This window comes from Xenopus tropicalis, chromosome 5 (assembly GCF_000004195.4).
Source record: "Xenopus tropicalis strain Nigerian chromosome 5, UCB_Xtro_10.0, whole genome shotgun sequence".
In the NCBI taxonomy this organism is placed as follows: domain Eukaryota; kingdom Metazoa; phylum Chordata; class Amphibia; order Anura; family Pipidae; genus Xenopus; species Xenopus tropicalis.
This window is the reverse complement of record NC_030681.2, coordinates 50,973,412-51,093,273: the sequence shown is the minus strand read 5'-3', so window position 1 is coordinate 51,093,273 and position 119,862 is coordinate 50,973,412. Positions and strand designations below refer to the sequence as shown.

The 119,862-nt window shown below is 37.3% G+C and overlaps 1 protein-coding gene across 1 annotated transcript; it reads right to left on the bottom strand.

Annotated features, from left to right (window-relative positions):
- Positions 1–24,506: 24,506 nt before the first annotated feature.
- thbs2 (thrombospondin 2) lies at positions 24,507–73,558 on the bottom strand. Its single transcript, XM_018094193.2, has 22 exons — positions 73,291–73,558; positions 57,589–57,660; positions 53,898–54,454; positions 51,016–51,100; positions 48,783–48,979; positions 47,967–48,107; positions 47,183–47,276; positions 46,592–46,762; positions 44,666–44,842; positions 43,285–43,458; positions 41,835–41,962; positions 41,586–41,738; positions 40,442–40,660; positions 39,775–39,882; positions 35,727–35,886; positions 35,137–35,255; positions 34,274–34,508; positions 32,537–32,764; positions 30,965–31,236; positions 30,766–30,863; positions 28,899–29,038; positions 24,507–24,866 (listed from the first exon to the last, which is right to left on the bottom strand). Exons 2-22 carry the CDS (start codon positions 57,653–57,655, stop codon positions 24,859–24,861), a joined length of 3,531 nt encoding a protein of 1,176 aa, XP_017949682.1. The 5' UTR covers positions 57,656–57,660; positions 73,291–73,558; the 3' UTR covers positions 24,507–24,858.
- Positions 73,559–119,862: the final 46,304 nt, after the last annotated feature.

Here is a 119,862-nt window from a genome sequence, read left to right as displayed (position 1 = left end):
TCTGAACAGGTGAAATATGGGGAGACTTAAGGGCACTATTGAGACAACTGAAGGTATGCCTGCAGCTTGAGATTACATTTGTACATTTGCAGTAGCTTTATATAATTAGGTATATTATCATTTATTATTATTTAATACTTTCCTTAAAAATATTGCCCTGGCCAACCACACCACTGAAAGCAAGGTGCAAAGTGCAAAAAACATGCATAAAGTTAAGCTTTTTCCCCTTCCATGCACCATACCATGTGAACTGCAAAGAGTTGCATTGAAAACAAACATTGGCATGTGGCTGACCCATAGGAGCCCAGTGGTTGACTTCAGTAAGCGCTCCCCTTTGCCACTCAGCACTGTACTCTGCCCCCTGTGCAGGATTTTACTTTAAAGTACAGAGTTCATCTAAGGACAGAGATTTTGTGGCCCGTTTGTCCAACAATTTGTAAAGCTGCCCTTACTTTTTTTGCATTAAGGCCTCCATGGCATAATATCTGATAAATCTGGGTGGTTGTTTTGTGCTGAAATGGTTTTAATTTTATAATTGCTAAATTAATGCTATTTCTGCAGTAAATGTTATTGCCCATCAGTGTTTATGCACTGAACATGGAGCTTAATATTCCACATGCCATTTAGTTATTGGCTGCTTTTTTGTGTCACACGTGTCTCACACAAGTTACTATTATCCTGTATATCATAATATGCATATAACTCATGGTGCCGTGACAACAACCTGCTGCTCAACGTCAGCAAAACTAAGGAGCTCATTGTGGATTACAGGAGACTGCAGGGAGGAGGCCATACTCCCATTCACATTGAGGGAGCAGAGGTGGAGAGAGTCAGCTGCTTCAGATTCCTGGGCATCAATATCAGTGAGGATCTGAGTTGGTCTCACCACGTAGGTGTGATCACAAAAGCTGCAAGACAGCGGCTCTTCTTTCTGCGGCGCCTGAGGAGGTTCGGCTTGGAATCCAGAATACTTACAAACTTCTATCGATGCACCATTGAGAGTATTCTGTCTGGCTGTATCACCACCTAGTATGGCAGCTGTAATGCTTTGGACCGCAAAGCTCTGCAGAGGGTGGTGAGATCAGCACAGCGCATCACCAGAACTGAACTGCCGGCCATGCAGGACCTGTACAGACAGGGAGGAAGATGCAGCGGATCCTCTCTGACCCCGGCCACCCCAGCCACAGACTTTTCACGCTCCTACCATCAGGCAGGCGGTACAGGAGCATCCAGACCCGCACCAGCAGATACAGAGACAGTTTCTACCCACAAGCCATCAGGCTTCTGAACTGCTGACATTCTGCCTAACACACACTCCCCATAACTACTGGACTCTTCGCAGTGTCACTTTAAGCAAACCCACTTTAAATCCTCACTACACAATTTCAAATAATTCATTGCATTTTTTTTTTATTGTAAATACTTGTACCTTTTATTGTTCACTTTTATTATATTTAATATGTAATATGTCTATGTAAAGTTGGGAGGAACACTGGTCAAAAAATTTCATTACAGTAATGATGCTTCATTGTTATTTGCATATGACAATAAAACTTGAAACTTATACACATAATATTTACACAGACATTATGTCATTATTTGCATCATACACTGCCCCATGGTAGCTAAAAGTAATTTTGGTGATGACAAGCAATTTTTAAGAAATTATTATGAGTTGATTCCTTCAATGTGTTTCCGTATTTTCATAAAATCATTGTTTGAGTTTAGAATGGAGATCAGTAAAATCAGCTGAGATAATGATTTTTACTGACTGCTTATCCACATGCATCCAAGAAAGAAATATACATACCCACAAATATCATATCAAATAAATCAGTGGTTAAATGATCTGTATCCTAAGAGAAAAATACAGTAAGCACAGCCCAGCTTCCCTGTAGAACCATTCATTTGGATCTAGTCATGCAGAGCAGTTATTTTCCCAGGTTTCCCAGACACCGAGGTGACTGCTGCTCCTACTGATTGACTAATACCCCTCAGTCTGTGAATGTTTGATATATACATGCAGTTATGGCTTACCCCTTGACCACAGCTGCTTAAAGCATAATAATAAAAAAAAAATATTTTGTAGCATAAGCTTTTCTTTTCAGTAATTCAAGCACAACAAATTACTGGTTACTACTGCTGTGATCTGCAATAGCTTTATTATTGTTTTTTACAATACCCTTAAGCTCTATGCTAAACTGCTAAACAGGGAGGCAAATAACTCTGAAGTTTACTTAATTATTTGCAAAGTATAAAATATTACATAAAATATGAAAGAATTTTTCACCCTTAGATACTTGTCTGTCTTCCATCTCTAAACCCGGGTGGTATTTTGTCTGAGATGGGATCAATTTATGCTTGAAAGCTTAGAGCTTAGTTTTCATATTCTTTAAAAGGTCAGTCATAAATGTTATACATTTCTAAGTGGAAACAGACCTTTGTAATGAAACAGAACTGGAAATGTCTACCTCTGCATGGATTCTTCAGAAGTGAAAACACTTGTCTGATATTTGATTTTATTTTCTCAAGATAATGCAAAGTAAGTTTAGATTACTTGTATCATCTTCATAATTGATCTGACATCAAAAATGTGTTTTTTAATTTATTTCCCTGTTTTTTGCAAAACGGTGATAAAAAACAGAAAAATTGCTAACTGCCAACAAATTTGCCTAAAATCCCTCAAAGATGAAAGAAAAATCATTACACAAAATGTATATTAAGAAAATTGTGTAACACTATTTAAACCATATCTTTACAGAAAGCAGTAAAATATTTATTTGTTTCACACTCATGTTAAATTTATCTGTTATGTACTATTATTAGTGGCAAGGGCATTACTATAATGGAAGCAAATCCCCCTAACTGTTAGGGAACACCAGAGATATAAGGGACCTCTGACTAATAAAAAGTTTCAATAGGTGTTTAAGAAAAACATTTTTGCCAGAAGTGTAGGGGGCCCTAAGATGTAAGGCTCAGTAACTACTTGTTATGCCACTGGCACTCAGTAAAGCTTTATCTAATAATTTAGGATCCCAGTATAGAAAATAATGTTATGAATTCTTTCAAACAGCTGATAGTGCTCCATATTGATGATGAGCAGCAATGAGCCAAATAGATCAGAATGTTGTTTGATTACTAAAAGCCAGAGCAGAACCAGCTAGTGTTTGTGCTGATGCAGTCCTGCTTTGCTCCCCTTATGTCCCTCTGTATGCTCACTGGCAAACTCCCCTTGTGCCCATTGTTTGTCCCCCTTTTGCGCCCTTGCAGCCTCTGCTGCCTACCCCTGTGTGTAAAAACCTTTCTGACTGTTCTTTTAGGTGACGGATGTGTGTGGTCAGCATATGAAAATTTAGCTTGAAATACTGAGAAATACAGCTTTCAGGGAATAATAAGTTTGTGGAATTTGTACAGCTGTGGCTGAAGAAATTAATTTTTTGTTTCTTTGTTTTTAAGGGCATTAGTAACCAAAGCACAGCATTTCCACTTCTAAATAAAGGTTTTCTGCAGAATGTTTATTCAATGCATTTTGAAGACTAGAGGAACATTCTACAGTAAACCCTTAAGGAATGGGGTCCTAGGAAGGATAAACTCAGGTGCAAATAAGGTCTTGGGACTAGTAATGTTCATCAGATTTTGATGGCATTCCCTCCTACATTTTTAGGCCTATCTGATTCAGTTTGTTGATTAGCAAGAGGAAGGCATTGTCATGAAATGACATGACTGGCGCATTTAAGAGATACTGACACCAGATATTAAACCTTTTTGACATCTATCATAACATTGTCTTTGCATAAACTTACTAATTTTTCCATAAAAGTATTTGCCTGATGCTCTTACATTACAACTTACTAATTTTTCCATAAAAGTATTAGCCTGATGCTCTTACATTACCTATCTGATCCCCCATGTTCCCCTATGAGGGGGCGGCCATATTTGTGCAGCAGTAGTCTATTAGCATTAGAAGCTATAACTGACAGGCTGAGAAGGGAAAGTCAGGTTGGCAGAGCAGTCAGGTTTAGGAACTTCAAGTAACAATTACTTACAAAAGCAAACCGATCAACTAAAAACAATCAACATGACCTATAAGCAACTTAATATGTACATTCACATTTTGAAGAGTTGTTTTTTAGTGTCAGTATCAGCAACAAATCCTTCTATGGATAAGAAAATGGCAGTTCCAAAGTCCCATAAAATGTCTATCCACTGTCCAAAGAAACCTCCAAGCAAATAATGACCTAAGAGTAGCAGTAGATCTGAAATGCAGTCATTTCCTCTTTCTTCGAAGGCTCTTTTTTTATGCCAATGTTGGCCCAACCTCCAAACTAGTCCCATATTGATGCATAGGTAACTGGATTATCTCCCCCTGCTGGCTCTGCCTATTGTTCCTAAACAACAAATTTGTTGTTGTCACAGGCCTAGTGTAAATACTAGTCAAGTCCTGCAGCCTCTCAATGCAACTTCGGCAAATCGATGCGCCACGTATGTCATCCCACCCGCGATTTACATTGTAGCCGGTGGGATGGCATTGCGGGGAGATTAGTCACCCGCGACAACGAAGATTTCTCCCTGTGTTTCACTGCCCTAATGTGTAGAGACACCTGCAATTACACTAATAAGTCTCTGTAATGCCTCTAAGCTGTTTTTGTTGCAGTCCTAGTGTTAATACTAGTCAAGTCCTGCTGGCTCTAAGCACTCTGTAGAGACACCTTTGTATTTGTTTTGAACACTTTCATATCTGTTTAATTGGGCATGAAGCTTTATCTGTCTATATAATATATAGGGCACCACCACCGGCAGCAGAACCAGAGGCAGAAGTGGCACCACCACCAGAAGAAGCGCCAGAGGCAGCAGAACCACCAGCCGCAGCAGCTCCTGAGGCAGCTGAACCATCAGCCGCAGCAGCAACTTCAGGACCCTGTTGACCTCCTGTTCCTCTTAAAGCAGGAGCTACAGGAGGTGAAGGACCACATGCTAAATCTGAGGGACAGCCTTCTTCCTCCTTCTCCTCCTGTGTAAATAATTTTTATAAGCAGTTTAAGTACAATTGTGCTGTCTTTTATTTTTATATTCAGTCATGTATCATTGCATTACATAGTATTGCAGATTCAGTATACTTAAAGGACAAGGAAAGGTTAATATAAATTAAAAGTAAGTTGATAAAGCAGTTGTAACATAGTGAATAGGAGGTCCCCTAACAATGTGGGGCATGTGTGTAGTAATAGGAGCAAAAAAACCCACATGTATTTTTACCTTCCCATTAACTCCAATGCAATACAGCAGATTTTGACCCTGGTTTGTGAATTTTGACAAAAAGTAAAATGCAGCAGATTCGCCCAGGTCAAAAAGACCTAAAAATATTAGTATGCTGAAATTACAGCAGCCGACAGCATGCAGAGGCCTCAATATCCCTGACATAAAGAAATACAATATAGCAGCACTAATGGGAATCTTAGTGGACTGGTTAAACTCTACATCAAATTACATGACAATAGATATTGATGCATGCTTTGTTAGCCCTAGAAACCTGGTAAACACACTCCAAGAATTTTTACAGGACTTGTTAGACAACCCATTGATAATATCAACACGGCAGATATGGCATATCCTATGAAACAAATGTAATTTAAATTCACATCATTCCCTACACAATATTTTCCTACATAATGAGGAGTTCCAAAATGGTCAAGCATCATATCCTTCTACAAGATGCAAAGCAGAGGGACTCTCAGCTGTAAAACACACAGTCAACAAACAATTAAGAGACCCTTAACTTTCCAAGACCTCCAGGAAAAATACCCAATAGTACATTCACATACCTTAGCATTTATGCAACTACAGAGCTATACAAAAAGAACAAGTACTTATCTATCTGATGTAGATTGGGAGAATCCATTAGACAATATCACAATATTATTGAATAAACTTTAAATCATACGATTACACAAAGGAAAAGGGAGTAGTAAGACAATGAACACAATGGTTACCAGATCTAAGTATGGCACTGTGCCGCTGTATAAAAGAACTTCCCATCCCTTCTTATAGGGAAATGTTCCTAAGAGAGGTCAGAGACCTACCTACTGTATATACTGTATATGTTACAACAAATACTAAATCAAACTCTGCAGATGACTTCTGACTATATCCATGCTAATTAATCATGATATCTATGATAATTAATTAATGGCAAATTTTGGATATTTTATAAAAACAGCTCAATTTATCATGTAACTTGGTTGGTAGTTTGGAGTAGAAAGAGTAGATTTGCCCATATTTTTATTCTTTTTAATTATACTTTCCAAAAAAATATGAAGTCAATGTAATTTTATGGATTGTCAGAGCATGTGCACCCAGCACAAAATTAATATTCCTAAGTGTATTAAGTGTATTAAGTATTAAGTGTATAACAACAACAAATTCTAATAATTATGGAGAATTTGAAATATTCTTTTCTTTCTTAAGCAATCAGAATCAGATACACATCAAAGTAAATCCATATTGTTACAGATTTATGGGAATTGTTTAACATTCTTCCCAAACAAAAGCTCTGAAACCTTCGGATGATATAAACAGGTAATGTTACAGCACCATAAGTGCAACATTTCAAAGCAAATTGGGCTAAAGAATGGCAGATGTGTTTTATGCCTGTAACTAAACCAATCTGTTTCAAATTTGTTCTCCAAAGTAGATTTAATTTACTATTTAAATTGTTTGCCATTTCGTCTGCAGTCTGATATTTACCACATTGTCTACTTGCCACTGACTGTTTCTTTGCAAAAAAATCTGGGATTAAGTTGTAGAAAAGTATTTATGTGCCACTATATACTCAGTCTGCAAATAATACTTCCTAAAGGGGGATCGTTACGCTGGGACATTTTTATGACTTCTCTCTTTACAGTCAGTGGTAGTTGTCCCTGTTGTGAAATATTCCATTCCCTGTTTAGCTGACTCAGATCCTAGAGAATCTAGCACAAATCCCCTTCTAACTTCTAGCAAGGGAATTACAACACATTAGGAGGGCTATGGAAAGCGATAATAATAACATTTATATTGGGTCTGCCTTCCCAAAGGCTCCACAGACTTCTTTTGATATCAAGAGTATAATATAACATACAATTTACAACCCATAAACAAGTTTGTCAACTAACTGGGTTAGTTTCAAGGGGAAGTTAATCACAATATTTTTCTACTTCACACAGTTTCAAGGGGAAGTTAATCCAATCATTGTTTTCTACTCACATAGTTTCAAAGGAAAGTTAATTCAATCATTGTTTTCTATTTCACACAGTTTTAAGGGCAAATTAATTCCATCATTGTTTTCTATTTCACACAGTTTCAAGTAACACATAAACACATTATTGTTTTCCAAGAATGAGTGCCAATGCTCCTAAAATGGGCGCCGGAGCACTTCCTGTTCAGAAGGAATAAAGAGAATTCATGGAAATGAACGTTTTGAGAAATATTTTCAGAAACAATATATTCTCGAAAATTTACTAAAACGTTCACCAAATGTCTCAGATGTTTCGTGAAAATAAAACAAAATTCAAAACTTTCCTATGATCAGATAATTGTGATTATTAATAAATACATCATTTTTTTATTTAAAAAAAACGGTCAGGAGTTTATGTGGGTTTCTAAATACAAAAAAGATTTTTAGTAGAAAGTCCGAATTAGGAGTACAATTTGTGACAATTAGCATTAAATATGAAAATTTCTGATGTGCGTTAATTTTGCGAAAAGTCACACACAAAATATAGTGGTGCGATCCGATAATTAAGAAATTTTCGTATCCGAACGTTCGTAATCAACGCGAAAACCTTTCTGATCTTCAGTGCATAGGAATCAATGTATACTCTGCAGCTCCAACCTTGCCCAAGGAAAGATAGCTCCACGAACTGTATAAGTGAGTGGAGGCATGGCTGCTGGGGGACAGACAATACCAATTTGAATCAGGTGTCTCATTATCCCATCCCATTTAGCCCACCTGTGGCTAATTTTTGCAGGTGTGTGGGTACAAAGGGGTTAAATAGCCCCTCTTCCAGGAAGTGCCACAGCACTTGGTGTGGAACACACAGAGTGCAACTTTACCTTTTGCAGTACGCCTTTTTTCCAGCCTACCAGGCGCTATTATGGCTACCCCTGCCTTGGAAGTATTGTTACAGAAGGTGAGGGAAGCAGCGCAGGTTCGTGGTGATGTCTGGCTGCAGCATTTGCTGGAAATGCAGACCTCGGCGCCACCTCAGCAAGAACAGCAGGAGGACCCCCCAAGCGGCGGTGGACGGTCCCGCAGGTCACGGGCACCCACGCGCCTTAGCCCCAGCCCGGTGGGAACTTCCAAAAGGGGCAGAAGAACAGCACCCAGCTTATCTCCCTCCCCAGCTGTGGCGAAGAGAGCCTCTCACCTGTGTCTGCAGGGACCGCACCGAGACAGCCTGCCTCATCCTCCCGACGTCACAGCACAAGAGGAAGACAGCGCAATCGCGCAGCACTGCACCAAATGTCAGCAACTCCTCTGCTTCACGTGTACCTGGCTCTCCCAGCAGGGAGGACAGCGCGACTCCCTCTACATCGCACAATGTGCTCTTCTCTCAGCAGGAGTGCAGGGCTGAAGCAGCACTTCCTGTTAATGTGCCTTTGCCAGTGCCATCCCTTCATTCCACTGTACACCAATGTGAGTATGATTTTAGTAGAGTTTGGGGTATGCAAGGGGGGGAAGTTAGCAATTCAAGGGATTCAGAGTTTATAGATGTTTTGAAGTTAATACTGGACAGACTTCCTTCAGCTCCGAAAACTCCTTCTATTATTTCTGTTGATGCTGCCCCTGATATATTACAACCAGTCCCTAGTCACCATGGTAACTGTACACAACCACTTCCTGATATTAGAAGTGGTGAAGGAATGAGCCAATGGTGTGAATCAGCTCCTCTGGGCTTACAAATAGACCAAGCTACAAGAGAAAAAATATTAGCTGGTCAATTTGTTGATTTATTTACTTTAGTATCACTTGAAAAAGATTCAATTGATAAACCTTTTAAAAAGCCTGGAGAGGAAGCAAAAAAGTTAGCAGTTCCACATACTATTGGAAATTGGTTGCAAGGCTTTGCAGTGTATGCGAGCATCATTTGTGAAAAATACCCTGAAAAAGGTTCCTCTTTATTTTGTTATCTTGACCTAATTTGGAGCGCATACAAGATTTATGGTGGAGGTTGTTGGTTAAAATATGATGAGCAATTTAGGCGCAGAATGGCGGCTCGTTCTTTCATGCTTTGGGATTGTCAAGATATGAATTTGTGGTTACTCATAATGACCCCTAATCATCCCCACTCTAACTTTCCACATTCCACCTTTCAGACAGGAGCCGGTGCTGCGCCTAGCGTGGCATCGGCAGCTAACAAAAAGGGACAGTGTTGGCTCTTTAATGAGAGCCACTGCAGGTGGTTCTCCGCTTGTAAATACCGGCATGAATGTTCATTCTGTGGTGGAGCACACCCAGCAGTCAGATGTTTTAAGAAGGCAAAAGCAGCTGTTCAAAAACAAGCACCCAATCAGTCAAAGGGTGAGGAGCCCGGTGAGCGTCCAAAGGATGCACCCGTGGTTAAGCAAATACCGCAATAATAGGGAAGCCCTTATTCTAAAGTCTGGTTTTGATGTAGGATTTTGGATACCATTTGTTCATTCTGATAATCCAATGGAAGCAGATAATTTAAAATCTGTCTCAAAATTTGAACAGGCTAGATGCTTCTGGGCTGTGTTGATCCCAGGCTCCCTTGAGCACATCCACTTGGGTCAAGAGAGAAAAGCTTAAGAGAAAGCTCCACCCCCTGCTAAATATTATATTACAGTGTGCAGGAAGTGGTCATAAGGCAAAAGGGCAAAATAGATACATAGGCATCTGTCCAGTACCAGTGAAATAAGGAAGTGCAGGTTTCAAAGCTATAGAAATTGTTAACCCTATAGGTGGAAAAAGAGATCTCTTTGGGTAGGATAGCAGGCCCATTTGACTTCCCTCCTTTTTACAACCTTAGAGTCTCCCCTTTAGGGGTAGTCCCAAAAAAGGAGGAAGGAAAATACCGCCTTATACATCATCTCTCATACCCTAAGGGTAGTTCTGTCAATGATGGAATTGACAAGGACGAAGCACGAGTCCATTATGTTTCTTTTGATAAGGCTTTAGAATTAGTTCGCAATGCTGGCAGGGGGGCACTTTTAGCTAAATCAGATATTGAGTCAGCGTTCCGCCTCCTGCCCATACACCCTGATTGTTTTCATCTGTTAGGAATAACATTTGCTAACTTGTATTTTGTAGATATGTGCCTACCAATGGGGTGTTCAATTTCATGTTATTATTTTGAGTTATTTAGTAGTTTCCTGGAATGGGTGGTCACCCAGGTAGCGCAGTCAAATTCTATGCTGCACTACTTGGATGATTTTCTCTTTGTAGGTCCAGCCATTTCACCCGAGTGTGCACGTTTACTCCATTTGTTTAAGGAAGTGATGAAAAATTTTGGGGTGCCCATTGCAAAAGATAAAACAGAGGGACCTCAAGAGGTCATTGTTTTTCTTGGTATTGAGATAGATTCACGGGAGATGGTTTTTAGGCTTCCACTTGAGAAGCTGGAATCATTGTCCCAATCACTTGATAGAGCATTAATGGCCAAAAAACTAACTTTAAAACAAATTCAATCTTTATTGGGTCATTTGACTTTTGTGAGTAGAATAATGCCTATGGGACGTGCTTTCTGTCGAAGATTATCTTTGTCAACAAAAGGAATTAAGTATCCTAATCATTATATTCGCATGACTAAACATATAAAGGATGATTTAAGAATATGGCGGAATATAATGGTCAGTCCTGTTGGCAGATCAGCGAAAAATCTAATTTGGAATTGGAATTGTTTACTGACGCTGCTGGCAGCAAAGGGATGGGAGCTTATTTTCAAGGGCAATGGTGTTCTGCTCAATGGCCTTCATTTTGGAGGGATACTGATCTCATACGTAATTTGAATTGTTTGGAATTATTTCCAATTGTAGTGGCTTCACATATTTGGGGTGAGTTATTGGCTAACCAACGAGTCATTTTCTGGTGTGATAATTCAAGTGTGGTTCAAGTTATTAATAATCAGACTTCTTCCTCACCCCCAGTACTTAATTTGTTAAGGGCATTAGTTTTGCAATGTCTCCGTATGAACATCTGGTTTAGAGCACGACATGTGCCGGGTGTGCAAAATTCAATTGCTGATGCTCTTTCCCGTTTCCAGTACGGGGAATTCAGACGTCTGGCTCCTTCGGCCGAGACGGAAGGAAAGAAGGTCCCAGCTTACTTGTGGACTCTCGTTTCCGAAACTTAATTGCCATGGTGGGCAATTCCATTGCCCCATCTACTGCAAGATCTTACAGCAAGGTTTGGTGGGACTGGTTGGCAGTAGCTGATGGGGAAAATGGCATTGGGGATCATAGCAGCAGGTTGGTAGCCACATTTAGTTTCCTTTTAATATTAAAAGACAATGGCATGTCAAGCTCCACGGCTGGGAAATATCTTTCGGCATTATCCTTTTTATTCCGACTCTGGGGTCGGACCGATGTGTCAAAAGAGTTTGTTATAAAACAAATGGTTAAAGGCTGGAAGATAGAATCAAGTAGGCCTGATTCCAGGCGCCCAGTCTCTTACAACTTATTAAAAAACATAACAATGACACTACCTAGCATTTGTAGGGATGAATATGAGACACTCCTTTTCAAAGTAGCATTTGTTTTTGCATTTTATGGAGCATTCCGTTTAGGGGAATTGGTATCCCCATCAAAAAAGAATCCAGGGGGCTTGTTAATTTCGGACATACAACTGTCTCCATCCTCAGTTAAAGTATTGTTAAGATTTTCAAAAACAGACAGGCATGGAAAAGGAAAATTAATATCTTTATTCCCCACAAGTGGTGAATTATGCCCCTTTGCCTTATTGTCATCATTTTTAAAAATTTGCCCTCAAAAACCTGGCCCTTTCCTTATTCATTTGGATGGTACCCCTTTAACCAGATACCAATTTCAGACTGTTTTTCAAAAATCCTTGGTTAAACTAAACTTAAATTCGTTATCATATGGTACTCACTCATTTCGCATAGGAGCTGCAACTGAAGCTAATCGAATAGGTTTACCTTCTGAAATGGTGGAGTGTATTGGTAGGTGGCGTTCTAACCGGTTCAGGACTTATATCCGACCTCATTTACTGTAAATAGTTCATTATATAATTTATCCTTATTTCTGTTTAATTCCTTTTAAAAACAGGTCTCCCACCTACAAATGTTTGGATTCTTGGTCACTCTTATGTTAAATGGGCTGCTAAGCGAGCTGGTATTCGCCCTTATGGTCGCCATCTAGGCTTACCATTGAAAAAAGTTTGCATTAGATGGAGGGGCATTCCTGGAATTCAATGGTCTCAGATCATCCCAGAGGTAATACAACTTAAGGGTATGTCTTCAAGACCAAAAATATTAATCATTCATGCTGGTGGGAATGATATTGGTAGCATGCGCAATGTTGAATTGATTAATACAATAAAACAGGATTTGGCGCGTTGCTGCGCTTTAATTGATGGATTAGTAATATTATGGTCTGAGATCATATCCAGACAATACTGGCGGGGAGCTAGAGATATAAAAGCTTTAGATAGAGCACGCAAAAAATTAAACAGGTCAGTATCCTCGTTTGTGGTTAGAATTGGCGGTATAGTTATCCGTCATAATGAGATGGAAAAGGATAATCGCCCTTTGTTAAGACAGGATGGGGTACATCTCAACCCAATAGGTCTGGATATTCTTAACATGGAATTTCAAACGGGTGTGGAACAAGCATTAGCCGTGCTGGGGCGGCGGCCCATTTGCAATGGGCGGCCGGTGGTGGGGGTCTTACGCGCGGCCTGATGGAATTTGGAAAACTTGGTGAGTTAAGCTGAGCACGTTCAGCAGCCCACGGCTTTGAACCTGCTACAGCAGGAGACTCCTGGTGATTGGGGAATATCGTGCCAGCTGCAATGCAGCTGTTGGCATAATGTTATCATATTAAGGGGCTGATTTACTTACCCACGAACGGGTCGAATGGAGTCCGATTGCGTTTTTTTCGTAATGATCGGTACTTTGCGATTTTTTCGTATGTTTTGCGATTTTTTCGGATTCTTTACGAATTTTTCGGATCCAATACGATTTTTGCGTAAAAACGCGAGTTTTCCTATCCTTTACGAAAGTTGCGTAAAAAGTTGCGCATTTTGCGTAGCGTTAAAACTTACGCGAAAAGTTGCGCATTTTTCGTAGCGTTAAGTTTTAACGCTACGAAAAATGCGCAACTTTTCGCGTAAGTTTTAACGCTACACAAAATGCGCAACTTTTTACGCAACTTTCGTAATGGATACGAAAAACTCGCGTTTTTACGCAAAAATCGTATTGGTAACGAAAAATTCGTACAGAATCCGAAAAAATCGCAAAACATACGAAAAAGTCGCAAAATGTTCGTTTTCAAGTCGGAACTTTTCCAATTCGGGTCGGATTCGTGGGTTAGTAAATCAGCCCCTAAGTGTTAATAAATTTATCAATAAAGCTGTGGCCCAATTTTCATCCAAATGTTGTCATGTCTTTTTTGGAATTTCTTGGGTTTACAAAACAATGTTGTGGGCCACAGCATGGTATGCTTGTCCCCCAACCTGTTTAGCAGCCATGTCACGATACTGAAGCTTGAATGAATCCGAAACTTTTGTACTTGTTACAACAAATATGATTTTGTCGCACAAATTGATGAAAAGTACGAAAAAGCCATGGAAATTAACAAAAAATACAGACAGTTCTAAAACTTAGAACAAAATACAAATTTTTTGTAATCGTACCCAATTGTACAGTGATAAATGGGCCCCTTAGTGTGGCAAATACCGAGTAGCTCTGATAATTATAGCTGTATTTGACCATTCATTAAAGGGGAGGTTCACCTTCAGGTTAACCTTTAGTATTTTTCTATTTAGACCCACCTCTATTTATATTCCTGTCTCTCTTTCAAACCACTGCCTGGTTGCTAGGTTATTGGACCCTAGCAACCAGATAGCTGCTGAAAAACCAAACTACTACTACTGAATAAAAAGCTACATAATGCAAAGTTTTACATTATACTAAAAGTGAATTCAAAGGTGAACAACCCCTTTAAACCATTTTAATTTCTGGAACCACTAATAGTTACAATGATTTATATCAATTAATTTATATAAATTATATATTGACATAATATATTAATAATTGTTAGTCATCTTGCTAGCAATATACCCATGAGGACTCATTTATGTCTGCAAGTGCAATGATCAAAGTTTAATGAGCAGAGTGCTTTTTCCAATCACCATTTTCTTCCCCCCACAATACACTCTTTTTTCCTAGAATTCTGGCATCATTGTAGACACAAACACAAACGGGCCAAAATTGTTTGTATTTAGTTGTGTCAAGTTATGCAAAATAAATGCAACTGCACATGTACTGCATTACAAATTGGGTGCAATTGCACCAAATATGTTCAAGTCTGTCTGGTGTAATTTCTGATATTTGCTGGCATCATTTCTGGTGCTTGGCGTGTGGCATGTGTATCCTATTGTTTTGGTGCAAATGAACTATTCCAATTGACATAGGGCGCTGAGGATACCCTGGAGCTATTGCTTGGTCTGGAGGTGGGGGTAGCTTCAGGGTTCTATAGGTGCAGCAGTGCATGATTCAGAACAGAAGGCAGGAAGGACTGAGCAGCGCTGAGTATAACTATAGGGTGTTCCCTATAGTTATACTCAGCGCTGCTCAGTCCTTCCTGCCTTCTAGAACATCAGATCTGTGAGCTGCATTGCAAGGAGTGCATTTTGACAAGTACCTTTAATGAAGGTGGTGGCAACTGACCGGGTAAAAGTGAAAGTTTGTTGTGATTGTCAATGTCCCAGTTCACAAGTTCTACAGAGCAGGGTTAATAGAACATCAGACCTATGAGCTGCATTGCACAAACCACATACAGAAAGGCTTCAAACTGTAATCTTGGTTTATTAAAGAGCTGCTAGACCTGAACACACTGTAAAATCAGTATGGGACCTATAATCCTAAATGCTTCTGACATGGGGTTTTCTGGATAAGGATTTTTCTGTAGTATAGATCGTGAGATAGCTTAAATTTGGTAAATATCTTAAAAAGGATTAAATAAACTCAATAGGATTGTTCTGCCGATATAAATGTATGCTATCTTAGTTGGGATCAAATACATGGTACTGTTTATTATTATTACAGAGAAAAAGCAAATCATTAAAAAATAGCATTATTTGCTTAAAATGGACTGTAAGGTCTTCATGTAATACAGAGCTTTCTGGGTATTGGGATTCCAAATAGGGGTCCCATAACTACAACTTTTCAAAGAAATCTGTAACCTACATAATTTCACTGCATACTAACCAATATTATACAGGCATGGTACTTTCAAGGAACACATACACAAAGATACACATATTTTTCTCAGTATCAATAAGTCATAGTTTAACCAATGGTAAAAGGTTAGGCTTTGATTTTTAGGAGCACAGGGAGCAAGTATTAATTCCTTTGTTTTTACACAAACAGAATTTTAAACTAGGTTTTATACCTATTTACTGAAATGTTAAACATGTTCCCCTTTGTAGTTGTCCTAATTGTTATTTCTCCTTTTTAGAGAAGTGGAAGTACCACAAGCTCTCTACAGAGTTAATATTTTTACCTGTTCCATTCTGTTTATATTGAGTAAGGCTAGCACATCGGCAATATTCAGTTTCAAGACACATAGCACTCGTCTCCCACCTAACCATCACCCAGCACTTCAGTTGGAATAAAGATAAAATCTCAGTACCAGAGTATCTGTATTAAAAAACTGGGCACAATAAGCTTTAAGATTCTGAGTTTAATAAAGCTACAGAAAGGAAATGTAACTTTAGAGCACCATCCTAGCTATAGCATTGTCATATAGGATGATATATGTGCTGGAACTAGGATAGGGAGGGGGAAGGTGCAAAGCACAGTGTGAATGGCATGTGGCAGCCCTTAGCACCTGCAATATGGCAGCCAGTAGGTATAGGGCTCTGTTATGGACATAAGCTCTAAGAATGATGTGCAGTTTAAGGGACCAGTTTAGGGTGGGGGGGCACCAACCTGGTCACCTTAGTCAGGTTAGGGCTGACTAAAGACTTGTTCTTCTGTTGGAGCTTATCTGTATAGCACAGGACTTCATCAAATATGGAGCTCAATGAGTAAGAAGTAACACATATTACAACCTTTTTATTTGTGAAAAACTAAATAATTGGGAGAAAACTTGGGTTTTGCTCCCTTAGATTCTCAAACATGTGAACTAATAAGATCCCTAATGGCCAGCTTGTTTCCTGTACCCCTACAGTTTTCATTTTACTATGTTGGTTCAAGAAATAACAAAAATACAGATACTTTACATTGTTCCTTTAACCCTCAAGTTGCTGAAGACCTGTGTAGTTGTATGAAGATGTATGTGTAGTTGTATGAAGATTATAATTTTGCTTGTTAGAGGGACATTAGTGACAAAGAAACGGGGAGCTCTTCAAATGCTTTATCATTATTTGATCCCGTTATAAATTGTATATAGCATTTGTTAGGAAGCACTTGCTTTTCTCCTAGCCATTATTATGTAGGGTAGCTAGGGTTGCCACCTTTTTCTTCAGGCCTCACTGGCTAATGATGTAGGGGGCGGGGCAGAGTTAGGATATTTCAGGTGCCAGCTGGCCAGGAAGGGACTCTCATGCTTCAGATTAGGTGAGAAGGCAGGGTTTAATAATATAGTCATGGAACTCTTTGGAGATTTCTAATATCCTTATATTTAGGGGGTATATTACTCCATCTGTGTATTGTATTGATGTGAGAAAGGCCTTTTTAAAACAGAAACACTATTTTCCTTTTTAAAGTCTTTTTATCACGTTTATAAATAATCATGTAGCAACAGGAAGAAGACAAACAGATATTATTGTGTTTGTGCATGGATTTAATCATTAGTACAGATCACAAATCATTAGAGGACCATCAAACCAAATCCTTTTAAAGGCAGTTGCATGAAGGTTTATAGAGTCAAAGCCATTTGGCTAATATTAATATTACATACAATTTCTGGACAGGAAACTTTGCTTTACACTTATTTCATCCTTGTATGATGCAAACTGGAAGCTGATATCCAAGTTACTGGTTTAATATTAAATATATTTCCCTAAGAATACTAAGGAACCAATCCTGGTCAATAATACAATAGACAAATACAATGAACAGTTTAAGGATTATCATTCAAATGCATAAGATGTATTTTTCTTATTATTCGGGTTATATTTCAGTATTTATATATACACAGAAAATTGACATTATATATCAAACGCTATTGACTTAATATAAATAAGAACAAGTCTGTTGACCAATGTTTCCTCTAAGTGCATTTGTGTGCACACACACATTTTGAGGCAATGCACGTAATAATTGCACGTAATTGTGATGCCCCCAAAGAATTGGGGGAAAAGACAACATTTATCTATTCTGACCTTAGCACACTGTGTTTCTTTGCTTGTTGCACATGTAGCCTAGAAAAAATTAGATGGAATATCGCTGTCAACCACTTAAATATAAAAAGTAGATTTATCAAATGCTCTCAGATTTTCGCAAATACTTCTTTCCACCTGTGCTATTTAGTGTTAAACATTAGTGAATAACAATGTAGAGGCAAAATGGTTTTTAGGCTGATGTAAAACATGTGGAGCTCATGTATAAACATTGGGCAAATTTGCTCCTGGGCAGTAACCAGTGATTATCTTTTTTCAGCCAGCTGTAGATATAATGAATGCTAGCATTTCATTTCATCTACTGCCCAGGTGCAAATTTGCCCAGTGTTCATTAGTAAAGCCCCTTGAGGCGCTTCTTCCATCTCACCTTTTAAGTAATTTGAAGTGTTGTGTAACTGTTGTAATTTGGAGTAATGCTCTGCTTATTTTTCTAGCTCCAAGAGTGAGCTATATGTTGGTGCTAGTCCTCTAGCTACATAACTAGTCCTCATTCGCATTGGTCTTCCACCCACCCATACCATACATACAGGTCCAGCCAACAGTATTTATTAACACTGGAGACAAACATCACTGATGATGTTGCCTATAGCAACAAAAAGTTCGTAGACGCCATGAAAACAATCCTGGCTTTGAAGCCTTCCATTGCTGGCTTTGGAAGCCTTCTATAGGACTCAATGGCACTCGACAGATCAAACTTGGTGAAAATATAGTCCCGATGAAAGTGTAACCAAAGTGTTAATGAATTCCGAAATGTTCGTATTTTTTTCGCAAAATACGTTTTTTTTGTGGAAATTTAAAACCACGAAAAACTTGTGGAATTTTACTGAAATGTTCTATCATTTAGAAAAAATACGAATTTATCTCAAAATTGTTTAGTAAATGGGCCCCTAAGAGAATGTTGAATCCCTACTCCCCTACATAAACATATCAGATGCCCAAGCACACTGAACATGTGCAGTGTCACTGATAGGAAGCCCCTGTGACACCTGTAAAGGCCTGGATCATTACTACTGTACAGATACTGAACCTTTAACCTGGTGCAGTAAGTACCAAATTAAGGTTTAGTACTCATTTATTTGGCTGCTGATGAAACTGAATTAATGTGTGTGTTTGTTCATGGTAGGTACCTAAGAATGTAAACTTCACTGGGTGCACAGACCGATATGTACTTAACATGTTTATATAACAGATGGATAATAAGAACTGTGACCCTCATCCTTCCAATGTTCGCCAACAGGCGAACACCCTGCTCTGTGAAAAATGGCATGTTAGCAGCAGATGGTGTCGCACTATAACACATGCAAACTACTGAAGCCCGTAGTGGAAACCTTCCTAGATTAGTTCGGATACTTAAAGACAAAAAGACAGTGTAAAAATGTATGATTTTTATTTTAATGCATCAAAAAAAAATGACACTCATACTCAGCTACTCATACTTATCTCTGGAAAAATTGTAACAGCTGCCCCAGCATTGTCATTGTGCTGAATTCTGCTCTAATTATCTTTTTAAGCAGCTACATAATATAAGAGGTTGATGCTAGAACACAGCAGTTACCCATTTCCAATAAGTATAATCGTTATACGTTCAAAATATAAACACTGAAAACTTACCTACAGGGGTAGTCAGTGAGTCCTGAAAGGAAACTGAAAGGATAATCAGCTCACCTGTAAAACTAATGAGCATCACCGAATATATTTGACATTCAAGGGGAAGCTATTTCTTATTAACTCCCTTTGTAGGATATAAGATGACATAGCAACATTCCAGATTAATGGATTTAATGTAAGTACTTTACAACAGTTTGAAGTGTAAAAGTTATTATGAACATGACTTTATAAAGCAACAACATATTCTGCAGTCTTGTATAAGATCTCTGCCATATAGAAATTCATAGGGGTCATTTACGACCCAGAGGGGTGCAAGTGCAAGAGCACTAAGGGGGTGATTTATCAACGTTCGAGTTTTTTTCTCAGTTCGAGTTATGGTTCGAAAACTCGAAGTTCTGGTATTTATTAAGTGCAAAAACCCAAGCCTTATTCTCAAACTTGAGTTTTTTTATTTTTTAGATCTTGTAAAGTTGGAAAATTTGTGATATTCGAGTTTTTTATTAGCATAAGTTTTCCTTATTAATAAATAAGTGACCATTCGATATGCAAGTTTATTTGATTTAGAAAAACAAACTCGAATTCATGTTTATTCATGCTTCGCTCTGCACTAAGCTCTGGATAAAAAAATCCACTGCTCAGTGACGAGCACATCGACAGAATGCACAGCTAGCACTTTCCTAACTGCCTGACTTAGGGATGGTGGTAAGGACAAGGCTCCGATGTGGGAGGAGCATCCGGCTGCTCATACCTTGCACCTCAAATTGACACACAAAGTAGGGGTGGATAGGAGGGAAGGACGCCTATATGACTTCCCCACCCCTTTTGAACCTAGTCCGGCCTAATACAGGCTTCGCTAGATTTAAAGCTCAGTGTTCAGGTCTCTCCGCATTGAAATGGAGCACAGAGGCCTGTGGCGATTTGCACAATGCCCCACACAGTGTGGCCTTTTTTTGCACGTATCCCCCTGCGTGAACCATTGTAAATCAGCTGTGATATTGTTTTATTATCAGCCCCTAAGATATTATACTGAGTTCTAGTAAAGCTTAATTTTATGCTGAATGCAATATTTTTAGTTGGCTAGGAAAAGGCATATCTATAAACATCTCAGGGGCTAGTTTCACTGAACAAATGGTAATCGACTTATTTAACTGCTACCTTTTGCTGTTATGGTGCCATTTTTTTTTATCAACCTTTATCATAGAATATACCCTAAAGCATGTACAGTTCTAGCCAGAGTAAAAATGCATGGGCATTCTGAATCCAAAGAGGATTGCCAGTAGGCGGTGGCCTAAGTGAATGCACTTTCTGTGTGTGCTAAAGTGTGTTCCCAAATGAACAGTTAATGCAAAATGTTTTGTTAAACCTTAATCATAGTTTATTTCCTAGCATATAACAAGCAGTAACTGGCTAAACTAGGGATGCTCAATGTAAAAGACTGACTAAGTAACCAAATAAATAATTATTTACAATCTTTCAAACAAAAATGAAACTTTCTTTTAGGCAACATAACTAATAAAGTAAGTAAAGAAAGGAAAACATGACATAAATAATTTACAAAAGAAGAAAATTATTGTACATTCTGCAAAATATCAACATCAGTTCCATTCTGTGGAACACAACCCCAGATAAACAACACATCAATGACAATGCATAGATTTAATAAAGTAATGAAGTGTGATGTATGGAAGGAAAATAGACAGTTAAACAAGATCCTTAACAGGGAAATATTATAAAATGTGCAATTAATCCATAACAAAATGGCCTCATTTAAATTAAGAGAAAGAAAGAATAATGGAATAAACACTTTTTATACCGTAATCCCATTTCAGCTTCCCATAATATATCATTTCCTTATTAAAATTCTATCTGTACATTGAATGTTCTTGAAAAAATGGTTTATTAAAAAACACTCTGAAAGATTATAAAAAGAGTATACTAAAAATGAATAATGTTTTTAAAGAATTTTGTGGTACTTTTTTTCTATTTACAACAGTCATACATGGTTACAAAACACAACTGTATTCATACGACAAAAACAAACCACAAAAACAAAGTACCGTAAAACAGTCATAAATCAGCAGATGACAAGTGAATTTAAAGGGATTTTGCTAAAAACGAAATACTCCACACATCCATCATTTTACAGTGAACCAGAATAAGGCATTGCATGCGTCACTAAGGCAGCTGGGTGAGAGTAAATGAAAACCATGTTGGATGAACACGATTCACGTGTGTTGTAGTACATAATACACATTTCTCTCTTTCTCTTTTCTTTCCCATTTATGACTTTCAGACATACATTTCTGTACACGGTTATAATTCCTTTCCTGTCTTCCTGCATTCTAAAAAAAAATTAAAATCTGTTCCTATTTTATAGAAAATATCTCTTGCTATAATTGTATAATAAAGTGCCATACTTTCATATTGATTGTGACCTATCAGATTACTGTCTTAAAATGCAAAAGAGTTCATAAAGTGTAAAGTTTTTCACTGATTACCTGAAACAGTTTTGAAATAGATACTTCATAAGCATTTCTTTTTGGGAAAACAAAAACATACTCCCTATATATATATATATATATATATATATATATATATATATATATATTTCACAAAAGGACCAGCAATACTTGCTGTTTGTACCTACTAAATATACTCTTGTTTTTAAGCTAAAATTCACAATGTTGTTGGTCCGTTTGTGAAGATTATGTTTATATGTTTATGCACCTGGGTAGTAAATTTTTTTTGAAGGAGTGTTCCACCCTATATATATATATATTTAATTGTAACATAAAATAAAAATAATATTTGCTTTGATGCATAATGGCAGATTGCATGAACATGTCTAAGGAAACACTCCTACAGGAGTAAAGCTGGACATACATGCACCCATAGTATCATATGATATTTGGTGCATGTATGGCAGATTGACAAGATGAACGATATCACAAAGCTTTGGATATCGCTGTCTTGTTGATCGGGCGGGTCAAAAGATTGTGAAGGCGTCTGAGCAAAATCTGTGTTTAGGGCTGAATCGTCAGGTGGAGGTAAAATCCCTATTGTTTCTACCTCCATATCTGATGATTCAGCCCTGAACGTCAATGGAGGGAACAAACAATCTTTCCTGGGACTAATGGTCGCAGGAAAGATTGTTATTGGTACGTGTATGGCCACCTTAACTCCGTGAGAAATGACTCCCCTGGACAGGGCAGGGCTACATGTATTTGACTGACACATGAATTTGGTTAAAGGGTAAAAGTCACCTGCATTTTGCTATGAGGATTTTGTCACTTTGGTGTTTGTGCTTTGGCAAATATTTTAGCTTGCAAAACCAACAGGCCATAGGCTGATGCTTAATATAATTAATAAGTTAATGAATATGCTGACTTTTCTCAGGAAAAATACTGCCTGGAGTCCTTACTATATAAATAAGTGTACTTTACTTTGGGAAGGTATTCACAGATATTCTGCTGTAACCTAGTCTTCATCCAGAAATGATGGCAGGATGTTTCAATATCATACAGAAACTTTTACATATACATGTATGGGATGTTATCTGGAATGCTCAGGGGAACCATGCCTTAAAGAAGAAAACAAATATAGTCTTTTTGCAATCAATATGGATTTACGGTCATATTAGTACTGAGAAAAACAGGAAGAATTATTTGTTTGAGTAGGATTTCCTATGCCACTGCTGTATTTTGGGGTTTTCTAGATATCCAGGCTCTAGATAACAGATCCCCTAACTTTATATTCTATATACTTGTGAAAACCCTGAACCCTCCATTGGAAAATGTTGATGATGGTTGATGATGATAACTTACCCAACACTTATAGGCACTTACCTGTTTTTACACACAAAACTAGTAGGTGTTTATAACTGGGCTTTAAATGCTCTTATTATATTCTCACTGCCTGCTGTATGTGATTTATGCTGCTCTTTAAAGGGATTGTTCACTTTGTACAACATTCACAAATCTAACAGTTCATATTAATAGAACAATCTATACATAGTTAACAAAAAATGTGTAGCTGAAGAGTTATTCATTTCAGAATGATTCCTCTGCTGATCCTTCACTTCTGCATGTACACTGTGCAGGGGGGGAGGGGGTTAGAGTGCACAAGCACCCAATGAATTGGTCCAGTAGGACAAAATAAGGGCAAAGCCTGGATGTGATGATGTAAGCATATAGGAATTTCTCAGTGTGTCAGGTTCAAAGTAGACCATTCCCATCCCTTTAGAAAACTGATCAGAGAGACAAAAGAAGGACTGAATTAACAGGTGTAACAAGTAGCTTTTACAGTGGTCTTTTAACTATTTTATGGAAAATGGATTCTCTAACATGCTGAATGCATTGTTTATGGTTTAAAATGATTTGCACATTGAAGGTGAACAACCCCTTTAAGGCCAACATGACATTAAATATAAATAATCCTTACTTAATAAACTGCTTTTAATTTTTGTGAGTAAGGCACTCTCTTATTGCAATGGCACTGGGGATATTTCAAGTATTTTGCCTGCAGTATTTGCTCCAAAACATGTAGGAGGGAATTCTGGGCATTTTGATGACATGTATTTGAGGTACAGGAAACATGATAACCCAAACAGCAACATCTGTACCATTGTGCTTTTAGTGGGTATAACTACGCCTCTGAATATTCATAATTTATTCTTCATTTATAAAAGACTGATACTTTTTTTACATTGTAAAATTTTAAGCTTAGAATGGTAACCAATGCCGTTAAATCAGAACTTTTCTGCTACACGGTAGGGGGTACATGTAAACAAAGTGCTATGATCTTTTACCCTAAAACTCAAGAGAGAACAACATCTTCCTCATTAACTCTGTTTTTCTCAAATTCTTTTGACAAAGGTAATATATATATATAGAAATGTTTCTCACCAGGAAGCAGACATAATTGTCAGAACCATTAATGTAAGATACTGGGCTTACATTAGCTACATATCAATGCAAATCTCTCAAACTTCAGTAATGGCATCCCAAAAACTGTAGGCTTGTTGGTAAAATGAAGTCAACAAAAACATATTAAATATCTATAGGTTAGGAGTATATATATATATATATATATACCAAATCAAACACAACCAGCACCAAGGGTCTTGTGGTTCAAACAAATATTAGTGTATTATAATTGCATGCACAACCGACGTTCGGTTTCACCTTGAAAAAGGTCCCAAAAGGGACCGAAATGTCGGTTGTACATGCAATTATAATACACTAATATTTGTTTGAACCACAAGACCCTTGGTGCTGGTTGTGTTTGATTTGGTATCTATTTGGTATTCCGTGCACAGGGGCAGCTACATTGCAGCAACTTTCGGAGTGTGGTGCTGTCGTGTGGACTTTTATATATATATATATATAATATCCCTATCTTAAGTAATATTAAAGTTGCATCAGTAGAGAATGTACAAATCACTATATTACGGATTCATTAACTCAACAGCTCTCATGATGCATTTGTATCTCTTCTCTGTGTATGATGCTCCTAATCATCATCTGCTCTGTTTCCATCTCAGAGAGTACATGAGGTGTTGCTCTCCCTGTAGAGGTAAATCGAATGAAGTCTGGAAATACCAGGGTGAGCTGAGGTGTCTTGGTCACTCAGGATCTACAGTACATTCCACATATGGCATGAATGAGATTTTAGAAATCTGCAAAGATAAAAGTAAATAGTTATAGAGTGCTGTGAGTCAAACATTAAACACATTTCACTGTGGAATTCATTTTGGTGCAGTAATTTGTTGAGAAGCACAGCTTTAATACCTGCTACAGTACCCTGCACCTTTTGCCTCTTGTAACTTAATATACTAAAAGACAGATTTATCAAAATTAGTAGTTGTGTAGTTGTAAAGGTTTTTACAACCTTAAATAAACTCATATTTTTAAAAAACACTTATGTTTACTTATTTATTAATTAAAACAAAACAAATGCAAATTCCTCGAATTGTGAACTTAACATCACTTTAATAGCTTGAAAAAAATATGAAAAAGTGAAGTGAAAAACAAAAAACGTCTAGGAGAGCTCCCACTGATTTCTACATGACCTCAAAAGCTTTTGAAAAATTCATGTCTTTCAAAAAAAGTTTTTTTTTTTAAATGCCAAGTAAAAACACAAATACCTGCGCAAGTATTTTCTGAAGCTTCAAATAGCTTTATTAGAGAAAAAAAGTGGTCAACAAAAAAAAAAGTAAAAGCTGGTTCTATAGAAAATCAATGGGAATTACCTCAAGCAATTATATTTATTTACATATTTTTCAAGTTCATTAAAACAATATGCGATATTTAACCGCACTGAAAATGAATGGAACACTGTAGTTCTTGTCGCAGGGCAACTTTTTTCTAGCAAAAAAAACTTCAACTCTACTATTGTTTTGAGATATTTCTTTAATAAGTTAGCATGTGAGGGAGGAAAAAATGATTTTTCCCCATGCTCACATTTTTTTTTCTTGATTTCTGATAAATTGACCCCTGTGAGAATAACAAAAATACTCAGCACACACTCCATTTAGGCAATGAACCACTCAGGAAAATAGTCTCTGTAGTGTTGTTATTTAATTATACAGTCTACAGTATTTCAGAGATGAACTGCTTCAAAAGATAAGGCAAAAAGCAAGTGTATAACTTGTACAAACAGGACTAGTTTACTTGCCTGTTTATTTACCTATATTGTGCCTATTTACCTCATCCTGTTATACTGGGGAAAGACTTTAACCCAGAAACATCTATTATTATCTATTACAACAACTAATAAATAATTATTAGCCTATATAGAATTAGTGCTGGGTGATTTTTCATTTTCAAGGTAACTGCAGGGGTTAGTGCACCCAAACAGGCCCCTTAATTGCTACCAGTCTTAGGCATTACAATGCTCCCTGTTGGGGTTTCATAGGTCTAGTCTTCAGCTTTACTGTTAGAGGGAGATGCACAAAGTGTGCAGAATAATGTACCAGTGCACTTGCTGGCTTGCTACTGCCCAGTATGCTGGGTAGGGTTGCTGCCTGCTCGGTTTGACCCAGACAGCCCATTTTTGGAGGGGCTGTCTGGATCAAAATTGCCTGCACAGTTTTCCAAATAAGGAAATGCAGACAGGACTGGTCTTTAATTACATGACGATCGCCTTATCGCCACGTCATAGACCCGCCTCTGGTGTAATCACCGCCCTGTGACATCATTTCCCACCCCCACCTAGCAAGATTGCCTGAAGACTAAAGGTATTAGGGTAGGTACGCTAATGCTGGGTAAACCACCAGGACAAAGAATCTTTACTGCTCTTTTCATACAAAAAAGCCTAACTTACTTTATTTGGCATGATTACAAGAGCACACCTTTCAGATATATGAAGTATGCATTCATTTAACAAAAAGTGAACAAAAAACACATTAATAGTGCCATAGCTTAGAAAGAAACTACAGTTTTCAAGGCCGAACACTATTAAAATACCACGTAGTTATCCCTTGCGTAAGTAGTGTTGGAAGTTTTTTTAGCCATTTAGGAACAAAGGTGGTCTTCTAAAACCAAATGTACATAAATCATTTCTCTATTATGTTAATTATGACAGGAGAATTCAACAGATGTTCAGGTCTTGAATCCCACGAGCACTTTATACAGTAATCCTAAAAGCAAATGAATGTTGGATGCTTGCAAAAAGATTACATAATACACTGTACAAACATATGGATGTATTAATGAGAACAGGCTTGTTTCCATCAATATGCTCCAGCTAGATCAGGGATAATTGCTTAATGTTCGCCAAAACAGTTTCCATGGTTTCTTTCATTATTTCTTCCTTTAAACTCCAACACCCCCCCCCGGGGCCCTTAGTATAAGTTACTGAAAGTTCTTCTAAAAGTTCAGATCTAAGCCTCTCTTTTTATATATGGTTTCTACTTGGAAACCAAAGTAATACAAAACAAAAAGTAACGCCTGTAAAGCATTGTGCTTCGACCTTCAACTTATTTAAGTAGTTTTGAGGATATGCCTAATTTGGTAGTATTATGTTATAGGTTTATTTTGTATCATCTCATTTTTGCACAACTACAAATGTATATGTTTTAACATTTTAATGGAAACAATTTAAATAATTTTTTTTAAAATGTGTTTACTGTTACAGGGTTATTTTTACAGCTGCAAATCAGAAAGGTCACAACACTTATAAAAAGTGCTTTCTTAAAGCTCACTCGTAATCTGTTTTTCTGTCCCCAAATCACTTGCCAATCCCAAGGTGTGATGTCTACACTGCTAGTATCAATTCTATGCTGCCTACACAGTCAAGAGACACATTTATGGTGAGGGCTGGATTTGAAGTATGGACTCCCCTAGGATAGCCATTAACACCACCCATGCCCCACTGCCACGTCCTCCTCTTTACAGTATGCAAACCTCTCCACCCACCCCTGGAGTGCATAAATAGCAATACAGATTGGCATTAATGGGGACTGGGAGGGTGGGATATTTAAATAGCTGAGAAATTTTCTGCTTGCCTAGTCCCCAGTGCAAATGCAGCGCAGGGAGCATACCTGTTCAGTCCTGCCAACTAGGCCTGGGCCTTTGTGGCCTTCCCAACTAATCTTGGCCTGCATGTGATGTTTTTCTGCTTGTGGTGTTCCCTGGTGTAATCTTAAGTTGGTACATTTCCTAGCCTTTACTTCAGACAAGTCTAAGTTGTTTTTCCTGTGTTAAGGTACAGAACATTAGCTGTAAATAATTTATCATTGGATAACCATACTAATACGGCAAAGAAATGTCCTTTTTGAGGACATGATTTTATCATGAGCAAAATATAATGGCATAGGCTGTATTTCTTGTGTTTTCATCATCTACATAAAACACAATCGTAAATTACAAATACAAGTAAGGCACCCCATAATGCAGTGTTTTTTCATACTTTTGGACACATACCTAAAACCTACTGACAAAAATTAAAAAAACCCAGTTAACTATTTTTCCATTTAAACACATGTTTGATGGTCTGGTTAACATCAGGTATGAGGTATTCTCTTATTAATACAGTGGGACACAGGCTCACTAAAAGCTCAGATATATGTGGGCTGATTACCATCAAGTTCAAAGCACTCTTTGTTAGTACTACAGAGAAGAGGGAATCCATCAAAAAGTAAGAATTGTTTATTTAACAATATTCTGCAAGAAATTCAATTTTTTTTCATCTTTCTAGCCTAAAGGCTTTTGGAAAATAGATTCCATACCTGTAGGGAGTTTAGGTTAGCTAGTCTTAAAATACAATTTTTTTAACTGCTTTTCTTTGTTATTCATAAACTGTGATAAAAAAACAAAATATCCAAAAGAAACCCCCAAAACAACAACATCTCCAAATTGCTATTGTTATATATTATGTATGTCTAACATATACAATATAAAAAACAGTGGCTGATACATTGATGATCAAACTAGGAAAATCCAAAAGCATTCCCAGTAATTGAAAAGGTTTATCCTATTCCAACACTTTACACAACTGACACATTTATCAAACCATATGGAATGTGTCAGTTTGTGTCAAAATATGTCTGAATGTGTGAATCCTCAATGCTAAATACAAATCACATGTAAAGAGAAAGCATTTGATCAATTCTTTTTCACAGTTGAACAAAATGTTGACTGGGAAATAATTTTATTACATTTGCACGTATTTACCACGTCAAATGTTTTTTTTCTAGTGGAACACTTACCTTTACATTCATATTTAAGATCAGAGAAGTAAACCATTTCTTGAGAGAAAACAAAGAGGCCCAGTCGTCCACCAGCATATGTCTTGTCATAAAGAGGGCCTGAGTCCGCCATGATCTGCTTCCCTTCATATACTACAACTCTGTAAGGCAAGATGGAAACTATGTGAACAGCTCGTGTTTCAAAATGAGTATAAAATGAAAAAAATCAATCTCTAGATTGGCCACTTCTGCCTTTTTAAAGTTACTGGTGTTTGCATTGGCTTATGTCCAAATACTTTCACATCCTAACATGAAAACCTTTAATATGGGCAAAAATCAAGGGGTTATTTGGAAAGTATTTTAAATATATTAAAGCATGGTATTTGCCACAGCAGTCTGTATTGAACAAAAAAGGAAAATCCATAATTAGTATACCCATACTTAGTAAAATTGACATTAATGATTAATTCATATTGATTATGTTTTGAAGTTGAAACTTTATAGTCTTAAGATGACTCATCTAGTCAAGAGGAGAAAAAACACGAAAAACACCTTGCTATGCTAAAATATACAAAACCCTCCCTTTTACCTTATAAACCATCATATGTTATTAAAGTTGATCATGACTAATAGATGCATTACTATACCACATATACGTATAATGACACACTTGCACGTGTGCATTAGATTTATACTCTACTCATGTCAAGAAGTTCACTTGTGGAAGCCAGAAGTGGAAAGGGATAGTTTTCTTATAATTCTGCAGGTTTTGGTGCTATTCCTGGGCACAACAGGTAAAAAGACCATATACATAGGTTGGCATTTAAGGGCTTGTTCACCTTCAAATTAACATTTAGTATAATGGTGCTATCCTGAAACAATCTGCAGTTGCTCTCAGCTAGCAACCAGACAATGGTTTGAAAGAGAGACAGAAATATGAATAGAGAAGGGCCTAAATAGAAAGATAAGTAAAGTAACAATGTCAATACAACTGTAACCTCACAGAGCAATGTTTTTTGGCTGCTGGGGACAGTGACCCCCATTTGAAAGCTGGAAAGAGTCAGAAGAGGAAGGCAAATAATAAATAAAGACCAATTGACAACTTGCTAAGAATAGGCCATTCTATAACTAACTAACTAAACTAAAACCTGAAGATGAACCACCCCTTTAAAGGACAAGGAAAGGCTAAGTCACTTGGGGGTGCCAAAATGTTAGGCACCCCCAAGTGACTTAAATCGCTTACCTTTTACCCCGGGCTGGTGCCCTGTTAGGAGAAATCAGCACCAGCCCAGGGTACCTGTAGCGATGCGCTTCCTTCTTCCACCTTCATTTTTGGAAGGACTAAGGACAGGCGCATGCGCAGTAGAGTGAAAAGCCGACTTCTATGTTAAAGTTCAGCTTTTCACTCTACTGCGCATGCGCGCGACAGAAGACGGAAGGAGGAAGTGCTGCAGCTACCCCGGCTGGTGCTGTTCTCTCCTAACAGGGGCACCAGCCTGGGATAAAAGGTAAGTGATTTAAGTCACTTGGGGGTGCCTAACATTTTGGCACCCCCAAGTGACTTTGCCTTTCCTTCTCCTTTAAGTAAAGGGCTTTGAGCTTTTGTGAGTGGAAAATGTATGATGTAATTTCAAGCTAGCAATGTGCTTAAATAATATCAACTCATATGTCAGTAAAATATTTATTAGCAAAGTTTTACAGAATATTTATTGCAAAGCTCTCTATAGTTTGACAAGCATTTTTATTTGAACAAATAACCTTCAAAAGGTAAATTTCACAAATGAATATATTTATTAGCACATTCCCACAATTAATTTTCCCAAGTTAAATTAAGGTAGCTACTTGCAAAATGATGTGTTAGGTAGTTCCTATTAATATTATGACTTACCTTATAAAACCAGTCTTAGGTCTGTGAGTCAGATGCCATCTGTAAGCAGTATAATCTTTCCAGCCAACATTTTTGGGATCATGCCACAAGGTTCTTACCTAGGGAAACAAAGTGAAACAGTATTATAGTCAACGAAATAAAAATACTTTAGTACAAAGGTTTCATTAGAATAAATCATAGTTAATAAGCTGAATTATACCTCTCCTGGTGTATTCCCAGTATGCCAGAGGGCATTTCTTAAGTGCTCCCCAGTTCCTGTAGTGGAGTTTACAACCTTGACAGACACACCAGAATACCCATAAGCCCTAGATGGTTTGTCCTCCCAGTATGTCTGAGTGACCTGCTTCCACATGAGAACATAGAACCTGCTGCTGGATTGGTAGCCAAATACAAAGCCTGCATAGTCATCATCACGGTCTGTGTTCACATAAAATGTACCACTGAAGTCAACTGCGCTGAATTCATCAAAACCTGCACAAATTATGGGGAAAGAATGTCACAGATCATAGGCAAAAATGATAGTTTTTGTAATTTAACATGAATTATAATTTCACTCCATGAGGTATGATGCAATTAATTAATTCATTAATTAATTTCTTTTTTAAATTAAATTACTTTAGCTTTGTAAGAAACAATCCAGGATCACTAAAAAAGCAAACAGCTTTAAATAATATTCATATCAACTTATCGGTGTGCAACAGTTATTATATGGTGAAAATGATTGTAAATTACATGGGGAACAGAAGACTTCATAAAACCTTTATTTATCTATATGAAAAATCCATAGTGCAGGATCCAAAATTTATTTATAAACCAAGCCTCTCATACCTCCCAGTGTGCTTTTATGTGTAAAAAGATATGTTCCCCTGTTCCCCTCATTATGAGTAGAAAATCTTTGACCTTTGTTCTCCACTGTAAAAGTAATGGAGTTGGAGTAATGAACAAAGTAGTAAAGAAACCCCTAAACCATCATTTATATTTTGCCATTAGCTTGACCCCCATATACTTTGCCAGTGGAGTATATGCATATGTGTGGTGGGGAGATGGGTTAGAGCAGTGATCCGCTTGCAAGCAACATGTTGCTCATTAATCCATTGGATATTGCTACCAGTGGCCTCAAAGAGGTGCTTATTTTTGAATTCCTGTCTACAAGGAAAGCTTTATAGTTACATCAAATCCATGTGTAATGCAAACAGAGCCTCCTGTAGGCTATAGGTCCACATAGGAACTACCAATAGCTAATCACTGCCCATATTTGGTACCCCTAGGAACCTTTTGCATGCTTGTGTTGCTTTACAACTCTTTTTACATTTAAATGTGGCTCAGGAGTAAAAAAAGGTTGGGGATCCCTGGGTTAGAGCCATATATGTGATTTTATGGGAATCCTTAAACCAATTTGCTTGTAAAGTAAATTCATATACCTCTGAACTAGGCCCTAGACTTTACTCCTTTCAACCATGAAAATTCAAAGGGAGGTCATTTTCTCCATTTACTTGAATAAGAATCAATAATTTTTCAATAGCTCAATAGCAAAAGAAAAAAAAAACCCATAATACTATCACAACAAGAGAACCAAATTAACACACATTAAAATGTATGCTCTTGTATAGAAGTAAATATAAACTACCCAACTATATACAGTATGGATTATTGCCTGAAAAAATGACTTTTTCAGTATCTGTTACTTCTCCACAATTGCTTCTAACCTAGAAAAACAATTTTTCTCCTCCAGTGGAGGTAGGACAATTGTTAAGAAATGAAATCATCCTACCTACAGCTATGCCAGGATCTGAGTTGGCTGTCTGTACCAGTTCTTTGCCCTGGTGGCGAATCACCCAGTTGGGATCAATCTGTGCAGTTCCCTTTGGATCCAGAGGTACCATCTGAAATTTCCTGAAGTCAGTTTCGCTAATGTCACTGTTTTCAGGGCACACATCAAGTATATCTGGTATGCTGTCATTATCAAAGTCATCCTTGCAAGCATCACCCCGACCATCACCTGAAAGAATATTATAAGATAATAATAATCTTCAAAAATGAAGAGAACTCTAAATCATGGAGCTACTGTAGGCTTCTTGCAACTGGAAACTGCAGTTAATTTAATATGATATTTGTGGTTACATCTGTCACAAGAAAATTATATTAATCTTTGTGAACTCAGAGTAACTTTGGCAGTGGTACATGGTAAAGTCAAAGTCTCTTGATTCATGCTTTTCTGGCATGCTGTAAGGTACGTTATTTAGAGGTAACTGGCTTTGGTCTTTCATCCCTGACAAGAAACCCTGCAGCAAAATTCCATGATGGATATTTAATAACAAGCACATACCCTTGAGGGTTCTCTATCATGAGAAAGTCCCAATAAATCACAATCTAAGCTTTAGGCCATATGTATCTGAGAAAAATAAGAATCTTTCCAGTTACAGGCATTAGAAATACAGCACAGTGAAAAAATGATAGCAGTAGTAATATGAGGTGGGGGGGCAGTAGAACTGACATCCAGCAGGGCAGACTGTTCTTTCATAAGGTAAATATCATTTTTTCTGTCCAGATTAAGGAAGGATGGTGATTGCTGTTTTTGGAGAAGACTGCAAGAAGTCATGACCTTGTAATTCAGTGTTGCACTTACTGAGGGATGATTTTATATAGGGATGCACCAAACCCTGTCTTTTGTGTTTGGCTGAACTTCTGAATCCACCCTGATGGATTCAGGCGAATACCGAATCCTAATTAGCATATGGTAATTAGGATCCATAAGAGTTAAAAATTTTCACTGCGTGGTTTTCCTCCTTACATTTAACCCTTCCGAATGCTAATTAGCATATGCTAATACACGCTAATTAGGATTTGGATTCGTTCGGCCAGGACCGTGGATTTGGCTGAAACCGAACTCTGCCAAAAATGGCCGAATACCAAACTGAATCCTGGATTTGGTGCATCCCTAATTTTATATAGTAATAATTAAAAAAATATATATAAATATATATATATATATATATACTTTGATAAAGGCTACAGGAGTAGCCGAAACGTCAGTTCTTCACTATTCTTCAATAAACCATTGAATTTTGTGATAAGTCCTGTGTGGAGCGGCCCATCTTTTGATCGATTGTCTACATATATATATATATATATATAAGGTAGAGATTTTTGCACACTTTGCTGTTTATAATTTGGAAAAACTTGCTGTTCTTTTAGCATGAGTGTAATGCAAACTTTTTAGCTCCATTCTATATGAGGTCTAATTGTAAGGATTTCTTTAAAATGCCCATGTAAGGAATAGGTTCATTGCTCAATGTATCCATCCCCACTATTCTGAAATTGACAATGACAAAGAGATGCCTTTTGCATCAGAATTATTTGCCTACTCAGAGTTGTTAAGACTTTATGGAGCAAAACAGAGTGGACACACAACTTCGTAAGACCATTCTTTAAGTCATTTTCAAAATTGCATGTCCTTGTCCTGTGTCTTTCCTGCTCCCCTAGTCACTTAATTTCAATTTGGTCTTACCATCAGAGTCCTTTTGGTCAGGATTATAAACAAGTCGACAGTTGTCTCGGTCATCAGGAACACCATCATTGTCATCATCCGAATCACATGCGTCCCCTCTACCATCCTTATCATGGTCAGCTTGGTTTGCATTAGGAATGTAAGGGCAATTGTCCAAATTGTTCTGGTAACCATCTTCATCAATGTCTTCATTGTTATCGCATTGGTCACCAACTAAATCATTATCCACATCAGTCTAAAAACAAAGGCTGAGTTTAGCACATTTGACAGATAAGGTGCAAGATTCAACAAACCTCCACAATGACAATAATAGGTTTGATCTGCTAATATTCAATTTTGAATTGTTTTTTAATGTAAAGTTTTCCTCCAAATGAAAATTCAGTGCACAACACTTCATACGCCAAACTGCAGTTTATGTACCATATTTTTCTACTTTTGTGGTAAAAAGAAAATGTAAAATCAAATATTATTTGTTTATGCAGCTTAGCTTTATTTGTCTTTCTTAGAAAGGGCAAAAAGACCATGAAAAGCAGTTGTTAAGTACAAAAAAAGCAGTTTTTTGCAAGATATTCTGAAAAAGACATAAGACTCTCTGAATTTTACACTGAACTGTCTTGTCCAAACCAACGACTTTTCTAGTTGTAAGCCTGAAGGGAAGGTAAAATTGCATGTCATTGTACCTTCCTCAGCAAATTTCTGGGTTAAGCTGAACAAAGAATGAATCAAGGCCATAAACTCACTATTTTAAGTAAGGATAGGAGTCTGGAACACTAACCTTAAGACTTACATTTTCAATATTCATTCTAGACTTTGTTATGCTAATAATATTTATTTTTTCATATGATTGCAATTTTGAAAAATACCTGGTCTGGATTGTGCATTAATGGACAGTTGTCACATTGGTCACCAACACCATCCTTATCAGTATCTTTCTGGTCGGTATTGTAGACATATGGGCAATTATCAAGCTCATTCAAGATATCTGGAAGAAAACCAACCAGTTTCAGAAAAGAAAAGACAAAAAAATATGCTTTTGCACTGCAAGGATATTGCAGGCATAGGAAAATTAAGTGACTGGCCCAAATTCAAAACAGAGTGGTATTAATCTGTAAACTGTGGTTCCCGAAAACCATTAATTTTCATTACAGGCCACATTCTTATCCACGCCAGAGGTAGGGGATCATTTATCTGGAAAACTATTATCCAGAAAGCTTTAAATTACAGGAAGGCCATCTCCCATAGGCTAATTTTAAGCAAATAATTCTTTAAAGCAGCGGTTCACAACCGCCAGGGGTCGCCTAAGACCATCCGAAAACACATTACGGAAACATCCCTTACTGGGGAATACCCCTGGTCCCAAGCATTCTAGATAACAGGTCCCATACATGTTCTAGCTGATCTCATATTTTCCATCTAGCTGCAAAAGAAATAACGATGCTCATTGTAGACATACCATCACCATCAATATCTGCAGCACATGCATCTCCCTCTCCATTATTGTCTGTGTCAATCTGGGCTGGATTGTGCACATAGACACAATTATCACAGCGATCACCAACTTCATCTTTGTCATAGTCAAACTGACGTGGGTTATAAAGCAGGGGACAATTGTCCTGTAAGACGAGAAAAAAAGTTTATATTATTCTCAATTGATATTCTCAATATACTATTCTCAAGTGCTTGTCAGGTGATAGAGTTCTCAGGCTTGGAGCTAAAACTGATCTCTGGTTCCTAGCAGCAAGACAATAGCTTGGAAATATGAATATCATGTAAGTAGAAGAGATTCTAAATAGAAAGCAGCAAAATTGAATAACAATAAAACTGATGCCTTACAGTTAGTTTGTTTTATTGTTTGCCAGGGTCAGTGACCGCTGACAACAAGTTAGGATTTCAAGTTGTACTCAAGTAGTATACAGTCTGCTGATTTCCTGCAATTATCTATTTTGGTGTGTTTTGTACAAATATATGTTTATTTCTGTCTGTTGCTGCTTTGTAACTGTGCTAAGCTTAGCAATAATAAAACAATGTTATGCTGACCAAGTTTTATGATGCTGAGATGTCCAGGTGGATTGTTTTGCAGCTGGGATTTCTATAAAGACTTGGCACCCTAGTCTCCATTAGGTGTCCAGTACTATTTAGAGGGCCACTTGCTAATGCTACACATACAGCATCCAGTGCTAAGATGATTGCAACAAAATGTTATATTGAGTTTTAAAACAACTACATTTTTGTATGGGTTATGGAAATTATAGTCATCCCTAGTAACCATGACGGCTTTTCCTGCAACTGTACTTCAAACTGTTTGGTAGAAAAGAGCATTTCATTTAATTATCCTTTTCCCTAGTAAAAGAGGTACATTTTATCTTCATGGAAAACGTAACAAATACATAACACTTAAGTAATACTGGTAGAACAATCAAGTCTAAAGCAAACATCCACTTTTTATTTATTGCTCCCCAAGTATGTGGTGATGAAACAGTTTTGATTTATTCACTTTGCACCGACTGTTTTTCAGTGAGCGTGACTTGGCAAAGTTACCGAAAGAGAATGTTTATGTTCCAGCTTGTTGGCCATATGCAATTTACACTTAAATATCTCAAAAATGTTAAACCATTTATGAAAATTCCATAACTGGCCGATTATTACTCTAACCGGTAGTTATAATTGCTTTGTATATGTTTCTCTTGAATTTGAAGAAAAGGTAATGTTTGGGTCACGAACATTCTAAAGAAATAAGGAACACTCCGTAATTATTAATTATGATAAACTGCTTATACCTCCAGAACACTAAGGGGCACATTTACTAATCCACGAATCTGAATCCCGAATGAGAAAAAATCGGATTGGAAACGAAAATGTTGCGACTTTTTCGTCGGCATCTCGTTTTTTCGTATTTTGCGCAATTTTTTCACCGCCGTCTCAACTTTATCGTATTTTGCGCGACTTTTTCGTCACCGTCGCGATTTTTCCGTATTAACTAATTGTAAACGGCGGAAAAACCAATCCGATTTTTTCGCGACGGCGACGAAAAAGTCGCGACAATTCGTGAAAAAGTCGCGACAATTTGCGGACGTTCATGGATTAGTAAATGTGCCAATAAGAATAATAAAAAGAAAAACATATAAACACATCATTAAAATAATAAAGCACCCAATACTAAGATAATACTCAATGATATCAGTGATAATTAAATATCAAAAAACATATCTATAACTTACTTATAATAACAGTGGTACCCAATTATTATTAATTTCTGCCAACTCTACCATAATGGGCTGATAAATATATACTGCAATAAATAAATACTGTGATGTATTTATTTATAGTTATAGTAGTGTGTTGTATCTTTATCTTAAAGGACTCATTATAACAATTGCAAGCGTATTTGTGTTTGCACAATTTTCCTCAGATAAGTGTAATAACCACATTCATTAAAGGTATTTGCACCGAAAGGAGCTCCTTGCACTTCTGTATAGTTGTGCTTGTTGTACGCTGCTGTAGAGTAGAGCAGTGCTGTCCAACTTTAAATTTATATGTAGTGGGCCAACTATTGCTCATATAACATGTTGGAGAGTCATATAATGAAGTCTGTGGAGCCTTTAAACAGGCTGGGGGCCATAAAAATTATTTAGAGGGCCATAGCCAGCCCACTGGCATCACCACCTCCAGACCTGGCAGTGGCTCCAAGATACCGTTGGTGCTCTTTGTCGATGGGTGCTGTGCACATGCTTTTATGAACAGGGCGTACACGTCACTATCATGCCAAACACCAGAAATGACGCAAACTGGAAAATATTCTGCACATCAGGTGCAACTCCCCATTGTGACTGCAGCAATGCTGGAACCCAGGAAAATAGCACTGCATTATGGAGAAAATTGGTGATTGTGCTTGTAATTGGCTTTTTAAAAGTGGGTTACTCAATATTTTAATTACAGCTGATGGTACATTTACCTAAGTGAGTTTGTTTTTTTATTATTAACATTATTAATTTTGTGATAAAAAAAGCAAAGAATAATGAAGGTGGTAGGCTTCCAAGCAGTAGAACTATCTAGTTGCATCCTACTGCAAATTTACATGGCATTACTAGAAAGCCCCCTATCACAGGTTGGCTACTGTGCTTTTGTTTACTAAAGAAATGCTTGAATTCTAAAAACATAATTTGGGATATTAGGAAATCCATTATAACAGCAATTATTAGAGCTGGAACGAGAAGCGGCATACAAGACTCACATTTATTTAAAAGAGCTTAACAAAAGCCAGGTTTACATCATTATTCCTATTTTGAACAGTATGTGCTTGTGCATGACCAGAAGTAATGAGGTTAGCCTTGTCAAAACAGAGATAAGTGAGCTGCCAGCAATATGCAGACATGCCTAAGTTTACTTAGGGACATTTAAATAAGCTTTCTTCATAGGAAAGAATAATTAACTATGAAATAACCTATAACCACAGAATTGAAGTACATTAATCTGTTTGTATGAGCATTTGTCAAATAGCATTACAGACTTCCCCTCCACTATAACATCATATTGGTGCAAGATTGGCCAACATAAAACTTGTGTCCTCAATCTATTACCCTTGTAATGCCCTACATAGCCTCTAATTACATTTCTTATAATTACGCATACCAGGTTAATATCTTGACAAAGGTCTCAAATGGAGACTGAAACATTGGTGTTTTAGGTGTTCTAAATAAAAGTACTTTCCTGTGAGAGCCTTGCTTCAGTTACCAGACCTAGAAAGCTTATCCATAATTTGAATATGCTAAAGAGGTGTTTGCTTCCTTGAAGGCTAGTAACAATTTTACAATGACTATTTGTTATAATTAAAGGGAGGCACCAAAACAATCTGCCTCCCCCCCCACATTTTTACACTTATGCACCAAGTATGGCAAATTTTACTGAAGAGGCACGTTTAGCTCCTAAATTATATGTATTTTCATATTGATGTGTTGTAACTATACGCAGGTTTAGAAAACAAAACCAAAATAAAAAAGCCATTGGCCAATGATGTGCCTAAAATATGGCAATTTTATTGCAAGCAGTAAGCTTTTTTTGGGACAGGGCCCTCTTTACCTTTGGTATAGGTTATTGGCTGCTTCGTCTGTGTACACTCATGTATTGTAATAATAAAGCAGAACCATCTTGTATAACCTGACACTTTCTCCCTGTGAATGTGAGGTAAATTGTTACATAGTTACATAGGGTTGACAAAAGACCAGAGTCCATCAAGCTCAACCCATCCAAGTGAACCCAGCACACACAACCTATACTTACCCTATACCTATACTTAAATTGTGTTTTGCTGCAATTTGTTGCTATTGTTGGTGGTATTGCTGTTGTAAAGGAATACAAACAGGGGTATAGTTTTAATAAATTATACAGTGAAAACAAATAAATCAATCAATCTTTAAAGGCTTAGATGTCAGTTACCTAATTATGATATTATACTATGGACAAAACAGCATAAGGAATTAGCTGGTACAAACATATACGTTTACCTTTTCATCATCTACGCCATCATTGTCATCATCTTTGTCACAAGCATCACCAACTCCATCCTTATCAAAGTCCTCTTGCCCTGAATTTGGCAGGAGAGGGCAATTATCCTGCCGAAACAAGAATACACTTTTAACTGAACATGTTCTTAAAGCAACACTAGTTAAAATTCCTTATAAAAATTGCTAGTAAATAAAACAAAACTAGACCATAAAAAGCCCCATTCATGCTCTACTGAGTTTTAAATGTTTTAAAATTGTTTACTTTTTTGAGCAAAGTTTCCATTTTCAGATGCCCCATTGTTAATAGAAGATGTTGCAAGACTTCTTGTTTTATTGCTCTTGATAAAGAGCCTGTGTGCTTGAAACACATTGTGAAATAATTATACGTTGAGTAGTTCGATCTGCTCTTTCTTTTCTTCTCAGAATTATTTTGGAGCCTGCTTATTGCTAAGGTTTGTTTGGTATTATGCAAAGTCTAATACTGCCTATAAATTTTGAATGGCTAGTTTAAAATGTATGGCTAGTTCTTGAACAGGTGAAACAATATTATTAATATTGTGATTATTAGAATGTTGTTTGTTGTGACATATTTCAATATGTTAGCTTTACTTGTCTAGCAGATCAAATTATACATTTAATAAACTTCATCATTCACTATTGCTCTTACTTTAACACAATGGTAAGTGGCATTGGCAGCGCAGACCAAGTTATTATTGGGCCATCCATCTAAATCTGAGTCTTCTCCACAGATAATACCATCGCCAGCATATCCTGTTCGGCATTCACATTTGTAGGAAGGGTCACTAAAGTGGCCAATGTATATACATTCTGCATATTTGTGGCAGTTGTGACTTTTATCCTTGCATGGATTTACAGGTTCACATTCCTAGAAATAGAAAAACATTAATGTAATTTTGGCTAACTGGTTTGACATCCTATAAAATTGATATGATGGTTATCAGCACATACAATCACTATTTCTGTAGGATCACAGTTTTGGCTCAAACACTAAGAAAAAATAAACTAAGTAGAAATGATCCCATAAGGAATCCACAAGAAATTTCTTATTTCATTTCACTTCAAATGTGACACTTGCAAAAGTGGAATCTGATGTATTTTTCCCAGATGTCTTTCATTTATGTTTTTAAGCACTTTTACCACAACACAATATAAAGATTAATGACCAGATGACAGCTATCCCTGAGTCTGTAGACGGAAGCTTTAATAGAGGACTAGCTTCTGTATGTTTTTCTGGTCTTACAGGTTAGCAAAAGAAAAACAGAAAGCAGATTCCTTAACATGCCAGGTTGTGGAAATATTCTATACATTTATGGGCTTATTTATCAATTTTTGAGTTTGTGAATTCGAGATTGTATTTATAATTTGAAAAAAACTCGCATTTCAAATGCTTGCTTATTTAGTAATAAGAAAAACTTGTTTAAATAAGAAACCTTGAATACACTGAAATTTTGAGTTTACAAACTTGAATAAAACTCGAAAAATCTGAATATCTTGAATTGGTAATATGGCTTGACTTCGCCTAGGCCAACTTCAATAGACTTCTGTATAAACTCAAAAGCTTTTACATGGCTTTTAGAAATTTTATATGGCTTTTAGACGTTTTACATTTGAGTTTTGGGGTTTTTTACACTTAATAAATATCAGACTTTGAAACAAAATTTGAATTGTGCGAGTTTTAGCAAATCATGAAAAAAAAAAAATCAAACTCAAACATTGATAAATCTCCCCTTAAAATGTACACATACATCCCTTACTATAAGTAATTCCCACTGAGATTAAATGATACTCACTTGTTTGTCCTTTTTGGCTACTTCAATGCCCACACCAAAAGGCTGGGTACCTTTGTAACGTGGTGGGCACGGCAAGCAATGATAGCCTGGATCTGTATTCACACAGCGATGAACTCCCCCCAGTCTGAAGCAGGTATCTGATACCAGGACACACTAAAGGAGAAAACATTATTTATAGCAACAGAATGTACCCAAATGAATTCTTATAAGACAAAGCGATACATGATCTTCTTGTTCTTCGTGTCCTACCTCATCTATATCTTCACAGAACGTCCCATTGCCAACAAAACCAACAGGGCATGCTCCACACGACCACGATCCATCAGGGTAGCTATTGCACTCAGCTCCAGGAAAGCAGGGATTAGACAAACACCCATCTATAAAATTAATAAGATAAATGTACATTTGTTTGTAGTTTGAAATACAATGAATAAATGCTAGGGTGGTGGGGGGTAGTGTACAAAATGAATAACTAGTCAACAATGACCACATTGTCTTACTGTAAAAACGACAATGAATTGTTATGTATTTATTTTAAAATCAGTTAAATATTTGCATAACAAGAGCATTCTCAATCCTAGGTTTCTTCCTTCGCCCAAATCCACTGAAATGTATAGACAAACGAAATTACTTGCCCCTCTCTCTCTCTCTCTCTCTCTCTATATATATATACAGTATACTGTATATAGGCAGATAAAAAATACAAATAAATGTTTTCCCCTACGTATAAAACATACATTTAAACCTAATCAGCATAAAAACAACTTAACATCATAGCTACCAGTCATTTGAAGTTTCAAACCAGTTTAAACTACAATACAGAACACTATTATCTAACATAAAGTACAAGCACATTTTCTTGAACTATTGACCATTAAAAGGATAAACAAAGCTCCAAAGCTCAAAGAATCATGGAAGGAAGTTCAGTTCAAAACATGTAGCCAGACAGACAAACAATTTTTTGCTAAAACTGCAAGCTAAATAAGTAATACCCCCCACAAGTTAAAGGAGAAAAAAAAGTAAAAACTAAGTAAGCTTTTTCAGAAAGGTCTATGTAAATACAGCCATCAACACTTACAGTAATGCTGCAGTCCTCTCATCAAAAGAAACACAGGATTCTTGTAAACATAATGTTCCAGTGTCTGACTTCTTCTCTCAGAAACATCCTTAATTCCCATGGCTAGAGTCTGCACAGTTCTCTCCTCTCTAAAAACTCGCCCCCCCCCTTTAGGAATGTGTGATCTGAGCTATAACAGCTACACTTCAGGCAGGAAATAATTTAATAATAAACTTAAAATGGCAGCTGCTATCTTAAGCAAATGGAGAAAGCTTCTAAAGCTTTTTACTTAGGTATGGTAATGGTATTTTCAGAATAAATATATTGTTCTAGGTGGCACTAATGTGGCAAATCTATTGGCTGTAAAATGCCAAAATCACTTTCCTTCTCCTTTAAAGGACAATGTAAATCATATTATTAATTATGTATTAACATTATATATATATATATATATATATATATATATATAAATAAATATAATTTATTAAAACATATATTATATAATTAGTTCCTAATATTTTCATTAGGCAATCAATGTAGAAAATCACAAAAATAAGGTATAGTGACCATTTATTCAGGAGATATAAAAACAAAGCAACTATGACAGCTGACACCATTTGCCTTCTAGATCATGTTACATACCAATAGGGCAGTCCTGCTTATTGCACATCTCCTTTTCTTTAGGCTCACCGCCACACTTCTTTCCACCATACTGTGGTTTGGGGTTATTACACAGACGTGATCTCTCTCGCAGACCTCCACCACATGTGACAGTACAGCTGGACCAAGGTGACCAGGGTCCCCATTTCCCATTTACTTGAAATAAAGAACAACAACAAATAGTAAAACCAGAATTTGCTTAACATATTTTTTTGAATTTGACAGCAGATACTATCAAATAAAATTTAACAAGACTAAATGGTAACATTTAAATTAAACTGCTGGATTTTAGTGATTCAAAGAACACACATTTACTTAGTAAAATACGAGATTAGAAATAATCACTAAAAATATACAACTTTATCTCAAACTGCATAAAAAGCCATAATTGCTCATGTTGTGCAATTTTCAACCTGGGCTTCAGCCTGCAATGAATAATAGTAGTTCTGCAGTGACAAGAGAGCAGTGTTGAGGAAATACTGCATGCACAGTTCAATGGCAAGTATTGTTGGCAACAGTCACTGTTCTAGCTGCAGGCTGTCAGCAGTTATTGGGCTGCCAAGCATTCTAATTGATTTCCAACCAATGTTGGACCACAGATATTCAAGAACTAGAATGTTAGTGGTTATTATGCTATATTAACTGTTTTCTTTAACTTGCTTGCAAACTCCCTTCCCACCCATCACACACTCCCAGCAGAAGTGTTTATTCAACATTGGCTCCAACACCATGTTTGTTTTACCTACGATGCATTATTCATTCCCAGCATTCCAATGTAATGCCACAATACTGTGTATATCCATGCATTCAAGAGTTCTAAACAGGGCTTATTTACCTCTCATTTAGCTCTGCAATAGCAGTGAGCAAAGTGCAATTTCGCATTCACCATGTTTTTTCCCCACAATGCATTGGTATTTTTAGAATGCTAGCAGCATTGCAGTCTCAAGGCACATCTGTGCTTCACGGACAAAATGAAAGCAAAATGTTTATATAAAAATGTTTAATAAATATTTGTTGTATACATTATGCAGATATTCCCATTTGGTAATGTAATGTGTTTAAATTCTGATATTTTGTTTTATATTTACTAGTTAATATTGTACTGTTGTCATTTAGCACAATTCTTTCTTATTTGACTTGCAGAGTGCATTGGGCATACTGTGCACTTAAGTAGATATAATTGTGTTTATGTGCCAAGAGTCAAATCTGTTCCTTCTTTATTGTGTATGGGGATCCATTAGCAGCTGAAGGGATAAAATCACACCTGTTAGCTTACAGAGAAATCAAAGGCTCCATGAACCAAGCTATCTCTTTACAGGATCAGTAACCATCAGTATGTATAATGTATTTACAAGAAGCTTACTTGGGCATGGGATTCCTTCACATTGCTTTGTTTCGCGTCCAGCTCCTGTGCAGTTTTTCCCACCTAGCTGTGGCTTAGGGGAGTTACATAACCGAATACGCGTGATATTGCCAATTCCACAGGTGACAGAACATGCTGACCAAGGTGACCAATGACTCCAACCACCATCCTGACGTACTTTTTTAAAGCAGAAAATAATAACACAATTATACATTGTGTAAACCATGTATATAACAAACATAGTCAGCTGCTTTCAAAATATTTGATAAAAGTAAAAGTTATTTTTTGAAAAGAAAGTCAAAAAACATTGCGAAGATCAAGGCATCTTTGGAGGTCTTGTACCCAGAAAAGTTATAAACCAAAAGTTCAGGTATGCAGGTATGCACACTTCCAATCTACATTACACTCTTAAACATATTTCTGTGTTAAAGTTGATGAAACAAGCATGTGTTTTACAAATCAACAATGCAATGTTATTGATAGGTAGGTTTGTGGTTGGTTGGCAAACTTATATATCATGGAGTTAGATAGAAACCATCATTTTGGGGTGTAATAAAAACAAAATCTCTTAATGTTGAACTAATATGAACTCAGTAGATATGCAGCTATCACTGTATCAATGATTAATGCCCTCAGATTGGCTTTCATGCCTTGAGTTGAACAGAAATGTACAAATTCTCAAACAAACAAACAAAGGAAGAAAACATTGCAGGAGGGAACTGAAGTAAAGAGTTGAAATATAGCCCTGAGGTCATTCTTTTAAAAAGGATCCCTAAGAGACATCTAAGGCATGCAATAAAGGTCAATATCTACAACCCAGGAGAAAGCAGAGCCAGGAAAATTGCCTAGTACCAGCATGTTTACTATATACAGTTCTGGCCCTGTGACTATTTTGTTAACAGTGTTTGCTTCCCTGTACTATTACACAGAAACCTTAAAGCAAAATTCTGGGAAAATAAGTTTGCTCACAACATGATCTGAATGCACGCCAAGCTTGACTTGACATAATGATTACGTTGGAATGCAAAACATGTGTCTAGTCAAGATACTTATCAATTAAACAAAGATTAACATGCATTTAACATTGTGGTAAGAAGAGACCCAAACAATTTCTGTTTTGTAAAATCTTAATTAAAAAACAAAACTTATGAAATGAAACACGTATCCATGGTGTATTGATTTGGTAATTAAAAGGGATGGCCACCTTTAGACAAAGTCCGCATTAGAACAGCCCATGCCAATAAAAACATGTTTCTAATTGATGCTGGTTTTTAAAAGTGAAGTGATTCCACTTCCCCTATAGCTCCTGTTTGCAGGTTCTGAAACAAATTGGGTTCCCTTCAGCTTTAGGGTGGCAACTCCCTGCTTGTGACAGCAGATCCTGCCCAAAAGGAGGATGAGGAAGTACGTTTGGCAATCCAGGACTACTGCTCATGCCCATTTCATTTGCACATCATTAATCTGATTGGCTGAAAAATGCCAGCCAGTGGTATCACAAACATGCATACTAAACTGAAAGAAGGTAGCAATAGTGCTACAGGTCAGCAGGGGCCAGAAGCAAAAACCAAGGGGGAGAGGGAATCAGATTCTTTCAGGACTGGCAAACATCAGCTGCAGAGGTAGATGTCTTGGGTAAACCAGGATCAAACTGAACAGAATGAAAGTTACATTTTTTTGTAGTCAGAACTTTATACCAAAATAAGATGTAGAATTTCACAATTAGCCTGGTTTATAAAAATGACAGTAGAACCACATAAATGCCCCAAATATGCCCTCTGAAAAATATATTTGATTTAACTATACCAATGTTTAATTTGTGATGCAAACAATTGGAACAATGATATTGCATAAATGGTGACTTTCATTACATCTCTGATATTTTCATGCACAAGAACATTTCTCGTCATCTGAAAATAATATACTTACTGCGGTTGTCACACTTTCCCAGATTACATGTCCTAGTTTGGATAGATGAACCTTCACAACTGCTGCTGGTGGCATCACAGGATCTTCCTCGTTGCTGTGTTCCAGAGCCACAAGTCACAGAACATTCTGTCCACTCAGACCATGGAGACCAGCCAGCTTCACTATCCATTGCTTTAGAAGACAAGAAATCCATTGACTCCCAACTTTGTGGTGACAGAAAATGACCAACCATTCCCAATCAATATATATGTAACACTCCTCCTCTTTACTTCATCTACCAAGACCCCAATATTACAGTTAATGTTAAAATATAATTTTCCATAATAAGCTTTTAATGATTTCTTTCTTAATAAAGTAAGCTTTTAAAGAGTAAGAAAGTGTGATAGGACTAATAAATAATCACATTGGGCAAGAGAAGTTTGAAAAACCTTGGAAGTGACAGAATGAATAGAGAGAAAGCTTATTTAATGGAAACACTGGAGAACTGTATCAAAGAAAGAAAAAATAGACATTTAAAATCAAACGTGTTTCTATTTCTAATCAACCTAGTGGCAACACTATTTCTATTCATTTTACATAAGATGCACTTACGGAAGCACATAGGGCAACACTCTCCTTCATTGAAAGTTGGGCTGGCACAATGCACTGGAGGGCAAGTAATTTGTTGACAAACTGTTTTTGAATTCTGTTAAAAGAAAAAAAACTAAGCCATCAATAAAAATAATATAAATATATGGCAGGTTATTGCTACATTCACTGTAGGATTTGGGAAAACATAAATATATACATATATATATATTTGTCTGTTTTTAACATACAAGGAAATGTTCTAAATATTTCTAAAATTCCAGAGTTACTGAATTTGAATGAGGCAGGTAAAGGTTTGCTCCAGGTCGTAAATTGCATGTTAATATGACGCGAGCACTTACATGCCTTTCAATTACATATGATTCAACCTTGTACAACATCAAGTGCCTACAGCCACAATATACAAAGGAAGCCCTGTACTCATTGGCAGGTCAAGGCAATTACTTAATGTAATGTATGTCTGGAGCATTAGAGCTATTCCCCCACACTATCATTGACTGCAATATGAGTGTATGTGGCATTTGCAACTCACAGACATGAGAAATATGTCCATGTACAATAGTCTATAACTATTGGAAAAAACTATAAGTTTCCATTTACAGTCAAACCTTGGTTTTACATTCTCTGCATTTTACATTTTCCTGCATTTTAACAGTTTTTTGTGGTGCCACCACTTATAGTGCATTTCAGTAAATTCTTTTTCTGCATTTTACACAAACATTTTGCTCCATTTTTCATAAAATGTCAGTTTGTCCAGCAAAAGTAATCTGCAAAATGTAACTCTTACCTGACAAGTGCATTTTGTGCAGCTGTCCACAATCCAGTCTTCATTATCTGCAAAAAGACGTCCATCTTGCCAGCACATTGACTGGTTCTTTAGCGTTTTATTGGGCCCAATCAGTTCCCACAACACTTGATTCTCTTCAGACTGTAATAAAATGATTAAATGATATATTGTGCACATTTATATATTGTTTCTAAATATTAATGCCTTACTACATAATGATTAGAAGGAAATGTACTTATGTATGTTTATCCTGAAGGTTTGTGTTCTGTGGATCAATACGCCATGGCCTGGGGCTCTCTATTAAAGGGTCCTTTAGATCCTTGTAATATAAGTTACTCAAGTGAAAAAATACATGGTTACTGTTATTAATTCATACAGAACAATACAGAACCAGGTAATGGTACAACTAAGTACGTTTTCTGAAGGCAGTATCAGGTGGATCAACTAAAAGAAAATTGTTTGAGAGGCCTCATTTGAATGAACTTTCCTATTCTAATACTATGATACTTGGATGTCTTACTTACTTGTACACATGGCCAAGTGTAAATAATGCATTTCAAGAAAAACTAAAATGTACTTATATTTATTGATGCACCAAACATTCCTCCTTTTAAACAGTGTATGAAATCTTGTATTCTAGCCATATGAATCCAATCTATGAATATTACTAATAAGGGACACATATGTCAATATTTATAAAATGGCTTAATGCCAAACAATTGCATCATGAATTCCTAGAAACATTACATCTGGGGCACATTCAATACAGAGTGTACATTTTATTTATTTGGTAATGTATCATTTTGTTTTACATACCACTTTTTGAAGGTTATCTAGAAGGTTGTTTACAAGAATGCGTAGCCTGGTCAGCTCAGTGAACATATTTCCCAATTCATCACAAGAATGGTCACAAAAATCAACCTGCTTGTCTATCTTCTGGCCAACATATTCAGTCATAGTCATAGGAGAGAGGTGAAGAATTTCTGTTTTTTCACTGATGGCATTGACTTCACCTATGAAACAGAAAATAGTTCAATGCCTGGGGTGCCAATGGCCATATAAAATGCAGTATGTTACAATACTTTCATGTAATTATTTCAGTTTTCCAAATGTTCCAAAAATCACTCACTATGAAATAAACTGTAAAAAGAAAACTTCAATAGGAAATACTTTAAAAAAAAAATATATATACACACACACACACCCATATACAAATATAAAGAGCAAAAGATAGAACCCAATACAAAATAATATATTTATGTTAGACACTTTCAGATGTTATTGTTCACCACCATGTTTTTATTTTGAGAAACCAGTTTGGCCATAGTAGGACTGTTGCTATGCTGTGCATCTTGACACAGTTCCATTCTTTTTTAAAAACAAAGCTTCAGGCTTTATACAATATGCAAGTAAAATAAAAAATGTATGATCCAGTATCTACTAAACTATGCTACTTACTCATTTCCGCTCAGTGATTGGGATTGTAATTATTTGTTTTTATTGTAATGTTTGTATTTATTGTAAAGTATTTGTAAATGTATTTAATATCCCCACCAACAAAAAATGAATGAAATAACTTTTGGAAGTTTTGAACAGTTATTAACATAAGATGTACTGTAATTTGATTGTTGAGTGAAATACTTGCATTACTAAAATGCTAGTTAGGTCATCAACTGATCCATTTAATCTGAGTTATCATAAATGATATCTTTTTTATGTTTATTCTGTTAAAATGCTAATGACTTGAAAAATAAAAACAACCACAACTGTCTTGCAAATAACTTTTTTTTACAAATTGTTGACATTGAAAGCTGTGCAGGAGGGAATGCTCTTTAACCTCCTGACAAGCCCCTGTGAAAATCCAATGTCTCTTAAGGGAATGCAGCTAAGGCATTTAACTCCCATTAAATCCACAACAACCCATGCTGAGTGTTGGCATGTCATGTTCTTGAAATGTGAGCCAAAGAAAATAAAGAATTTTTCACAATGGGCAGTCCTCTCTTATGACAATCTCTGTAGCCTGCTAGTTTATTTATGGACCTCAAAAATGCTAATAAATCCATATACAACTATCTAACTTCCTTTTTAAATGCAAAAATTTTTTTTTCCATAATAACCCTCTGCTCTGTGTATGCAAAACAAATGTACATAATAACAATGTAGATCATTCTTACTCTGCAAGCAAAAGGTTATGTTGTTTGTATACTTAAAATCTTGTACATATAGACCAGGGAGAAGCAGGAGAAAGCATTATCAAACTTGAAGGAGTTTAATAATGACATTTATAAAAACACATCTGAGATACCAAGTCAATGCCAAACAGATTTTTGTGAAAACTTTGTACTTCCACTGATCCTTTTCAGCATGGTCTATTCATTTGCATTAGTTCTGTAGCACTGAGCACTTTGACATAGATTGGAGTGCGAAAAAGACAGTACTGCACCCCAGGGGCAATGATTTTATCATATACTGGGGTCAATAGAGGCATGTCTGCACCAGTGCTCTGATGAGGTTTTCATTCAAACTCAATTTCAAACCTGCCCAATTGATATCTGACTGGTTTGTGGCCATATATATTGGTCAGGCAGGCCAATGGGTGGGTCCCATAGATGGACCAATAGTCTGCCAACTTGGTCTGGAGGGACCAAATTGCCTGCTTTTATTGGTACAACCACTTATGGTGTTTAAGGCATTTTTTTACTATACCACAGCACTTTTGCTTGTGTAGATTTAAAAGGAAAGATTCAGATCAGGTCACCTTAGGGCTATATAACACCAATAAATATAAAGGTATGGGATCTATTATCTCGAATGAGACCTGAGCCAAAAAATAAGAACTGTTTGCTTAAATAGGACTTTATGGAAACTAAGTTTTCTGTATTTTAAAGCTTTCTAGATAAAGGATTTTTGGATAATATATTCCATACATGGCCTAAAAGGGTAAAGAGAACACTGCAACCAGTGTACTCCCTGCATAGAGTTGTATGCTTCAAATTGTACACAAGCTATATGCAAAGTCAATACTGTCATTTGCACATATTATCTGTACCTGTGTGGGTAAGCTGACAACCTTTCTTTCTCAAAACATCTTCAACTGAAACATCAAAAATTAGTCTCACATCTTGAAGCAGTCCCTGCAAAAGGTAATTTAAAAGAGATTAAAGAGATTTTTATGAAAACACACTATTAACATTTCCAAAAAGTTGCACAAAAAAGTACAGATAGCATCCACTGACAAATACTGAAGGTGCAATCTACATAAACTTTAGAAATGTATTTGCTTCCAGGTTCCTATTCTATCCAATGCCTGTTTTTCTTTAAATACACTGATATACCATGAGGAATAACTGTTAAAGATACTATATCATTGTGGTGTTTGGCCATGAACTGTGTTGCTTAGTACTGAACAAGATGTCTAAAAAGCTTATACAGGTATGGCACCTGTTATGCAGAATGTTCGGGTATGACCATACTCCAAGTCTAAAAAAACATAATTTAAACATTAAATAAACCCAATAAGATTGTTTTGCCTCCAATAAGGATTCATTATATCTACAAGGTACTGTTTTATAATTACAGAGAAAAAGGAATTCTTGATTAAAATGGAGTCTATGGGAGATAGCCTTTTTGTAATTCAAAGCTTTCTGGATAAGAAAGTTTCTATATAAAGGATCCTATATCTGCATAGGTTTTTATTTGGTTTGAGAATTTGGCTTCATATAAATGTATGAATTATACAACCTTCAAAAAAAGAGGTTTGATAGTAGATATCTGTCTGTAAAGCTTTTTGGGGGTTATGTAATAAAAGGCACTAAGTTTTTCCTATGATGCTGCACCTGGTTAGTGCCTTTTTTAACATATGGGGGTTTGAATTTTATTCAAACACTTTACCTGCCACAGCTGGCAGAATCTGTGTCCCTGACACTCAAGTGCCAGCCCTGAAGATTCTACATTTCCAAGTTCATGTTTATTCAATGCCAAGTGACTAGTTGCCTGGAAACTGACAATTGGTCAGCCTGCAAAGTGTTAAAGCAGCTGCTAAACTTAAAGGGGACCTGTCACCCCAAGACATAACTCCAAATTATTTTCTATATTGTTAGTTAAGCAAAATAAACGTTACTTACGCTATATAGATAATATCAATTGTGTTTCCTTCCGTCTTTGAATTACTCAATCAAAGCAAGCAGGCAGGCACCATTTTGTGGACACTGTTATGAAGGCAAACTTTGTATCATGCCAAAATCTTGTTTATGTGCCAGAATGTGGACCAGATGCCCTTGCCCTTGCACTGGCTACACAATTAGCTGATGAGGAGGGAGGGGGAAGTGAGATGTGCAGTGACATCTAGGTAGTGCTGAACGGAAAGCTAAAGTTATTGTCTGCCCCGCCTCTATGCCTAAGGCATAGAGGCGGGGCAGGCAATATATGATTGACAGCTGGGATTTTTAAATGCCTTTATAATGGGTTTGGATGTGTTAATATAAAAATGAATTTGGGTTTCATGTTTAATTTGAAAAGGACTTTTATTATGCAGCTTTTTATGTGTGGGTGACAGGTCCACTTTAAGGACAGTAAGCCTGTTTTGAGGGAGCAATGTAAAAGAAAATAAGTCATGTTAGACTAAGACAATGAATACCATGTGAAATAATAAAGCCTATCTGAGCACAATTAGTACTTGCGGCACCATTCATATAGTACCAATAAACCATTATCTAATAATTATAAGGAAATATTAAAGGAATAGTTCACCTTTATAAAAATTTTCCAAGTGCTAAAAAAAATGTGGAGATTTTATTGTGTTTAAGGGAGACATATTGTGTAAAAAAACAAGAATGTTCAGTTGCATTATACTCCGCTAAATATAGAAGGGATGTGCTTAGAAAAGTAAGTTTTGTACTGCTTTATTGAAAATTTTCCCAAAAGTCCTGCCAGTCCCATCCATCTATTCCACTTTCTGCTGTCTGGTATTCCTGTCAGTGGTTCTAATGGTTTTGCACTGCAGGATGAAAATCAATCAGCAACTAGGCAGACCTGATAAGGAACTACAGCACTACTACTACAACTGCCTACCCACCCCCTACTATGCTTCTGGAAGGGACCGTTAGGACACCCCACCATTAGTTTGAGACCCAGACAGGGAACATTGGGGAACTTTGGGAAGCTCCAATGAAAAGGGACATTTTTAAAATAATTTTTAGCACAGATTCAAGCCACCACCTTATCTTATTTATCATGGACCACAAGAGTAGGGGGATTTTGTGTTATGGTATATGTACCCTTTAAAAGACAGTGCTGCTACAGGAAGAGTTACAGAACTGTGAGCTTTCATTACTGTGCATTCACCGTCTTTTTCTACTCATTAGCATAACATTGACCATATTGGGTGGCAATTAAATGTATATTATGCAAATAAGAAGAATAAAAGAGACAGGACATGCACAGTAGCACTTAAAGCTGGCACTGTCCTGGCTCTTACTAAAGGAAAGTCTGCTGGTCTTTGCATAAAGTTAGTGGAGTAGAAGGTCAACCACCTCCTCCTTCTTTTCCTGTGTGACATGAAGTTCTCTATTTTAAAAGAAAAAAGTTTGGAGAGGAGTAAATATTGCTAACTATTCCATACTGCCTGAAATGTCAGGACAGAATGGGGAGACTTTTAAAAAAGCTTAACAACCCCTTTAGTTGCTATATCCACCAACAGCCTTCTTTAAAGGCCACAATTCACACTCTAATACTTGCTTAAATTGTCTTTACTTTGTTTGAATTCCCAGCAAAGGTATAATGCACACTAACAGAAAATGATGCTGAATATTAAAAGCCACATGAAGTCACCTCAATTTTCCATAGCATAAATAAAGGCCTTGGAATCCTTAAAATCAGTAGAAGGTAGATTATTCAATATATTTTTAACACTGGCAATACTATTGTACTTACCCTAAAGTGGTTTTCACGTATTGAACCCTTGGCTAAAAACATCTTGATGTTATCATCCTTTAGATGCTCATAAAATGTTTCCTCTAATTGGAAGCTGTCTATCAGATCACAGCCAACATAAAGGTTAAAGTTTTCACCCAACAACTGAACTGTAATGTTCTTCCAGTGTGAGTCTGCCAGGTCAACATCCTCCAAGGATATAACATTTTGAGATCCATCAACCCAATAAATTAGATCCAAAGTATTGGCTCGTCCATTAGAAACTAGCTCAAAGAGTCTGTTGGAGATACCAGGACCTTCAATGGAAATTATAGTCCCCCTATTATTCTTGTCTTGTTTTAATGTGGCTGTAAGAATAAAGCCTTCATTTTGCTGCATCAGCTCAATTATCTGCTTCATCTTCTCATTATTAATTGGAGGGATGTGATCAAAACGAAGGAAACGGTATGCCGGAGAGCTGGATTCATGTCCACGAAATATTTTAGCTCCAATTGTCCTTTTATTTATGTTACTTATTTCGAATAAATCAAAATTAGTTTCATCTTCTTTCTCTTCATCTGAAAGCACACAATATTAGGAAAGATTCATCATATTGCCATTACATAACAGTTTACCACCAAATAATTTTTTGGTGGACTAGACCAGAAAAACTGAAACAGTGGCAGGCACCAGGCAGAGCAATACATATAAGTTAGAGAAATGTGTAATTTGGCTTAGGATTGGTAGGCCTCTGGGTCTGTAACCTTTAACTCTGGACTGATCTTTGGGCTCTGGAGCAAACTGTGGCAGTAACTACAGCCCTTTGTCTAGAACTGCCATGAACAGAGATTGCACTTTATTTCCATTCTAGGTGGGAAAATGGCATTCACCTTTTGAATTAACACTTCAAACTTATGGAAAACTTCCTTTAAAACCAATTCTCCCAACTGTAGAGGCCTGCTTCATTTTGGTTTTTGCTCCAATATACCAGCCTGCAGCACAACTCAAATCTCAACTCAAACTGGCTTTGCTAATTGTCCTGGTTGTAATACTGGATCCTTGCATTAGAGACAGGGAATCGCCATCCCTAATTTAACCAAACTGTATTGGTATTGGGTATTGGGCTTAGTAAACAGATAACTTGGGAAAATGGGGGTAGCATAACTTATCATTTCAAGCTTATATAACCACAGCTTATATAACCACAGAACACATAAACCCAGTTCAGTCATATTTTGCAGCTGACGAAGCAACACATGGGCCATTTTGATTTGTCTCACCCTATTATCTGCTTATGTACAGCATAACTTTAACAAATTTAACTTTAAAATTAGGTTTATTTTGCAACTTAATGAGTAGTGGCACATGGAGAGATTAGTCGCTCCTGAAAAATCTTCGGTACTGCAGGAGACTAATCTCCCCAAAAATGCTTTCCCACTTGCAATTATGTAAATTGCTGGTGGGAAAGCATACACAGTGCTTCATTTGCTGAAGTTGCTCAAAGTTTCCTTGCAAAACAACTTTGGGTAACAAATCTTAAAGTTTACTGTTGGAAACTTTGAGCGACTTTGGAAAATTAAGCCCCGCTTATGTTTTCCCATGGTGATTGTTGGTGGACAGCATTTCGGGAAATTTTTAACTGCGGGTGAGAGATCTCCTGTGGGCCAACACCCTTAAACACAGGACTTGGGGCACATTAGATGATGGCAGGCTTACTGTTTATAAACAGCATCAAAGGAATGCACTCTGAAGTTGGTCAGTGGTAACATTACTTTAGGTCAGGGGTACCCAAAAACTGGATTAGGGTTCCACCACTAGATAACAGGAATTTAGCACTGTAACATGCAACCCTCTAGATCTCTCTACTGAGTACTATTATCAAATGGCTTGAGTTGTTTAAAGCTTAAATACAACACCTTCTGTTTCTTTTAGTCTAATGCAGTGAGGTAACATATTCCATGGAAGTACAATATTGAAGGAGATAGACACTGATTCCTTACCTTCACTACAAATATCCCACACAAAATGAAATCCGGGTATCCCTGCTTTGGATTTGATTCTTTAACATTGCTAGTAGCACAGCTGAAATTCCAAAGGATTTTCTCTTTTTCTTTACATATATTTAGGACACGCTCATAAATCATGATAGTCTTAAAACTGACACAACAAAACGTTCCCTGCTTTACAAGTCATTTTAAGAACTAAAAAAATGTTTTATGAGTCTGAGCAACAATGTCAGTGAAAACAAGCTTTTCATGTAATTGCATGGCTAAATATTCAAGGGGAAGTTTACCCTTAACTACTTTTATGTGAATCAATTCCCTAAGGCAAATAAAACACATCTCATCCTGCTAGACCTCCTGGCCTTTTAGTTTCAAACAGTACACATAAACCCCCAAAATACAAAGCAAAATATTCTGTCATATGGGCTGTCAGAAAGTAACTAGAAGTAAATTACAGCAGTCTATTACAGTTCAATGTGTACACACAAACGGTGGTTAATAAACCATTCCTTCATAGCTTCTATTATTTTGCTTACATGCTGCTACTTGCTGCAAACCACACCCTCCAAGCCGCTAACAACAAGATAATCACACCCACTCCGCCACAGCAAAGCAGTGATCAAAATAGTCAGACATACTGTACACTGGTCTGTGAAACACTTTTACTATTGTGATTGTAAAAACAATACTTCTATAGATTTTTTTCTATATACCTCTATACATTTTGCCCAAAACCTTTTTCCTTTCTAAAAATATGGCATCAAAATGTCCAACTCATTCTTCATTGCTCTCTATGACAACCTTTTAAATGCCCTGGTATAGTGCCCCAACGAGGAATTGTACCTTCAAACAATTGTCATAGAGGGTAATAGATGGAATTTTTTATGTTGTAGTTTTACCCCCATATGTAATGAATGACACTTAGTTTACCCAGGAGTAGTAACCCATAGCAACCAATAAGATGTTTGCCTTTAAACCTGTGACCAGTAAATTCTACCTGCTGATTGGTTGCTATAGTTTACTGCTCCTGGGCAAACTTAGTGCCTTTTATTGCATAAACCCTTTAATGAGAAAAGGATGTGGTCAATAGAACGTCAGAAAAAACTCTCTGTATTATTACCAAAAACCTGTGTATATCTAAATACAAATTTATTCTGTATGCAGTACAGCCACTCAGGCAATATAATGCAAATGGAAGAAACACTCAAACCATGTGGTGCAGTTCCTATATCTTCCTTCCCTTAAAACAGTGATCCCCAACCAGTGGCTCGTGAGCAACATGTTGCTCACCAACCCCTTGAATGTTGCTCTCAGTGCCCCCAAACAAGGTAGTTATTTTTCAATTCCTGACTTGGGGGCAAGTTTTGGTTGAATAAAAAACAAGATTTACTACCAAATAAAGCCTCCTGTAAGCTGATAGTGTGCATAGAGGCTCCCTAATAGCCAATCTTAGCCCTTATTTGGCACCTCCATGAACATTTATGATACTGTTGTTGCTCTCCAAATTTTTTTACATTTTAAAGTTTTCAAATCGTATTTTTACAAGTGATAACAATTGTAAAAATACGATTTTAAAATACGATCATAAGTCAACCTACGTGTTTTTTTTACTTGTATATTATATGTTATGATATGTGTAATATGTACTATAATACACTCTGTGTTTAGGCTTTAAAAAACTATAGATAAAAAGAAAGCAAAATGATTACCTTGACCGTAGATAGAAACACTAAATGATAACAAGAGGTGTAGCAACAATAATTTTCTCTGTAGCATAACTCCTAAAAGAGAAAAACAATATAGAAAGAAATTATGAGTAATGTTCCAAGCACAATGGAATTCAAACAAAAAACTGGACATTGTTAGTGCGACCTTACCATAGCAAAACTGACCTGCCATTAGAGGAGAGACCTGTATTCTAAATCAACCTATAAGCACCGGGCTCTTACAAGGAACCTCAGGTAAGAGCAATGTGCATATTTGTGCATGTAGCTATTAAACTGTGCTGATCTGTGCAATCACAAAGAATATATACCGTATAAGCCATGACACAAGTACAGCATGCCCAAAAACATTGTGATAAAGTACAGAAAATTAGGGTTTACTCAACCCCAGTGAGTGCAACATTTATTTATTGATTTATTTATTTTCGGGGGGTGCAAACTTTTTTTGGGGGGCAAATAACACTTTTTCCTAGAGTTTGGATAAAATGTATTTTAATTATTTCATTTGTTATATTTGTTATATCTGTCAGTGTAATACGTTTTAATAGTCTTACCACACACTCCCCAAATGCAGTATGGCAGGTCCAAGGACAGAGTGGTGCATCTGTTCTGTTTTGAATATCACACTACTCCTCGCATGATCACAAACTGCCACCTATTTTCTGGCTCCAAGACTTTTTTTAGGGTCCACACAATGTGTTACCTAATTTAATCTCTTCATTTCCTAATTAAATCTAGTCTGCCAGCCCAATGCACATCAGCCATTCTTTTATTCACCAATTAACTGGACCTGGAAGAAAAACACTTGTGTCTCAAATATAAAGACCCTGGTTCTCCCTTTAAGGCCTAACCAAATGTCACTGAGAAGAATTGGCATTTATCCCATATTAAAAAGCAAACTGTATTTTCTAAATTAGTTGTAATACCTAAGCTAAGGCTGCATTTTGTGTGCTAGCATTTCCTTGCTAAGTGAATAGGAGCTGAAGAAAACTGATATTTTATTCCTCTTTCTGGTAAGCAAAATAGGCAGGTTGACTAGTTGCAGGCTTAGACAGAATTGAGATATTTGGTTTATCCATGTTTACTGCTCTTTAACTGGCTACACCCATACATAGTCATCACTTGGCCAGATCACTGAGTAGATCTTTGCCAAACTGTCCACCCAAATAGTGATCCAAAATTGGTTGACTCACAGATTTGGTCCTAGAATATAGCCAGTGGCTTTTGAAAGAAATGATTGGTCTTCTTCCATGCCTAACAATCTTGTAGTTGAAATTGTGTTGCCTAAATAGAATACCCAAAGTTTTATCTGCTCCAGAACCACTTCAAAAAGTGGCTATTTTAATAAGTCCAAGATTTAAGCTTAAGTTTTTGTTGTTTAACAATATTTGTCATTAGTTTTAATTCTTTTTAAAATAAAACTACCACCCTGCCTCTGCCTTCTAAAAGACCAAATACTGCTTAAACTTTAATAAAACAGATAAAACTACAGATCTTATATAAATATACATGTTTTTTAATAAAATGCTAAGCTTGCTGTTAAACATCTATAAACATGGTCTTGTTAAAGGAGAAGGAAAGGTATGCAAGGTAGAACTCTATATTTACTCTGCAGAAAGCTTTACCATCTGAGTAAACCACCCTAGAAGCTCCCTATGTTTGCTTAAGATAGCAGCTGCCATTTTAGCTTGGTCTCAGTAACTTCCGTGCTGCAGCTCTAGCTTCTGGTAGCTAAGATTACACAGAGATGGGAGCAGGAGCAAATTCTGATGGGAGGGAGAGCAAATTTTGATGGGAGGGGGAGAAGGAAAAGGGAGGGGGAGAGGAGAAAGCCCTGGGGTTTTCCGAATAAGGGTTCTTTCCGTAATTTGGATCTCCTTACCTTAAATCTGCTAACAAAATCATTTAAACTTAAAATACATCAAATAGGATTGTTTACCTTCAATAAGGATTAATTATATGTTAGCTGGGATCAAGTACAAGGTACTGTTTTATTATTACAGAGAAAAAGGAAATATTTTTTAAAAATGTTAATTATTTGATTAAAGTGGAGTCTATGGGAGATGGCCTTCCTGTAATTCAGAGCTTTCTGGATAATGGGTTTCCAGATAACTTGTCTGATACCTGTACTATGCTTTTTATACCTGTATCAGCATTTTTTATGAGGATTGTAAACACTGAGCATGACTTCACTTCTGCTTCACAGAAGATATTAAACTTGGAAACCTATTAATTAAAACCTAATAAATAGAATATAAATAAAGTGAATCAGACAGCATTATTTCAATGTTTATTGCCTGTTATTTTTACTAACAGGTGTAAGAAATTACATTTACCACCCTCAACACATTTCCTGTTGTAATCAATGGAGTGGAAAAAGCTGTAAACCAAAGTCTATAACTGCAGGAGATGTGTGAAATACTACAGCCGCCTACAGTGCCGTAAATATACTGGCTCTAATTTTCTCACGGGAAAATCAGTTATGAATCCTCCTTTATATACACTCTTAGAAGGAAAAACTCAAAGCCCAGAGGTAAGCTCTACATGAGGATAGAGGAAAAATATTCTTTCTGTGTCTGTAGCAAGATTTATACATGGCCAACAAGCAAATAATGAGTGCAGCAATATCCTAAATGAGTGTGGTGTGAATAAGTGTAACACAGGAAAAAATTCCAGCTAAGGACTAAATCACTACATCACTCATGCAGATTGCAACACTTCAGTTGCAAAGCAAATAAGGATTCTTTTTTTGTGTTTACAATTTTACAAGGTAACATTTTGGGCCCTCATCAGCTCTTCATCAAAGCTTTATTAGAACCTGAAATGGTGCCTTATTCACTATATCTATGTAGTATTATACATAGATAGACACTAAAGACTGAAAATGGGGACTTATTATCTCCAGTGGGTTCCTTGATTGACCCATTAAGAGCTCTGTTGATTTTTTTGAAAAAAGCTATAATGCACAGTTCAGTAAGAAAAATAATATACTGTAGGGTGCACATTTACTAATCCTCGAATCCGAATCCCGAATGGGAAAAAAACGGATTGGAAACGAAAATTTTGCGTTTTTTTCGCTGCCGACGCGATTGTTTCGTATTTTGCGCGACTTTTTCATCGCCGTCACAACTTTATCATATTTTGCGCGATTTTTTTCATCGATTTTTTATTGAGCAATTGTAAACGGCAGAAAGACCAATCCGAATTTTTCGCGACGGCGGCAAAAAAGTCGTGGAAAATATACGATAAAGTCGTAACGGCGACGGAAAAGTTGCGCAAAATACAACAAAAATCGCGACAGCGACGAAAAAAACGCAAAAATACCAATCATTACGATTAAAACGCATTTGGACGCTTTCGGACGTTCGTGGATTAGTAAATGTGCCCCTAGGTGTAGTTGACATCTGCAGAGGCATAATGTTATTTTTATAAAGATTTTGAGCACTATGGATTTTTGGTACAATGTTTTCGTACATTAGTTATTAAAACTTTTTAGCAGAAGCTTTAGCCCTTCTAGCATGCACCCCAGTTTAAAGGGCAACTATCATCCAAAAATTGTTCCCCCTACTGGATAGCCCACACTCTGGATGGGAGAAACAATTGTTTTTTTCAACATAAAATGCCCCACCCTGAGCAATAAGCCACCCACAACAGTGTGCGGGGCGGGGGGGTCATGTTGGGACACTATGGGGCACATTTACTAAGCCACGAACGGGCCGAATGCACCCGATTGCGTTTTTTTCGCAATGATCGGTATTTTGCGACTTTTTCGTATTTTTTGCGATTTTTTCGGCGACTTTACGACTTTTTCGTTACCAATACGATTTGTGCGAAAAAACGCGAGTTTTTCGTAGCCATTCCGAAAGTTGCGCAAAATCTGGCGATTTTTCGTAGCGTTAAAACTTGCGCAAAAAGTTGCGCTTTTTTCGTAGCGTTAAAACTTGCGCGAAACGTCGCACCTTTTAAGTTTTAACGCTACGAAAAAGGCGCAACTTTTTGCGCAAGTTTTAACGCTACGAAAAAATCGGCAGATTTTGCTCAACTTTCGGAATGGCTACGAAAAACTCGCGTTTTTTCGCACAAATCGTATTGGTAACGAAAAAGTCGTAAAGACGCCGAAAAAATCGCAAAAAATACGAAAAAGTCGCAAAATGTTCGTTTTCAAATCGGAATTTTTCCAATTCGGTTCAGATTCGTGTCTTAGTAAATGTGCCCCTATGAATAGTATTTCAGCTTTTGCTTATTTTCCCTATGCTCTTTATGTCAAATGTGACATATGCTTGGGTTGTGCATCACTCGTATGCATAACAAGCAGCCAGGAGAAACCAAGCTGGATGACCCCGCACTGATATATCATAATTGCCAAACAGTAGCATGCATACTTGAAGACAGCATGTTTCATGCTTCATACGCTCATGCTCCTGGTCACTGATGTGTTAATAAATGTAATTAAATGCAAACTACAATTAATTAATGAGGATTTTCCAGGTTGAATTTTAACTAAATTACTTGCGGCCATTTGTTTTAGTTGCAAAAAAAGCACACAGGTGCATGTTACTTATGAGATCTATAAGGCTCTAATTCTGTATCAATCATTGATGCTGAATTTGCTAAATATATAAAACTAAAAATATGCTGCAAATTCCTAAGCTGTTCTTAAAAACAGCAAGATTAAACTAGAACAAGAATCTCATGAAACACAAAATTCACATAGCAAAACAATGCCTCAGGTTCTAAATAACTTTATCAGTAACTGTAGGTATCTGTGTTTTAAGGCTAAAAAATTCTTAGCATTTTGATTGCTCAACTATAGGCAGACAAGCTGTATTGCTTTCACTGCACCTTTTTGGACAATGTCATTTAAACCCATATTTCTACAGACTACACCACTGTGAATATTAGAGACTTTTAAAACACAGTATGCTCAGTTTTAAACACATATAGCACATTTAGGGGCAGATATACATATATATACTCAGGTCTGGATAAAACAAAGTGTTGTATTTTCTGGCGTTGATTGTTTTTTCTATATCTTGCAGGATTTTTCTACTACAATTCATTTTTTTTCAAAAAATAAAAAACAGTTTTTAAGTTTGGTAAGCTTATTACTCAGCCATGGTTCAGTGGCTCATGGTTTTTTACCACAACACATGCAGCATGGCACACAACATGTTCCCCTTCCCAGTCTAGGGATTTTTAGTGATGCATGTATTGCAATAATTATTTTGTTGGACTCATGTTTGCCTAAAGAGTGGTTGTGAATCCTTTTAAAAGTACCAGATTCACTATTAGGTTAATACCAGATGAGGCGTAGGGTGGAATTTTCGGCAAGCGGTTTTCCACTTGCTGAAAATATCCGGCCTATGCCTCGTCTGACATCAGCCTTAGCGGTGTCAGTTGTTTGCTTCAATGAGGATTTAGACAAATGAACTTTAATTTGGTTTCTTTGGTTGTGCTGTGTGAATTAAACACAGGCACTGTCCTGCTTAAACATTTGCACTTCCCTTTTACCTGTGGAAAAAGAATACTACTACTGCCATCAGAGTGAAATCCCTCCACAACACATTTTGGAAACCTTAAAAATGAAACAAGGAAAGCTTATTTACCATACCTCCACACTTCTCATCACCATGTAGTATACATCTGCCCAACACCAACCATTAGAATCTTCCTTTTCAATTTCTGCCCTTTTTCTAAAAAAAATCACTTCAAATCACTTCAGCTAGCCTATTTCTCACCTGCCATCTTGCTTAAGTTTCACTGCCACTGGTAATGCTGCCCTCTCTGTATAATGAGCAGAAGTATCATTGGGGTTTAAAGGATGGGGGAAAACCAGTGCAGCACATGTAGGTTTCCCAACTGCATTTGAGTATTGCAGACCAGATTGAGACAATCTCAATTCTGTTTAGATGAGAGAACTTTATCAAGGCATAACAGAATGCTAACTAAAAATCAAAGTTGTTTTTTTTACTGGTGAAAATGACATGATGTGCTTAATCAAAAAGGTATTAATGGTATTTTGTCTTTCCTTATCCTTTGTGCCCTCTACTGGAGAAATAAGGAATACAAATGACTGTGGTTTGGGCACTATGTGCCCAATGTACAGTATATAGGACACTTATATAGGAAAATGTAGGCTTTACATGTCCTTTAAATGGCCACAATTCTTCTAGATTCCCCAGTTCAAACCTTAATAAATTAGCCCTAATTTTACATTTACTTACATTCCCAATAGAATGATTTTGTTTTTCAGGTGTTTAGCATAGTACATGCCAGTGGCTTCAACCCCTCAAAACTTTGACAATTAAAGGAAAAATAGCAAATTGGTGAACAATTGCTTTCTCTAACCCACCCACTTTCCTTTATGCCATGTTATTCTCCATTTTCCCCCACCTAGATTTATATACGCACACACACAAACCCATTTTTATGCTAATTAGTGGAGACTGGTGCTCTTAACTGTGTGAAAGCCATCAGATAATAAAATATTAGACTTATACATAGGAAACATGCAGCTATACCAAGTGTGCTTACTATTGTTTTTGGGAGCTATAAAAGATGAAAATGTTCTATATTGCCATTAAGATTGTGGGAGATCATTAACAAATAGTGCTTGCTTTCTTTGCTAGTGTGAGGTGAAAGAACCTGTTGTTTCAAAATTGCCTACTATTGAAAATGGTTATCAGAACAACGCAATCAACTTTTTTATGCATAATTTGTACATGTTAAATGTAGGATTCTAGTGATTCAAAAGGTAATTGCAGTTGCTTTTGTCCAGTATAATGGTCCCAATGAGAAACTACTTGATTACATATTATCAAACCGCTAAGAGATCCACGAAATATGATGAAAGATCCGAGAAAGAGGTATTGTGTATTTTTTTAGTAAATGTGCTCTTGAAATAATTTAGGCTTAAAATTACTGTGGATAATAACAATATCATTAAGTGCTAACAAATGGGCCACCTATGATGACCTTATTGAAGCCTAAGTATAGTAGGCCTTTTGTTTTCTATCGTCATTATATTGGCTTCTACTCTTATTTATTAAATGTTAGCGAGAAAAAAGTGATAGAGGTGCTTTATATATAATGGATAAAGATGCTTTATGTTCAAAACCTAGGGCCTATTTAATTTGTGACTTCTAACAATCGTTTTCAGTAAAGTATACTTTATGGGCCCTAATTAATTTCTAAAGTATTAATATATGGTACTTTGATTAAATTTGTTGGTTTCTATCTGTGTTCGATTGTCTATCTATAAAGCTTCAAAACACTTCTAGTAAACTCAAAGCAATGTCAATGTAGCTGTTGAAGTAGAGATCAAAGTATCAAAGCAATAGCATGAAATCACAATCAATTACATTTCAAAGTTGACCAAAATATTGATGGGTATTAAATATCAATAACAACTCAACTTCAAGGAAAAGTTCTTTATCTACCTAAGTAATGGGATTTCAGCATCTCTGGGCTAGCAAATAATTTCAAAGAGGACCATGAAGTGCTTTAAAGGAGAAGGAAAGGCAAAGTCACTTGGGGGTGCCAAAATGTTAGGCACCCCCAAGTGACTTAAATCGCCTTCCTTGTACCCCGGGCTGGTGCCCCTTTTTGGAGAGAACAGCACCAGCCCGGGGTAGCTGCAGCGATTCCTGCTTCACTTGCACGCACATGCACAGTAGAGTAAAAAGCCAAACTTTAACAGAGAAGTCGGCTTTTCACTCTACTGCGCATGCGCCAACCACTGGCATTTTCCGGAAAAGGAAGCAGGAAGTGCTCAGTACAGGTACCCCGGGCTGGTGCAGTTTTCTCCTAACAGGGGCACCAGCCCGGGGTACTAGGTAGGCGATTTAAGTCACTTGGGGGTGCCTAACATTTTGGCACCCCCAAGTGACTTTGCCTTTCCTTCTCCTTTAAGAACACAATAATGTGTTTATGTTTTGTGTTTTTATGTTTGCGTATATCAGTGTAATTTGTTTTGCACCTTAGGAGGTCTAAAATCCATTTGCTGCAACCCCAGTCTCTTCCAGTTATATACCCATGTACGAATCAAGGCAAAATACATGAACTGCAGACCGGTAAGCAGAATGCTACAGACCCAATCAATATGCAGAGATGAAAAAAAATATACTGTCAGCTATTACTCTATGTAATATGACTGAAGAAGAAATTCACAAAGGATTGTGGTGCAAATAAAAGTCAATGTCCTATAGACATCTGATATGCTTTAGCTACAGTCAGTTGGGAACAATATTGTCAGTTTCTTTCAATAAATGAGTTTGTTAGTGAATTTGTTAATTTTTCTCCACTACCCTGAATATATTTTCTTTTGAAGTCTTTCATCACTGTAAATGCCCAAAGGAGAGGAACAGGTGTTATGTGCACCACTGTGTAGGCTATACACAATCAGGGTACTATAAAATTTGCTATGCCGAAAGAAGTACAGATACAAAGGACTATGCTACTCATTCATTCATTTCTGAGCTGAAGGCAATTTTCAGATAAGTTTCCCCAACTGTACATAAGGCTGTCTATAATTGGCAATCACTAGAACAAATATGCAGGATACAAAATCAAAGCAATGAAACATTCCTATGGCTTTCATATACATCCTATATAATTTCTTTGATCTCTTCAACAAAGACATACTACATATGCATAACACTTTATACTGTAGGGTTTTTTTTTAAAAAAAAGCACCTTTGGAACATTATATTAAAGGAATATTTACATCATAAGGCACAACATTTTCCAAAACAGTATAAGAATTTTATATAGCACAAAAGAATTATTCCAATGTTTAAAAAGACCCAGAAAAGTAAATAAAGGATCAACAAATACATACATTTAGTTTGTACATATTTAAATCTCAAGGAAGCAAATAAACTATAAAAATACACAAAAATGCTTTACTTTGAAGATATTTATTATAAGGGTCATTAATAATCATAATGATAGCAAGTTATTTTTGGTTGATTTTCAAGAATGTAAATTTCTCGTCAAAAATTACAACAAAATTAAACAAAGAGAGTTTAAGTAATATCAGATGGTTTTTTTGCCAAAATAATTACATCCTGATTCAAACAACTTGGCACATAAACACATGTACACGTGTTACATTTTAACAAAGAAAATCAGTTAGCGCTGAGCATCTGCCAAGTCAGATCCAACATCAGATCTTAAATCTTAAACTTTTTCTCCTGAATTAAAGGGCAGAAGAGGTAACCAACTAGCATGTTTAAAAGAAATGTAACTTTTTAAAGATTCTAAATTTTGTATTAGTAACTATGTGCTTAGTTATTTTAATACATGATACACTTTTACTTGTTACTATTGTAGCCTAGCAGTACAAATAGGATTTGTGCCACCCTAGGCCCTAGCCTTTGTGGCCTCGCATGTAACCATGTTCTTCCTACTATTTATTTAGATATATATCTAGGGATGTAAAGATGTATCCTCCTCCACCGTGGCAAATCCCTGTAATGCAGGCAGAATGTGTTCCAACTAGCCTAGGGGAATTCCATAGCAGATACAGTAACAGGGAAGGGATGCCATAGTCTCTTTGGACTCCACTTTATTGAGGGGATGAATGCTACTAGAAAGCTTGAGGCAGCAGGTCTCTGTGGAAAACAACCTTACCTTACAGTACTGAAAACACCTTAGTGGAAGTTAAGGAAAGGGACCTCATGAATGAGGGCTTCGCTAAGTGTCAGTCTAGCTCCTGTCATATCATTATCCAAGAGTGTTCCAACAAGGAGGGACAATGTGGGGGTTTGTTCCCAGGGTGAAATTACAAAAACAGTTAGATACCTCCACTGAGTACTTGATGAGAGTAAATAGTGGTTCAAAGGTGATCTGAAAATTTGTTAAATAATTTGTTTTAGTTGTCATGATATTTTCAGTTGTCCACTTTTGCCAAGTCACATACATGTGAATGCAGAAGTATTTTTTCTACACAGTTCTTTCACTCCTTTTCATCTAGTTTACATTTTAAATCTGGTAGCAAGGAACAAGAGAATTGGGCAGAGAAGTGCACAGAGATGATTTCTACATCAGACAATTAACCCCCTTCAGATTTCTCTCATTCCTCACCCACAAGATATTCACATGTAAATGAAGTATTTTATTAAGAAAAACATATTCGTATAACATTTTGCACAATAGTGTAATTATGAGAAAAACAATACAAGTGCAACAAATTGATATAACTGCACTTAATAAAGTACTCATATAGATTTGAAGAGGACAAGATACTAGGATGGGAACTGGTAACTGGACATTGATCACCATCAGTTGCTCCGACAGTGCTACCAATAGACAGTATTTGTCATCATCTTCCTAAATAGTACATTTTGTACCAAGAGACATAACATTATGAAGTTTGGGCAGTTTGCTTTATTGTAGGACTGCTACATCATGACTACAGTTCAACTCCACAAGACTTAAAACCCCTACTGTGCACACTCCTGAACTCCATCCCACTATCCTGGTTCCTCCTAGACTTGACTACAGCAGCCACCAGCAGCAATTTGATGCTTTTGTAAAACAACTGTAATCAACAATGTTTAAATCTAGACTGGGATCATGCCAGTTGCCGAGTTTCATTGTAAATGTGGAGTTTAAAGGAGAACTAAACCCTAAAAATGAATATGGCTAGATTTTTGCCATGATGCCATATTTTAAACTGACTGCACTGGCTTAAAGTTTCCGCATCTCTATAGTAGTAAGCCATTACAGTTGTCACAGGAACTCCCCATCTTGGATTCTGTCCCCCCCCCCCTCCTGCCCTGGAACTGTCCGGGACAGTGCACATGCTCAGTGTGTTCTGAGCAGCTGTTGAGAAGCTGAGCTTAGGGGTCATTGCAAACCAAGCAGAAAATGAGGGTTGTCTGTCATATAAGCTGATGCTACAGGGATAATTACTCAATTCTGATGCAATTGCCCTGGTTATAGATCTTTCATGTAATGTGAATCTGAATGAATTACTAATCAGTTTTTTACTGTTACATGTATACTCTGTTTATGCAGTATATTTTGAGTGGGTCCCTAAGCTCAGTAACTGAAAGCAGCACAGAACATGTGAAGGGAAGCAGCAGAAAAGAAGATGGGGAGTTACTGGGGCATCTTTGGAAGCACAAATCTTCCCTGCAAAAGGATTGTGGTCACCTTGGGCTGGTACAGAAACCCAAAACATCATGTACAACATTTCTGCCCCACTTCTTTAGTTAGGGTTTAGTTCTCCTTTAAATACACAAAATTGTGAATAGCTCCCTGACTGAGCAGAGCATACCATCATGACCATAAGGGACATGCTTTTGCACATCTTAAATGTGTGTTTTTCCAGTCTAAGATATTATCACGGAGCCTTATGGCTATGTGGTATGTTTTAATTCTAAGAATCTGGCATTCCACGAACAGTGTGTGACACCACATCAATTGTATAATGAACAGATCTACTTTTACTCCTGCATGCAATTATCATATGTCACTTTGAGCACTGAGGGGCTACCAATGAGTCATTCCATTAACAATGTTGCTCTATAGGAAGCTCTAGTGGCTTTAAATAAAAGAAAATGATGCATGTCACAATGTACTGCCTGACTCTGAGAATTTAGCATTTTTGGTGTAGAAATAATAGAGCAAGTATTTATATGGCTCTCTTGGTAGCAATAAACACAGTGACTACTGAACTTCAAATTCTGTAAAATTCAGTTGCTCTTTTTCAATAATTTTAGACGCATTAGTGCTGACCAAGATTTTTGGGGTCACTGGATTCTGTAACCTTAAAGGCCCCAGGGACTGACTAAGGTAACCCTTAGTACAGATGTAAATTCCTTTTTAAACAAGTTTCGTTGATGGTGAAATGTAATAATGAGCTGTTTAGATACAATGTGGTGCTGTGCTGCCTGGCTTGACAGCCCTGAGTGCACACCCTTTTCTTATCTTCAACTGAGTTTTATTAAAAAAGTGGTGTCAAGGTACATGGATGCAATGTGTCAAATAAACAGCAATAAAAATATTGTCTGAAATTGTGCTCCTTTCCTTTTCCAAAATGCCTGCACCCTAGATAAGTGCCTTTGCTGCCCAACACTAGTCCAGGTGCTATAACTAATACAGACCAATCAACCTATTGATGACAGATTGTGTGGTTTATATAAAACAGAAGCAATGCAATATGCCTAACAAATATAACACAAAAGAAACAAATATAATGTGAAAACCAAATTATGCAAGAAAGAAAGAAAGAGATATCCCCAAGGATTGCAACATAATGCTGATGCAATATGATGGAATTGTTCTGACCTTTTGCAACAGTAGCTCACAGAAGAAAGCAATAAAGCATCCTCTATAGTACACTAAGGGGTCATTATTAGACAGCATGATTCAGCTATGAAGAATGGAAAATGAAATCAGGGTGCATAGAAAGTGCTACACAGCATTTCATCACATGTGGGTAAATAAACACATTTGAATATATGTGGAACTGCAGCTCAAGTACTTTGTGTTCAAGCTTACTCCTTTGAGCTATATTTTACATTTTTTATTTTGAGTAACGATATAGCATAATGAATTATATGGCTCCAACTGTAAACTATAAGGGTATTAAAATTCACCAAGTTGTTCCATGACCTTATAAAGTATACAGGACAAAGAATTTTGAAATGATTAATGCTTTCTATCCTTCCTTTTTAAATTCCTTCATTATCAGTTTTAATTTATGCAAACAACTTAATCACCTTCCTCAAAGACTATATAAATTAACTGAAAAAGTGAAAAGGCTACAAATTAATAGACAATAATTGGCATATGTTATTGTTTATTTGTGCATTTCCATAACTCAAAGTGCAGTGCTCTAAGGCCAAAAGCACACCAGAAGTTTGACCACTGTAGTTCTCACAGAGAACCACAAAAATCAAAATGCTCTTCTCTGTCTGCAGTCTTTCCCTATTTATGAATGGAAACCACAGTCTATGGCATACACTGGCGCTGTCAGAAGGAGACTGATCAACAGGTCTAAAACAATAATCTATCACAACTGGCAAATCCTATAATGAACTATGATTTATTCACCTTTTATCGCTGCTGCTGCAACAGCCCCTTTGAAATACTGTTTAAGGTAGCTGGCCCAGTGTAGTATCTGGCTAGTTGGCTGATGGACCAAGCAGAGAGATACTATAAATGGGGGCCTACACGGTATGGACAACTTTTGGTGTTTTGCTCATATGGGCTGTCAGTGGTTCATCTTCACTACCTCTTTTACCACTGCACCATATACTAAAACGAATTGCACCAGCAGATGAAGTTTTCAAAGCAAAGAGGTACAGTAAATAGTACAAAATGATTAGTATGTGCATGGTCATCTATATTAGTAGTATGTGCGTAATATCCTTACTGAAAATGAAGAACTACATACTACAATGTTGTCACTCCTGGGGGCATTCGCAGATATTAGGGAAAATGATGCAGAGCGACGATAAAGGTTCAAATTTTTTGTGAGGCATGATGATGGATGTACACAACACACATGTATGAGGCATGATGGTGGATGCACACAACACACATCCATCAAATTCAACCTTTTTGTCTAAAACACTTGCCTAACTGCTAGTGAATCCAAAGGAAAATTCCTTCTGACTTCTCCAATTTGCCTCAGAAGGGGTAAAGATTCCTCCCTGACTCCAAGATGGCAATCAGACCAGTCCCTAGATCACCTTTGTGTTCATTTGGTAAAAAGCATCGAACCCCATCTTTAAATTATCTAATTTATCTGCCAGTACAACAACTTCAGAGAATTGCAAAACATCACACCATCACAGCACAACCATTCCTGATATCAGAAGTAATCATTCATAAGGTTATAAAATCATGTCTTTTGTATTGTACTTTGTGTAGCATCACCAGCATCAAACAAGACAAAATTGCCTGTGCTGTTTTTCAAACAGATGGTGATGAGCCATTTTTCTTACAAGTATACTGAAGTTGTGCATTGGCCTGGACACTGTTATGTAGACATTTTTGCACCCCCTCCCCAACCCTGGAGTTGTATCAGTTTGTTTGCCTTTAGGTAAAAGTTACTTTGCTGTATGTTTACTTATTTCAAAATGTAAACCTATTCTCAGCTTTACCCACATGTACTTCTCATGACATCTGAGATACCCTGGACCAAATGAAAATGTTAACAATGGTCTGAAAGTTGTACGGCAGTTGTACTCCAATTCAGTAACTTTATCACATGACCAACTTGTATTTTAGCCATAGGCTTCCTTTAAAACGGAGAAAACCCTGGCTAAGAAATTGTTATAGTATTGTTGTAATATGCATATAATACTTTGCTTTTTCATACTGTTATATTGTTCTGTAATTCATAAAATAATCATTATATATATATATATATATATATATATATATATATATATATATATATATATATAAAAATACATAAAATAAGAATGTTAACAGCTGCAGCAGCATTACATAAGAAGAATTAATGTATAAGCATATAAGAAGTCACCATGAGGTTCCATTACAATTACACATCTCAAGCAACAAAGACTCTGCACTTATAGGATTAAAAACACAGTTTTCATACCAATTACTAAAAATCCATCTATTCTATGGTATGCAGCAGATTGTAAATATTCACTGTAGTTTACTGTATATACAATTGAGCATATAATAAAACTTTTTTTTTTTTTTGCAATCAAAAGTGCAATTGGTATCAGGGTTTTTTTTTCATTTGTAAACATCTAGAGCACTTCAGGTAAAGGATGGCACCAAGTCATTGATAATAACTGTATTTGACAAGTAACTAGCCATGCAGAAATCAATACGCTTAATATAGAAGTGCACAGGTTAAACATCTATATGAAATACTGTTTGTAAATCTGCAGAGGGTTAATTTTGCATACGTTCTACCAGACATCAGTTAAATTACTGCTGTGGAACATTGTTAAAGCTTTGCTCTCAATGGCCATCACAGTGCAGTGGAGTTACATTAAACTGGCTCCCCCTGCATCCCTTTAGGGCCAACTATGTGCAGCCTAATAGCTTGTGTGAGCAGCCAGTCATTCTTCTTCCATTCAGTTTGGAAGCAAACATGCTGCCCTGGAAATTATTTTTTTCACAAATCTGTGTATCCTCAGGTTTGTTTATGTGAAGTGCAAACAGAAGTGCATATATACCAGTAGTGATTATCAAAATGATTTCACAGGTTAAAATTTAGAAAAGATGTAAAAAGTTGTATAACACTTGGCTTATTAACTCACTATTTGACACAAGAACAATTAAACACAGCAATTATCAACAGCAGCAGAACAAAGAGACAGAGAACAAACCAAGCTTCTTTATCATCTGAAACTCCAGCAGGAAAATATAGTAAAATAAAAATAAGCACCTTAATATATACATAATACATTAGTAATTCCAACACTATCAATTTCTCTGTGGCACTCCAGGGGTTACAGGTACCAGTGACAGAGGAGTTTTTGGTACATCCCTGCCACTTCCATTTCTGGGAGAATTCTCCTTACTTAAATGCACAGAAAGCAAGCAGCACAAGCATAAGGCACTTACTAGTACAGAGGTAATTAAACTCGCTGTATAATGTTCATGATTCACTCTAGGCATTTTTCAAACAGAGCAGCTGCTAGTTGTCACCTACTATTACTATTCTGTGTAAATGATATATCTTACCTGATAAAAATAAAAGTCGAGTAAAACTTTACTGCCTTGTATATAGCCCAAGCCAAATATCCGTAATAAAGTGCACAGACGTGACCATGAATTGAAGTTCAAAGTCAAAAGTTTTCCTGACAGGGTAAATGCAATTTCTGGGGAGCCTTGTCTAGAGTGGCTTGGAATAGGAGTTCAGTCTCCTTATATACTCTGCTCTTCTCTCCATTCTGTCAATCAGTTCCATAAGGAAGCATTTTGAAAAAGTAAAAAAAAAACCTCATCATTCCATAGCTGGAATGACATAATCCTCCCCAGACCTGACAATGCGCTCTAGTCTGGGAGAAGGTGATGCCAAAGCCCGCCCTCTCTGGGAGTCAGACATTCTCTGCTCGCAGGCTGAGGAGGGGCCAAGCAGGAGGGAAATTGAGTTCGTCATGTTCCCTTTGTGTTTGTGACCAAAAGTGATGGACTGTGAGGGAATTCCTTTCCTTTTAGTAAAGTCCTTTCTTGCTGCGGTCAGACTGTCAGTCAGTAGTGGGTTTAGAAAAACCTTAGAGGCTTGCACGCAAATATCTGGTTACTGAGCTGGTACATAGCTGCACTTATATATAAGAAATGAACATGGAACTCTCTACATACAATTAATGCTAAATATTTATCAACATCTCTGCTTTCTCTAAAAAAATGGCGAGTCTAGGGTTTTCTCTAAGAAGTCCCCGTCCAGGACTTCAATGCACTTAAGAGGAAAATGCCGATTATGCCTGCCCAGCTGCCCCCCCCCCCCCCGAAACTTCTAGGCTCCTAAAGAGTTTGCCTGCCCATGTGCCCACCGCCCTACCACCAGGCACATAGGGGCCAAAGCCAAAACAGCCTGCCCTGGACTTCCATGTGCCTAAAGAGAGAAAGTCGTTTCTACCTGACCAGGTGCTCCCCCAACCAGGTGCATAAGGAGAGAAAGACAATTTTGCTGCCCAGGGCTTTCAGGAGCCTAAAGCTGGCCATACATGCACCGATAATATCGTACGAAACCTCGTTTCGTACGATATTCGGTGCGTGTATGGCAAGTCGGCGAGTCGACCGATATCGCAGGAAGCTGCTGATATCGGTCGACTCGCCGATCAGGCCAGTTAAAAGATTTTGATCGGGCGCCATAGAAGGCGCCTGACCAAAATCTGCCTTCAGCGCTGAATCGGCAGAAGGAGGTAGAAATCCTATTGTTTCTATCTCCTTATCTGCCGTTTCAGCCCTGAACGGTTTGTGGCTAATCGCCACGTGTGTGGCCACCTTAAGGGTATAAAGCTGAGTCTGCCTGCCCAGTTCCCCCCCCCCCTTAAGAGACTCCCATTCACCTAAGGGGAGAAAGTTAATTCTACCTGCCCAGGTGCCCCCCCCAACCAGGCGCGTAAGGAGAGAAAGACCCTGCCCTGGGCAGGTAGACACATTTTTGACATTATTTTGGCACATTTTAAACATATTAATACATTTTTTAGAGAATGGTATCAACTAGTTAGACAGAATATAGTTAAAAAATGTATTAAAATGTGTTTATTGACTGAATTGTGTAAAATAATGTAAAATGATAGTCATTGCCGGTAAATGTTCCTAAAAAAATATATATACAAAAAATATTACACAAAACTTTTTTTGGTGGATTCCAAATAACTTTATTTACTTTAACACTTGTGCTTTCTCATTCTAACCACAATTACCATGTAATTAATCTTAATTATTCATACATTGTGATTGGTTAATTGTTTCTGTTTAGCAATTGGCTATGTTTGCTTTAAATACTTAGGGGCAGATTTACTAATCCACGAATTCGAATCACGAATGGGAAAAATTCGGATTGGAAATGAAAATTTCTGAAGATCGCAAATATCCCGAAATATCCCGAAAATTCTTTCCTTTAAGTTACTTCCATTTGCCTATGGTAAGAAAGCCAATTCTGCCTGCCCAGGGGCCCCCACCCATCCAGGACTTCCAGACACTTACAGCAAAAAGGATTCTGCCTACCCAGCCAGGACTTTCATGTGCATAAGGGTCGAAAGTCAATTCTGCCTACCAGGTGGCCCCCCTCCAGGGACTTCCAGGCACTTAAGAGGATAAAGCTGATGCCAGCTGCTCGGGGACTCCCCCCCAAGAGACTTTCATGTGCTGAAGGGGAGAAAGCTGATTCTACCTGCCTAGTCCCCCCCGCCTGAGACTTCCATGCCTCTAAAGGAAGAAAGCCATTTTTACCTGCCCCGGGACCCTACCGCCTAGGACTTCCAGGCGCCTAAGGGAAGAAAGCCGATTCTGTCTGCCAGGTGGCCCCCCACATGGGCTGCTGACCTGTATGCCTGCACTACTGAGTCTTGGCATACTCCTCCTGGCAAGGAGGAGCTGGTGTAGGGGCCCCATCCTGAATGAGTGTGCAAGCCCCTCTGGCCCAGTGGGGGGTGCTGCTGCTGAGGGCTACCTGTTTTATTCTGCTTGACCATATACTTGTCTTAAAAATTAAGCCATGCACCTGTAAGTATTTATGACCAGTACAATGAGACTGTGACCATTCCATCTGTTTTATTGCAGTGAGGGAGCCGAGAAATGGCATTGTAATGTGTACACTTTAAATCCTTTAATGAGGATCTATTGGAGTATTTACTGAAGTATTTACTTTGAAAAAGCAGGCTGCTTTGCCTGGATACCTCTGCTAGGATTAATAGAATAGTACTCTGGTTCTGTTTTCTTGGTTTTTGGAACCGGGGCCATGATTAAGAGCCTGGGGCATTCATATTGTGCCGCTAGGGGTGAAATTCTTGGACCGGAACCAAAGCGAAATCAAGAATTAAAGTCTAAGGTTCAAAGACCAACCGTAATCAATGCCAACTAGGCATCTGGCTTGTTATTCCCATGACCCGCTGCGCAGCTTACAGGAAACCGAAGTCTTTGGGTTCCGGAGGGGTTATGGTTGCAAAGATAAAATATAAAGGAATTGATGGAAGGGCACCACCAGGAGTGGCACCTGTGGATTTATTTGACTCAACACTGGAAACTTACCTGGCCCAGACATGAAAAGAATTGACAGATTGATTTTGTGGGTGGTGGTGCATGCTATTCTTGGTGGAGTGATTTGTCTGGGTAATTTTGATAAGGAAACTCCTCCATGTTAACTAGTTGTCAGACCCCCAGCAGTCGGTGTCCAACTTCTTAAAGTGACAATTGGTCTTCAGCCATACGCGATCGAGCAATAATAGGTCTGTGATGCCCTGAACGGATTAGCATGTGTCTACCCTTTGCCAATGGGTGGGGGTAACCCGTTGAACCCTTCCTGTGGAGGAATCATTAATGAGAGCAGACCATGATGATCATCAACACTTCAAACGTGCCTTGTGGCCCAAGTTATGCCTGTATGAGAGTCGCTCTGATTTCCATCACCTCCACCAGTTCTCCCTGGCAGGTGGTGTGGCTGGGGCCATCGCAGGGAGCCTTGTCTCCCTTTGTCCCCCCAAGGCCAGACTCCTGACCACCCCCTCCCTGGTGCCTCCCTTCTTGGATAGTTGGGGGGGTGTGCAGTGTCCTGCCCTGGCATGACTGTCTATGGACACTTCATGGCTGCCACTCCCTTGTAGGGAGGGTGGCTGGGGCCGTCGCAGGGAGCCCTGTCTCCCTTTATCCCCCCAAGGCCAGACTGCTGACCACTCCCTCTCTGGTGCCTCCCTCCTTTGATAGTTGGGGGATGCATGCAGTGTGGCATGTCCTGACCTGACATTACTGTCTGTGGACACTTCATGGCTGCCACTCCCTTGTATGGAGCATTTCCTCTGTGGTGGTGCACTGTGACATGCTCTGGGTTGGCTGTGAAGGCCCAGGGGTTCAGAGGAAGGTGGCTGGCTGCCCCTGAGTGACTGGTGTTATAGCGTCCCTTCAGGAAGCAGCAGTCACCATCACCTGGGGCTGAGGCAGGTGACTCTGTGGCCTCTGTCCCTGGGACTGTCCTGCCCCTTATCCCCCTGGGGCAGGGGGTGGAACCCTGTGGCACAATGAAGGTGAGGGCCGGGGCACCCTGGCTGAGGTGGGATCTACTGGGGGTCCCAGTGGGCGTGCCACCAGCCCATCTCACCTGCTCTGTTGGGGAGGTGGAGCATGAGAGCGTGTGATAGGACCTTAAAAAATGGTAAACTATGCATGAGCAGGGCAAGGCCAGAGGAAACTCAGGTGGAGGTCTGTAGTGGTCCATGGAGATCCTAGCATTGCCTTGGATAGCCAGTGCCCCTCCCTGGGGGGTGCAGATGGGCATAGCCACTCGCTGGGGCTGGAGTGCTGACAAAAAAGGGCTGCCACTTTCCTGGAGCGCAGCACACATTCTTGGGGAACATGGTGCTTAAGCATTTGTAGATGACATGATTCTGGGTAAGGGTTTTGTCTGGGTTTCCATTGGAGGGTTCACCCACCCCACAGTGGGGGTCCCACTAGCTTGGGTGTGTGGTCTGCCCTTGACCTCCCTTTCCATCTGGGGAGACAAGGAAGAGGTGGGTGGAACCCCGGGGCTTAATGGCTGGACAGGACGGTGGCTCCCAGGGGCTTAATGGCCAGGCTATGTTGTCGCAGTTATTACTTGCCCATTACAGTGGTTAGATCCCCCCGTACCCCCGCACAGAGCTCCTTGCCAGACATTAGCAACAGGGGGTAGCCTTCTTGCTTGTTCTAACAGCCTCTTCTTCCCTGAACTGCTGCTCAGATGGGGGCACTTCACTACCCAAATGGTAGCTTGTCTGTCTCTACTCACCCAGATAAGCAGTACCTTCCTCCAGGGAAGAGGCAGAGAGTGAGAGCAAAGGTGCCTTCAGATGGCACATGACTAGGAACATGTACCTCTGCCCAATTGCTGCTTGACTGCAGTTCCCCTTTGGCTCCAGGGATGTCAATCACGTTCCTAACCCTGTTGTGACGTGTATTGTAACATATTCCACTGCTGGCAGGTGGAGCACTTTTAATGTGATTGTAATTTTTTTTATCTGTGGCAGGGAAACGGTTATTAAAGACGAAAGACAACATACAGGTATATAGAAAGGCTGGTCTTTTTCTGTTTATTAGTGAAAAAATCCAAAAGTCTAAATAAGTCCCTTCATTCCCCCATTTGGTTATTTGATTAACTTCCTTCTCTTCCTCCCACACTTGGTGTGAAGAACAAGCAACATGAAAGTACTTCCACTTTCACTGTTAACCATGTTTAGTATAAAGACAGCTCTTTTCAAAGAGCAAAGTGTATACTGCCCCTTTAAGCTACAGAAACAGATCTCCCTTTTCCAAAAAATTTTTGTTTATAAAATGAAGTAATTTTAAACCATACAAACATATTCTCTTGATATCACTGAAATATAGTTCTGCTTTTCTTCTTTCAATATCGTAAGACCTTCATCATCTATAGAGGATTTCTTGAGGGTCTCAAGCTTGACACAAACACTGGGAAGTGTCAGGCTGCAGCAGGTAAGAGCTAGCAATTCCTCCTGTGGCATGACACTTGCTGGTATTAGAAGCACAGTGCCAGTAATGTCAAATACCTGTACTAAAGAAATTGTGAAAAAGAAAAAGTGTCCATTCTAGTTTACAAGGACTTAAAGATACCTTTTAGGGGTCATTTACAACCCTCCTAGTGCAGTTGTTACATTAAAAAAACATAATTCGTTAAAAGTCCTTGTGCATAAAGACACACCTTGGACCTTATTAGTTGCTCTCAGCACCTCTAGGTCCATCCTACATCCTCCTCCAGGGATCCCACAGTGGCCTCTTGGGCCAATTGGGCAGCAAACCTGTACCAAAGTATCAAACGCATATGTCTGATATCAACTGGCTATTAAAGGAGAAGGAAAGGTATTTTGGCATTTTATTGCAAATAGATTAGCCACAATAGTGCAAGCTAAAACACTATATTTATTCTGCACAAAGCTTTAAACAGCTCTAGAAACTCCCTCCCAGTTTGTTTGATAGCAGCTGCCATTTTAGCTTGGTTTTAGTAACTTCGTGCTGCAGCTCTGGATGCTGGTACCTCAGATTACAGCACAGTTGGAAGGGGGAGAGAGGAGAGATGCGAGGGTGAGAGAAGAGCAAACTGAACTGACTGACTTGTGTCGTGCCCTGAAGGACTTTTCTGAGGGAAGGAAGTCTGATATTGAAGAACATGTGAACGCAAATAAGAAAAAAAATCTTGCCAAATCCCTTTAGGCCAAACATCCCTACAATATTTTATTATGAAAGACTGATTATTAATTAATTCAAAGAGTTGTCTGCCTACATAGAAACTAGACTGCAGTATCTTTCAAAATGAATTTGTCTTCAGCTCTGTGGTATGGGGATTATGTAATTGAGGCTCTAAAGATGAAAAGGAAAGTCCTAAACTGCTGGCAAAGGTTTCTTCTAACTATCACTCCTGGCATACATCGGTTCAGACATTGATTCAAAGTGCTTGATGTTTTTGTAATAAAAGGTTTATTTGACATGGCTTGCCAAGTTAAGGAAAGCCATGAGCAGCAGGGGAGAAATTCAGATGCAAGTATCTTCATTGTATTATAAGTGCTGTGTTCCCGGAGTCAGGGCATTCCCTTTTTTCTCAGGAAAAGTCTGTGAAGACTCTTTGCATATTAGTCAAAGAAACTTCCTATAGGTTGTAACAGGACATACTTGGGACTGAGTATAGTGTATTTAGAATGACAATGGACAGTTCTTGAGAATGTTTGCTCAGTGATGATCTCTACTTTTTGTGTTTTATTTTTCTGCAGCCGAAGGAATTCTTATACTTTTAAGCTATGTTTTTATTCCAGGTCATAGAATATACATAATGAACCCAAAGGGGTCACTAATGAACACACTGACACGTGCAGGTGCTCTCTAATGGAGAGCGCATATTGGCACAATTCATTAAGATGCTTGTGTCGTAACATGCTCCTGCACTTCCACATGGCTGCCAATGTCTCCATCCTTCCCCTTCTGATAAATGGTGAGCAGTGGCACCTATTGATATAAAGAACCCTGGAGCTAACGGCAACCTAAACATACACTCCAGAAGTGATGAAATCCCCAGTCTGAAAATGCTCAATACAACTTGCATCTAATTTGCAGCAAAACCCAAGTGCAAAACCCAAGTTTTGATGCAACAGGTGCAATTGTGGTAGATGCAACTACCAGAATTATGGAGAAATGTTGTATTAGGGGTAGAAAAACATTGTGATTTGTATCCAAAATTTGTGCACACTGCAGGTGTTTGTAAATGACCCTTCATTTTACTATAGGTACTGTTGTCATTACAGAGGAGTATGGAGATGACCTAATTCTTCACTCTCCTCTAGTCATAGTAATAGGAACAGCACTCACATTAAGTTCCCACCACTTTTATTTAAGCTACAGACTAACTTGTGCACGTCAACAATCCAATACGGACACCTTGTTGGCTTCTAAATGGAAAAAAATTGTTTGTCCTCTTTGTGTTGTAGCTTGCACGCATGTTATCTAGAAGTAGAAGTATTTTCAATGATGTAACAAATACTTTAGATAAAAGTGAGAAAGTAAATTCAAAACAACAACTACCCCTTTAATAGAAAAAAAAAAACTTTCTGTGTTACTTCTGAGCTTTATATTTTTTATACATATATTTACTACCATATTTCAGTGTTAGTGAGCTTGGCCCCAGTATAGGGGTTATAACCGGGATACCTGGCTTTTGGCAGTTTTTCTGCATCAGAAGAGCGATAAACTTTCAATTTGTATTATAATGTTCAAATAGCATGTAGTTTTTTTACAAGTTTATATATGTTTTGTGTCTTTTTCTTTTAATTTTATGAGAAGATGGGTGTCTCAATGATGCTATCACGCTAATATTGTTACATTTTCATAAAGTGTGTCTAATGAGAGTGAGGGTATCACACTGATGGTTCCCATTAAGAGTATGGAGATTGGGGAACAATTACATGGTATTATAGACTGGTTAGAATATACAGAGAAACCATTGTCTTCATTATGGTCCGTTATTGTTCTTTCATGTATCACTTCCTTATGTTGGTAATATTATCTTTAGATATTTGTGATACAAAAATACCTACTGTATATACTCGAGTATAAGCCTAGTTTTTCAGCACCCGAGTCGGGTGCCATGGGTCCCTCCAGACTAGCACCCTCTGTCCTTTGTGTGCAAATTAGGCCAACCAAAACCAGACCCTCCATTGCCCTGGCCCGCTCCCAAATTCATCTTCATCTACCATCCTCGCCTGTCCCATTCCCATATAAACAATATATAGTTTTGAAGGATTTTAACTCTGTGTTTTAGCTTGGTTGCTGATTGAGCTAAGGGGGTAGTACTTCATCATTGATACCATATTGTTTTTGTTGACCCTCTTCTCCACTAGAGCTAGTTTACTGTTTAAATAAATATTTAAAAACACATACCCCACTCATTTAATGTAATTTTATTGGTATTTATTTTGATTATTGAAACTTAGCAGTAGCTGCTGCATTTCCCACCCTAGGCTTATACTCGAGTTAATACGTTTTTCCAGTTTTCTTAGGTAAAATTAGGTACCTCGGCTTATATTTGGATCGGCTTATACTCGAGTATATACGGTATTTATGTGACCTTGTTTTTTTTCTCCTACTTTTTCATTCCTGGGTTTTCTGCCTTTTGTCTGTCTTTAGCACATTCTAATGCAACTGTAACACTGGCCTCTCTCCAACATACCTTTCCTCACCACCTGAAAGCTAGTTCCCTACTTTTCATGAAATACAGAGTTTCATAGTTTGTGCTTGAATAAGAGGTTAAATTAAGATTAGATGGCAGGAATATGCATGTCTTCAGCACTGCCTAAAAATATTTCCATTTGAGATATCTCATGGGATACACATGGTTTCATTTACACTTTGCAAACTTTTACTGTTTGAATTATATGCTTATTAGACAGGAACATATTTTCCTATGTTATTTTAAGACTTGTGTGCCTGCATTAATTATGAAGGTAAAATACACAGCTTCAATGGCTGAACATGTCTAAAGTCTGGAATCTAGCCTTAGTTCCTGAGTCTGTTGGCTGTATCTTTAGTTACCCACTCTACCTGTTCTTTAGGCACCAGTATTTCCATTATAGTAACTGTGTACTGGAAACCCTTGCATGCCAAATCAGTACACAATTCAGATCAAAACTACTTTATCAGTTGAAAAAAATAGCCTATATGACATGATAAATGTTATAAATCTTTTTATTTAAGGTTCTGTCTCCTTAGTACATAGCAGGTGTTTTTTCTCTCTAATGAATATGCTGGTTCCGCTCTGGAGCCATATTATTCTATGATTTTCAAGTTTTTAGACAATATTTATACAAATATAAAGATATCTGGGCAATATTTGTGTGCAATAAAATGCTGCACAGTTTTAGAGAAACAGCATCAGAACTAGACTTACCTGGCCACAACAGTAAATTATTTTAGGAATTTCATAAAAAACATAAGGAAAGGTCAAATTCTTGTGCTTTTAAGATCTGTTACTGCTATTTAAATGATTTGCTTTTAAATCATAAATACATTTAAATTTTCAATGTAAAATTACAGTATATATGTGTAAGATTTTTAGTAAGTGAAAACTAGAAAAGAAAACCATCATAATGTGCACATTAGTAAGAGATATATATAATTCAAAGATGCATAAATGACTTGACTGTGAAACTAGAGAACTGAACACCCCCATATGCAAAAACCCCTATAGACTCTCCATTGGCCCCCCTTCCTGCTCCTTCCCTCCAGTGTCTACTAGAAACAAAAGTATCCCTGTCTGTAAATCTGACATATAGATGTAGAGTAGTTGGCAAGTTCGCCGACACTGAGCATTCTGGTGCATGTGCAGTTGAGGCTAGTCTGGGGTTAGCTCTAACTGTGCATGCTCTAGAAAGCCTAGTTCTCCTTTAAGTACTTTTCATCTTTATGCCTTGACCTTTAATTTAATCTTAACATAAGTCTTTTTATAACTGTGTATCTCTTTAAATTTTGCTATGGATTTATATCTGTCAATACCAGTATGTGAATAATGGGACAATGAAATAATACATTCAATTATTTAGTTCAGGAGCAATAACTTTCTTATAAGTTTAACAATACGCCTTGCTGTACAAGGTGTGCCTGCCAGGTTATCATAATGACTCTCCCCCGTCTGTCTTACCTGGCTTATACCCATGATCAGCTGCAGGCAATAACTCAGTTAAAGGGCTATTGAAGCCTGCCTCTTAAAGGAACAGTAACACCAAAAAATGAAAGAGCTTTAAAGTAATAAAAATAAAATGCACTGTTGCCCTGCACTGGTAAAACTGGTGTGTTTGCTACAGTAAAACTACTATAATTTATATAATAAGCTGCTGTGTAGCCACGGAGGCAGCCATTCAAGCTGGAAAAAAGGAGAAAAGGCACAGGTTACATAGCAGATAACAGACAAGTTCTGTAGAATACAATAGTGTTTTATCTGTTATCTGCTATGTGCCTGTGCCTTTTCTCCTTTGAATGGCTGCCTCCATGGCTACATAGCAGCTTATTTATATAAATTATAGTAGACTTTCTGAAGTAAACACACAACTTTTACCAGTGCAGGGCAGCAGCACATTATATTTTAGTTACTTTTATACACTTTTATTTTTTGGTGTTACAGTTCCTTTAAAACAGCCTTTGCTGGATCAATGGCCCTTACTGCTAGTCTAAGCTTTATCACATCCTGGGTTTCTGTCCTGAATCCTATCTGAGATTTCTGTCCCACAAGTCCTTTTCCTACCCTGCCCTTGTTCCCTCTAATCTGACTTCCCAGTTTGAACTTGGCCTGTAACTGACTCTGCATACTTTCTGTCTGTCCAGACCTTCTACTTCTTATATGGACTTTGACTGTTTGCTGCCTACCCAGACCTTTGTTTTTTTCATGGACTTTGGTTTTACTCAGCACATGAGCTCCTATTGGCTAAATCAGTAGGTAATCCTGACATTAAAATGTCAGGATTACCTACATTTTAATGTCAGGATTACATATTCACTTAAAATCTTAATTTTAATTAATCTAATCAGCATATTTTCCCCCATACAACTGTAATTGGGAAAATATGCTGGCAATTTAACACCATGTAGCAATGATGTATCTACAATATTATCATGAAGTATATGACATACTGTAAATGGTTAAATGCTGCTAAAGTGTCTGCTGTATAATGTGCACCAACCTGAACCTGGTAAATTACTTTTGGCACTGTAGTAAGATGGCCCATGATATCTCTTTGTACAGGCTATAATGAAACCCATTGAGTTATCTTTGGTATAAAGAGTGCCATTTACAGACAAATAAAGCTGGCCGTACGAAATAGATTCTAAACAGAACAACAGAACAATTGCAAATTGTCTTAGAATATTCATCTCTAAATCATTCTAAAAGTGAATTCAGAGGTGAACAACCCTTTTAATATTTTTATAAGGCATACCCACAGGGAAAATAAAAATGATAGTACACTGCCCATTTGATAGAAACTACTGCTACTTACTACTACTTCTATTAACAGTTTTGGGAGGAATGATGGTAAGGAGTGAAATGTTCAGCCCCAGCAATATCTGCCACCTAGAATGAGGTCAGATAAAGATGGACAAAATGAATCATCATGGTAAAATGACCCCCCATCACAGTCCCTTGTTAGCCTGGGCGCCCTGAAGTCACCAGTTTTGCCCCCTCTATACTAATGCCACTGTTGTGCCAATAACAGTATTCCAGTGCTACATGGTGGTTCATGGAGTAAAACAGATACAGTCGTAGCTGACTGCCCCTTTTAATGTGGCACTGAAGAGGGTTTTCTACTGTGAGAGCTGTGAAGTCGTACTGGCTGATACATTATATAGCTTCAAGAAGGGGTTGGATGGCTTTTTAGCAATTGAGGAAATACAGGGCTATGAAACTCATAGTACAAGTTGATCCAGGGACTGGTCTGATCTGCCATCTTGGAGACAGGAGGGAAATTTTTCCCCCTCTGCAGCAAATTAGAGAGGCTTCAGAAGGTTTTTTTTGCCTTCCTCTGGATCAACTAGAAGTTAGGCAGGTATATATTGGCATTAAGGTTGAATTTGATGGATGTGTGTCTTTTTCCAACCAAACTTCCTATGTCACTATGTATGTTGCTATGTCTATGTCATATAGATACATAAAAGTTGTTGGCATCCTATAAGAATGATATCCTATAAGAATAGATGATCTATTTTAATAATTTTACAATTTTGCCTTGAATGCACAGTTACTGGCTGTTAGAAAACATTTGGCAAAAACAGCTTGATAAAATAACCTGACTGCTTTCTTTATCCATTACTATGCAACTATATTTGGCTGATTAAGTGTTTACTCAGACATATCAAAGTAAAAAATATGAAAGGGAAATATCTACAATCATCTGCTTTTATTGTACGTGGAATTCCTCAACATATTGTGAAAGACTGCATCCTGGTGAGACATCCAAAATAAAAATCCGTATGATTTGCCATTTGCGTCATCTTATTTTATAAAATAAAAGAAGGGAAATTTCACCGGTTAGCTTTTATGGAGTAGGGGAATAAAACAGTTTGTTTTGTACATAAAAGGACAAAACATATTTGAAAGATAGAACTGAGAATTTCTGGTACATTATTCTGCCTTCTCTATTGTTAACATGACATTTTCAGTGCTTTCATTTCACAGCTGAAGGAAAACCAAACATTAAAATATTTTTACAAATGTTTCAGAATAATGTTATAGTTTCATTCTGTCTTGTAGTTTTTCAATCAATTCACTGTCTGATTGCCTCTTCCCTTGCCAACTTAAATGCAAGATGATAGAACAATGCATTTTAGGGCCTAGTTTTAAAGGGGTTGTTCAATTTTGTACAACATTCACAAATCTAACAGTTCACATTAATAGAACAATCTTTGCCATATACATAGTTAGCAAAAAAGGTGCAGCTGAAGAGATGGGTGTTCACTATCCAAGTCTTATCTTAACAATATATACAACATGACATAGAACTGTGTCATGTTTTGAACAGAGGAGATTTCTGAGGACAGTCAAAAAGCAGTTATTTATGTTAACAAGGCTGGGACTACTTTTAAAGGCTTTGAATGCCACCAGTCCACTGTTATCATGAACTGGAGGCAATTCAACAACAATGTTACCCTCTGTATGAGTGGTTGACTAACAAAGATCACACCAAGATAAAGGCATATGTTTAAGGCCAAAAACCCAATCTTGCAGGGGTGACTGTCAGTGTTCATGAGTCTGCCATCAGAAAAGTACTGAACAATGATAGTGTGCATGACACAATTTTACAAAGAAAGCCAGTGCAATCCAAAAAGAACATTGCTGTCTGTCTACAGTTTGCTAAGAATCATGTGGATATCTCAGGAGGCAAGAATGTTCTGTGGATGAATGAGACCAAAATATAACTTTTGCACTTGAATGAAAAGTGTTATGTTGAACGAAATGCAAATGAAGCGTAAGAGAAAGTGAGTCATGCAGGAAGACACAACACTGAATACACAAGTCTTTCTACCAAAAAAAGGTTAAAGCAGAAAAAATGTTTTGAAATAGCTGTATTAGTCCTGACTCTCATGATTTTTATGGTATACTGATTACATAGCAAACAATTCACCATTTAAAATTTTATTCTTGAACCAACAGATGTATTTTTTTTGTAATATTGGTGTCAGAAAGAGCCAACGCTACACATTACAATTGCTTTCAGGTAACCTATTGTTTCTCCTACTCCCATGTAACTGGAGGAGTCCCAGTCTGGATTTCTTACTATTGAGTGCTATTCTGATATCTACTGGGAGTTGCTATCTTGTTACCTTCCCATTGTTCTGCTGATCGGCTGCTGGGAGAAGGAAAGATATCACTCCAACTTGCAGCTCAGCATTATGTTTAACTGAAGTTTATCAGAGCACAGGTCACATGGGAAATGAAGAATATGGCTAGCCTATTGTGAAATTTCAAAATTATATATAATAAATCTGTTTGCATTTTTGAAAAACAGATTTCAATGCAGGATTCTGCTGGAGAAGTTCTGTTAACTCATGCGTTTTCAAAAAACATGTTTTCCCTTTACAGTATTTCTTTAATCCTATAGAAATGTTGCTAAAGGACTTGAAGCAGGCAATTAATGTGGGCAAGCCCACAAAATCCATGAGATAGGCTAAAATTCCTCTAAGCTCCAACAGAAATCTGGAAACATTTAGTTGTAGTTATTGCTGCCCAAGAGGGGCACGCCAGTTAGTGAGCAAGTAATATGTTTTTGACTCATTTGTTTAATTGGGTTCTCATTATCTAGTTTTAGGACATGCTGTATGTCTGGAATGGAACTGCTTTAAAACTAATTTTTGGACTTAGAGACAAAAAGTGTGTGGCAGGGCAAATATGACCATAAACAGATTCCATATGATTGACTGATTTTTACCTTACAGCCAAACCCATAGAAGAATATCCTCTTTAAAGTTTTAAGAACAATTACTAATCTCTGTGGTTCTTTGTGCTTAATCTCATTTTATATGCTGGAGGTTTTCTCTATAGCATCAACTGCCATGACATCACACTAGAGATGATAGGCTAGCACATATTCAATGTACAGGTATTCCTTATCCAGAAACCTGTAATCCAGAAGCTCAGAATTAGGAGATGGCCATCCACCATTAGACTTTACATTTTTAAAAATGCTTTCCTTTTTTTCTGTAATAATATAATAGTAATTTGTTCTTGCTCCCAACTATGTTGGGTAACTGTATGTTACCCAACCACTCAGATTGTAAGCTCTACGGGGCAGGGATCTCCTTCCTACTGTGTCTCATACCACATGGCACTTATTTATATATATACATATATGTATTTATTGTATTTATTTATTATATCACTTGTCCTCCCTGTGTGTAATTTTGTATTCTGTAAGACTGTACAGCGCTGGGTACCCTTGTAGCGCTTTATAAATAAAGTTATACATACATACATACATACATACATACATACAAAACAATCCTATTGGGTTTATTAAATATTTGAATGTTTTTCTTAACAAACTTAAGGTATTATGATCCTATATCTGTACATACAACAAAGTTGTCACTAAAATTATAGTACATTTATATATCCTATGGGAAGTTACAATATTATCTTAGTCAGTGAAAAGAGCTGGGTTTGATATTGCCAGGTTATGGATTTCTAAGGTGTACAGCCTAAAAAGAAACAATGCTTGCATCCAGACAATAATCAGTGAGCAATTGGGACGCAAGTATTTAAGCTAGGGCAATATGGAGCCACATCTACTCAAATATATCTCAGTGTTCTTCTTATAGATCTCCAGAGAAAATTTTATAAATTGTTAAGCTTTTCCTATCCTCACAAATTTATGTTGAATGCCTAATGGTAAAGGCACGATGTGCAATTCCACGTGCTGGAGGTGCTGTTTAATCCAAAAGTACAGCAGCCAATGGCGTTATGATCTATGCCAGTTGTACAATTTCTCCACCTAGAAAATTAATAGCCCTTTCTCTAGCTAAGTTTAGGATTTTAACTTCAAAACATGCACATCCTAAACTTTGTGAGGATAGGAAAAGCTTAACAATTTGATGGAAAATAGTGCATACATTTCTCTAAACAGGTTATGACCTGTTACAGGCAAAATAATATAGGAATTATACATTTCACACAAATAAAACTAAAGGGAGGGTAGGGTCCTGCTTGTCATGCAACTGCTATAATAATACCATAAAAGGCAGTGAATTCAAACATCCTATAGAATGCTGACAAAAATTAGGGACTTTGGAGCCATGGATGCACCAAATCCAGCATTCGGTTCAGGATTTGGCCAAAATTCGGCCTTTTTCAACAGGTTTTGCCAAATTCGTGGCTCAGGCTTAACTGAATCCAAATCCTTTAAATCATATGACTTTTTGTAACATAAGCTCAGAAGCTGAACATTTTTCACCATGCACGGCTCTCTTTAATCCTTACTTGTCGTAATTTGCAAATGCAAATTCAGATTTGGTTTGTGATTCGGCCAAATCATTTAGAAAGGATTCAGAGTTCGGCCAGATCCTAAAATAGTGGATTCAAAGAGATTCTGCATTGTTCAACATAGAACTATTGATAATTGGGTTGCCACCTGTCTGGTTTTCACCTGGACAGCCCAACTTTCAGAAAGGCTGTCCAGGTGAAAACTTCCTGTCCAAATCTGAAAAACCAGACAAGGCTTTGAAATGAATGGCATGGCAATCAGCCAATTGCTGACCCATCTCAGTCCCGCCCCTGACATCATAGACCTACCCAGAAATGTTACCTGCCCTGCCCCCTAGATCACTTGCCCCACCCCTGACATCATCCACTATACCCCATGCCAAGATTTGCCCATTGCAATAGGGGCAATCCTAATTCATAATTGTGATTTAGATAAAAAAAATGTCAATAATATGGAGTAGAATGGATCTTGTTAGCAATAATTTAGTGAATCCCTACAGGCTTCAACATATCCCTTAAAGGACATGTAAACCCTACATTTTCCTACCATGTATATAAGTTGGGCACATCTCCCCTACCCAAACCACACCATGTGTATGGCATATATTCCCTCTGTTCGCCAACACCAAGACATTTTCCTAAATCAGATAGCAGCTTTCACCCATCGGCCATTTTCCCTCTCACAGGTGTTCAGTGACATTAACATCTGTGAACAGTACACGTGCGCTGTAAGCCTGATGCCACACGAGGTGTTTTTACGCTGCGTATTTTCTAATTTTCTCAGTGGCTGAAAAACGGCCGATATCATCATCCATAGAAATAACTTGAAAAGACTCGAAGCAAACCACACAATGCGGAAATACGCTAGAAAACGCCTTAGCATGGATTTTTCAAGCGTTGGCCGAAATACGCCAGTATTTACAAAGCAAGCTATTCCTATGTATACACAAAGGCAGATGCCAGACCTAGCGGAAATACGCTGCGTTTTTTACTATTTCACACTATTAGCACCGTGGAAATGGGATTTTTTCCCATTTTTTTTTGGGGCATTCACGTGTCCTTTAATGTAATCTCAACAGGTAGAATCTTCATGTAACAATGTTTTTATTAAATATATTCTGCAGGAATGAACTGGTCATCTTATTTACAATGGAACATTCTGGAAAAGATGCAGTCTATAATATAATGTCTTTGCAGCCTTACAAGTGTTTTATATATAATCAATCCTTTATGTTCCAAGTAACCTTTTTAACTATCTTAAGTTATGCCTTTAAAAATGCAGTGGGAACAGCTGCTGAAAGCAATTTAGCACTGTCTTAGGCAAATTTCATACCTGCACTGGCTTTATTGAATGAGAAGGATTGAAAGTATGACTTCAAGATTTATTTGATAGAGGTGAGGAATGATGATACTATGGGGTCATTTGTATTTATGTATGACCTTATTTATCTAGTTCTACTAGTATAGACAGCACTGTACAATTTTAAAATATAGTAAAAGTACAAACAGGCAAAACAATCATTGACTTTAATAAATGAAAACATACAGAATTACAAAGATTAAGTACCATGTGCTAAGTGTGCTAAGAGACAAAGAAGGAAAGTTGTCCTACCCTATATCTGTTGTAAGAGTTGCTTTAAACTGATGGGTTGCAGAGAGACATGTCTTGAGTTTTATTAACCTATGAATCCAAATTAGTAATGGGGCAAACACTGACCCTTTGACTTCTTGAACTGAATCTTACATCTGCCAGATGTAACCTCATTTTTTGCTTAGCGTATTGTGTGTAGGTGCTTAAGCTCAGCTGCCAACAGCAAGGAAAAGACTGAAAATGTTCTTTCTCTGAAAAGAAAGATGGATAACTAGGGCAATTTGGAGATATAAATCTTCCCTTCATAAAAGTTCTGTACCTGTGGACTGTTAAAGTATGCTGAAAACAAATCTTTGTTAAGTATCCCTTTAAAGGTTTGCCATAAATTATAAGATCTTTGGAGCAGGGACCTCATCCAGACCATGTATAAAAACTCCTAGAACTAAGTATTTATAATTTTAACTATAGCGTTCACCTTATATTAATAAAGAAATACAATATAATCTCCTTGCCTTTGCCCCAGTGGCAATTTAGGAATAAAATATGATTTATATGGGTTAGTTTAATCACCAGAACTGCTCAAGGCAGTATCAGTCATAGGAAGCAAGGATAAGAAAGTATAAGGACCAGCAGATTCTTCAAATTGTTTCCAGTGAAGACCAATACATAAATATAATGATCAGGGGAGTTGCTGCCATGAGGTGAGTTGATAAACTGGCTAGTTGGCACACTGCCAGTTACCAGGGGTGGGAAAAAAAGCACCTCCTAGTAACTTTAAGAGCCAAATGTATGGTTATTAAACTGGAAATCAGCACAATGGAACAACAATGGAATATTCTAGAAACAGCAGTACTGCAAAGAAACAAATAGATGTTGGGAGTATAACAAACAGATTTGTTTTCCTTTTGTTTTCTCTGTTTGTTGCCTGGTATGTCCTGGTTCCTACCCAGAATACTATTTGGCCATTGTTATGTTAAGAGGCAGAAAGTGGTCTATTGAGCTCAGGCATTTGCACATAAATTCACTTTCCCCATGGACATTTCCTATTCTTGTCATCTTCATCATGTTTTACAAACATGGTATATTAAAAGTGAATGATTGTGCAAGTCAGTACTCATGGGGCGGCCATCAAATGATTGTATATCACTCAAACCAGTAATCCCTTTGGCTTGTTAATGTTCACCAATCACCAGCAGATGGCACTATATGCAATGCATGTAGAGTGGCACTGTGCGTGTGGGATTAATGCTTTGCAATGATCACAGAATTTATTCAGGAGTATTGTACTACAATGTTGTTTTGTATTAACACTGGAAAACATGATTATTTTGTTAGGTCCTATTTAGATTTACTTTTCAAGAAGAGGTAATAAGTAACGACTATGTTGAATATTTTATTGTTATTCCTTCTTTTTTAATGTTATCCATAATGTAACCCAATCAATGTTTTGTTGCATTTCCTACATGAACAGTAGTCAATGAATGAAAATCCCAGTGACTGTTCTTTTCAAGTACCGTATATACTCGAGTATAAGCCGAGTTTTCCAGCACTCAAAATGTGCTAAAAAAGGAATCCTCAGCCTATACTCGAGGCAAGTAGTAGTAGCAGCATCTAGGTTGCTGAAGAGCCTTGTGGTACACAGAGCATGTTGCGCGTGCATGGGGGGGGGGGGGTGCAAGTCCACATGGTGACAGGGAGAGGGTGTTTCTCCATTGGAGCAGCTTTTTTTGCACGGGGCATCGTGGGAACCGAGTTCAAGGGAAGGGCTTGTAAAGGTACCCTTTAAGGCTTCATTCATCAGAAACATCTAATGCCTGTACAGCACTATGAGATAAACCAGGGGAGACTGTAATTGTAGATGCCCCGTGGCTGAACAACACACTCTGTTCTGGGTGTGCAAAAGTTGTTGCTGTAGCTTTCTCCTGATTAATGCCATCACTGTTTCCCATAGTAGAGTTGTTGCTGAGGACACCGTCACACAAACCTAAAACTGTATTTGCTGCTGCTTTTGGCTCAACAAGAGCTGGACTGCTTGTTTTGTGATATAAATGCAATATTTCTCCACTAGATAAAGAACTTGCATTTGCAGCGGCATCCCTAGATTCTCCCACATTAGTAGTGTGGCTGTACAAAGAGTTAGACAAATCAGTTGGTGCATTGTTCAGAGACATATACAGTTCTTTCACTGGATTTACATTGCTCACACTGAGTTCCTTGTATATGTATGTAAAATTAAATGAGATATTAACCTGTACAACCTTGCATATGGTTATCTTATGTTGGATGCGCCTCATTTTCCAGCCCATACCTTGTGTTTATTAATATGGTAGTCATGTAAGCACTTGTGAGTATCCTTTTATTAAATAATTTGATTATTGAAACTTAGCAGTAGCGGCTGCATTTCCCACCCTAGGCTTATACTCAAGTCAAGTTTTTCCAGTTTTCTTAAGTAAAATTAGGTACCTCGGCTTATATTCGGATCGGCTTATACTCGAGTATATACAGTAAAGACTGTTGCACTGTCTTAAGGCTAAGGAGAGTAGAATAAAACCAAGCTTACAGTTAACTTTAATAACTGTATATTGACTTCAGTGTGACTAAGTTTTAATAATCCATATAAGAAGTTGCTTTCACCAGACATCTGGTTCTTTAAGGGAATTCTTAAATTCTTAAAGGGGATTCTGTCATGATTTTTATGGTGTATTTTTGATTTTTAAATTACACTCTTTACATTGCAAATAAGCAATTCTAACATTTAAAATTGTATTCTTGAACCAACAAATGAATTTTTTTTAAGTTGTAATATTGGTGTATAGGTGCCATTAGTGCATTGTGCCTAATTTTGAGTTTTTAGAGACAGCCAGCACTACATATTAGAACTGCTTTCAGATAAGCTATTACTTCTCCTACACTGTGTAACTGGCTCATGACTTGAACCTGACTTGGATTTTTACTATGTACCATATGGGAGCATTTGTAGCAATGCAGGTGTCAGGGAGCTGTTATCATGTTACCTTCCCTTTATTCTGCTGATTGGCTTGGGGTGAAGGGTAGGGAGGTGATTTCACACCAACTTGCAATGCAGCAGTAAAGAGTGACTGAAGTTTATTATAGATAGAAGTTACATGGCTGGGGTCACCTGGAAAACTAACGGCATGTCTGGCCCCATGTCAAATTTCAAAATTAAATATTGAAAAAAAAATTATTTCAGTGAAGAATTGTGCTAGAGCAGCACTATTACTGATGCATGTTAAAAAAAAACAGTGGCAAAATCTGTGCTGACATAGCACTCTTTAGGCTAATGGTTCATGGCTTGTTATGACCACCAATCTAATAAGGCTGAGAATGCCACAGTCCTCCTTTATCTGCTTTCCTTAGCGATCTATGGAAATATGCAATGCCTAAAGCGTACAGACAGACTTCAACTGTATATCACCTGTTAAGTTCCCCAGTCACTGCTGTTTGTGCTTTTTTGCCATAGTTCTTTGTGGGAAGCAGTGACTGAGAGACAGGGGGTTTTTGACCACAACTATTTTCAGTCTGATTACAGAAGCAGTAAAAACACTCAGTCTAACTGAGGACTGTAAATTAAATACATTGAAAAATAAATGTGTATTTAGCTGATAAAATGTCTAATATGTAAGCAGATACATTCAATGGAAGGGGCAGAATTGCCAGCATAAATCAGCCCATGTATGGCCCACTTTACTTAAATGGTACTTTTATGAAAGCCTGAAGCTGTGACATGTCTACAGGATTATGAGTAACCTGCAAGTGTGGACATGCAAAAATGCAAGTAAATGTTGCAGTTACTGATATTGTAAAATTCTCCTTGCATTTCATATATTTACACCATTGCATCCTTGCTGCCTCTTATGCTGAATTGCCCACAGTTACGCCTATTGAAGCTGTGTAACCTTGGAACTACCACCACCATCCAGGGTTCCCAAACTGGATTGCTTCAATAGGTGCAGCAGACTTGCACCAAAAGACTGAATTATCATTCTTACTGTAAAATGCTGCATTATGGGTAAAAAAAATGAGGATTTGTGTCCTTCAGGAAAAGATCTGGGTGTAAAGAGAACAGATTATTTTGAAGATTTTTTTCAGACTGACTGACTAAGGCTTATTTTGGTTATATACAATAGAGGACAATCTTAAAGTAGAAGAAAAATGCTAAATCACTAGGGGGTGCCAAATGTTAGACCCCCAAGTAATTGAATTCACTTACCTGAAACCCCTGGCCAGTGCTCCTGTTAGGAGAAAACTGCACCGGCCCAGGGTAAATGCAAGCGAGCGATCATCTTCCTTCCTTCTCCTTTAGCAGTGATCTTGGGGCTCGCATATGCGCAGTTGAGCAAGAAAAGACAGCTTTTTTGTTTATATTTGGCTTTTCACTCTACTCTACACAAAGACCATAGGGGGAAGAAGCTCGCATACACCCTGGTGTAAATTTCTCCTAAGAGGAGCACCAGCCAGGGGTTTCAGGTAAGCAATTACAGTAACTGGGGGGTGCCTAACATTTTCGCACCCCCCAGTAATTGTAACGTTACTTCTCCTTTAATATAATCTGGACATCTACATCTATATCTGGACAACTATAGCACGCATTTTATTCTATTTCTAAGGTAATTAAAAACTACAGAAAAGGATACCAAAGGATACTAAAGAATTTGGCTAATAATGCAGTGAACCATATTCAGGCTAAAGCCAGTAACACCTTCATGGAAAACAAAACAAGAGGAAAATAAATAAACATTCACCTCTTAATATTTGCACGTTATTTTTATTAATTTAATTGTGGTGATTTCTTTAAAATGTTTTCCAGAAAACCTTTAAAAACTCCCCCAAAATATCTCCAACACCTAGAGCAATTACACAGTTAAGTTTTCTCCAAATGTCTTAAACATATTGCAGACATTCTCCTGGGGACTCTTGTATCCCAAGGATTACACTGAAGTTTTCCATAGGCAATATGATGGACATGAACAGGAAGCAAAACGGCAGCCAAGAAAGTGGAGCAGGAATGTATCCAAGAGAAACAGGTGGTGTTAAAAAATAACAAACAATGCAAAGTACCTTGAAAACACAAAACATTTAAGTTCATTTTGAAAAAGGCATATTAGAAAATTCTGCTCCTTGGTTTTACAACAACAGTTAAGTATGGCCAGTATACAGTATATATTTGTACTGTACTTTCATAGAGGTGGTCCCTTTCATTGTTAGTTATATAATAGGGGAAATGTAATCAGTGGTCTTAAGTAATTCTTAATTTATAGTGATGAGCTAATATTTGCACTAGGTATGGAATAATGCTGGAGTTCTGCATTTCGCAATCTGCAAATTTGTTAAACTGTGGCAACAGTTAAAGGCAAAAGCTCCATTGACTTTAATGCATTTGGAGTAAGAAAAACCTCTCACTGACTTCAATGCATTTAAAGTAAAAAAAAAAACTTGAGAAAAAACTCCCATTGATTTTAATGCATTTGGAGTGAGAAGAAAATGTTAAGAAAACAACTCCCATTGACTTCAATGCATTTGGAGTGAGAAAAAACTTGAAAAAAATGTCAATTGACCAATGCATTTTGCTTGAAAAAAAAATGCAGTGAATGCCCTTTGAATTCATGTGAATTCAATGTCATTCCTGTGGGAAAAATGCCTGTGAACTTCAATGTATTTTGAATGAAAAAACACCAATTGACTTTAATGCGTTTGGCAAATTTTTCACTGCGACAGATTCACTCATCACTATTTATCTATTTATGGAATAGCTTTCTTTTTGTAATAATTTAACACCATTCACAACACCATATACATGATGATAATTAATCAAGAATAATTCCATACTGATGACAAAATAATTCTATGTTTAATTATTTAAATGTTTTTTTAGTAACTTTAAGGTACATACCTCTAATTATGGAAAGACTCCATGTACAAAAAAACTCAGGTTGTAACCATTCTGGATAAAAGATTGTTACATACTGTAGTTACAGAGTTACATAGGGTTGAAAAAATACCATCAGAGTCCATCAAGTTCAACCCTTCCAAGTAAACCCAGCACACACAAACCTATACTGACCTATCTATACACTCACGTACATAAATTATACATACCAACATCAATACTAACTGTAGATATTAGTATCACAATAGCCTTGGATAATATGCTTGTTCAAGAATTCATCCAGGCCCCTCTTAAATGCATTAACAGAATCTGCCATTACCACATCATTAGGAAGGGCATTCCACAACCTCACTGCCCTCACCATGAAAAACCACCTACGCTGCTTCAAATGGAAGCTCCGTTCCTCTAATCTAAAGGGTTGACCTCTGGTGCGTTGATTGTTTTTATTAAAAAAAAAAAAGAACACCCCCTATCTGCCTATAATCCCCTCTAATGTACTTGTACAGAGTATTCATGTCCCCTCGCAAGCGACTTTTTTCCACAGAAAACAACCCCAACCTTGAATGATACCAACAGTTTCTTGTGCAAGTTCAGTCTGTATGGCAATGTCCTTTGTTGACATGTAAATACCTACAGTATGCAAGTAGAGGAACAACACTGGTTCTTAATTTTGTCAAATTATTAGCACAAACAGTGCTTCGCTAATTATATTATTCCATGTAATGCAACCCTCATGCATACATGGACATTTAACTATTTACGATAAAGTAGTAACACAAAAACTATTAACACAAATAAAGAATTTTCATTGAAAAATCTGCAGTTAACCAATCAGAGCTTATACTGGGTAAAACTGTAAATTCATAGAACCTGTCATACAAACAGCAATATCCATCCATTCACAACACAGTACATATTTACACAATTAACATAATATAATACTGTACAATGCTGTAGATGAAAAAAGCCTATATATGGTGATGTGTAGCCGCATACTGAGTGAGAGAAATGTGTTAATTTGCACTTTATATTTTGCACATTGTGAGCTCATGTGCACTGGTAATTAAAACTGGGTTGTCTGAGCTATTGCATTCGCCAGTAGGCGTGTGTTCTGGCTTTATTTTTATGTGTTTTTGGAGGAAGGATGACTTGAGAGGGTGGATTGAGTTATTATGTTTTACATAACCACAGAGAAGCATTTGAGTACGTCCATTCCTGTTTTTATCCCAGCATGCCCATTGGAATCTGTAGTATTCTGTTAAGAAAATCTATATTGCCATTCCATGTATTAGCCTTGTCAAGCCTGCTGTGCTACACCCAGTATATTCAGAAGTAATCTCTATGTACCATATTTCCCAAAATATAATTTTTTACTACATGGCTGGATATATAAGTTATATATGGTACATATAATGTCTAATTTGTGACCAATTCAAGAAATCCCTTTTTCCTAAATAGGGTGCTTGACACAATTGGTGGTACCAATGTGACTGGCTAGGTCACCATCTTTAGAGTGGAAATAGTATGGACATTTGGCTGGGAAATAAACAATTCCTATAATCTGTTTTGTAAATACTCCCCTTACAGTAACTTTTGCTTAGGACAAAAATTGCTGCAGGCAGAAAATCTTTTTTGGCTAAATATATCATTATAGAGCAGCGTATAGATGGTATTAATTTTAAAAAGCAACAGTTTCTAATTAAAGATGTAGATCTGATTTCAATTTATGGCATCAGGAATTCTTCCCTTTTATTATTTCTAATTCTTGGCATGTTTATCTATGATTGTCAAACCTTACAATAACATTTTATTATACTAGTGTTGGGTGGAGCTTAGTCAATGATATAAAGGTTTTTTCCCAAGAGAACAATGCCAAGTTTCTAGGAATATTTTGTTTACTCCAAACATTTATAAAGCCTTGCGGTATGTTGATAGTTATAAGGAATTAAAAATGATATTAAGCAGCTATTATATTGACAGCCCTCCCTGCCTTTTGTAATTGCACATTTACTTTGCAAAATGTTAAAAGGATGGCCATTTATCAAGATGACCACTACGTATTTACTGAATTACCTAAGATAAATTCCTGATTAGACGTAAGAAAAAAATAATTATTTTATATTATTTATTCAATTTATTTATACCTTTACACAATTGTACATTCCATAAAATAAAAGTAAGTATATGTACCTTTTTTATATATTATTTTCCTCTTTGTAATGGATTATTTCAGTGATAAGGTTGGGTAGCTAAAAATAAGGACAATAACAGAGGTTTTTAAATTGCAATTTATTTTACACAGTTTTTCAGCATTGAATACCTCGTGGTTACAAAAATTGAGTATTTGAGCCATATTCATCATTGCCACTAAATCATCCAGTAAAATTCTTGGCAATTCCTTATTACTCCATATTTTGCACCACATTTTGGGGAAGAATCCCTTGTAAATATATTTTCACCAGTACCCTTCTTTAATGCTCCTGTAGTTGGATGGCCTAATTCAGGGTAGGTGTTAGCATGGGACTGGTTTTAAGGAGTTAAGAACAGCACACCTGAGAAATTTGTGCAGGTAATATGTTGGTTGGGGAAAATAGGTCACTATTTTCTCAGCTGCAGGGTATAAATTGCAAGCCTGTAGGGCAAGGGGGTCTTCAGCTAGTCTTTATACGCAAGTAATTATTGGGGAAATTAAACATTTAACTTAAAAAAAAATAGTATTGTCACAGCTTGGAGGCTTTATTTGAATTTATTTGGAATTATGCTCACGTATGCTCACGGCAGAGCAAAAGATATAAAATATGGCAGCTGTATGGGTTTGTATTCTGGCTGGCTAGGCACATTGTACAGTTATGAAATGTTCATGTCACTTTATATAGTTAATAAACAAGCTGCAACCACTGTTATCCACCCATCTCTTTTCTCTGTGTGAATCATTTGTGTGTTTCCTCATCCAGCTTCTAATCCCATGTTCCCTAGATACCCGGAAAGTCATCACCATACAACTCATCAAGAAAATATAGAATAATAACTCACTCACATTTATTATTCAACAGAACTAAGCCATAAATTGACATGTGAAGACAATCCAACATTTTATGGAGGGCTAGTCCCTCCATGGTGCTTAATTATCTTCACAAGTCAGTCTGTGGCTCAAATTGCTACATAGTAAGGTTGAAAAAAGACACAAGTACATCAAGTTCAATCTTTTATGTATATATAAACTGCCTAACTGCTAGTTGACCCAGGGATAGGCATAAAACCCCATCTGAAGCCTCTCTAATTTGCCGCAGAGGTGGAAAAAATTCCTTCCTGACTCCAAGACGGCTATCAGACCAGTCTCTGGATCAACTTGTACTATGAGCTTCCTTCTAAAACATTGAAATTCCTCACTTGCTAAAAAGCCATTCAACATCTTCTTGAAGGTATCTAATGTATTAGCCAGTATGACTGATTCAGGAAGAGAATTCCACAGCTTCACAACACTCACTGCAAAAACCCTTTCCGAATATTTACCTACTTCCTTCTAATTGCAATGGGTACCAGTGTGTCTGCTGGAAGGACCTACTGGTAAATAAATAATTAGAGAGATTATTATATGATTCCCTTATATATTTATACATTGTTATCATATCCCCCTTAAGTACCTTTTCATAGGGGTAAACAGCCCCCCCTTGGCCAGTGTTTCTTCTGAGACTTTCCATACCCTTAACCAGCTTAGTTCCCCTACTCTGGGCCCTCTCTAACTCACTAATGTCCCATTTGAGCACTGGAGACCAAAACTGAACAGCATATTCTAGAAGGGGCCTTTACAGCGCTCTTTCAAGTGGGAGAATAACCCCCTCCTCCCGTGAACCTTTTAATACAGCTCAAAACCTTGTTTGCCCTTACAGCTGTTGACTGGCATTTTGGATATGCCTAGTGCAATCCCATTAAGGGTATAAGCAGCTTGCATATTTTTACATGCCCAGATTGCCAGTTTGGTCATCTACAAACACTGATGCATTACTTACAAAACCCTTCCCTAAGTCATTAATGAACAAGGTAAAAGTGGGGCCAATACAGAACCCTGAGGGACCCCTACTCCTAGTAGAAAATAGACCACTGAATGGCTAATTGCCATTTCATCATTTATTTTCTTCTTGAACAGTTTAGGGAAGGCCATTTTTTTCAGATATTAGTTTCCAGAGATAGGAGTAGAAGAATTTGACAGAGCCCTGACCTCAACCCTGAACAATATAAAAGCATCTTACTGTGCTTGCAGGTAGGTGGTTATTTAAATCTGTCTGGAAGGTCTCACTTTTAAGAGGGCTTCTATAGCTTAAAAGAACTATACAGCCCATTTAAAACCACACAACTGCAGTCCTTCAAAAATTGACATAGTTGTTGGACAAATATATGTAATTCATTAAAGTTAGTAGTGTGCAAAGTTGATCCTTGTACATCTGCATAGTTGCACATGGCTTCATTTTGAACCGGACTGACACATATAATTGTGCATCTTAAAGCATTGGATCCAGCTTCCCCTCAGTCACAATTACTGTGGAATAATGGTAAAAAACCTCTGCAGTCTGTGTACAAAAACATGAAGAATTACTATCATTATAATTTAAATAGCACATTTGTGCCCCACAGCACTTTGGAGTACAAAAGGATACAAAATGTAACAAGGATGTAAAAGGATGTAAAATGTAACATTTTACATATGCAAAAAAGATCCTGCCGGGAACTGCATACACCAGTGATCCTCCTGTCTGGAACTGTGTGTGCCAGCCCACCCACCACAGCAGAGGGGGTTGAAGCACGTGGTGCAGGTGTTGGTGCAAGGAGCAGGAGCTCAAGACTTGGGTGGGGTTCCCCCCAGGCGGTGGCCTTGGTTGGCCCCTGATTCCCCAGTCCAACACTGGAAGGGCCCTGCACATTTACAATGTAAGAGTTGCATCCAAAATTGCACTCTGCACTTGTGGTCATAAATTACCCTTCAAGCCTTTACTGCAAATTGTTTAATCTAAAGTACCCCTCTGCCCTCACTATTTATTTTCTTGAGATAATAGCCTCATTCTTGAACTTTCATGTTAGGTCAACCATTTTGCTGTAAGCTTGAACTACTGTATTGTGTATAACCATTTCCAGTTTTGTAAAAGCACTCACACTGGCACTTCTTTGCAATATGTTCCACTGTGGGGTCTTATTACAGCAAAGGGCACCATACTACAGATGTTTACTTGAAATAAGCTAAAATTGGCTAAAAGCTAAAATTAAAGAGTCTTCTTTCCTTTCACTAACATACTGTAAAACTCCTGTTACTTAAGAATGCAGAAGTGTACAACCCAAATAAATTATGCTACAGAATTTATTTGTTGAAGTAATTTTCTTTTTGACAGAGAACTCTTGCAAACTGCAGGGGTCTGGGGTCCACATGTTGTAAAAATGCTCTGAAGATTCATCTGCTTGTTGTGAAACTACTGTAACTTTCCTCTAGTCTTGTGAATACATATTATCTGTTAAATTAATTGTCTTTATATATGGTTTGCAAATTGAAAGATATTTTTTGTGTTTCTGTTTGTCCTTTTTAACTGTTCTGCATGTCTTAAACTGGTTATAAGGAAACAATGGAAAGCTGCATATTGAAAGAATGTCCTTAATGTTGTTTTGCAAGTGAATCTAAGAGCCATCTGCACCATGTGAAGCAGAAATGAGTGCACTGCTATAAAAAAGGTACAGTATCATATATCAGTGTGTGCTATTCGGAGGCTTACTTAAACAGGAATCAATTCTGCGTTTGGCCTTAAATAGAGTCATGATGTGTGGTCAATAACTAATGTGTCAGTAATTTATGTAAGGGCCAAGTGATCTAAATAATATATATCTACTTAAAGAGATTCTGTTATGGGAAAACATGTTTTTTTTTTTCAAGATCCATCAGTTTATAGCACTGGTACAGAATCCTGTACTAAAATCCAATTTCAAAAGAGCAGTAATAAGCAGAAATAAGTTTCATTTCAAAACTTGATATGAAAGTAGCCATTTTCTTAGATTTCCAAGTGCCCCCAGCCATGTGACCTGTGCTCTAATAAACTTTAATCAGTCTTTACTGCTGAGCTGCAAGTTGGAGTGATATTGCCCCTTCATCCCCCCCAGCAGCTGATCAGCAGAGCAATGGGCAGGTTACAATGGGCAGGTTACAAGAAGCTCCCTGGCACCTCTGCTGAAGGATTACACTGCTTGAACTGAAATCAACTACATGTTTTTATGCTGCTGTTCTGCTCTGCCTTGGGCTAATAGCATGTGCTGGTAGAGAAACTGCCCTGTGATGAGGCATGGAAAGATGTGTTGCCCACAGGAAATATGTGTTACCCACAGGTGACAAATCTCGGGCATTTCTGTGGCACCTAAATAAACACTGTGGAAAAACTGCCCCATGAGCCATTAGTTTGAATTAGTAGTAGAGGTAGATATGAGAAATATAACCCAAACAGAAGAAATAGGAGACAGGCAGCCAAGTCTGACCTGGCTTGAGAAATAACGGTGAGCAGGAGAACAGTAACTTATCTGAAGGCAGTTCTATTAAGCAGTGCTGACTTTTTCTGAATGTACAGGATCAGGCACAATGATATGGATTTATGTTCTACTCATCATTTTCATTAGGTCTAGAAACTTGAATTGAGCTACAAATTTGAACATTTTGAAAAACTCAAAAATCTTTAATTGAAAAGGAATGCACTCTTATGCCTTTTGGTGCTCTTGCACTTCTTACCCAATATTAAATTATCCCAGTTTTGTTATTCTCTTCTATATGCCGAGAGTCTTAAATGGAAATCACCTCTGTTAGAAAGGGCAAACACTGATGCACCTTTTATAAAAAAAAAAGATTCACACCTGTTTGTCATTCAAAGAAGGCAAAATATAACATTTAGGGGCAGATTTAAGAATGATCTGAAAAGGAAAACTCTTGCAAAAATTAAAATTTAATGCAAGCTTAATTTCACTTAAATAAGAGAGTTTCTAAATATGATTAATTAAAAATGTTGTATTGTTTCAGAAATGATCACATTAACCTTCATTAAGTTAATCTGTCTCTCTTCATTCTTTTTTCATGCAGGAGTCAGATTTTGATTTAATACATCCTTTTGGGGGGCCCCCTTACCTAGAAGATGTATTAGAGTTCAAAAGTAACTAGAAATACTTATAGTGAAGAGTAACTGATTGATTTCATTTAGCAAGAGTCTTATTTCTATGAGATAAAAGTTAAAATACATTTTCATTTTTGTGATAGTTCCCCTTTAGAGAATATGATCCTGTCTTCAGCAAGATTTTAGATTTGGCAGCTAGGGTGTGCTACAGGCAATCTTGTATGGCAACTAAATGCTTTGTATTAAGCACAATTTATTTACCCTTCCTTATCCTGAAACAAAAACCACCCGCTAATCATAACACCTTACTTTTGTATAAAACACTATCATGCTGCTTTAAAACCCAGTATCCAAGAAGTACTCAGATAAATGTGTTTTCTTTTTGCCAAATTAATTTCCTATACAGATACAGGACATACAAGTACTGTTGATGCACTATTAAGTTGTTACACAATATATAAACATCTGTATATGTCATTAGAAATAATAATTCCAGATGTGTAAGGAAATTGTGATGAAAACACGAGCAGTAAATAAAAAAAAAAAAAGTTACATTAGAAAGGATTGCCTAAATTGTATTGCCTTAATAGAATGATCCTTTGCATAGTCTTTGCCATAGAAGATTTACGTGTCTGCTAATAAGGCATACATGCACTTTGACTAAAGGGAATTGCTTAAACCTTTTGTTTCTAAATAGTCATAAGATAATATATATTGGAGCATATTCGTGTTCATATTCAGAGAGATAACCCTCTAAGATACAGTCATGGGACCTGTTATGCAGAAACATTTTATCTAGAAAGCGTTGAATTACTGCAATCTTCCATAGACTCAATTTAAAGCAAATAATTCACATTTTTAAAACTGATTTCCTTTTACCCTGTAATAATAAAAAAGAACCTTGTACTTGATTCCAACTAAGATATAATTAATCTTTATTGTAGGCAAAGCAACCCTATTGGTTTTATTTCATGTTCTAATGATTTTTTTTAGCAGCGTCAAGGTATAGAGATCCAAATTACAGAAAGACCCATTATCCTGAAACCCCCAGGGCCTGAGCATTCTAGATAACAGGTCCCATACCTGTATAAACTCTATACAAGAGAAAAACAAAAAGAATTTGAGTTTTTTGGAGACTTTCTGTATGTCAATGGTCTGTAATAACAGTGAAGCACTGTAGAATATGTTGGTAATATATAAATAAAACAAATTACAAAACTAATGATTTGTGAAAAGGGTTCTCTTTGCCTTTCCCCTTTTATCTGATCACATAAATGTTTTGCTTAATTCCGTGTAATATATATTACATTGTGTGTAAATTCCACCTGTCATTTAGTTATATTTGTTTTTTTTTTCTATTCAAAGCTTTTTATTTGAATAATGACACCATAGAAAGATACATTATACATATTTTTCAGTCACCATAATTATATACTTTCTAATGATTCAATTGAGCATATTACTTTTCCTTATCATTTTAACTAAAAACTTTCAAGTTTTATACAAATCAACAGTAATCTATAGATTCAGTAGGTATGCATGCGTATTTTGGTTTTGCCACAATGCGCTATACAGCTTGTTTTCTTTAATAGTTGCAGCATTTGTAGTGCCGCTTTTCTTTATTTTGCCTTTTCCTTTGGTGGTAGTTGTTTGTCTATGTATTCTCTCCATGGTAGCCAGACTGCTAGGCAGTCATAGTATTTATCTCTTATTGATGCTGTTAATTCTTCCATCAGACATAGCTCGTTGATTACTTTAAACCATTGTTCTTTTGTAGGGATTTTGCTGGAACGCCAGTGTACCGTGGGATTTGGCTGCCATGAGTAATTGCAATATTAACTCTTTTTTAGTCCAGTCTGCAGGTTCGTATCGGTGGATCAGAAGTAATGCTGGGGCATCTATGTCTATCTGGGTTCCTGTAATTTCCTCGCAGATATCCTTCACTTGTTTCCATAATAAGGTACATTTCGGGCAAGTTAACCATAGGTGTTCTAATGTCCCTGTAGATTGTTTGCATCTCCAGCATGTGTCATTTGGCATTAATCACATTTTATAGAGCACTACTGGGGTTCTATACCACCTTGATATTAATTTATAGGAGGATTCCTGGAATGTACTGCTCACTGAGCATTTAGCATAAAATTATATTTGTATTTATATTTCATGTTGTAAAATGATAGAATAATGAAAAAATGCCATTGTAACCATTCTTAAGTGAATATATAGAAACAAAAAGTGTTGACCTGACATTGCAGAAAAAATGAAATTCACAAAATAGTTAAAAATTCACGAAATGGTTAAAGATTTGTGGAATGCTTTGAAGCCAATAGGCAACACATTTTTGTTACGTGCAAAAATTTTTCTTAATCTAAATGCATTAAAATCAATCGCCATTCTTTTCGCCCTTCTACTATGTGAAAATTTATTTTTAAGCAGGCAACTTTTTTTACATGCACCACTTTTTTTCTCTCACTCCAACTGCATTAAAGCCAATGGGTGTTTTTTTCTCGCTTCTACTGTGTGACAATTTTTTTTTGCACGTGCAACTTTTTTTTTATCACACAACTTTTTTCTCACTCCAAATACATTAGTCAAAAGTCAAAGTCAATGGGAGAATTTTGGACACAGTTTGTGGAAGGATTCATAGATGGTGAAATGCAGAGTTTCGCCGCAAATCCATGCCTAATGGCTTATTGCCCAGGTACAAATTAGCTCAGGGTTTATAAATATGCCTCTACTTTACCACGATACGCAGTAACTCCCATACAAGCGCATTTAGTCATATTCCTGCCTAAAGCATACAACAACACAAAAGTCCCTTCTGTATAACTCTTGGTAACAATCATTCGGTGGAATCAGATTTTTCTTCTTTATAGATCTTAATAGCAGTTACTGTGGGTTAGAGTAAGGGTTGGATTAAATAATTCAAGTAGATTGATTTCTATACAGGCTTTCCCTTATAACCTATGCATATTTTTTTTTATAATTTAATGTTTTAGTTTTTCTTTTTTTTGTTTCAGTTTCTAACTTCTTTTAGTACTACCCTATCCTAGTAAAATGTAACTTTCTGTAGCTCTTCAAGTACATTTCTCACCAGTATATTGTATATGAACTTTAAATTTTTGTTTATAAATGAACCGTGCCAAAATGCAGCTGTATTCTCTAAAATTATTTATGACACCATCAAAAACATGTGATTGCAGTATATTCAATAATATTACACAACATCCACAAATGTCATGTAAATTCTATCCTTATAAACAGTTATGTCATCAATTGTAACTCATGCTTAGTGAGGTCACATGACTTACTGTAAACTGTGCAGGGTCGGACTGGGGGATGCAGGGCCCACCAGGGCTCCCGCCCCAGGGGCCCTGCAGGTGCCCCCGTCGGCCATGTCCACTAACCCCCCCGCAGGAGCCCCCATAACCCCCACAGGGTACCCCACCCCAACGGTCGGGCAGGGGGAGCGCCGGCAAGGGTCGGATCTGGGCCACGGGGCCCACCGGGATTTTTCCTGGTGTCCCGGCGGCCCAGTCCGACCCTGAACTTGTGTATTATTTTTAAAAAAAACCTGTTATAATATATGAGTAATATTGGAAGTCATGTGCTTAGTGATGTCACATGACTTACTGAAATCTGTGATAAAAAAACAAATCATGTTATAAAATATGAGGATACTGGAGGTCTGTATGGTTGATAAAGGTACATTTGAACCTGTGCCTTTTCTGCTTGCTGCTGAACCAAAAAGAAACAAATGAAACACAATGAAAAACAGTTTGACCAACTTGGAATGCATTGACTTGCAAAAATTAGGTGCCGACTAGAGGCAATGTATTCTTATACTGTATATTCCTCTAATAATGTGTGTCATTGGATAATACCATACAATTCCAGCATCACTGAAGAAAACACTGGGGCTACTGCCACATTTTTGGAGCTGTGGGAACCCTAAAGCTACTGCCTGGTAGTTTGGGGTAGCTAAAGGGTTCCTCCGTGTCATTAGGCACAGAAGCACCAGATTCAGAATGGAAGGACCGAACTGAACCATGTGCAACTATGCAAGTATCTTTAATGAAAGTTTTAGGCCCAACAATATAACATTTTTGTTATTTTGTACGGTTAGTAGTGCTAAAATTAAAATTATTATACACCACCTTCTTGCTTTTCTCTTAGCAGTTATGGGTTTTCCCATGTATTCTTATCTGGAAGCTAGAAACACTGGCAAGTATTAATGGAAGAGAGGAAAACATTAATAACAAGCTAGTGTTTACTCTTAACAAACTGAACTGATTACAAGTAGAAAGGTGAAATTAAACAATCCTAGGAAATAAATACTTTCTTATGTTTGAATGCATTAATTAAAATTATGCAGAATTTAAGATGGACCAATAAAAGCTGCCTACTTGGCGAATAAATCTCGGCCACATATCTATTGGGCAGGTTTAAAAATAAAAATACTGTAAGATGAGGACTGCATGGGTACATTGATAGAACCCCTGCTTGATGGGTCCCTGTAGGCCCACAGAATCATCTGGATGTTGGCCCCTGGGTTATCGATTAGAGTTGTCTGAATTGACCCTGTGCGTTGGCAACCAAATTAAACACAGATCCGCCAGTTAGGCTATCTAAAAATACAATCAGATCTTTAATTGTATGGCTAGCTTTAGTTCAGGGAACACCTACAATGCTATAATAGCAATGTGTATAAGTAAAAAAAATATATGTGGATATTTTTTGTTTCACTAAAACCATGTATAAATAATTTCTCAATATTATTTGTAGTAAAAGGGTTAAACAACTTATAAGGAAACACCACTTTAATTACTTTCAATAGAGGGCTTGTTGGTAAAAAAAACAGGAATGATCAGAGCACACAAAATCCAGGAAATGATGGTACTGCAAGTTGACAGACAGCCCCCCTGGGTGGCAGCTGGTGCATGACACATACGTTGGGAGATGAGTAAGGGAGACAACAGACAGCACAGGCTGCAGGTTTTGCACAATATACCCATTATTATACAGTAGGTTGCTTGCTCAAATCTTCAAGAAGTAAATGATTCTCCATCTGTCCTCCAATTCTTTTCTCATTACATTCTAAGAAGTGTCAACTCCAAAGAAATGCGGGATTAATTTGTAGTAAAAGTGACCTGCTTGTACCCAGTGTGATTATATAAATTCACGTAAAGCACTGCATAACTTGCTGGCAATATATAAATAAATGATGATGATGATATATGTTGTTATATATTAAGTGTACTGTAAATGTATGCAATGGCTACATTTGTTGCTTAAATACAAGCTGGGCAGGGGGGCTGCATAATGGCAGTGTGTCAGGGTTTTTATATTTTAAATAATATATGTGGCTATGCCAGGATATGCTATGTCTTTTCCATTCCATCTGGTCTTTTTTTAATTTTCCTATCAATGGTAGATAATTACCTGATGGTATTTATGCAACATTATTCCTGTATGGCTGTAAGCTTCAATTAATAATGGAAAGCTGCTGATGGTGCATCTGTTGTTTGTTGCTGTACCTAATACTTATATTCAGGGCTTCAGATTTTGAGCCATTTATTTTATACAGATATAGGATCTGTTATCCAGAATGCTTGGGACCTGGGGTTTTCTTAAGTCAACTAAAAAATCAATCAATCAATCAATTTAAACATTAAATGAAACCAAAAGGATTGATTTGCCTCCCATAAGGATTTACTATATCTTATTCAGGATCAAGTACATGGTATGGTTTTATTATTACAGAGATAAAAGAAATCATTTTTAAAAAAAAATTAATTATTATTTTTATTATGTATTTTTAAAGCACCAACATATTCTGCAGCGCTGTACAATAAGTGGGTTTCATACATTGGACATACAGAGTAACATATAAAGCAATCAATAACCGATACAAGAGGTGAAGAGAGCCCTGCCCAAAAGAGCTTACAAGAATTATTTGGAGTCTATGGGAGACTGTCATTTGGAGCTTTCTGGATAATGGGTTTCTGAATAATGAATCCCCTACTTGTACCATAACAATCTTCTTAAGTAGTTTTGTTTAAACTGGGTAGAGAAATGTGGACTTTCTAATAGTAAGAGAATATCATTGGCAAATAAGTTTAGATTATAAGATTGTCCTTTAATTTGTATACCTTGCATATTTGGGTTTAATCTAATCAATTTTGTTAAAGGAATTTAAGAAGGAATTTTTGGACTTCCTTTACTGTTCCCTCTGAATTATCTATTTTGTCTCCGTTATGTAAATCTTGATAAAAATCAACAAAAACATGATTCCTCGGACTCGGCACATTTACAATCCCCCGATTTAGACTTAATAGCAGAGATTTTATCACTCTTCCTGAGGCCTCTTTAGTGTTTGGTATATTAGCTTTCTCAAAAAAACATTTGTTTCGTCCAGATCATCGCTTTATATCACATAGCATTAAACTCAACTCTGTCCTAATTTGCATTAATTCCAAATTGAAAGTATTGGATCTATTAGTCTTATTTTGAGTCTCTACAGTTTAAAACATTTGTGTTAAATTTGTTATTTTTTCCTGTCTTTTCTTTTTTTGGCAAACCATGAGTTAATTTGTTTGAGAAAAAAACTCTCGAATTCACAAACTTGAAAACTGATAAATAAACCCATAAAAGTGGGTACGATCCAGAAATCTTAAAAAGACACCCAGTCCTACACCAAGAAAGGGGACAACTAGAATATTAGAACTTGTTTCTGTTAAATGTAAAAAAAGTGTGCTTGGTCTTTAAAAAAATGAATTTCTGTGTCAAGTTCTGCTAAGCAGCACTATTAACTGATGCATATTGAAAAAAAAACATGTTTTCCAGTGAAAGTATCCCTTTAATCTCTTCTAGTTGGAAGTCAGGTGGCAGGCCTTGATGCAGCGCCATATTTCTCTTTAGGGCGCCCAGAGGCTGCCCCCATTCTCCAACCCCCCTCCCCCTCAGGATTGCTCGCATGCGCATCCTTGTAACTCACATACAGAGCACTGGGGACAGGATGCGCTGAAGTTTTTGCGCGTTCGGTCCCCAGTGCTCTCTACGTGAGCAAATTTTATGTGCGGCTGGGCAGCATGCCGCCCCTAAATTTACGCCACCCTAGGCCTGGCCTTTGTGGCCTTGCCATAAATCCGGGCCTGCCTCGATGTATGTAATGTATTTGGTTACTGTCTTGACACAGTTGTTGAAATGTTTAGGCCTGTTTTTAAAGGGGAAGGAAAGGCAAAGTCACTTGGGGTTGCCAAAATGTTAGGCACCCCCAAGTGACTTTAATCGCTTACCTTGTACCCCGGGGTGATGCCCCTGTTAGGAGAAAACAGCACCAGCCTGGGGTACCTGTACTGAGCGCTTCCTCCTTCCTACTCGCATGCACATTAGAGTGAAAAGCCGACATCTCTGTTAAAGTTCGGATTTTCACTCTACTGCGCATGCGCGTGTGGCGATACAGGAAGGAGGAAGCGCTTCAGGTACCCCGGGCTGGTGCTGTTCTCTCTGAACAGGGGCACCAGCCTGGGGTAAAAGGTTGGCTATTGAAGTCACTTGGGGGTGCCTAACATTTTGGCACCCCCAAGTGACTTTGACTTTCCTTCTCCTTTAAGGGCCTCATGCACATCTTGGAGTTGCAGTTCCTGGAGATCCTTTTTTTATAGAAGCTGGATAGTCTCTTTTACCAAATCTTGTTTAGCGCATGGCTGGTCTGATTGTGCAGCCATAATGGGTTGGGTCAAAATGTACTAAGAGCTTGTGGGTGGTGTAATCTTGGCAGCAGAGCTGAGGCTAGAGATTTTTTTTGGTCTTTCCAGGTATGCTCTTCTTACACTTTGGGAGCTTTTAACAGCTAAATAATTTTTGGGAGCACTGTGTAAGGGAGCTGAAAAATCAGGCAGCCATCCTTAATGAGAATAGGAACTGATCCCATCATTAAGCATTTTAAAGGAGACAGAAACTTAAAATCACCTGGGGTGTCAAATGTTAGGCACTACACAAATATTTTCATTTAACTGGAGTATTTAGCCTATAGCAAAGTATAAAATGCATAAGATCAAATAGCACATTTTAGTTTACAATGATGATAAAATGTAACCTGCAGATGTAACATATGTGCTATACCCACTATCAGGTTCTGAGTTTTCATTATTTAAAAATGGGGGCCATGTGGAGTTCAGAAGTGCAAACACATAAATATAACTCTGTGTGAGTGGAAAGACAGAGCAGCGCAAATAACTTCTGTGATTTATTCTATAGTCTCAGTCAGTCTTATAGAGACCAATATTTCACTGATGGTAAAACTACAAATTACGTTTTTGTTTTGTCTAAGCTTTTAGTCACTTTGTATTGTCGCATTTGTAGGAATAATGCAGTGAGACTTGAAAAACAGTGTGTTCTGAGGCCTAATGTAAAATAAATATATGATGCACCTATTAAATGATAGCTATGTATTGCAAATAATATATACTTGTGCTTTCTGGACCATTATCTTTTGATTTACTACTAAGGAATTGCACTGTAATTGATCTTATGGCAATAAGAGGAATTGCAAACAAAAGGCATGATGGGGCGACTATTGCCTGGCATTTCCAACCAATGACTGAAATCTATATGTAATATAAATAACATCATTCACTACAATCTGTTAAGAGTATGTCTTGGAAAATACTGGGAATTAAAGAGATTATAGAATTATAGAGATCACTAATTAGGCGTAGAGTTATCGGGCTAATTGGATCGTTTGGCCCTTGGGGTATAGGAGCAAATGTGGTCCCCAATCCAACAGGAAAATAAAATCTACCTGATTGACATCTGACATTTTGGACCAGATATCGGTCGGGGAGGCTCATTGAGTACCCCCATGCAGGCAGAAAGGCTGCTGAATCGGTCTGATGGAGTCAAATCAGCAGCTTATATCTGCCCATGTATGGCCACCTTAAGCCTAATGAATAACTAAGCATAGCCTCAGTAAATAAATTCAGTGCTGGAAGACAAATTTCATATGTATATGTAAAAACCTGTATCTGAAGTCAAGGCTGATAGTACCTAAAAGCACATGTATATGCACATGAAGCATTTAAAAATGTTAAAAGCAAGTGCAGCATACAGACACCTATCTTTATGTTAGCAAAGATTCTCCAGATTTCTCCAGCAAGCATACAAAAGGTGATAGACAAATTAGACAATACAGGTGTGGGATCCCTTTTCCGGAAACCCGTTATCCAGAAAGCTCCGAATTACGGAATGCCTGTCTCCCATAGACACCATTTTAATCAAATAATTAAAAATTTTAAAACCAATTTCCTTTATCTCTGTAGTAATAAAACAGTACCTTGTAATTGATAATCTTTATTGGATGCAAAACAATCTCATAGGGTTTCATTTATGTTTTATTGATTCTTTAGTAGACTAAAAGTATGGAGATCCAAATTACAGAAAGACCCCTTATCCAGAATACCCTTGGTCCCGAGCATTCTGGATAATGGGTCCTATACCTGTACAGTGTATTAGGCTAATGCCACGCGGGGCTGGTTCTCGGGCTGTGGACAAATGCAGGCCTAGAATCAGTTGCTATGCTCGTGTCAGCCTTCTCATGTAGAATCACTGAGAATACCTCTGTTCTATTCGCTATTACATAGTCATATGCAGCCCATAATCATTAACTCACCCTACAAAGCTGGATGCATTTGTTTTTGTTGCAATTAAAATTAGGTCTGATGAAAAGTAGTGCTACAATATATTGCAGAGAGGCATGTGTGCCATTTTTAGTCTGCCTTATGCCCCTCAGACCATGTATATACATTCCACTGGGATTTTTTGTTTTAACAATAGCAATCATGTTCAGTTGTTTGTTTACCTTTTCCTGTGTTGGATAATATATTTTTAATGGTGTACAGGGTTGGACCCACAACAAACATTTGTTGCTTTCTTGTAAACCATAGTAAACAATGAATTTTAACTGCCAGCTTTTTATGTGTTTCCATTAATCATGTTAGTAATCTTTTAATTGCTCTGTGATTTCTGTATTTAGTCATTTGAAATATATGCAATTTAAGAAACTTTCTCTTCTTTTCTTTCTCTCTGAAGGCAAGCTAATTGATGGCACATTTAACACTTATAAATAGTGCATGTTCATAATTGTTCATAAACGTATAAACATGTCATTCTTTTAGACAATGTATAGAATGTTTTGGGGAGTTTTGTCTATGTGCAGTTTGCCTAAATTTGTAAAGAAAATTAGATTTTTAGGTGCGGTGAAAGCACCTATTGAATTTGGTTTAGCAACAGACTGATCTGTGTGTTGCCTTTTGGCAATTGACTGCATAGGGTACACACACACAGAGGCCTGCTGGCAGGAGAAACAACAGGGAGGTGTGCCGGCTAAAGCCACAGGGTTTACATTTGAGCTGTTTGAAAAACCATTTTTTTTAGCAGTGACACTGAAAGCTTCTGCCACAAACACATATGCTCATTCCAACTACTCAGTGTCAGTCTTATGGAATTATCTGTTTGCTCCAACAAGTTACCTTGTGTGTCCTCCATAGACAGGCCAGTTGCTGATGGAATTTCCATTACTTTTAGGTCTAATTGTGCTTGTTTTATGAGCTTGTACTTTCTCTGTGACAGTGGTGCCTGGTGGCCTCTGTTTGCTTTTCTATTCTGCATCTTTCAAGCTTGCAACTGAATATGCTGTATAATTGTGGGCTGTATTTTCTGGATACAAATGAGTTCCTGTGCCTAAGGCAGCAGCTTTAGGATGGAAGCCTAAAAAAATGTCCTCACCACCAGTTTTAGCTGAATCCAGTGATGTAGCTGAGATGGATGGGGGTTACCATACTCTTTTACAATTTACGCAAGCACAGGCTGTACAGAGCATGCACCAATGGGTAATGCGTATAACCATTAAAGGTACTTGCGTCAAAATGCACTCCTTGCACTTCCCTATAGCTGAGCACACTGCCACTCAGTTCTTTGTGCCTTCATTCCCTATAGAGCACTGCTGCTCATATTTATGCAGGAGAACGATTCAGTTCGCATTCAGAATCAATGGCTGCATCACCCTTGTGCCTGGAGAATCAGGAGCAGATGTCACTTGCACTCCAAACAACAAAAATTGTCCACTTGTGACTGCAATGACGCTAGAATTCTGGGGAAAAATGTTGCATTGGGGGGAAAAAACAGCAATTGCACTTTCTGCGCACTGCACTTGCACACGTGAATGAGCTCTCACATATTGTTATTGAGGCCCTTTCCTATTTTACTATTTAACTTTGATTTTGAAGTCAAAACCAGTGCCTGTTTTAAGGTAAGCAATTAGATAGCTATTGACATTCCAAAAGGGAGAGCTAGACTACAAAATATTTAATCAATCCTAAGGTAAGCTACTTCTTTAATGGTAACTAGACATAGAAAATATTTGTCTGGAATATAAAGACTTTATAAATCACTCTAGTATCAAATCAAAATATCCACATAAAGTCTAGACATTTCATATCTATATAAACCCCTCATTCATCTTCCATTAGAGGATTAATTAAATAATCTTATTTTAAGAATTACTGGAATTCTCCACTGAATAGCACGCATGGAAAAAAAAATCTTCTGAGAGCTTTAATTTTACTATTTAGCATAATTTAATCTTTCAACTTTCCCTTATGATTAACAGTATGGCAGACTTGATTTCCATGTAAAGTAATTCCACCCTACACGGTTTCCCATGATAGAAGACCAGAATGTCTGGTACATTTTAGTCTAATAAGATGTTTTTTATTTTTTCAGGCAAAACGCTGTCTAATGCAGCTGTGATCTGTTGATGAAACAGTGGCAGTACATGGGCTAATATTAGCATGATACATGACAGGATTTACTATAATGACATTGACATAGAAATGATGGGTGCCAGAAGTATTACTAAACAAGACTTTCTCTATTCTCTATTTCTAATTTAAAGACAATTTGAGGAACAGTATACTCACAAACCAGGAGGTAGAAGTCCTTACCTAAGTAGGATTTTATGCCAAATCATTTTGAGATTCCTGAGCCCTTTCACAAATGGCTCTCTGGCATGAGAGTGACTCCAATAAAGATACTAGCCAACTAGTCCTATTATCTGGCCATATCTATATACAGTAAAGGTCTTAGGTATGGGAACACCCTGATGACTTCACTTCTGTGTCAGCTATGGTTACCCTGGTTTGGTAGCTGTACTGACCCATTGCTACAGAATTTTTTCTGCATTAAACCTTCAGCACAATTGCAGACAACATCTTAAAAACATATGTATTCCAATGTTTAGTGCACTACGCTGATACTTTTCAATACCTAGTAGGCTACAACAGTATTTTTCAAAAACCCAGTTACTGATATAGAATAAACTATAAAGCCTGCAATACAATGTCAAAATAAACTCCCCTGAAAGAATGCTTTTTTATCAGTGAAGTCAGGTCACCTACTTCATTCATTCACACTCATTCACACACATTCATTCAATCAACTTTAGGGCAATGCCAGATAAGGAAAATAGTCGTCTGCACTAAATTTCCTCTACCATTGGTGACTAATCTCCTTCAAAGGCTTTTCCCAAAGACTAAAATGTAAATTGCCTGTGGGAAAATGTATGCGGTGTGGCTACTTCGGAAAGTAGCCACGCCGTGTATGTTTCTCCACCAGCAGTTTGCATTTTAGCTGGTGGGAAGCAAACAAGGGACATTTGGTAGCCCACAATTTATTGCAGGCAAAACATTCCATATCTCATTGGCCTTACTGTAGTAAGTGTTTAAAGGGGTTTTCCGCCCAACAACTGTTTTTTTGCATAATGAAAGAAAATGTACAGTGTACTTCTTAGCAATTGTCCAATATACTGTACATTAATAAACCATTTTAAATGGGTTAAAAGTAATTTGTCAATGTAATTGCCTTTCAAAATACTGTTTGTTTATCCTTTCTGTTCTCCAGGTCTGACTCTAAAAACTATGAAGTTGTTAAGTCTTCTCTAGGTCTTTTAATCAATTTTAAAGGGCATTACCTAAAAATAGTCGCCCCCACCCCCCTCGGACCTATGAGCTAACAGGACCTGCTCAGCAGATGGGGGAAACAATAGTATTTTTCAAATGCAGTTCTTATACAGGGCTAAAAAGTTGGTTAGAAGACATGTGAGTAATGGGTAGCAATTATTTCTGAGAAGGGCCCAGAGAGCTAGAGCAAGTATATTAATGGGAGCATTAATAAACATGGCACTTTTGTTTTTTGCAATTTTCACCTTGTTCCCCATTTATGAATAAGCCCTAAAGTATTTGAAGTACTCTGCAGCTGCTATTTAACTCAAGACACAGATGTTTAGCAATGGCAACTAATATTTATTGCAATATTCTCTGACTTTTTCTTTAGTTTCCATTTTTTTTTCAAGGGGTTGGAACATTCCTCAGCTTTGATAAACAGTCATTATTCTTGAGAATGGGATGGCATCCAAATACTGAGTGCTTGTAAATTCTTTAAGTTATATTCTCTTTATTGTAAATTTGGCATTTAAACATTGCATTTTTTATTTTCTATATGTTCCCTGGCTTTAGAATTGGATTCTTTATGTAGACATTTACATTAATTCAGTCAGACACAATTTCACATATTGTGTTGCTTAAGACATTGCACAATCCATTTTTGGGGTCATTTACTCAAGTCTGTTTTTTTCAAACCATCTCTTTTGAATTAATTTGTGTGCCGATTTAAATATGTTTATCATTACTACTGAACATTGAATAATATTTCCTCTATTCACAAATGGTACCCTGCTGTGAAACAACAGGAATCCTAAGAATGTACAACAATATCTGTTTTTTTTTTATAAAACATATAGGGAAAAGCCTTGGTCAGGTTTGCTTACACCGTTCATCCAGACGATCAAATATTGATTTTAAGTTTGAAAACACTTAATAACTTTTTCCCTTTGTGACCTGTAATTAAGATCATGGCACAATGCAGAACCCCCAGGACAAAGTTTGTCTGATGCTTATGTGACACATTCTGGCTCCTAAACCTACGACTTACTGTTTCTGTGCCCTTTTCCACAGCCCCAAGTGCTGGAATGAGATTTTGTCTTTTGTGATGTAATGCCGTTACAGGTAAAGTGTGTAAAGGTTTATATATCAAAGATTAAAAATATAGTTTAGACAGTTGTATGATTACAGATAACTGGTACTGAATATGATGGTAATTCTGCATATTGGTATCTAAACAAGTTTTCCAGTTAATAAAGGTAGATTGATGGTGGCACAATTTTGAGATTTTTAGTTACTGAATGGATTCTGGTTTAACATTTGCTAACTTGTAACACATCCCTGTCTCTGATCTGCTGTCTGAACTGCCACAATCTGAGCCTATTAACTAAACATAGAACTGGAGTTACCTGCCTTCACTTGGACCTGTTTGATCCAAGATCAACACTCTCTGCAGACACCATTTCCAGGTTATAAAGTGCTGAAGTATTACTTCTAGATTCTTAACTAGTCTTAGCCTGAAGAAGGATGCAACAGATGGACTGGTAATGTCTTTTAAATCTGTATGTGTATGTGCATATCTGCTTCCCCTACATTTAAAATAGGGTGAACTTTTTCTCTAATCAATGCATTCTTTAACCACTGGCTTTGAAGCTAGAGAAAAGTAAATAGTGTAACTATAAAAAAATCAGACCTCCACGGCTGCCATTTAGGGTGAAGGGTGTTTTCTGGCATTTAGTAGCCTTGGCAAGTAGCTGCTACTAAGTAGCCTCATGTCTCTTTACCCTTATATCTCGGCTTCGGCACCTTTAAGGAGGACCCAATACAATTCAGTTCCATTTAGTGTATATCAGGCATTCTTGTTCTATTAGTCCAAGTGTACAACCCTGAATTTATCAGTGTTGTCAAAATTTGGAACTTAAGCAATCCTATTCAAACATATTCAGCATAACTGGTCCCTTAAAAGGTTCTGGCAGCAAAAAAACCAATAATGTGTTTGTGTTTGGCAGAGACACATCTCTACCCCCTGTATCATATACTTGTTTCTTGTTTGCTTGTTTTTTCCCATGTACTACAAAATTTTGATCTTCAAAGTAAAGTCTAGATGAACCTTGTACCCCCCCCCCCCTTCCCTGTGACTGGAGGGGATGTTTTGAGCAAAGATGTGACCCAGATTTGCTTTCCTTTCTCCACTTGCTGACATCTACGTGGACAGTCTTTGATCCTGTACCCTTTTTCTAGATTCAAGTACCAGAATAAAAAATTTCATTCAACAGAATACAAATAGCTTTGACAGACTGCCCAATTGTTTCACTGCAAAAGAATGCTAATTTGGAACAAATCTCTTAAAGTGGTATTGAAGACTTTGCAGCCCCTTGCTGAAGCAGTAGGCACCAGTATCCAGTACTGACCCCACCTCCATTTTATTCCCTCTGCTCTCCTCTCTCATTTCAGCTAGTGCCCTAACTAGCACCTCCCGGGCCTGGGTGCAGGACATACACCCTGGCCCCCTCCGGATGCACGTTCTCTCTCCTCTGGAAGCAGAAGCGGCAGAGAAATTGCTTGCTCCGGTGGCCCCTGAGGGGGTGCAGGCCCAGGTGCTTCCCCTGCGCCCCTGGTAGTTACGCCACTGTTCTAAATCTTTTACCCACACATTTAAATAAAAAAAACTTAGACGTACATGCTCCTTAGGGTTATTATGCAAATCATTTTAAGACGGCTGCCAGGGATAGAATTGCCAGTCAGACTAAACCTAAATAAACAGTATATGACTACTGCACTTAGGGAATATTTACAAAGCACTGTGATCATATCCTTCTAATTACAACTCACATTATAGTTTTTAAAATAAATGTGACCAAGAATAAAATATACAAGAAAATCTCAACAAATGCACAAACTTTTAAATTATACATTTATTGTGATAATGTTACTTGTTGGGTTTGGTGGCAACTGTCTGGCATTTT

Coding starts and splice junctions, on each gene's coding strand:
- thbs2 (XM_018094193.2), bottom strand. CDS start 57,655: ATGCTACAGAGAAAATTATTGTTGCTACACCTCTTGTTATCATTTAGT. Junction 47,277..47,966: donor GCACAAAATGCACTTGTCAG/GTAAGAGTTACA, acceptor TTCTTTTAACAG/AATTCAAAAACAGTTTGTCA. Junction 34,509..35,136: donor TAATGCACAATCCAGACCAG/GTATTTTTCAAA, acceptor CTTTGTTTTTAG/ACTGATGTGGATAATGATTT.